At 42.2% G+C, this 144,179-nt stretch overlaps 4 protein-coding genes across 7 annotated transcripts; 1 reads left to right on the top strand and 3 right to left on the bottom strand.

Annotated features, from left to right (window-relative positions):
• Nucleotides 1–15,854: 15,854 nt before the first annotated feature.
• Nucleotides 15,855–21,539, top strand: LOC134394501 (uncharacterized). The gene is made up of 3 exons (XM_063120027.1): nucleotides 15,855–15,898; nucleotides 18,767–19,572; nucleotides 20,063–21,539. Exons 2-3 carry the CDS (start codon nucleotides 18,783–18,785, stop codon nucleotides 20,656–20,658), a joined length of 1,386 nt encoding a protein of 461 aa, XP_062976097.1. The 5' UTR covers nucleotides 15,855–15,898; nucleotides 18,767–18,782; the 3' UTR covers nucleotides 20,659–21,539.
• A 16,229-nt stretch (nucleotides 21,540–37,768) lies between these two features.
• MYBL2 (MYB proto-oncogene like 2) lies at nucleotides 37,769–61,335 on the bottom strand. Its single transcript, XM_063145421.1, has 14 exons — nucleotides 61,313–61,335; nucleotides 59,510–59,597; nucleotides 58,246–58,314; nucleotides 57,946–58,038; nucleotides 56,211–56,431; nucleotides 55,905–56,061; nucleotides 54,878–55,150; nucleotides 53,182–53,577; nucleotides 50,901–51,040; nucleotides 48,239–48,338; nucleotides 45,473–45,586; nucleotides 43,189–43,305; nucleotides 40,833–40,982; nucleotides 37,769–38,157 (listed from the first exon to the last, which is right to left on the bottom strand). The coding sequence occupies exons 1-14, from the start codon at nucleotides 61,330–61,332 to the stop codon at nucleotides 38,029–38,031; spliced, it is 2,067 nt and encodes a 688-aa protein (XP_063001491.1). The 5' UTR covers nucleotides 61,333–61,335; the 3' UTR covers nucleotides 37,769–38,028.
• Nucleotides 61,336–72,417: 11,082 nt separating this feature from the next.
• On the bottom strand, nucleotides 72,418–87,605 carry IFT52 (intraflagellar transport 52). The gene is made up of 14 exons (XM_063120014.1): nucleotides 87,532–87,605; nucleotides 85,477–85,601; nucleotides 84,209–84,296; nucleotides 83,211–83,340; nucleotides 82,027–82,102; nucleotides 81,845–81,916; nucleotides 80,827–80,953; nucleotides 79,579–79,665; nucleotides 77,323–77,391; nucleotides 76,532–76,686; nucleotides 75,938–76,025; nucleotides 74,693–74,801; nucleotides 73,590–73,735; nucleotides 72,418–72,774 (listed from the first exon to the last, which is right to left on the bottom strand). The coding sequence occupies exons 1-14, from the start codon at nucleotides 87,547–87,549 to the stop codon at nucleotides 72,727–72,729; spliced, it is 1,338 nt and encodes a 445-aa protein (XP_062976084.1). The 5' UTR covers nucleotides 87,550–87,605; the 3' UTR covers nucleotides 72,418–72,726.
• Nucleotides 87,606–87,854: 249 nt separating this feature from the next.
• Nucleotides 87,855–141,766, bottom strand: SGK2 (serum/glucocorticoid regulated kinase 2). 4 transcript variants are annotated; one of them, XM_063145446.1, is made up of 17 exons: nucleotides 141,657–141,766; nucleotides 128,902–129,099; nucleotides 113,730–113,852; nucleotides 111,179–111,293; nucleotides 110,915–110,984; nucleotides 109,679–109,736; nucleotides 109,364–109,413; nucleotides 107,147–107,204; nucleotides 105,605–105,688; nucleotides 104,090–104,221; nucleotides 102,731–102,843; nucleotides 99,403–99,439; nucleotides 98,466–98,552; nucleotides 96,407–96,502; nucleotides 94,663–94,818; nucleotides 93,639–93,728; nucleotides 87,855–92,207 (listed from the first exon to the last, which is right to left on the bottom strand). In XM_063145446.1, exons 6-17 carry the CDS (start codon nucleotides 109,712–109,714, stop codon nucleotides 92,055–92,057), a joined length of 1,092 nt encoding a protein of 363 aa, XP_063001516.1. In that variant the 5' UTR covers nucleotides 109,715–109,736; nucleotides 110,915–110,984; nucleotides 111,179–111,293; nucleotides 113,730–113,852; nucleotides 128,902–129,099; nucleotides 141,657–141,766; the 3' UTR covers nucleotides 87,855–92,054. The 4 variants fall into 4 exon arrangements, with proteins under 4 accessions (XP_063001516.1, XP_063001502.1, XP_063001523.1 ...); XM_063145432.1 differs by lacking the exon at nucleotides 111,179–111,293; XM_063145453.1 differs by lacking the exons at nucleotides 113,730–113,852; nucleotides 128,902–129,099; nucleotides 141,657–141,766 and having other exon boundaries at nucleotides 111,179–111,628.
• Nucleotides 141,767–144,179: the final 2,413 nt, after the last annotated feature.

The raw sequence follows: 144,179 nt of genomic DNA, 5'->3' as shown, positions 1-144,179 counted from the left end.
GCTATGCTAAACATGGAGAATATTGAACCAATGTGATATCAGTTTTAAGCACAGCAAAAACAAAAACACCACCATTTTAAAAGCTTCATACTTTCAAGCAGCACCTCCATTCCAAGGTGTTTAATACCACTGACAGGACATGGGAAGGTACACCATCTGAACATTAAAATCTGCTGTGGGGATTCTCCTCTGTGACCTATCATTGAGCTGTACATTATAAGGAGATGTGAGAGAGGGCCTTCTCAGCTGTAGCACCCTGATTATAGAACGCCCTCCCCTTGAGGCCTGGTTGGTGCTGATGCTCAATTCATTTTGATGCTGCATTAAGGTGCTGAACCCAAGCTATATTTGGGCATTATTGACGATAAATCAGTTTTGATGGTTTGCTTGCTTGGTTGCTGATTTTATATTGCATTGTAGGGCTTTGCACCGCTTTGGTTCCGGATCCTATGCCAAAGCATGCCGATTTGGACAGGATCAGTCAGATCTCGAAGTGGGTCAGGATCAGGCCAAAGAGGACTGAGGTTGGGCCAAAGTGCTTCAGAGTGCTTTGGTCAAACTGGACAGCCACCCACTCAGCCATGCAAGCCTCCTGCTCCTTACGTGGACCCATCAAGAGCGCCTGCAGCTGCAGCCATCGCCATTTGTTCCCCAGAAATGAAATGTTGTGCTAATGCTGGCCATAAGGGTGGCTGGGCTGGAGGGCAATTCAGACGCCTGAATCTCACTTCGGATCCAGAGTCTGAAGAGGATTGGATTGGGTCTGAATCAGGCTGAGGCATGTCGGGGCTGATGAATCAGCCTCCGAAGCAGGTCAGGGGTCCCATGCACAGCCCCTACTGCATTGCGCTGTCATGTTGAATTGTCTGCATTCTTGTAAGCCACCCTGAGAGCCATTCCTCCTCTTCCTACATCCCTCTGATGATTAGGGCTGAATCTCATGGAGGAGCTATCATCCAAATGGTGGGTTCAAGAATCAGCAGGCAGCACAGGTGAGAGCAGAACTTTTACTTGCTTGACCGAGGGGGTTTGGCCAGGGGAAGAAGCTGCTAAGTGATTCAGCTCTGCTTCCTTCTGGGTCTTCTCCTGCTTATTCCTGAGAAGTTATGCAAAGGCCTGCCCTGCTTTCTTGTTAGTAGTCATGATGCTCATGCAAACTTTGGAGAAGACATACAGAGGCTTAGTATTTGGGATGCTTTTTGAAAGCGCTGCTGAGTGATTCTTTCCTGTTTACTTGTGAGCAAAGGCCTGTCTTGCTTACTTGTGAGTAGACAAACTGCTCATACTTACTTCTGAGTATACATGTATAGGACTGATATTTGGGGTGCTATTTGAAAGTGCTGCTGAGTCTTTTCTGCTTACTTCTGAGCAGGCATGCAGAGGCTTGTCCTGCTTATGTGTGAGTAGACATGCTGCCCATGCTTACTTCTGGCTTCCTACTATAAATTGGTAACAATGGAATTGGGACTCCTTCAGCCCTGCCCACTTTTGACTTGACCATCTATGGAAGGTGACCCCTGAATGCGTCTTCAAAATGGAATTCAGCCTGTGGGCTGAAACTGAAAAAGGTTCATCATCTCTGCTTTACAACAACCCTGTGAGGTAGCTTAGGTTGATACATAGTGATTGGCTCATGGTAGGGTGACCATATGAAAAGGAGGACAGGGCTCCTGTATCTTTAACAGTTGTATTGAAAAGAGAATTTCGGCAGGTGTCATTTGTATATATGGGGAACCTAGTGAAATTTCCTCTTCATCGCAACAGTTAAAGCTACAGGTGCCCTGCCCTCTTTTAAATCTGGTCACTCTAGAATAGCTCCTGCACCTTTAACTGTTGTGATGAAGAGAGAATTTCACCAGGTTCTCCATATATACAAATGACACCTGCTGAAATTCCCTTTTCTTTGCAAATGTTAAAGATCCTGTCCTCCTTTTCATATGGTCACCCTACTCATGGTTATCCAATGGATTTCATAGATGGGTGAGAATTTGAGCAAGATCTCCCCACTCCCACACCCCTATTAAAATCCAGAATGAAGTCCCTGCATTTTGACTATCTGAAACCCCATATCACACAATCATCTATGCAACAGAACTCATTTTGCTCCAGATAACACCACCATTCATGTGAACTCAGTCTCTAGGACTGAAACACTCTATTTTTATGTCCCCAGATTGAACCCCATTCATCAAAATTCTACATTTTTAATAAGAAATTCACAGGCTACAGAGACTATAGGGCACCTTGGCCATTAAATATTCTAGAAATGAAAAATTAAAGCAGTGTGAATAAAGGTCACCATACTAGCACAGTTCGTACATCCATAACACAAATTGGAAAGTGTGAAAATTCCTGGAACAACATTCTCTCTGACCTCCTAGACATAGTTATCAAGATACCTAATTCTTCAGATCCTGAATTATAGAAAGGCAATTTTAAAAGGCTTAAAGCACTGAAGTGATTGCATAAAGTATTCACATAGCTATAACAGTGTCCCATAAGCTATATAAACAAAGCTTTTCAAGGTCGATTGCTTGCACATCTTCTAAATGCAGAGTGCTTACATTTTAATTATCCTGTTGCAGAGAGACTCCCCTGTACTATACGTAATAATGATGTGCAACTAAGGGCTCACACAGAAGACCATTTACTACCAGCAATAAGAGGAACTCGCTGGTGGATTTTCCCCCCTGAAGGTTGTGTAAACACTATCAAGGTAGTTAATTTTTTTTTACTTTCAACTTGTGGAAATTACTACAATAGAGTTATTGGGTTGAATTGTCACCACTGTGCTATTCTATTTAGTGCTAATAAAGAGGATTTGCCATGGAGGCTCTTGCAATATCAGTACTCCACTAAAAAGAAATGAAGCATCCCAGAATTCCTCCCATTTGTCAGAAGCCCTTTCCACACCTACAGGTTTAGAGGGCCGGAGAGGGGGTGATCCCAGACTTGCCTACTTCCGGGATCATCACCCTGTGTCTACACAGCCGCACGACATCCTGGATGGGAGGAAAAATAAAGTAAAAAAATAAATAAAGCCCTGACCCTGCTCCCCACCCCACCCCCGATGGCCCTGGACTACCCCTGTCCTGGATCCTTCCCTCTGATGACCCCCGCTACTCACAGGGAGGAGGAAAGAAGTCGGGATGGGCAGCCGCACATCCGAGCCGCACTCGGATGATCCCGAGACAGCGGGAGGAATTGGGTTTTCCCAGGAAATACTTATCCCTGGGAAAACCCATGCTCATTCCCCCCAGCCCCCGGGAGTCCCTGTGTGTCATTTGCATGCACAGGGACTCAGCTATGAACAGCCCGGATTTTCAGGCTGGTGTAAAAACAGCCAGAGAAGATGATGGGCTTCTTCACATGAACAAAATAAAGCAGACCCATGACTAGCCGCTCGTGGACGTTTGCGGGTCCTTTTGATGACGTCAGCAACATCCAGGACATCTCCCGTGGTTCCTCCCCACCCCCACCCCATTCCCTTTTAAAACAGATCAGAGATAATCTGGAATAAACCCTCATGGTGTAAAATTGGCAGTGTGTAAAGTTGGCATTGTGCTATGAACTTGCCGAGAAAGGACTTTCTGTGTCTGTGATCGAGGGAGAAGAGGGTAAAATGCCTCCCTGCAACAAAGGGAGACCAATTTGATTCCCCACCCCACCATGAAAAACTGATCAAATCCAATTAGTACCTAAAAGCACACAAAATGTATGCCTAGGTACACAAGAAGAAGCCATGCTTAATGGCTGAGAAGCAAACAGCCATGCAAATATTAAGTTTTTCATTGCCTAGAACAGCCTTCCCCAACCTGTTTTCCTCCAGATGTTTTGAACTACAATCCCCAGGATTCCTAACTATTGTCTATGCTAGCTGGGACTGATGTACACTGAAGTCCATAACATCTGGCGGGCGCTAGATTGATGAAGGCCTAGAACTAATGCTGAAGGGGGAAGTGGCATTTTTATGCATTGCAAGCAATAATATTTAACATTTATACAACACTTTTATTTTCAAAGCAAAACATTGAACAGGTTCACACCTGTTCACACCTGTTAAGCCACAGTGGGTTATAGCGCACACCGGGCAGCTTTTGAATATTCAAGCTGCAACTGCAACTTGTCATGTCATCCAAACCTGGAGAGAGTGTGTTGTTGGTGTGCTTAGCAAACCACCCAGAATCCACGGACTGCTTTGGGATTCTGGGTGTTTTATTAATCATGTCAACAACCCACCTTCCCTGGGTTCGGATGACACGACAAGCCATGATCGCAGCGTGGCCCCTTTATGCGCTGCAGCACACCATGATTTAAATAAGTCCCCGTCAGCTGTTTGATCATGCAAACAGGCCCATTGTCTCCAATCATTACAACAACCTGTAATTTAGATCAGTATTGTTATCTGTATCTTGCCAATGGGAAGCAGAAGATGAGAAAATAGAGGCTTGGGTAAGGCTGGAGAACAGCATACTCCCATGACACAATGAACAACTTTTTTAAAAAAAAATCCCCAAGTCTCCAAAGTGATTTGCCATACAGCATGGGCAGTGACTGTTTGTAAAAGACGAAATACCCTTTGGGTTTAGTTTCACAGCTGTATGGAACCCTCCCCCCGCCATGATTTAATTAATTTGTTTATTTATTTATTTATTTCATTTATATACCGGCCCATAGCCAAAGCTCTCTAGGCGATTTACAAAGGTTAAAAACAGTGAACATTAAAAACAAATATACAAAAATTTTAAACCAGCAAAAGCATAAAAACAACAATATCCATTTAAAATAACTTCAAAGTGGAGTTTGATGAATAACAACAAACTGTCATTCATTACAAAATAAAGTCTTCCGCTGTGAGTTAATGGGGAAAGGGGATCACTAATACAATATCCATTGTCCTAGTTTTAGGCATCTTCAAGAGTAAGCATATTTTATTTTATTTTATTAAACAGTCGATTCTGTCCCTTTACTTGTGTGGCAACACTCCCACTCAGAGGTAGGATAAGAAACGGTGATATTAATCACCAGAATACATTGTCTACTCCGAGCACTGAAACGTCAAAAGAAGGCCATGAATTCATCTAATTCCCTTTTAAAGATCTCTTAGTCACACCTTGGGGCAGTTCCTGATGCCTCCAAAAATGCAAGAATTTATTTTATTTAAGAACAGACAGGAAAATAATGTTGTAAAGTACTAAATCATCTCCATTCGGTTTCAGAAAAGTAACATACACAAACTATTTTTTGATCACTTAAAAAAGGTCTGCATGTGGAATGGGGCCCACATAGCCAGCCCTGGATCTGCATCTCTTAGGACCTCGGCTATGGAAAGCGCTTCCTCGCAGCATGAGTTCTCTGGAAGCTTCTTGCTGTGGGGATTACTAGGGAGAATTTATTTCATAGAAGAAGAAAAACTCAGCAACAACAAGAAGCATTGATTTTGCATTCGGCAGCAAGTGCGAGGGCTGAGCAATCGTAGTCCTAGACGTTAACTGTTGTTGTTTTGGCTTAGTTCAAAAACCAATTTACACAAAGACTGGGAAACAGGACAAGTGCATCTGAAGAAATGAATTTAAAATTATTATTTTTTTCAAGTTATCTAGTCCCTTTTTTTTTTAGATCTGACATGGATTTTCAGCATCCAGTACTGGCTACATGATCAAATTACAGATAAAAAGGCTTATACTTATAATCTCAGCAGTTCAATATTGGACATTTTTATCATGATAGTGTAATTTTGCAGAGGGGGAACCTGAGAGCAGCAAATAGTGCCATCAAGTGGCTGATGCTGAACACAACTGTTCAGTCAAGCTACAATAAAGCATTACTCATAAGAAACAGACAGACAGGCTATGTTTCCAAAACTACAGTGTTTTCCCCTTTAATATCCACAAGATAAGGAAACACATAAAATTAATGTGGGCTACTTTTCTGACATGTGTCCTGCAAAATAGAGCCCTGAGTTAAACCTGTCCTGTGACACAGTTTATAGATTCTGACCCTGTTCAGATGGCACACTAAGCCACCGTGGTTAAGTATTTTAAGCTAAACATTATGGCTCAGCATGTTGTGTGAACCATGACTTAGTGTGTCGTGTGAACTATTCCTAACCATGGTGGCTATAGCAGTTTAGACATGCTCGTTAACCATTTACTGCAAAAGGATTAGCAGCTTAACCATGGCATAATGTGTTGCCTGAACAGGCCCAGTGAAACCGTGCCGGTAATTAGATTTTGAATACCAGCAATTCATCTCTCTCTACATTCGAGGAGGGGAGTGCTCCACCACTAGGGTGACCTTGTTGGTCCCTGGCCAATGGCTGGTTGGCCACTGTGTGAACAGAGTACTGGACTAGACAGACCCTTGGTCTGATTCAGCATGGCACTACTTATGTTCTTATGTTCATATGAAAAGGAATACAGGGCTCCTGTACAGTTGCATAGAAAAAGGCATTTCAGCAGGTGTCATTTGTAAGCATGCAGCACCTGATGAAACTCCCTCTTCATCACAACTGTTAAAGATATAGGAGCTCCGTCATCCTTTTCATATGGTCATCCTATGCCAACAGACTTTGCTTTGAGAAAGTTCTTTCCTGAGTCCCCTAGGCAAGTAGCCCTGTCTCTTCTAGTCATGTTCATACATTACATAAAAATAAATAAACAGCAATGTAAAGGATTGTGCACAGCTACATTTGGAACTGATCAAAAGTCAGCACACTGAGTGAGTGGGGTGGGAACGTATCTCAGTGGGTAGAACACATGCTTTGCATGCAGAAGGTCCAAGGTTTAATCCCTGGCATCTCCAGGTAGGGCTGGAAATATTCCTACCTGAAATCCTGGAGAACCACTGCCAGTCAGTGTTGATAATACTGGGCCAGATCGACCTATGGACTGACTCAGTGGGCTGTTCATACAACACGCTAACCCACAGTCATGTTGAATCATGAGTTGTTTGTTAAACCATGAGTTAGCATGTTGTCTGGATCCAGGACATTTTCCGCAGGTTGGCTTTTTAATCAAGCAGTGTGGCTTATTTTTCTCAAACACAAGGGGGGATCTACACTACTGCTTTTAAAGCACTTTGGAAACCTGTATATGCAGTGTGTCCTGGGCCCCAACAGTTGTCAAAACTGTTATAAAGCGATTTAAAGCAGTAGTGTAGATCCCCCCAAGTCACCTTGAGAATCCATGGTTTGCTGTTCAGTTGTTCAGGGTGGTTAACAAGCCACTGTACACCTTCTGATTAGCTCAACAAATACTACAAGCACTTTTCCTGTTAATCATAATTCCAGAGACTTCATTTCCCACAGGTTTTGCACTAATTAAATAAAGTAACATTTTATAAATAACTGTAAAAACAAAAGACCCCCTCATAAGAATGAAGAGGTCCCAGTTTGAAGTGGAATTTGGGTGGGCATGAGAACAGGGGCAGCAATGAGGCTGTGTATACAGCAGATTGTAAAAGGCCTTAAGTCAGGCCCTAAAGAAATCGCAAGGCTGGCTAAGAAACATTGTTATTTTTAAAAGTGGAAATGCTTTATATTTGGCTTCTGGTTTCTAACAGCATGGTCACTGAATGCAGTCAGAATATAAAAAACAGAAGCTACCCCACAGAAAACCTGTTTAAAAGGCTTTCATTAATATCCATGATTTTTGCAGAATGGTCTGAAACCTATTGAAATCAAACAATGTTACTTAAGCAGAACACTTTCTCCTTTGAGTTCTTTGTTGATTGTTAGCATTAACTTTAAAATTCTGGGTGTTTTGTTGTTGTTTAATGACAGATTTAATTTGTATATTTTCAAGAATTAGAATTTTAAGGTAATATTCTGAAAGTGGTGGGGAATAATGCTCAGAGGCTGCTTTTATTTACTGTTTAACATGTGGATGGTGGTGGTGTTTTTTCTCATGAGGTTGAAATGCTTAAACTTTAATGGAGAAGGTTATTAACATGATAGTGGTAAAAGCAATCACTCGGTCAACCTTAACAGAGACAGCATTGCCTGGACTTCAGAGTGATAAGATTCCACTGAGATGAGTAGGTGAGTTACTGAAGATACTTCCAGGCATTTAGAAAATGCCAGGGTTTTCCCTTAGGCGTAAAATTCTACATATTTTATACTTGTCTATTCTATCTTCGTGCTCTCAAGAGATCTTCAACACAGTTGACATGTTTGTTTTTTTTAAAAAATCAAATTTCAATATTCTATTGTTGTTAATATGGGAATACAGAAATGAGATGTTTTAAAAGCAGAATGTGTTAGTATGGGTTGGATCAAGACTTAATCATGATTAGTGTAGTCTCATTGAAATCAATGGGATTTACATTAGTCATGGCTCACTTGTCCTATTGATTCCAGTAGATGGATCCAAGCTATATATATTCTATCCATTATGGTTTTCCCACTCAAATGGGGAACATGCAAACCCCAATTTAAACATGATTTATGAAAATGCAATAAATCCATCTCTTAGTCTTAGTCTGTATCTCCAAATCATCACATCACAAATAATGGATGTAATATTTATTTATTTATTTATTTATTTATTTATTTATTAAATTTTTATGCCGCCCAATAGCCTAGAATTCTAAACCTGCAGGTGATAATTTGTCCATGGGATTCTGGGTCAACTTTCAATGTATCACATTCACTGAGTCCCTTTCTGCAAAACTCTGCAACATTGATTCGGTATTAATGGGGAACATAATCGGTTTTAGCTATTTTGAAAAATTGGCTTTCGTTTGTTGCACGCCAGCAATGTAAGTATCTGAGGACTGGACAATCTTCAGATTCAAAGTATTCATTGGGTGACGCTCTTTGCAATGCCAATTTCCTTTTAAGGTTTCCACTCCCCACCCTTAGGCCCCCACCCACATCTTCACCCAAATATTTAAAGCCAGCCAATATCCTCCTGCCTGAATCAGGAATGGGCTGTTGGAGAAAAAAGTAAGAAGAACTTGGCATTGTATAAATTCAAGTGTCTTGGACTGGATCCTATTGCTTCTGCTAATTTTATTTATTTATTTATTGAATTTTTATACCGCCCGATATCCAAAGCTCCCTGGGCGGTTTTGTGGAGCTGAGCCTGGTGCTTTCTGCCCTTACCAGTATCTGATGCTGATTTTAGCTTTCTGGACTCCAGACTACATCACAAGATTGACAAAATACAATTATCTCCTAATTTCAATTGACAAGGTACAATCATTTTCTGATTTTACATTTTCTTTTGGGAAGCTACTTAAGAAAATGCTTTGAGAATACCTGATTCTCCTTGAAGCATATCACATTTTTAAACAGCAAAGTGTGGATGAGGAGGGGAGGGGAGAAATAGGTATCTTTCATGCATAACTTGTTAGGGATGCTTGATATACTGATTGGGTACCAATTTACAGTAACCAGTATTAAAATCGTCAGTGTCATTAAACTGGTGTAAACCCCTTCGTTTGATTTTAGGATTAAAACCTTGAAGGGAATATTTAAACTAGCTTGACTATTGTTATGTCCCTAAACATCAGATCACATTATCTCAAGAACCCATTGCTCCAAGATTTGCTCTTCCATTTAGGAGTTGGTAATCCTAGTACTATCTTGCCCAGACTTCAAAGTAATCCTGTAGTTCTTGGTTATGGTGGCTGGGGCTTGTTGGAGTTGTAGGCCAAAACATCTGGATAGCTACAAGTTGCCCACCCCCTTCAATAGAGGATGCAGGATATCTGGAGGGAGGGGAGAGAGAGAAGGAGAGAGAGAGAGATGATCTTTCAACAGGTAGGGCCCTCTTCCTATCACAACCTCAAATAAGACCTGAATGGGTTTAATTTCCTCTAACACAGGGCTCTCACTGATACACTTGGGATTTGCTGCAATGCTTGGCACTGATAACTCCCCCACTTCCCCATCATCCAAACCTGATATGGACATAAGAACTGCTGTTCTTCTAATGCTTCCCTATGTGTGGATTTACGAAGGTCAGAAATGTACTGCTGTATTCCTTTTTTACTTGCTAGTGATGGATTAGTGCCTCATATGCAGTAGCAACCTGCACCCACGTCACTCCGTGCAGAGATCTTACCTGGGGAACAGCTGTTTGGTGCAAGGCTAGGGGAGTAGGAAGAAAATAAAGTAAATTCAGAAGTTTGAGAAACACTGGAGTAATCTGAGACCATGGCACATTTCAGATACAAAGACCCAAGTTCTAAGAGGATCTGTAGAAGAACTAGAGAACCATCCAATAATACCATTGAGAGACTTGCTGCTCGAGAGAATGGCATCTTGGTTACAGGACAGACCCCTGAAGCTAGTCAGTGCCTAGAAGTCTTTCAATTAGCTCGCCATCTGGAAGCCCCCCAAATGGCTCTGCAACCAAAAATGCAAATCAAATGAAAGTGAAAGGAGAGGGATCCCCAACACACCATCCACCTTCTCCCAGAAACTAGTCTTCTTCCCACTGTGCCTTAAACACACATTGTCCTCTCCAGACCTGAAAAAGATTGTACTTCTGTTCAGCTCTTTCCCTGCGTAACGGGTTTTCTGTGTTAAAAGAAAAGTTGGGATTGGCAGGAGGAATGCCTGAGATAACTACAGGCAGGGCCGGTGCCAGACTATTTTGCACCCTAGGCAAGGTGAGCTACTTTCAAACACACCCACACCCCAAAAAATGCCAACTTTGATTTTTAAGAACATATGTTTCCTGGAAAAAATAAGAAGCACAAAACTTGAAACTGCTAAATTTATTTTAAAGTGCAAGAAATACGTCATGCCAATTAGAGCAAACAAATTGGAAAGGAACGTCTATGGGTCTAAAATGCATTATTTAATAGGAATATCACCTCCAAATCATCCCCCCCAACTCACACCCGTGTGCACACACACACTCAGCATCACTCACTCCAAACAAACACACACATGAACACATGCATTCACTCAAAGACCCCATGCACTCCATTCACCCATACATTCTCTCTCTCTCTCTTCCAGGAGCATTCCGGAAGTCCAAACGTGGAGCCGTCCCACCCCCACCCCAGTGTCCCTGGCTTCGCTTTGGCTGGGCGGGCGCGGGGCACCATCTCGCCCGCCCAGGCCCAGCTGAATCCTTGGGCCAGATCTACTAGGAAAAGCAACTTGATGAAATGGACTCACAGCCAACGCACGTGAGTGCTGTGCTCTGCCCGGCGCCCCTCTTAGCTTGGCGCTCTAGGCAGCCGCCTGAGTGGCCTCTATGGTAGCAGCAGCCCTGACTACAGGGGCATGACAATGTCATGTAGACCCCTGAAAAATTCCCTGAAGGAGACACGACATTTGCACTGTAAAACCCTCACCTGGAAGCACTGTAGGTGAGGAAGAGTTAAATCATATTGCCCTGGTGACAAAATGCATGATAGAAGCACTGTGTCATGAAAGGCATCTGATTCCCTGACAATTATCTAGCAAATGCATATTTATTGCACTCTAAACTGATTGCCTGTAAAAGACCCTAATATATACATTGGGGGAATCATAAAATCGTAAAGTTGGAAGGGGCCTACAAGGCCATCGAGTCCAACCCCCTGCTCAACGCACCTTAAAGCATCCCTGACAGATAGTTGTCCAGCTGCCTCTTGAATGCCTCTAGTGTGGGAGAGGCTAGATTTAAACTTTAATGGTGCAATCCTATGCATAGTTAGACGGAAAAAAGGCCTACAATGACCAGCATGGCCCAACCAGCCATACCATCTGGGGAATGCTGGGAGTGGCCTCCCAATTATGAAATTATCTCCCTGATGAGGTTTGCCCAACACTGCTATCTTTTCAGCACCACATCAAGACGTTTCTCTTTTCCCAAACATTTAGCAGCTTGTGATGAGATTTTATTCGTTCCCGGAGATAAGTTTTTAATCAGTCCTGGGTCTGTTTTTTAGATTTGGCTGATTGCTTAAAATTGTTATTAGATGTATGTTGTCTTTGTATATGCTGTCTGTTGTGTTTTTTATGTTTTAAATTTTGTATATCACATTTATTTATTTATTTATTTATTTATTTATTTCATTTATATACCACCCCATTGCCAAAGCTCTGTGGGCGGTTTACAAAAGTTAATGTTTTAATCTTTTGTAAACCACCCAGAAAGCGTTTGGCTATTGGGCATCGGCATCATCATCATCATCATCATCATCGGATTGCACCCTAAGAGGATGTGCATTAGCAGAATCTGTTACTTCTGCTTGCAAAAGATATTAACACATTTTTTTCTCTTCTTTTCCTTTGCCATGCAGTAGATTTGTTGCCATTTACTTCCAGATCACGAAATGACCTTAGTGCAATAAACCAAAGGCTCCTGAGGAAACCCAACATTCTCCCAGAGGCCTTCAATAACATGGGAAGAGAAGAGACTGAGCTTCAGGTGATTTTACGCCAGAAAGAAGAGAGAAGAAAGCAGCAAATACTGGAAGACATCACCTGTCATAACTTGACAGAATCTCAGGAGCAGCTAAATAAGCCTCCTAGACAAGCAGATCGATGTAATGGAGAGCTTGGTTGAACTGTACTCTCAAATCCAACCCTCACCCTCTCTTCAACCTATGGCTTATTTTCACCAGATCTACTAGAAAAAGCAACTTGATGAAATGGACTCAAAGGCCTAATCTACACCAAGTAGGATATAGCACTCTGAAAGTGGTGTGAAAGTGGTATATTAGAGGCAGGAGTCACACCAAGTAGGATATAGTGGTATGAAAGCGCTATATGGTATGCGTCAATGGGCACCAACAGTTGTCAGTGCACTTCAATACCGCTATAAAGCAGTAGTGCAGCTCCTGCCTCTTATATACCGCTTTCATAGTGCAATATCCTGCTTGGTGTAGATTAGGCCAAAAATTCCTGATTTGCCTCTCCAAGCTCAAGACACCCACCATTTTCATTATTCCTTTGCTAGTTTGTGGCTCCCTTTTTACTTGATTCAGATAATCCTCTTTGTTATTTGTTTTTCCCTTCCATTGTTGTTTTAATTTGGGGGAGAAAGGAAGATTTTATTTCTAGTGCCCCTGAAGAATATATTTTAATTCAAAATACATTGGGCCAATAAAATATTTAATTTCATCCACCCTTGGAGTATCCTCTCCTCCCCTTCTTTTTCTGATCCTCTAAACGGGAGGAAAATCTTAGGCCATAGCTAGACCTAAGGTTTATCCCTGGATCATCCAGGGGTCAAACCTGTTCATCTAGGTGACACACAGGGGATCCAGTGCTCAGGCAGGGGTGAACCCTGGATGATCCCAGGATAAACCTTAGGTCTAGCTGTGGCCTAAGTCTCATTATCAAATTAAGCACCAAGATTGAAAACAGAAGAATCAATTTAATACTAATGATGTAGCTGCATGGACTTGGGGTTGTATCCAGTGCTAGTGTAACTTAAATCCTGTTCATTTAAGCAGGACTAGCGTTATGTGTACGTTCCTCTGGATAGACATCTTGAGCTCTCCTAGTGGCCCATCTCACAGTCCCACTAATATCTGAGGCACATCTAGCAGGGACCTGGAGGGCCTTAACAGTGGCTGCACCAAAGTTTTGGAACTCCATCCTGAGGCAGGTCTGTTCTTTGATACCTTTCCAGTCATGCAGACTTCATTCAGATAGGCCTTTTGGCCTATTGAGCTGACTTATTTTATTTACAGCTCAAATGTAGTCACTGTTTCGTGTTTGTTTTATATACTGTTATTGTTGTTTTTAATGGTTTAACTGTGGGATGTTTTCTAATTTATCATTGTTGTTAGTTATTTTAGGTCTATATGTAGAAAAGCAGGGCATAAATAGAAATAATAAAACACTTTTTCCCCCTTTTCCAAGCAGTAGACTCTTTTCCAGTTCTCTCCAGACTACAAAGTGACCTTAAGTTAACAGTAGAATATGTATTCCAAGAATGAGCAACATGGTTCTGTATCACATCACTAACTCTATTCCCACACACTCTACTTGAGCCTTTTTGCAAGTACACTTTGTGTCCATGATTGAAATGATAAATATAAATATGTGGTTAACATAAACATATGCTAAACAAATTGCACACCCTACCCTGTTCTGTTCTATTTGTGCTGGTACGTCCCCTACAGAATAGTATTAGCAGCATCTAGAAATGGTGCTAGCAATAACAGAGATTGCCATCCCTATTGCAGAAAATATGTCCACAAATCCTCAATTATGCTCTCATCTTACTCACTGCATGCTTGAACAGGGATCACATGCCTACTTCATGGTCTGACTACCCCTGGACCACACTGGCAGTTGGATCTGTTCCAAGTAATTCTGGTCCTGTGCATTTTTATTGAGTTTCCTCAATGTGTTTATTTATTTATTTACAAAATGTATATACTGCTCCCCATTGAAAATTTTCGGAGCTGTGTACAAGATAAAATGAAAATAAAAACAGAATAAAACACTTAAAACAGATTCTAAAAGAAGCAAATACAGTGACTCATGGCTGGACATTAAGGAAAGGCTTCCTGGAATAATGATGTTTTCAGGAGGCACCGAAAGGAGTACAAAGTTGGCACCTGCCTGACCTCCAGAGACAGGGAATTCCATAGGAGGGGAGCCACCACACTGAAGGCTCTTCCCCTGGTGGACTCCAATCAGAAGATGGATCTATGTGGGAGCACCAGGAGCAGACCCTCGGATTACCTCAGTGACCGGGCAGGTTGGTAGGGTTGCATCCAGATTTACATTAGATCAAATGGGCAGGGAGAAGTGGTCTTCTCAACCCCCTCCTTCCCATGGCAGCCCCTCCAGCCCACTGTAAATATTAGTTGGGAGATCCTACTGAATGGGGCAAGCTATGGTGTGGGGGATTTCCAAAACTTGGGCAGAGAAACCTGTGATTGGAGCCCTTGCTCTAATAATATGCAGATCCTGGATTCAGTCCATCCCATGTTAATCCTACTTAGAGTAGACCCATTAACATTATTACATTAAGTAGGACTAACGTTGCATGCTATCCATAGTGTCCCAATTGCAGACACATATCACACTGTGAGTCTCACATATTTATTTGCAGCATTTTTACCCCATTCTTCAGCCAATAAAGGACAGAACAGAAAAAAGGAAATACTTCTTCACACCACGCTGCGATAAACTGTGGAATTCACTACCACAAGATGTGGTGATGGCCACCAATTCGGATAGCTTTAAAAAGGGATTGAATAAATTCCTGGAGGAGAATGCTACCAATGGCTACTAGTCCCAAAGGCTATGTTCTACCTCCAGTATCAAGGGCAGTCAGCCTATATGCACCAGTTGCTGCGGAACATGGGTAGGAGGATGTTGTGGATTTGTGATCTACAGCTGGTTACTGAGTGTTGGACTAGATGGACCCTTGGTCTGATCCAGCATGGTACTTCTTATGTTCTTAAAGAGTCCCAAAGCGGCTTACAAAGATTAATACAATCTAAAAGACAAGGCACAAAAAGGAAGGGGGGGCAAAGCGCTGTGGAGGGAAATTTGAATGAAGATGGGGGGAAACTGTGGGGGGGGGGGAGGAAGTCTGCAAAGGCTGGCGAAGGTTCCTCGCAGGAGCTGAGCCCTAGCCCGCCCGCCCGCCAGCCCGCCCAGCCCAGCCCTTCTGCAGGACGAGAACCGCGAACAAAGCCCGACAAGGGGATTAGCTTCTGGGTGACCCTCGTGGCGTGGCGGAGCGGGCTGGCGCAGCCCCACCCCTCGAGTGGCCAGAGAGGCCTGGCCGGCGACGGTCACATGGGTCCCGCTCCCCCGGCATGGTGGGAAGGAGAAGTGATTTGAACCGCCAGCGCTGCCCGCCCGCCCGCCTGGACACGGCGCGTCCCAGCCAGCTCGGTCGCGGTCCCCGCTTGAAGTTTGCTGCCTCGCCCGCCTCAGCATCAGCGCAGCTCAAAAATGCCTCCGTGAGTTTGCAAGGTAAAAAAATGAGAGAGAGAGAGAGAGAGAAATTCTTTTATGCCTCTTTTAACCGTTGCTTCTCTTGCATTCCTTTTGAAATTGCATTTGCAATTCAACTTCCCAACCCCCCTGCTGAAGCCACTTGATGCAGCTCTGCGCGTTTTCTTATTTGCAGCTTCTTTTCTTTTGGAAAGTCCTTTCCCCCATCCCTATTAGTTCTTAACTCCCTTCCCCGCTATCCGCCCTCTGATTCGATGCCCCGCCTGTCCGTCACGAACCTGGCTCTTGCCCCTCCCCGCCTTCCTGATTGAGTGCTTGTTCCCCGCCTTCTTCCTCTGCTCTGTCCGGCCTCTCCGAAGCTGCGTCTGATTGGGCCGAGGACGCGCCCGTCAGGCCGCCGGCCCAATCGAAGCCGCTCTACATGCCCACGAGCGAGCCGGGAACTTGCAAGTAAGTGCGCGACTGTGGGTTAGGGGAGCAGCAGAAGCTTTTTAAGGAAGGCAGTGGGGAGGGTCGTGAGAACGCGTCGTGGCCGTCATAGCATTGGCGAGCACCCAGAGGTTGCTCTGAAAGTGGGTGAGGGGGGGATGCATTGCCGGGAGGGGGGACTTTCTGGGGTTAGGGAGAGGGACCAGGAAGAGTGAGGATGCAGCCCAGAGTTGTTATTGTAAAATACTACTTTTCTAAAAAGGGAAATAAAGAAACATCCCAGATTTAAAGTGCCTCGTGGGAACGACAAGGATGCTGTCATCCCAGACCTTCTTGGAGGCTGCCAGAAGTCTGGTGTTTTAATGCACTGGGGAGTGTCTGCCATCTTTTGCATCTATTTTCTCCTGCCTTCTTTTTTTAAAGCTAAAAAAACGGATTGTGGAGGGCTTGTTAATTAGCCCCTCAGCTTTCCTTGCTTCTTTGAGAATTGGAGATCCTGGATTGTAGACCCACATTGTTGCGGGTTAGAAAATGCCAGGGCTGGATCCGTGGGAACACAGGAATACTGCAAGTGGGAAAGTGGGGGGGGGGGTGCTAAACACTAAGCAGGAAACTGGAGTGAGCGTCGACCAGCCATCCCCAGCCATTCTGGATGAGGTTGATGGGAACTGTACTCCAGCACATCTGGAGGACACCAGGTTGGAGGAAGATAATGTAGAGGCACCTTCACAAAAGGTTCTCTGCTGATTGAACAGAAGGCTGTATGCACACTAGGTGCAGAATCTTCTACAAACATACCAGAAGAGCTGTAGATTTTCACAGCATGTATTACAGAAAGGAACTTTGTAATAGTAGTTCTTCCTACATTCACCGAATCCTCTTTGCTATAAAAAAACAAATGTCTATATTTAGCCCTCCTGTTCACTCCAAGATCCTACAAGGCCTGAATGGTACTAGAGCTATGGGTTAATTCGCTCCTTCTCCTTTTTATGGATGGGCATTCAATCACGTCAGGCCCCGTCTGCAGCTTAAGGTGGTACTGTCCAGACATAGGATTACCTGTGTTTGGACTGTACCACTTCAAGCTCAACATGGGGGTTCCCATGATTGAATGCCCAGCCATAAAGGAAATGTCCCTCTACAGAGAATACTGGATGATGATAGGGAGGCAAAATTCTAGTTTAGCCTTCTTGCATCTATTTTTCTATGTCAGAGGTTTTATTTTTAATGGAGGAGCATTCCACCATGTCATTTCCAGCTTGACAAAGGTTTACCACTCCACAAGGACTAGACCTTGGACATGTCATATTTGTGATTACTGCCAGTCCAAATGAAACATGGTTTTTCATTTATTCTGTTGTCCCTGGGGAGACTTTTAGTTAAGTAGATGATAAAGATGACTTTGCTATTCAGTTAAATGTCTACATTAACTAACGTTCTGCTTTTATAATCTGAACTACTACAGATATGGCTGGGTGAACCCTTGACTGAACAGTGCAACATAAGTGTGCTGCCTTTTTACACTGAATTCTGACACTCTGACCCTAAATTGGAAACTTGGAAGTAAATCCCGATGGTTTCAGTGCTACTTACTTCCAAATAAGTGTGCTTCGGATCACACCTAAAACCTTAGAAAGAGTTCTGTGCAACTCAAAAGCTAGCTCCCAAATAAGATGAGATGACCCTGCTATATTTCTTATTCAGTGGATGCAACAAGGACTGCAGTCCTATGCATGCTTACTCTAAGTGCTATTGAATTTGATGGGATGTACTTCTAAGTAAACCTGCATAGAATGGGGCTGTAGATTCTTAAGGTACACCAGTCTCTGTGGCTTCAGTTCCCCGTGTAGGTGAAGGGGGCAGCCCCATGTCTAGTCACAAAGAGGAAAAGATCCTGCTTATGACAGAGTGATCATGGAAATAATTATGTGTGCGAGGCAAATGTTTGCAATCCTTTACATCAGGGTTGGGCAAGTTGTGACTGTTCAGATGTTTTGGCCTACAACTCCTGTCAGCCCTAGCCAGCATAACCAATGGCAAGGATCGTGGGAGTTGTAGGCCAAAAATCTGGAGGGCTACAGGTTGCCCACCCTTGCTCTACCTGTATGGAAATAAGTCTTGATTTCCAAGTAACTGCAAATCATTTCATCTCTTTGCAAGGCAGAGTATGAGGTGGGGAATGCCTTGGAAAGTGAGGAGGTTCCTCTGATAAGTTTAATAACAAGAGTATATATGTTCTGTTAAAATGGATCTGTACTTTTGCACCTTCTTTGAGAAAACTGCATGCTAATTAGTAAAACTAGCTAAACTAAAGTTGCTGTTTATGTGATCAGAACCGCCGGTTAGCAAAGCACACTCTAAAGTCCAGAATAACTGCTTAAAAGTGGGTGGGGTGAAGAATAACCTTCCTTGCTGTGCTTACGGATTTTTATATTGTGGCTTCTCTTTTTGCTGCAGGGGCAGCAGGAAAATAATGGCTTGTAATGATGACCTCTTAAAGAATCTTCAGAATAACTTGCAAGAACTGAACAACCTCCGATCTAAATACCTTGCATCAACAAAACGTCCCTTGTCTGCAGGGACCAAATCATTGCTCCGTGATCAACAGCAATTGCCAAGAGAAAATATGAACATCCAACCATTTGCTCCTAGAAAGAGCATTCGCCACCGTAACCCTTATTGGCCTGATGAAGAAATCCGGACCTTCATTGAGATCTGGGGTGATGACCAGGTCCAAGCCTCGTTGGCCACCAATTTTCGCAACGAGGCCCAGTATGAGTGGATCTCTGATCGGATGCGGGAATATGGCTATGACCGGGATATGAAACAATGCCGCTTACGTGCCAAGGAGCTTCGGCGAGGATACAAGGCAATTGTTTGTGGAAACAACTCTTCTGTGAGTGGTCAACGTGCCCTGCCATTCTATGACTCCTTGAACAGTTTCCTGTGCATGCACAAGGGCCTTGTCGTGTCCAAAGTCTCCCTCTCTATAGATCGGAGGAATCGAGAGGCACAAAAGCTGGGGCTGGAGCAGGAAAAGAATGAAAAGCTCAGTGTTGTCCTTGTTTCTGATGATGATGAAGCATCCATCCCGGAGCCTGCAGATGACTCCAATGGCTACTTTCAAGATGCACGGATAGATTCCGACCCAGTGAATGCACAGTCTCCAGGCGATGAGTGGGAACAGCATGGAGAAGATGGCATTTTGGCAGGCGATGTCGCTTCGCCCAGTTTTCCCAACGCTCGAGGAGAGAGCCATTCTGGTGAATGTTAAGAATTCAAATCCAGCTTTTAAAAGCATAACTTTGGGCCCATGTGGTTTGGGATGGGTTAAATTCAGGTGGTGGTTTGGACTGTGCTTAATTTCTAGAAAGGGAGTTGCTGGGACTCCACCTTGTGTGAAAGTTCTACCCTAGAACAGGGTTGGGCAGAAGGTAAATTTCCAGATGTTTAAGTCTTCCAACTCCCAGAAGCCCCTGCCAGCATGGCCAGTAATCAGGAAGACTGGGAGTGTAAGACCAAAGCATCTGGAGATCTACGTCCTGCTCCATCCTTGCCCTTCAGTTACTCATTGTTGAAGAAAATGAGCTTTGACCTCATTGTCTCATAATCATTGCTTGACATGCTCCTAGTGAGCTCTGGCTGGCTGAAATTAAGCCTTATGTGTGGATTGCTGTTGGTTTTTAGCTTGTTTGTTTGGTGTCTGTAGAATGCTGCCATTTTATTAATGTCTTCTGCTTCCTTCCGTTACAGGCCCATCTAGTTCCTTTCCCAGGGCGCCCCTAGCCGACCCAGACAGAATGAGCAACCACTGGCACCGGAAGCAGAGGAAACAAATGGAAGCCACCTCGGACCTTGTGGATGCCATCTCTCAAGTGGGCGATAGACTCGTAAATGCTCTGTCTGATTTGCACTCAACACACAGGGAAACATCTGAGTTTGCACAGAGCCGGGAAAGTAATGCCCGCAAGGAGGAGTTTGCCACCCTCGCCAGCCACGTGCAGCAGGCCACAAAAAACATGGACAAGCTCATCGCTCTTATGGAGACGTCTACCAAACGGATTGCAGATGCCATGGATAGACAAACGGCCGCCTTGGAGAACCTGGCACGGTTGTTTGCCACAAGAGCGCCAGCTCCTTCGGTGCCCTCTGTACCCCAAGGGCAGCCGATGCTTTCCTCTCCGAGCGTCTCTGGACCACTCCCGTCACTACCCGCAGGGCTACACAATGCCCTGAACACTCTGGGGGCACATCGCACTGCTGAACCCAAAGCACCAGCAACACCAGCTCCCTGTGAGGCTGAGGAATGTCAACCAGAGGCAAAGAAAATAAAAACAGAAGAAGACTAGTATAATCCGATTGTACAGCCATCCCCTCAAACCTCCTTGTTTGTTCTCATGGGGTGAATCTTCATCCTGGGTTATTGTTTTTTAAATCCTTCGAGGAATAAGCAAGGAAGGTTGAAGATGTAACAAATCTCATTTGTGTGGGGTTTTTTTTTTAAAAAAAGATTATCTAGGTTTTACGTTTGTGGGTGGGTTTATATAAGGGAGGGAAGTGGGAGCTTTGCCCACAATGATAATTTGTACAGTTCACTGGCATTCCATTATTCTATTGTTTGTTCTATATCCTGCTGCTTAAATATGCAATTTGGGCTGCAATCCAGTGCACACTTACTTGGGAGTTAGTCCCATTGAACTCTGTTGGCCTTACTTCTGAGTAGACATGAGTAAGACCAGACTGTCCATGTGGTCTGGATGTTGGCTTTGGACGCGGAGAACATGGATTCAAAATCTCTGCTCAGCCACAAACTCACTGGGTGGCCTTCTGTAGGTCCCTCTAAACCACAATGTCTCTGTCTCCAAATGAGTAATATTATTGACCTACATCATTTGTTGGTTTTGAAGATGAACAATTTAAAAGCTTGTGAATCATTGTGCACCCTCAAACTGCTATAGAAGATACGAGTAGAGAACTCCATATTTCTTTTCGTTGATATATACAAACTCCTGTTATTAAATTAATGAGATGCACTGATAGGAATGAGCTGTTTTCCTCCCTTGTCCCCCTGAAAACATGTGCCAGATGAACCCCCATATCTGATTGGAAACACAAAATAATCTCCCAATAAAAAAGAACGGGCGGTTTTAAGGTGGTTGCAGCAGCTGGTGTTGCAAGACTAAAGTCCAAGCTTGTTTTTTGGTTTGTTTGTGTGTGTGTGCAAGATACAGGTTGGGCTGGCGGGTTACAGGTTTGGGTGTCCCAAAGTCATTTCATGTAACTGAAATGGGACCAATTGGGTTAGTAAGAGAAGCATAGTAAACCTTTTGAGCTTCGAAGATCTCTTCCTTGCACATAAAAAGTCTATGCAACCCAGATAATAACTTTTTAAAGGAGATCAAGGACTCTTTTGGGGATTTGGAACCTCAGGCCCGCCAGATGTTGTAGAACTCCCAGCTCCCCTCAGTCCCAGCCGGTATGGCCAATGGGAGTTGTGGTTTATCCTTGGACAACTTAGTTCAGCATTTTGTTTCCAATAGCAGACAGCTCACAAATCGGGCATGAGAGGGACAGTCCTCTGCTGTTGCTTAACTCCTGTATCCGGTACTCAAAGCTATTCTCTGTCTGACCATTACTGTGCTATCTGGGCTCCTAGCCACTGAGTAATCAAGCCCCCATGAATTTGTCTTTTGAAACCAGCCAGGCCAGTGGCCAGCACCCATATCTTGCTGTGTTGGGTTCCATAAATTAATTTTCTATGTGAAGAACTACTTCCTTTTACCTGTCCTGAACACACTGACAATCAACCCCAGTTAATGCTGCCAGGTCTTGTATAAGAGGGAGGGGGGGCGAATCTTCCATTATTGTTTTTGTAGTTCTTTTCTTTCATTTTCTTTTCTTTCTTTTTTGTTTTGGCTAAACTAAAAAGCCAAAGATTTTGTTTGTTTGATCACAGAGAAGGTGCTTCTTGATTATTCTAGTTAGCCTTCTCTGTACTCATTTTCAGGTGGGGTAAGCATAACTCTGCATAGGAAAGCTTATTAGCCTCAGGATTCATAAAGATATTGTATGAACCATTTTGGAGCTTCTCAGTTGAACAAATCCCTAACATTTGGCTCTGACTGCCAGTGTGATTGAGAGGCCCTGAGTTCGAAAAGGATGTGGCAAGAAAGACCCTGTTCTCTTGCAAACAAAAGCAGTTCCAACAGACAACTGGCTTCACCAGTTCTAGATTTTGCTGAGAAGCTTTTTGCTTAGATTTATAAGCACTAACAGTCAGTGCTGTCCATTGTTTTCCCAAAGTGATGTGGACATCAAAGCCTAAAAAGAATATGTGATTCTTTTGGACAAGCAATCCAGATCTAAAGTTTTTCTCTCCTTTTATTTTAAAGGCATTTTATAGAGGTCTAGAGGTCTGCTTTGAAAGGTTTGGCTGGTTATTCCCAGTGTAATGTGTGAACTTCAGCTTTCCTTCCCTCTGCAGCTTTTAAACCCTGTGTTTTTCTGTTTCCGAGCAATTTGGCCACTGGCAGTCAAAGAACCTTCTGCTTCCCTTGTGCCTGACTCTAGTGCAGCTCAACCAATTAGGTCAACAACGTCATCACAAATCCCCTTAGATCATTATGGTGTATATTCCAGCAGAGCAGCCATGTTAGAAAACACAGCAGTCCTGTGTTGCCATAAAGATTCACATTTACTGCAACATGATTTTTTGTAGATCCTGCTTCTTTTCCGGATTCCAGCCAGCCATGCCCTCTTCCAGGAAGCTCCATTTCAATTCCTTTTTCCCCCACCCCTGCCCAACAAACACTTAGCATTTTGTGACCACTGGGAATATTAGTTCTGATTTGGGCTGTTTTGTAGGGAGTTGCCTCCTAAAGATTAGTTGTCTTGTATCTCTGCAAACTCAGGGTTCCCCAAACATGCCACCATCTCCCTGTTGCTTTTCAGTGGCTATAATTCTGTTGGCACACAGTTCCCGTGTTTGCTATTAGAAGGAATGATGATGATGTTTCCCTGGCAGATGAAAGAGAGAGAGAGAGAGAAGAGAGAGTATCCAAATGCCATCAGTGTGGCCTGAGAGGACTAGTCAAGAAAGGCAAGAGAGCTGGAAACACCAATGTGCTCTGAGTGCATGCAGTATTTATGGAGTACACTCACTTTTAACTGAAAAGAGCAGTGTGTTCGTATTTCTCAAATGGCTAGTTGTAGCTGGGATTTGTGTATTATGCTGTAGACAATCAGGGTTGTGCTTCACCTAAGTAATACCACATTTGTTCTTTTTAAAGCTCACCATTTTTACATGCCTACACTAGCAATAAAGTTGGATAGTAAAAGTTGAAATAAGGTGGTGAGTGACAGTTTATTGAGATTGGCATGTATGACCAAGCTTTCTGAAAGCCATTGTTTAGATAATTTTAAGTCCTACTGAACCCAAGTAGATTTGCTATTGAGTAAACAGGCTTGGGATTGTGGTGCACAAATGCTTTCTGGTCTGGGATGAGTCACTGGAAGAAATGCAGGGACCTGCTCAAGTATCATTTCTGAAAATGGTCTGAGGATCTTCATTAAACCTCACAAAACTATAGTTTCTTAAGAACATAAGAAGTGCCCTGATGCTGGATCAGCCCAAGGGTCCATCAAATCCAGCACTCTGTTCGCACAGTGGCCAACCAGCTGTCAGCCAGGGATCAACAAAGCAGGACACTGCAACACAGCACCCTCCTGCCCATGTTCCCTAGCAACTGGTGCATATTGGCTTACTACCTTGAACACTTGAGGGAGCACATAGCCATTAGAGGTAGTACCCAGTCGTAGGGGGAGTAAAAGTATTTAAACTGGTTTGTGATTTAGATATAATTTCCAGTGACTATAGTACACCTATTTGCACACAATAATGTACATTAAAGGGACATGAATTAACATATTCCTAAAAGGAGTTAAAATGCCATTTCTTACCTGTTCATTGGGATATCAATTCCATTTAATTTCTGTTAATGGGTATAACGATATATGGTTCAAATGCGTAGGCATTTATACCAGGTTTAAAGAAATACAGCCTTTTAGACATAATTCAGAAAGTGCCATTTTAATCCATGTCCAAGGCCAATTTCAATTCATGTTTAGTTGCCTATTTTGACTCTCTTCATCCCATACAAGTGGTCTGGGTCTTGTGCCAGGTTTCAGTTTGAAATAGTGCAGCTGTATATTTAACAGGTTGCACGAAAGGAAGAATTGTGGTAAGTGCATTATTTCCTATCATTACACTACTGTGATGGGAGAAGTTCTTCATTTTACTGTGATGGGAGAAGTTCTTCATCCTCAACTCACTATGGCCCAAATCACTGTGTGCATACTATTCCGGTCATTTGTGTAGGGCACCCATGTTTCCTTGTTCAGGCATACACAAGTTTTTTTACATGCCATTGTTGACAATCCATGGACCAATGTGATGGTTAGAAGCTTACTTAGGGTGGTGCTGGTGGTATTATTATTATTATTATTATTATTATTATTATTATTATTATTATTATTATTATTGCTCACTTAGGCCACTGGTTAATATTGATGTAGAAGATGTCTAGGGCAGTTCTACCCATGGGACACTTTGCTAGTCAGTACAGTGAATAGTAGTCTTCAGTGAACTTTTATTTAATTATGGCCTTAAGGTACTAATAAACATGCATGGGGTTTATTGCATGCAGAAGACAAGGTTTTGTATCACTAATTGGTTTTCTGGGACATGAATGATCACAGAGTGTAAGTTCTATGAGCTGAGGATCTGTCTTTTGCTTTTGTTATTTTGTATAAAGCACTGTATTGTGCTGGTGCTGTATAAATTAACACAGCAACATTCCTGGCCTTCATTGATTCAGACATAAATAGATATAGGAAAAACCATACATATGACCTTGCATCAATGGGATGTTGAATGGCCTGCCCTTCCTTAAGCTCTAGTTGTAACCAATACCTCAGTCCCAATCATTGTTGATTCACTAGCCTAGGAAAGATATAGTTCGACATTGGCAAAATTGTAACAGATGCATTTGAATGCGTTTTCCTCTTCCTACAATAGCTGACAAGCACATCCAAAATTTGCCATAATTGAAGCATGGGAACAGTCCAATTTGCATTTCAAAGTGGTGGACATGTACTAATTTGCAATTATGTGTAATTTCCCATTAAGCCTCTGTTTACAATTTTGCCCAGGTTCAATGCCTTTTTTCCATATATTTCCTGGACTACACTTCCTTCAAATACAAGGCTTACACCCTATCCTATGCATTCAGCAAGTGCTAGTATTCTTTAAAAACAAACTACAATCCTATGTATACCTACTGGGAGGTAAGTCCCACAGAATATGGTAAGACCTGCAATCTTATATATACTCACTAAGAAGTAAACCGCATTGCACTCAATGATACTTGCTTAGGATTTAGGATGCTTATGATCCAGAAGCTGCCATTCTATGCACATTCACCTAGGAGTAAACTTTATTAAAGTTATTGGGGCTAACTTTCACATAAACAGGTTGCACGTCTCTCAGGTATAGGTTTGTTGAAACTTCATCAAATATCTCAGGAAAAAGTTCAGTAAAAATAATAATCATTATATAAGAAAGCCTGTGTGTATATTATAAGGGAAACAGTTTTGATCATTATTTTTAAAAAAATCCCTAGGTATGGCTAAGAAATTGATATTGCTAAAAAGAATTGAGTTTAAAATACTGACAGAGGTAGCTTTGAAGCTCTGAAAGAATAAAATGCAAAACTATCTCTCTAATTCAGGATTGCATTAATCTTTACTTAAAATCTTCAAGTATCATATGTCAATTAATTTCACTTTAATGGATCTTGTCATTTTGCAGTCAAGAAACGTTGATTGCAAATTACATTTAAAAAAACAACCAAATACCCTTATGCCTGAAACATGAACTGTATGCTGAAAAAGGCTTTTAGTATTCACTGTGTCTGGAATGGGCAGAGGGATCTCCCAACCCACTAGAATAATGGGAGGAAGGGGTCATAGATGTTATCTTGTTACCTTCCCCAACACATTAGCATAGGGTGGACTACAAAAAAGGTTGCTACTATAAACAAACTATCGTGGATTATAGGCATATCTTCTGAATATGGTATTCAACCAGTCTAAAGCCAGTTTTACGGATATAGTGTAGACATTATTATTATTATTATTATTATTATTATTATTATTATTATTATTTTATATAGCACCATCAATGTACATGGTGCTGTACAGAGTAAAACAGTAAATAGCAAGGCCCTGCCGCATAGGCTTACAATCTAATGATCTCCCTCCTACCCATGAGACTCAAATCCATGCATTTAAGGACCAATTATGGCCTTCACTTCAACCAATCTTATTGGGCAGGTGTCAGGTGGTCAACATTTGGCCTCTTGTGTCTTAATTATTGTGTAGAGGAGCCAGGTTGAGAGCTTTTCAGACAAATTACAAGCTATGCTTGCTGAAATTACTTGTTCCATTAATGGTACAGAAACCCTAATATTGAAAGGCAGGCTATCTGTGACACTGGTAATCTATGGCCTAGTTCACATGAAACAATCATGAGTATGGGCTCTTGTTGAATCATTACATGTGAACGCTACACTGGTTTATCTATGGATTGTTAACCACGAACAACCTAGGAAGAGAACCCATGGTTTGTTGTTGGAATATGAACTCTGGGTTATTTGTGGTTAAAAACCCATAGTTAAACTACCATGCAAGGTTTGCATGTAATGACAACCCATGATTCAAAAACAACCCACACTCAGGGTTGTCATTATGTGCAGTGGAGGCTGGTAGCTCAAATTTCAGTGACACTGTGAATCCATTCTGGGTTTCAATCAGAACCAGCCTGAACTCTAAAGGAGCTATCAAAGGTGCTGAACCTATTTTGGGCTATGGTTCAGCACCTTGGATAGCTCCTTTAGAGTTCCAGCTGGTCTTGACTGAAACCCAGAGTGGATTTCAAGTTCCACCAAAATTGGAGCCACCAACCTCCAGTGGTTAGGTGCAAAGTTGCAAACCAGGTCTATAAATCACACCACCAGGGTGAGCAGTTCAATAAAAGAAACATTGTTAATAAATGCTTGCACAATAGGTGTGTTTGTCTTCATGAAATGGCTGCCTAACAGTCCATTCAGAATCTCCACACACAAAAAACAGTTAAAGTGAACAGCTGGTATGTAGTGATGCATGTTAGGTATTCCCTATCAGTAGGTCACCTTCCATTTCACATTGCTCAAGTCTATACAACAACCTTCCACAACCTGGTGCCCTCCAGATATGTAGACTACAACCCCCAGGGAAGATGAGAATTGTAGACCAACACAACTGGAGAGCACCAGGTTAGGGAAGAGTGTTCTACATGTTGGACAGACTTGGCCTCAAATGCATCAAATTCTGAAACTAGAATTTGGTCTCAACAAATTTTGACAATAACAATGCAAACCTATTCCATCATATTTCTTGGCACCGCTGCAATAGTGTATACGTAATGCTCAGGGGACAGGACAGGACTCAGGAACAGAAGAAACTGCCTTTTGTACCTGGTCAGACTACTACCTACTCTGACTTCCAGTGGCTGTCCAAGGTCTAAAGCAGAGGCCTTTCCCACCTGCTACTTGATCCTTTGCACGTGGGACCTTCTGCATGCAAAGGATGTGTTCCACCACTAAATGACAGTCCCTCACTGATGTTATGATTCAATCCACTTTAAGTGCAACACTCTATATACTATTATACCACACCGATTCTTAATGGCAGAAGCAGTGCAGCACCCATGCTGCTTCCGGCTTTGGGGTGGTGATGGTATCCTTGTTAAAATTCACTACCAGTTGGAAATGCACAGTATCCTGTTACTGTATGTCAAAATGTAGCTCGAGAATAGCCTTCCTCAACCTGATGCCTTTCTATATCTAAATTTAATGCGGTCCATGACCCACACATCACCTACATTTGTTAAACCAAAGTAGGAAACCTGAGGATATATCCAATAGTAGTCCTACTGAGAGTAGACCCGTTAAAATGAACAGGATTTAAGTTAGTCATGACTAATGGGTTTACTCTAGGTAGGACTAACATCAGATACAACCTCTGTCATCCTGCAGATGTTTTGGACTCCAACTCCCATAAGCCCTGGATAACATAGCCAATTATCAGGGATTATGGGAGTCATAGACCAGGTTGCCTATCGCTGTGTTTAAACCTATACTAACAGACCAGATTTCAAGTCATATTACTGCCAAATTATCCTTTTTTTACATGTCAGGGAAATGCCATCTGAAACTTGACAAGAAAAACAATGAGGTTACACAAAACGGATTTTTAATTGGGGCATGCAAGTGGAGTATTCTGCCCTGTTGGTTCCATAGAAAGGACAGACAGCACAGAGGATGAAAGATTTATGACTTTACAGCTGCTTTACCTGAGCAGCTGTCCTGGGTGGAAAGTGAAAATTGGCAAATGGTACCAATTTTCTGAACAAGACTAATGAGAAGAACCCCGCAAACAACAGACTGAAACATCAAAGGAACGACTCAAGTGTGTCTTTCCAAACAGACAATGGCAGGTCTGCTTGAACGACATCCCAGTTCAGCAATGAAGATGGAGCCGTGAGACCAGCAGCAAATAATGTTATACTGTGCAAGACAGAACTATATCCTGCAAGAATAAAACACATTTCTGGGTTTTTCCCCCCTTCAATATGTCACAGAGAACACTCCTCCAGAGTGGAGGAAGACTGGGCCAGTGAAGGGGAGTGATGAGAACCATGACCTGCTGTCTGTAACCAGTTTTCTGCATCTATCGCAAGGCTGCAGGGATGGCCGGTGAGTGGGGGGCCATACGCGTTTTCCTCTGACTCCATGGCACCTGCCACCACACTTCAAGCTTGGCCCTTTTTCTGGTTCTAGAGAAGAAGGAGACGCCAGCAGCACAATTGACTGGGTGAGGGAAGACATCTTCACCGTTGATACCTAATTTCAAGAGCTCATGCCCCCAAAGCCAGCAAATCAAATGGCAAAAGCAGTGTCACCGAGGGATGCACAAAAACATAAGAGAAGCCAGAGTGGAAATGGCTAGAGTGGCCTTAACTGACCTTCCAGTGCCCTCCAGATGGTTGGACTGCAACTCCCATCATTCCCAGCCAGCATGGCCATGATGGCTGGAAATGATGGCAGCTACAGTCTGACATATTATTTTTTATTAATGTGCATATACACTGTCTTATCTGCTCAAAAGCCATCAGGGCAATGTGCAAGAATTTTAAACACTAAAACCTTAAAAGCAATAAGAACAAGAACACATGAAGCCCATCTGGAGAGCACCAGGAAGGCTGTGCTAGAGTACTGGGCTTGAGATATGGGTGGCCAAGTTCAGCATTCCCACTCAGCTATGATGCGCAAGAGTGCAAGGTGTTCATCCTCAGCCCACCCTCTCTCACATGGTTGTCGAGTGGATAAAATGATTATTACACTTCACTGGAGGAACGAGATACCATGGGTAAGGATGGGGTGGGGGGAGGTTACGAGCCACTCTGGATCAGACCAAGGGTCCATCTAGTCCAGCATTCTGTTCACCCAGTGGCCAACTGGCTGTTGACAGGAAACCCACAAGCAAGACATGGTGCAACAGCACCCTCCCACCCATGCTCCCCAGCAACTGGTATACATAGGCATACTGTCTCTGATACTGGAGGTAACATAGAGACATCAGGACTAGGAACCATTGATACTCTCCTCATCATTTCTCAAATCCCCTTTTAAAGCCATCCAAAGTCGTAGCCATCATGACATGGTTTAACTCTGCGCTGTGTGAAGAAGTGTTTCATTTTATCTGTTCTGAATCTCCCTCCAATCAGCTTCATGGGATGACCGCCCTGGGTTCTAGTATTAGGAGAGAGGTTGAGTGGGACAACCACAGAGGATATCTAGGCAGAACCCATGGCATCAAAATACATTCCTTTAAATAAGCAGCCGGGGTGGCGGTGGGGGTTAGAGTGGGCCAATAGAAGCCCTGCACTAGATTCTCAAAGATTTGCCATGTAAGCACACACAGAGCAGGACTTAGGATGGCCATGTGCCTTTTTTTTGCAGAGGACCATCCTCTATTTGAAGGCGTCCTCTATATGATGGGCTGCCTGGTCCAATTCAAGATAAAGAACCATCAGAATTGTTGTCCATCAACAGTTAGCAGCTGGGCAGCAGAATGAACAGGCAGGCACACAGGTCACTTGGTCACAGCATTACACATGATGGTGAGATGTACTATATTAAATATAAATAATAATTTCTAAATGTGCATCTAAACATATACATTAGAATATGCAGGTTTTATGCAAATCAGCATCCTGTTTTGTCCCCCCTTTGATGATGCATTTCTTCTTTTGGGTGCTTTATAACTGGCCACACAAGCAGGGGTGCACAGCTAGCAGCTCCCTCCCCAAGGATGCCCTGACCATCACCACCCCACTACTGCAATCCTTACCACCTGTTCTCTAGGAACATAGGAAACTGCCTTACACTGAGACAGACTGTTGGTCCATCTAGCCCAGTATTGTTGACACTGACTGGCAGAAGCTTCCTCAGGATGCAGGCAGGATTTTTTCCTGCCCTATTTGGAGATGCCGGGGATCGAACCTGGGACTTTCTGCATGCAAACCAGATGCTCTACCACTGAGCCATGGCCCCTCACTCTCTACTCCCCTCACCCCCTGGGACTCTTGTAAGGCATCACTCTTTTCCCACTGATGCTGGCAGCAAGAAAGAGCCATCTCTATCAGAATGGCTGGGAGAGTGGGTGGCGAGAAGGCTCCACTCCATCCCCCAGAGATCCTGATACAGATGTGTAGGATGTGTGTGTGCCCCCTTCCCCATGGCACAACCCATCATTACAGGCAGTCCATGGGGACAAAAAAGGCTGTGCATCCCTGACATAGAAAAAAAGTCACCAGTAGCTAGGAGAAGTGAACAATTAAGGCCTAGAACCACCATCTCTTCCCTTCTCTGGCTTTATGTGTGGCTGCAAGGAGAGAGCAATGTTGGCCCTAAGGATATGGTTATAGTGTAAGTGCCAAACACTACGATATTAAGTAGCTAGCAAGTGGCTCCTCTTTGTTCTCTTTGAATCTACTCTTTGCTAAGCGCCGGCCCTATCATTAAGCAGAGGAAAGCTGTTGCCACAGGCAGCAAATGCTGGAAGGCAGCAGCAAGGTGTTGGAGAAGCAAACTGTTGATTAAATGGATACTGTTGTTTTATATTGTTATTTTAATATTTTTGATGGTTTTAAATTTTGTATACTTTTTAATGTTCACTGTTTTTAACTTTTGTAAACCGCCCAGAGAGCTTTGGCTATGGGGCAGTATATAAATTTAATAAATAAATAAATAAACAAGCAAACAAACTAGGAACCAACACCTCCTAAGCTAGCCTGCTAATTTCAGGTATGGTGGTGGACACAATTCCTTCGCTGGCTTTTCCACATGGAATGGGAGGGGAGTCATCTTTTTCTTTCCCTCAGCTAGCAAAAAAAAATTAAAATCATAGGATAGCCCTGCATCTGCTTATGATCATTAGCAGAGCCAGGCCAGACAAGATTATATTATTATTATTATTATTATTATTATTATTATTATTATTATTATTATTATTATTTGCCACAGGACTCACATTTGCCTGCTGCACTGATTGTGTTTTTATTTTATTTTATTTTTATTTGTTACATTGAATATGTTTTAAGCCCTAGTTTGTGGGGGGGGGGGGCGGAGATCTGGTTTGAAAATTAAAAATGCTTCTTCCCCTTCCCCCTGTGCAATTTGAGGTTCCCATAAAAACATCACCGTGTGATGTATGAATCCACCCAAGGAGTGGGCAATTTAATGAGAATTAGCTGTAATGCAGCCAAAGTTAAGCATTTTAAGTCCCCAAATAAATGGAATTGTAAATGGCAAATCAGGACTGGGGTCACCGTGGCCTTTCAGAGCAGCTCTTACGATAAAATACCTCGTTAATACTGTTCTATTCAAAGAAATCCACAAATATATACATACATACATACATACATACATACATACATACATACATAAAGGGAGGGAGAATATATCTATATATATCTATATATCTCCCTTTGTACCTTTTAGAGATGTTCACTGTCATTTTTGGTATTGAAGGCATTTTAAATTTGTAACAAGATGTCCAGCATGAAGTTGAAGGGGGTGGAGAAGAGGTTGCACTGCAACTGATGGAGTTAAGCCACAATTAGTTTTCCAGTTTTAGGTTGTGGTGGCAATAGAATTCTTTCCTTTTCAGTACAAAAAACTAGCAGCGTTTGACTTCTGAACTGGTAAAAGCAAATGCCAGCAGTCCAATCTCTGAAATATAGCATGAGCAAAGCCATAAAACAGAAATGCTTACAAACAATTACTAGAATAGAACTAACAACCTTTGTGGAGTTACTGCCAATAAGCTTACACCAATAATACTAAAGGAGGGTTTGATTGTGGGTACATCCAGACATGGTACCCTGGCATGGAACTCTACACACTGTTACGAAGTATGGTTTAATTTACATGGACAAGTGTCTCATATACATGTAAACCAAATACATAAATTAGGAATCTTTTGACCTTAAATTTATTTATTTATTGCATTTCTATACCGCCCAATATCTGAAGCTCTCTGGGTGTTTTACAAAATATCCTGAGGTATGAGCTGAACGCTTAGGAAAACCTGATACCCCACCCACCACCCAAAGTTAAGAGAGACTACAACAAGGTCTTTGAAAGCAATTCTTTGATTAATTACAGAAGAATTTGAAATTAATTAAAAACACACATTGGGGAATTAGAATCACATATACATTTGGGAAATTAGAACTGTGCATTAATACTGAGAACATTTCAGATAAACAAGTATTTAAAGTCAATGGTGAAGTTAGGTACACTGGGATGCATAGAAAATTGTATATTTGTGTATTCAAAAGAGGTTGATAGAAGTGCAGCACCTCAAAGAGCAGTTTAACTCTTAGCAAGGTGTTTGTGTAGTTGATCATGGGGGAATCGGGAGACAGCGGACAGCAGACTGAAAGACGTTTTGACTTGGGATAATTTGAATGGGGGAGAAACAGATTGATTTGAAGGATTGTGAGAGAGTTTTGGAGGAGGGAGTAGAGCAAATTTATTATTTTATTTATTTATTTATTTAAAACATTTGTATTCCACCCTATATCACTGGGATCTCAGGGTGGCTTACAGATAAAATTATACAATATAAAACAATATACACAGCTAAAAACAAATTAAACCATTAATCAAGTTAAAACCAATATATAATTTGAAAGCAGTAAAAACAATTAAAACAGTTAAAACAATGTGCAAGTTTGGTAAATGTAACCATTAAAGGCTTTGTTAAAAAGCCATGTTTCCACTTGGTGCCAGAATAAAGTCAGCGTTGGCGCCAGTCAGGCCTCCAAGGGGAGGGCATTCCACAGTCGGGGTGCCACAACAGAGAAAGCCCTCTCCCATGTCCCACCATAGCTTATGTGTTGCGTTGGTGGGATGTGGAGGAGGGCTTCTCCAACAGATCTCAAATGTAGGGGTGTTTGAAGGAAATGGATGGAGGGGGAGCTAAAGCCAAGAGTTTTGGAGTTTAGAATGGGGGTGAAACATTGAGAAAGGGAGGAAAAGAAAATAGGAAAATAAGATATTGTAAAGATCTACATCTCCTTATCTGCTGGCTTGTGAAGTGAAGTGAAGCTCTGTTGAGCTCCTTCCCTGGAAAAAAGGGGGAGAAAGAGGGGAGGAAAAGGGGGTTATTCTACTGAGTCCTCTTTCCTTTTCTCCCTTGCCGGACCCATTCCATGAATTTGGTTTGCTGTTTTAGCCCTCTTCTCTCTGGAATTAGTAATCAAAATAAAACAAAAAAAATACTTTCTTCTGATTGCACATGGGTGTTGAAAATGTATTTTTAGGTGTCGAACATTAAGGGAAGAAAGAAGACAATCGGTTCCTCTTTCTTTCCTGATATGAAAAAAAGATGGGATTTAACGGGTTCTTATCTCTGGCTCTGGCTATCACAGATCCAGGTGGGCAAGATAGCTAGAGGGACTTTGGTGATTGCTTTAAACAAAGGTGACAAAAGAGCGCCCATGTAGGCATACCTGCTTACACAATATTGTTCTTACAGCTTTGGAGGGCCTTGGGATTCTTTACTTTTCCTTCTTTGTCTTAAACAGGAAGGTTTTGAGATCAGCACAAAATATCTTATGGTGGGGGCTCCTACGGTTGTTGTCCTGAGGTATGAGCTGAAAATTTCAAGGGTTAACATGGAGGAATTAAGAGCACGATGGCTGGCCAGAAAATTGTATGCTAGAGACATCTGCAGCTGCCCTTGGCTTGCGCAAGGCCTCAATATCCTATGGAACCTGTTGCTCTGCTCTTCTCCAAGATCCCCCAAAACTTTAGTCCCCTTCCAGATACAGGCTGTGTCATCCCAGAACAGCAGAATTTAGGGGTGCTTCATAACAACACACAGAGAGGCCCTTCTCACATGTGGAAGCAAGGAGAAGGTGTAGCCCATGAAATCCCATGACCCCCTCACGGATTCTTTGAATGCACAAGAGAGGCTTATCTGAACTTCTTCCCTCCCCCAATGACGTACGCTCCCACTTCACGATTGCTTGCATTTTCCCCTTAAACTTTTCAATTGTGATCCACCAAATTCATATTTCTACTCCCAGCAACTCTCACACCTCTTCTTCTGCAGCAATAGAAGTACCCAGGCTCACAATGACAGAACCTATTCTACTGGTGGTAACTCACAGATAACAGAACCAGGCATGTGTTTCAGACAGGAAATGTCTTAGCTTTCCACTTAGAAGTTAATTGTCTTTGTCATTAGCCAGGTTCTCTCTGCTCATTTCCCCTGAAATTTGCTCAACACTAGATCTTCCTTAATAAGCAATAAACACATAGCAGGAAACGCTGGTAGAATCAGATTTACGGGATTAGAAATAGCTTTTAATACTTCCATCATAATCTTTTAATTTAGAGCAGACTCCAAATCAAATTGGCCCCAACTTCTAAAATGAATGATAATTTATTTAGAGTTATAGCTAGAAAGAGATATCCTCTGGTATTAAGAATAGGCAGCAGCAGTGGCAAAATTATCCAATACTTTACCATAGGCATGCACAACACATTTCATTGGGGTGTGCAACCAGGGAATTCTATTTTTTTGAAGTTATTTACTCGATCGTAAAGGACATTTTTTATTCATTTATTAAATAAATGAATTGGCAGGGCTTGTGGTGACACTGGCCAGAGGACGGGCTTATGAGGGGATATTATGAGGTCCCTCCTGCTGGTCTCTGAAACGTGGCTCCCAGCACAGTGATTCCTTTTCGATCCTGCTGCTGCGGCGCACTGTTGGGGGCAATGGCAGTGGAGCAGCTGGAGGCCTATTCCTGCTACATCTGGATCCCCCCTATTCAATGGCTCCCTCAATTTGGTGCTTATTGCTTAAGACATTGTGCCTGGGCACACCCCTTGGGCACACCTATGTACTTTACCAAGAAGCTATTTTCCTTTAACTGACACTTACTTCTTTGCAAAGTAGTCCAACATTTGTTACATCAATCTTCCTCTTTCCTTCCAAGCCACACTTTTTACCTCAAGCTTCTGAGGTAGGATAGGGCCATTAGACTAAGAGATGGTGACTTACAAGGCTTTACAGCAGGGATGGATAACATTTTAGCCTAAAACTCTCATGGTCCCCTCACCAATGGCTATGCTGGGGGCTAGGGCCAATGGGAGCTGCAGTCTCAACAACATGCAGAGGATCACAGGGGGGATGGCTCAAGTGAAGGACAAGATGGCACCCACTCCCTTTTCATGTACAAAAGCTGACTGGACTGGCAGATGAATCTGTCTTCGATGATGGGACACCCACTACTGAACCTAAAGGCAGCAAGCTAGCTTAGGTGGGGCAGAGGAAGCTACAGGGCAGTTCTCTCCTTGAACACTTTACTGCTGCCTCCCAACATGTGCCACACCCTGCCTAATGGTAGGGCTGCCCCTGTTGCCAACACTATTTAAGGCCAGGGGTGGGGGGGATGGACGTATAAGATAAGCATGCAGTTTCCCAAATGGGAGTAATGGTGCAAGAGTTTTTGGCCAAATCAGAAATTTCCTATTTCAAGACATGAACTCTAAAGTACCAAATATCATGTTTATAGTGTGCAGGATACAGATACAACACTTAAAAGGTTAAAGCATTCTTGAATGTAAACCACTATATTAAGCAGTAAAGAAGTATTACAAATAAATAAATAAACTCTGAGTGGGGCTTTGATCTCTGCTTTCCTGCATCTGCTCAGTCCTCTAACCCTGGGATGGGAAAACTGTGTCCCTCAGCCTAATTTTTATTATTATTTATCATTTCACATTGTCTCCAAAGGTCATTTCAGAGATTATGCAGGGAAACCCAGGTTACCCACTGAGCCTAAATTTAGCCAAGTGTGCAGTCAATCACCACTCTCTGGCCAGTGTGCCTGTGCGATGTGATTTTGTAGACATTTTCATCATTTGCGTGCCATACAGCGAGAGGTTTTACAGCATGGCAATTGGCTGTACTGATCACAGATTTGCAGTGCAGTTCAGGCATCTGGCAGTGTTCACAATGTTCATGGCGACTTATTCCGCAAGACCAATTTGACCACACAACCCATGATAACACCACCCTCAGAGAAACATCAAGCCACAGACAATAAACAGCAGGGTAGCATAAAACTGAGAACAGTGTTGCTCTCTGGTCTGTCTGCCTGCCTACCTCAGGCCAGACACAGTCAAGCAAGGGGTGTGAAACTGAAGAAATAAAGGCTGATAACACTCCCAGCAATGCACAGACCACCTCTCTTATCGTAGCTTTCCTGCTCCTTAAGATAGAATCATGCTGTTGGTTTGGAGCTAAAGGTTGGCATCAGCACCATCTGCTGGACCTAGAAACACAAAACACTCAAAGCAAACCACAACATAGAAAGGTAGCAATCGATACCAGAGCTAAATAAAGGCAGTGATTTTATTATTTTTTAGACTGCAATGCTTTGGACAAGAGATTTTAATGCAACAGACCACAGTTCAATCTAATGAGCAGTTTGCAGACGCGTCCAACCGGAAACAGGTCTTCTTCCTTCTGTTCCAATCCGCTGTTCCAATCAGTCAAAAGCTCCAAAAGAGCCAGGTGAAACGGGCAGGGGCTTTACATAATTAGACTTAAGGTTCCCAAAGTAAAACCACATCCAGAAATCCAGGGCTCTCTCTTCACCATAAATGGATTCACTTCTTTTTTCCCTCTTGCAGGTCAGCCAGAGGCAAGGACGAAACAGCTTGTCAGTTTCTGAGTATGGAAACGACAAGCGTGGTAGGGAAGGATTGTTGAAAACCGGTGCATCTCCACTCTAACAAAGCCGAAGGCTTTTGCCCAGCTCCTGACATTTATTCTATTATAATAAAACGTTTTCTACACCCCGTTTAGAACACAGAATTTAGAGCAATTTATGAAGTACATCTATTGCAGAGGTCAAGGGGCACAAAGAGGGAACAGTATTGTCTCACTGAAGAGAATAGTCTTATGTCTTGTCTTCTTCTGCTCCTTACTTCCATATAAAAATCAGAAGCTACAAAAGTTTACAACATTTTTCAAGATAAGATTAATGTTCGTGATGTGTGATTCTGTTTCAACACTCCCAAGACCTGTCGAGCTTTGTCTTGCATGATCAGTTGGTCTTTGGAACCACCGCAAGCCACTGTTTTCCAAGCACTGGACATCTAAGGAAGAGAGAAAAAGCAAACAAACACTGTAGTAACACACTGGACAAGTGGGAACATTAGGGAAAGCTTCGTGATGCAGGTTTATAAATAGTAGGGGGCTGTGCACTACCTCAGTCCTGGAAACAGAAAAAGTAAGTACCAAGCAGTATTAAGAACAGAAAATCTAAAGTTGCTACAGTTAAGAAGCATCCTATCACTGTAGGCAAGATAATTTACAAGTAAGGATCCTAACCCAGCTAAAGGCAATGATGGGGGTGGGGAAAAAATTCAAAACTGAAAATTTTCTGGAAAACGTCCGGGTAATTTTCCAAGGATGTTTTTTCATTTCTAAGCGAGAATGTTTTTGGGTGATTATCCCTAACAGAATACATACATATCATTGAAATGTCTCAGTGAGAAATAATAAGTAGTGAAAACAAAACTGAAGGTGCCCCCAACTGTTGAAATAAATGAGTAGTTGTCAGCATATCATGCAGTTTGGGGGTTGTTAAAATGTATTAATTATTGGGTTCGGACAACACAATAACCAATGGTGGGTTAACGGTGGATTAAATAGCCAAAAATTGGTTATTGTGTTAACTGTTGACACTTTTTCAAACCAGTTGGCTATTCAGCTGAAATGACCAACGCAAATAACTAACGCTGTGCAGTGTTAACTATTTGAACAATCATTGGTTATCGTGTTGTGTGTCAGGCACCATTGAATATTTTGTTGCACACAGTTGGTTATTTTCAGCGACTATAGAGTCCCCTGGCAAGAGCGACCAAAGCGGAGGCTGCTGCTCTAGTTCAGCTGGCAGAACTCATAATGGTTGATGGGATACTAATAGTCAACTCGGCTCTGGCCCTAATCCACATCACGGTCAATTATAATCACGTTGTGTGGGGAGTAGCCCCTAGATAATCAACCGTGGAGTTGCCTGTTAACCCACCATTGACTATTGCATTGCCCAAACGTGCTCAGTGTGTCAATGTTTTCAGTGCCTATGATTTTCTCTTAAATTTTAACAATACAAGGGAAGTACATGCTATTGTCTTTACATTTTACAAGTATTCCAATAAAAATGTCTACATAATATAACTTTAAATCACATTAAGTGCACTTTAATTCCCCCCTCAAATATTTCTGGTCAAATACTTGTGTAAATGGGACAAAAAAAAAAACATAGGGTACAATTTTTTTTTAGTTTTGTTGTTTCCTAAATACAAATAAAATAAACATGCTAAATTTGATCATTCTCTAGGGCATCAGAACATTTCCCAAAGAAAACTGAGAATTTTCCAGTACAAATTACTTTATGCAAATAACTTCCATAGGAACAGTGTTCATTTCAAAATTTTCTGAAAATCCCACATCACTAGTAACAGATATAAAACAAGTCAAAATTTGGGGATCTGGTCAGGGTGCTTTGAAATACTGTCATCTTCTGACAAAGTCAGATATGTGCCTCGTAAATAGTTTCTCTCTGAACAGGGCAGCACAAAAGATAAACATTAAATGTTCTGCATAAAACATGGTCAGGATTTTGAGGATCATCTTCTCTAATGGTATACAGTCAGCCTACCTGATGGTTTTAGTGTTTGCTTTGCTTTGTAAACTTTAGAAGAGATTTTGTTTCAGTTTTGTACATTGTATGTTGTTTGCCGTATTACAAGTTAAAACTTTTAGTTGACTTGTTTTTGCAATGGCCAATGACACTAGCAAATAAATGATAATGACAGACTGAGAACAACCATACTATTTAAACATGTGTTTCCATAGCAACTGCCCATATCCAATTATGTAACATTTCCAGGTTTTAGAAGATGGGTGTTGCCACTAAGCAGAGTGACAATGTACTGGAGCGGCTCGGAAACCAAATTTGTGAGATGCACAAGGGGAAAAACAAACAAATAGCACATCAAAGTATTTGTAGGATATCGACATGAATTGTTAGAATGGAAGACGGGGTTTTTTATGCAGTTGATTTATAGGACACTGGCAAAGATTATATTGGTCATATATTGGTCATTGAACTATCTGGGAAACTCTTACCAACTAGTAGGATGGAAAAGTTAACTGTCACAACCCGTTCACAAATTTAAATATAGATCTTAAGAACATAAGAAGTGCCCTGATGCTGGATCAGACCGAGTGTCCATCTAGTCCAGCACTCTGTTCACACAGTGGCCAACCAGCTGTCAACAAGGAACCAACAAAGCAGGACATGGTCCTCCCACCCATGTTCCCCAGCAACTGGTGCACATAGGCTTATTGCCTTGGATACTGGAGGTAGCACATAACCATCAGGGCTAGTAGCCATTGATAGCCTTCGCCTCCAGGAATTTATCCCACCTCTTTTTAAAGCCATCCAAATAGGTGGCCATCACTACATCTTGTGGTTGAGAATTCCATAGTTTAACTATGCGCTGTGTGAAGAAGTACTTCCTTTTATTTGTCTTGAATCTCCCACCAATCAGCTTCATGGGATGACACCAGGTTCTAGTATTTTGAAAGAGGGAGAAAAATGTCTCTCAATCTTCTAACAATGAACAACCTGTAACAACGGTGCCTAGCTCTTGAGTAGGGCACGACATCTGCAAATGTAGAGCTAGCAGCTTTTAGTATTATAAGCCTATCAAACCCCCACAACCATGGCATCTAGGAAGTTTTCACAACAGATTATGCTTACCAGAGCAGGCGGCCTGTATTTGCTTTGGATTCTCCTGGAAGATGAGACCTTCTCTGCCTTCACGTGCACAAACCCTCTGTTGAGCAAGCTGTTGTCATGCTTGCTGCTGGACAAAGAAACGTTTAGGGACTGCGAAAGGAAGTTCACAGACTGCAATCAACAAAAAAGAAAAGCAATAGTTACAACAGAAGGTATCACTCAGAGTACGACCATGGAACCAATTCCCTAGGGAGGGTGTGGGCTCTCCCACACTATAGGCCTTCAAGAGGCAGCTGGATAACCATCTATCAGGGATGCTTTAAAGTGGATTCCCGCATTGAGAAGGGGGTTGGACTTGATGGCCTTACAGACACCTTCCAACACTACTATTCTATGATTCCATTATTTCCTCCCAAATCCTCTTTTTTTAAGGAAGAGAGTACTAAAAAGCAAGTAGCTAACGTAATCATCACAGGTCTCTTATCTTTCAATCATTTTTTAAGGAAGAGAGTGCTAAAAAGCAAGCAGCTAATGTAATCATCACAGGTCTCTTATCTTTCAATCATGGGGTAAGCTTTCCAGACAAAAAGAATAAGCCTTGATACCCTTATCCATCAGTCTCCATGAATAAGTTACTCTGTAACTATTACTGTGCAGTAATGAAAAGGACCACACTTGTGGCATTCCTCCTCAGTCATAGTCATGGAGTGCCAGTGGCAAGGAAGTTAGGCAACATGGCTGATGGATAAGGGTATCAGGGTTATTGTTCTGAGCACTGCAAAAAGGAATAATTAGAAACAAGGATCTCTTTCTCTAGAGAGTTTACCTCAGAGGTGGGCAACTTGTGGCACTCCAGATGTTTTGGCTACAGTTCCCATGATTCCTCACCGTTTGCTATGCTGGCTAGGGCTGATGGGAGTTGTAGGCCAAAACATCTGGGGAGCCACAAGTTGCCCACCCCTGGCTTTAGCATTTCATTCTCATGATATCTGCCGGCATCCCTATTAAGTCTTAAGCACCCAGAAGAGGGCGAGAAATCCTTCAAGCAAGGGACATGTGTTGCAACAACATTTTAGGGAAAACGGCAAGTCTTTTGCCAGTCCTGAAAAGAACCCAAGTTCAAAGATGTTAAGCACTCATGGAGTTAAGGATATCTATTTTATGGAACAGGAATGTTTTGAGAGAGTGTGTGAGTGCACCCATTCATTTATGAATTACATTTATATCCCACCTTCCCTCCAAGGAACCCAAGGAACCCAGGATTCTCCACCTCCTCATTTTATCCTCACAACAACCCCGTGAGGTAGGTTAGGCTGAGAATCGGTGAATGGCCAAAGTCACGCAGTGAGCCTCAACCTGCATCTCCCAAGTCCCAATTCAACACTCTAGAACCACTGCAGCACAACAGCGTTTCAGGGGTATGGTGGTACAAGAACATACGAAGCTGCCTTTCAGCCGAGAACGTCCAGGACTATCTACACCAACTCAAAGCAGCTCTGTAAAGTCTCTGCTCGAGTATTTCCTCAGCCTTGCTGCATGATTTTCAACTTCGGGTCTTCTGCATTCAAAGCATGGTTCTGCCTCTCAACTATGAGGCTTAGATCCACAGCTGGGGTGACACCACGAGGACATCCTTGGGCCAAACTAAACAAGACACAGGAGTAGCTAGCCAACTCCCCCCACCTTACTGAACTGCAGCTGCAGGGTGGGCTGCAATTTAAATTAAGAGCAATGGCAATAGGGAAGGGGTTGCTTCCAGAATAATGGGCTCAAGTTACAGGAAGCCAGATTCCCGTTGGACATCAGGGAAAACTTCCTGACTGTTAGAGCAGTACGACAATGGAACCAGTTACCTAAGGAGGTTGTGGGCTCTCCAACACTAGAGGCCTTCAAGAGGCAGCTGGACAACCATCTGTCAGGGATGCTTTAAGGTGGATTCCTGCATTGAGCAGGGGGTGGACTCGATGGCCTTATAGGCCCCTCTACTATTCTATGCTTCTATGCTTCAACCCTTACCCTGTGGGCCATTCTGCTGACCAAGCCCTCCCAACAGCGGCTTTCCCATTTGCACAGGGGAGCAGGGAGATATTCATCCCAAAAACGTCTCACTGGGCAAGAGTTAACCATGAGGACCAGAAACTTATTTTTAAAAAGGGGAAAAAACACCTTCAGATTCTCAGGTGCCGAATCCTATGCCTTCACAGAAAAAACAAAAGAAAAAGGAAGTCCTGTAGAATGTAAATAGCTCACAAACCCGCTTCAAAAGAAAATAGAATAAGAACATCCAGCACATATGTCTATGAACTTAATATGCCTGGCAGGCTCTGATCCACCTGCTTAAGTCTATCCCCCAACTCTCCACCTGATCATGGCTCACCTGAGTTCTTTTGAAGCAAACAGGTTTGGCCATGGTGGAAACTGTCAGCTTCAAGTCTTCATCCATAATATCTAAGGCAAGGGATTTCCTGACCTTCTTCATGGGACTCCTGTGCATCTGGAAAGGTAAGAGAATATTTAGGTCTTAACAAGCAGTACAAGCTGAAGGCAAGGATTTGAGGATCAAGGTGCATCTCATACAAATTTTAAAAGGCAAGTCTCATACTGGCTGCATTCACACATAACTCTAAGTCATGCTTTGCATGAACTATGGTTTGTTGCTGGCAGATGGGGGAAGAAACCCTGGCTTGTTTTCCCTATTTCTCGTTCCTCTCCCACTCATTTTGCCCACCTTCAGACCAGTTTCATTTTTGTTGCGCTCCTCTGTTTTAGGTCAGACAGCAATGCAAACAAGCCAATGGTTCTGGGTTCAGACATCACAACAAGGTATGATTTAAACAAGCCACCACCAAACCATGGCTTCTATTGGTGGCTTGTAGCTGGTTAACAATCAATGGTTTGTTTACAGGGATAGGTTCAGACACAGCAACAACCCGGATTTCACCAAACTACACTCAAGGCTTAGTGTTATGATCAAATCAGACCACTGTGAAGGCTAAGCCACTTGGACACATTATGGAGAATGAGTTTATTTGAGCACAATTACTACAGATGTCTTCTACACTAACGTTGAGCACGGGAAGCTATTACAGTTATGGTATTAACAAAGACTACCTCAGCGGTTAAGGTGAACAGGCTGGCAGAGATACAATACTGGCTCAGCAGTGAGGACTTTGAGTTAAGATCAAATCAAACCAAACCAAACCAACCCTATCAGTACAAAGATGGCTAAAGCAGAGATTGCCAGCTCCAACATTTAATTCCTATGGACAAAATATGTCTTGGGCACCTGCACTAGTGCCCTAAACTCAGCAGGGATTGTTACAAACAGATGCTTTAAGTAACCTCGGGCTATTACTAAAGTCTCAATCCCAAGATGTTGCATCTTTAGCAAATTCTGACTTGAGAGCCATGTCAGCCTGTTACATCCAACACTAAAAAGTGCCTCATGGCACTGTAAGGACTGACAGATTTATTGTGGCATAAGTTTTTGTAGTCTAGACTAGAAAGCTGATGAATTGGGCTCTAGTCCACAAAAGCTTGTGCCACAATAAATCTGCTTGTTTTTAACAGATGCTACAAAATGCTTTTTGTCAACACTTTTAGCAAGCACTGTAGGGCATGGTTCCCAAACTATTTTCTGAGATTCCTCTGCCGATCTTCCCGCAAAAGATACAGCTGCACTCCCGACAACCCTGCCCACTGCCCCACAGGAACGGAATATGTGCCCTACAATTTGTGGGCAGGTTCCCAGCTTGTGGGACCTACTTTGTTGGGTTTTTTTACTGGAACCCTGAAACTCATCAACCAGAGACAGGAGAACCTAAAAGTGGTAGGGGTGGAGACAGCTGCAAAACAGTGTCTCAGCGGGCAAAGCAAATTACTGACAGCACCCTAGGGGCCTACAGTGAAATGACTTGCATATGCAAACACAAATCCACAGCCAACTGACTACAAACCAGGGATTCTAGCCGTCTAATTTTGGGGTGTTGGAAAACTTTTGTTGCTGCTTTTCTTATACAATTAGGAGTCAGAAAGCTTTGCTAATCTACTGCAAAATCATCCAATGATCTACCAGCAGTTCCTAATCTATCTTCTGCCTGCCCCTGCCCTAGATCACACTGCAGGATCCTCTACAACAGGAGTGGGCAACCTGCCGCCCTTGGCCTAATTTCAAAAGCCCCTTGCAAGAGCAATTTGATCCCTCCGAGAAAAGAGGCAAACCAAAAAAAGAGAGAAAAAGGATGGCCCGACCCACCAACATCATAAGGCTCCTGACAGATTAACCTGAAGGGAATGTGGCCTGGGACAGGAAAAAAAAAGGTCCCCTACACCTGCAACATACGGGCTTTCACAGACATGACAATATGGGAAGGACTCAATTAAGGTAGAGAGTTTGAAAACCACATTACTAGTTTTGAGTTCCGGCTCCAGAATTAATATTATACCCAAAACCATTCGTTTCAAGAGGAAAATGTAATGTGGACATTTTAAAGCTGGCATTACTCAAGAAAGAACACCACTCAGAATGGGTCAAACCCCTGCACCCTGTAATCATCTGCCACCCACTAATGTCCTGGGCAGATTCTGCATATTTCAAGCATTATGATGCTTTTGAAAAGGCCGAATATATACGTAATAGGAATGCTAAATGAGACACTTACGCCCTGCTTTCTCTTCTGTTTCTCTGGCTTCACGTCATCTTCTATGATGAGCTCAATACCCGTCTCGCTCCGCAGAACTTCTTTTAAATCCTCTTCCAGGTTAGGTGTTTGTGGCTGCCGTTAGTGATACAGGGGAGGAGAAAAACAAAGCAGGACATGGTGACGAGCAGAGCAGCTTCGATGGTATGGATTGGCAGCTCGGTGGCATCAGATACATATTCACTTCACCCTGAAGGAGCACTTCCGTCCATTTCCACAATGGCATCCTCACCCACCCATGAACAAAAGATTTGGAGGGAGTGGGTAGGGGGTGGCAGGAGGGCTCCCCAGAAACGTTGGGGGTCCTGATGAAGCTAGAAACTAACAGGTGACTTAGACATGGCCTCTACCATGGGCAGCGACCGCTTTGACACTTTAGAACAGGGTGGGCAACCAGCAGCCCTCCACCTAATTTCAAAAGCCTTCTGCAAGCAAGCCCTTCAAACCTCGGGCAAGTGCAATCAGTCCTTTTCCCAGTGGCAGAAACAGTATGGAAAAGAGGTGGCCCTGCCCACTTCTGGCTCCAGCCCCGCCCACTGCCAGCATGCAGTCCCTGACAAATTACCCCTTTGGGAATGTGGCCCTTGAAAGAAAAACGGTTCCCCACTATGTGCCGAAACATACAGCAGGGGTGCAGAACCTTTGGCCCAGTGTCCAAATCCAGTCTTCCGGGGGTCCCCAGAAAGCCCTTCCCTTGGCTACTGAACATTTGGTAGTTTCTGGCTTTTATTCAGTCCCCACCCCCATTCTAAAAATAGCTATCCTAAAGCTTAGTTACTGGCAGTATGTGCTTTTAGCTAAAATATGCTGGCATCTATGGTCTTGTCTTTTGGAGGAGGGAGGGACATTGGCCCCATCCACCTCTGGAATGCAGCCCGCAAGGGCATCTCAGAAATGGAATTCAGCTCTTGGGCTGGTTCTGCACCCCTGGCATAAAGCGAGGCAGTCTTCCCCCAATGTGGTGCCCTACATTATATATATTTGGACTACAACTCCCATCACCCTCAGCCAGAATCAGGGGCAATGGGTGTTGTAGCCCAAAACATCTGGAGGGTATGATGTTAGGGAAGGCTACACTGAGGCATGGATCAAGCACCAACTCTGATAGCATGCACGCACACTAATACACAGGACAAGAGCCTTTACAACATCAGAGCAACTGCATGGATTACTATCATAGTGATCCATGCAGTGGTTAACTGTCTGTTTTTGTTTGTATTTTATGCTTTTTATGGTTTTAAATTTTGTATATTTGTTTTTAATGTTCACTGTTTTTAACTTTTGTAAACTGCCCAGAGAGCTTTGGCTATGGGGTGGTATATAAATGATGATGATGATGATGATGATGATGATGATAATAATAATAATAATACAGAACGACAAACAAGGCTTTGGGGCTGTTCACACAACATGCTAACCCACACTCAGTGGGTGAGTGTGGGTTGTTTTGAACTGCGGGTTATGTTGTTCGAACGTAGTCAGGGTGGTTTGTTAACCACCCTGACCAAGCCAACAGCAAACCAAGGTGGCTTGTTTGAGAAAAATAAGCCATGCTGCATGGTTAACAAGCCATTCTGGCTGCATTAGACAACACGCTGACCCACAGTTCAAAACAATCCATACTCATGGGTTAGCATCTTGCCTGAATAGCCCCACTCTGTTGAAACTGGCCCTTAGTTGGCAGGATTTGGGGTTGTAGAGACTCTCAAGGCACTCTCTTCTCAGCACTAATGCTTTCCCAAGAATACCTACAAGCTCAAGCTCAAGGGGAAAGCCAACATGTAGTTTTGAGGAAAGAATTATGGCTGAAAATTGCAATAGCCTGAGAACTATAGGAAAATCAGCAACCTCAGACTATTTATCTTCCACATTAAGGACAAAAAGGTAGAAAGCTAAAGGCTTCATAACTTCATTTCATTGTTTGATAAAGCATTCAAGAAAAGATATCTAAAAATAGGGAAACCACATGAATCCATAGCAGAGAAAAAGAAAATAAAACAGCATTATTCTTTTGGTTTGTTGGAAGGTCACAATGAAACTAAGTTACATAGCATTTGGGATGTATTTTGTTAATATATATTAAAGAAAACATTATTCAGCGAAGCATAAAGCCATCAGATAGGCCAATACAAATGACATGTTTATTCCAATGGAGAATACCTAGTATTAACATAACCCCAGGCCCTTCTTTCAGTTTGTATATGAAGGATCAGTTCATTTGAGCAACATGTTTAGCCTGGAAAAGAAAAGATTGACATGATAGCACTCTTCAAATATTTGAAAGGCTGTCAAAGGAGGGCCAAGATCCCTTCTCGATCATCCCTGAGTGCAGGACACAAACTAATGAGCTCAAGTTACAGGAAGCCAGATTCCAGCTGGACATCAGGAAAAACTTCCTGACTGTTAGAGCAGTACGACAATGGAACCAGTTACCTAGGGAGGTTGTGGGCTCTCCCACACTAGCGCCTTCAAGAGGCAGCTGGATAACCATCTATCAGGTATGCTTTAAGGTAGATTCCTGCGATAAGCAGGGGGTTGGACTCGATGACCTTATAGGCCCCTTCCAACTCAACTATTCTATGGTTCTATAAGGAAATCTCTGATGAATACTGGGATATTGCTTAAATCTTTCTAGTGTCCATCCTTGAGGTGTTCTAGGAGATCACAACACTGGAAGCATAATAAAACACAGCATAAGAAGGATTCCTGAAATAACTGAAAACATACCAAAGGCCTCATGGGTCCATACTTCTCTAGCGCATTCTTGAAAGGTGTGGGCGTATGAGGTGTGTTGTCTGCTGTGTATTTCTGATCAGGTGTCACAAACCTGGAATGGCAAAAGAGGGGAAAGAGTTCTGGATTTGCAGCACATGGTTGGATTCAGATGAACGGCTGAAGTAATGAAGCCACCATAGGGCAGTTTTGCTTGGGGCAGAGAGAAAGAGAGCATTGGGAATACTCTTAGTTGTCACAGAACCCCTATTCGCTCATTTCCCTCCACATATTTACTTTATACCTGGAGGGGGCAAGGTTACACCTGCTAGCCCTGCCCCCAACACCCTGCTGGCCTCATCCCCCAATGTCCGCATGTTAAGAACATCTGTAAAGGGGAGCTTCTATATGTACATACTCATGTCAATGGGAACCCCTGGATCACACAGGGATCCTGATGCTCTGAGCATTTCTATGTGGTGAAAGCTATCAATGGCTACTAGCCCTGATGGTTGTGTGCTATCTCCAGTATTCGAGGCAGTAAGCCTGTGTGCGCCAGTTGCTGGGGAACATGGGTGGGAGGGTGCTGTTGCACCATGTCTTGCTTTGTTGGTCCTTGTTCGATGGCTGGTTGGCCACTGTGTGAACAGAGTGCTGGACTAGATGGACCCTTGGTCTGATCCAGCATGGCACTTCTCATGTTCTTATGCGTACAGCTGCAGGCACATACGTTCTGCTTTACCCTCACACTGCCAAAAGGAATTATGTTAGGCCCTCTATGTCAGGAATTATGTGAAATTGGAGGTATAGCCAGCAGACATCATCCCACTACTCTTATGGGCATAGAGTAAATGCATGGAGGTCAACAAATGGCTAGAAAATTGAAAAAAGCAGAAGGAGATGAGCATCCAAAGCCGGTCACAAAGGAGAAAAATATGTTCTCAGGATGCAAAATAGTCACCGGTAGATGCATACAGGAGACAATCTTTTGGCTGGAAGAAACCCTACAGACATTTCTTTTCTAAGAGAAGGCCTCAAAATAAGGAACAGGTCGAAACACATTGGGGCTTTTTGTGAATAAACTATTTTGCATCCTGAGAATGTGTTTCTCTCCTTTGTGACCTAGAAAAGTGATAGAACTGCAGTTCACACATCCCACCCCCTTTCCTGGAATCCCTTTGTAATGTGGGACAACTCAAGAGTCAACAGATTGCGGCTGCAATGCGGGATGTGACAGAGCATTCACATGAACCATCACCACACCAAGCAAAAATCATCCAGTGGCCAGTGAAGTGGATTTTCTGGAAAATTTCGCAATGGCGTAAACAGAGTATAAATCAATTTAATAGGTTTATTTCACCACTACTTAGTAAACAAAACTAAAAAAGTATCTCATGCTACGTCCCAAGGGCCATAGATATTTGAACTGAAATACTTTGATTGATTAGGGCAAAAATTAAATAAAGCACACCGTGCAATCCTATACTGTGCACTCCTATACCTATCTACCCAGAAGTCCCAATGACTTCAAAAGGGCCTACTCCCAAGTAAACAGGTGTAGCATTGCAGCCATCATGTAGTTTAAATGTTATATCCAAACAAATTAAAAGATTTATGTGGAAGTTACTTTAATAGGAATTCTTGTAAAAATGTAAAGATAATAGCAGATACTTCCATTACAATGTTTACAGTTAAGGAAATAAACCAAAGGCACTGAAAACTGTCGGCATACTAATTTTAGCACATGCAAAGAACTGTACATACCATGGCTGTTTACTCAATTTTAAGGAACAATCATGTTTACAAATGGGCAATTTTCTGTGGAATAATTAAGCACCGGAAAATTTTCCAAGAAGTTTTCCAATTCATGTCACTGCCAGTGGCCACATCAGCTCTTGCTGGAATCCATCGTACATAGTAGTAATTCACTAACATTCCCTTACACACTTCCCAGTTTCTTAACAAGTGAAATTTCAATTGTTTTTGCTTCAAGCCTCCATTCAAATGCAACACCCATCATTCCCAAACAAGTAACCCAATAAAATTACCAGCGTACATAAAAATGCAAAAGCGTTTAACAATGCCTGAACACCAACTAGAGGAGGGATCTTAAAATCTCTCCTTGTTCTCCTATAGCTAAATCCCAATTTGCCCTTAGGCCACACATCACCCCTGGAATCAATTCTTTCATACCACTACAAACCTTTGGCTACCAGAAATACTGGATGCAGAGAGAAAAGAAGGTTTCTCTCCCCAATGACCTCAAGTCCCAAAAGGACTTGCAGAAGCAACAGCCTACAAGTACATTTTCATTCAAAGAGTAGTAACAACATCCTCAGTGATGGGCTAGGTACCTGAATAGTTCAATCCAGTGCAAAGAAGGGCCTTACATTTGCCACTACTACCCTGGAATAACTCTAAAGGTATGGAAGGGAAGAGCTGTTGATGATACATTACTCTATCCCATTCTTTCTTGTAGAAGTGTCAGTCCGGCTTAGAATGGGATCACAGTGATTTCTCATCTACATTCATGCCACCTTAGCTTGACTACTACTACTATAGGATTAGGTGTGCTCACACCCACCACTAGGCCCAGACGTATCACACTGAAATCCAGACCTTCCTGACTGCAGGATACAAGGTAAAGTGAGAACAATGGGAAGAAAAGAAGACTTACGCAGAGTTTTTCTGGAGCAACGGTGTCTTGTCTCTGTGTAGTGGGGTTGTCACTATCACTTTTTGGCTGCACACAGGCGTGGAAGTTAAGGAGGGGTTCTCAAGATCAAGAGTGTCTTGTTTGGTCCAAAAATTCAGGAACTGCCAAATCAAGTGAAGAAATAATAAAAACGCGGCACCACACATAAGGCAGAAGAAAGCTCTCAAAGGAGTTTGGTTAATTTTGTTGGATTAAGAAATGGATTTGGTTTTTAAGAACTTTTGATACAAGATGACAACACAGAAAGACCACAATCATTTTCCAAGAGAAAAAGGCCATTTTAGGGAACAATCCTATGCATGTTTAGACAGAAGTCCTACAACTCCCAGCATTCCCCAGCCAGCAATGAATATGCCTAAATATGCATTGGATTGGGCAGTGTCAGTCATTTCTAGAGCTTCAGGGTTGAGTAGTCTTCATAGATCATGTGTGCACTGTGGAGGATGCCTTACAGAGCTTCCTGTCCCCTCTCGTAAATGCTGGAGTCTTCCTTCCTCAAGAGGCAGAACTAGGGATGGGTCGAAAATCCGCAGGGACCTGAGAGCTTGCCAGACGCCCTGCGCTCGGCCCTCTCGGGCCCTGCAGAACACGCCCAGTGGATTTTCAGACATGGCTTTTTAACAAAGCCTTTGATGGCTACATTCATCAAGCCTGCAAATAATTTTAATTGGTTTTACTGTTTTTAAATTCTATACTGGTTTTAGCTTATTAATGGTTAAATGTGTTTTCAGCTGCGTATGTTTATTGTTTATATTGTTTGTATGATTTTATCTATGTGCCAACCTGAGATCCTTGCAATACAGGGCGGAATACAAATGTTCTAATAATAAAGAAAGAAATGGTCCCTTGCAGCAGTGGTCCTGTTGGGCGTGGCGAAATTCCATTAGTCCTCCTCCCCGCCCCACAATGGAGGTCTTAAAGGCTTTCCCCACACACACACACACCCATTATGCTTGAACACCTAAAACCTCTCCACTCTAATGGCAGCTGCCATGGGAGTGAAAGGGAAAACCCTTCTCCTCCCCCACCCCCAGGCGCCCATTGGTGCCTGAAAAGGTCTCTTAAGAGCCCCTTTCAGGCACCAATGGGTGCAGCCGGGGGGGCGGGGAGCAGGAAAGCACACTAGTTATCTCAGCCGAATAACCAACAGACAGACAACACATTAACCAACCATTGACTATTTAACCCACCATTGACTATTGGTTATCATGTCGTCCAAACCCAGTCAGGCTTTAAGAAAGCACATTCTTAAATATCCTTTGTCTATGTTAAGTTATCAGTACCAGCATGAAATACCTGGGCCCCTTTATATCTTTGAATTATGGTTTCTGTCAGGGCCAAGGAAGGCTAGATCACTGAACAGCACTTTCTTTTTCTAGGCAGGCATTCCAAGAGACCAATAAGAAACTCATACTGAAAGACACCTCCTCAAGAGTAAGCGGAATGCCCAGAGGGGCAGCCCACAGAGCTCTTTTCACACTGGCTGAGTGTGTGCAGATTCCCAGATCTGAGGTCAGAGCCCTGCCTCTGACTTTGGATCCAGGAATCCTATGCCCACCCACCCCAGATGCTTTCTAGCGGCCATTGGATTGTTCCTCCCAATGTAGTAGTAATAGAGGAGCAACTTCCATGACTTTAAAAAAAAACATAATTGAAAAACAGGCTCTAATGCAATTTTGTAAATATACCAAGGAATGTACAAGAACTGTGCTTGTGCTCACAAAATAGATGAACAAGCCCCGTTCACAGATGCAAGGAGGAAAATGTGTTCTCCAAAAATGTTTGCAAATTGTCAAGCATGTGGTCAGATTCCAAAAATATGCAATTTTTTATCGAACGAACAGTTCACAATTGTTCCCTTTAGTCTACAGGTGAAGTTGTGCAACTTTGGAAAATACACAACTGTTTGTGCTATTTTCCCGTTCAATGCCCACAATTTTTGTCATTCATACGAATTGAACGGAGATTGAAATGATTGCGGCAAACGAGATGAGAAGATCGTGGAACTGATGTTCAGAGAATCTGGACGAATGCAAACATCACTTGTTCACCCATCTCTTATTCATATTGACTTCCACAACCCAAGTAAGCAGTTCCCTCATGTAAAAACAGGGTGGGCTGCAGCTAGCCACAAAAATGGATGACATCACAAGAATATAAGAAGGCGATTTGCCACAAGATAAAATATGGTACATGGAAGTAGTCACAGTGCCCACACGTGAGTCACCTGGCACCTACTCACCTGGGAAGGGGAGAACGGCAGTGTCTTAACAGGGGTGCTCTTGACAGGGGTGCTCTTGACAGGGGTCATGCTGTTACAGTAGTCCAGGAAGGAGAGACTAGTGCTGGTGCCACCCTCTGAAACCGGTGAGAGACTGATCTTCCTCTTTTTCTGACGCTTCAGTACGGAAGGTGGGGTGCCGAAGCTCATGTCCGTGCGCGGGGAGATGGGGATGAGCTCGCCCTTGCTGCCTTTGCTCAGATCCGAAATGGTGTGGCCATCCAAACGGTACTCTGTCACGTTCTGCGAGGAGGAGTAGGGCTTGATGGATGTTTGCCTATCCGGGCTGTTGCTATTACTTGCAGACAGGTCATCGGGCAGGTCAAACTGAGACAGATCACACCAACCATCCGGGTCCTGCCAGAACAAGAAAATTGAGAAATAGTCTGAGACAACGGTAAAACTGTAGTGACACAGTACGGGGAAGAGGTGGAAGAATAACTCAGGACCAATACTTAAACTGAATTATGATATATTAAATGCACAGCTCAGTTGTAGAATCACTTTTCTTCCTATATAACGAGAGGTGGGCAACTTCTTTTGACCTATAACTCTCATCACCTCTAGCCAGCATAGCCAAAGATGGGAGATGATGGGATTTGTGACCCTCCAGATGTTTTGGCCTAAAATTTGCAGACCCCAGCTGGATATTATCTTGCTTATATTATTGGGCTTCACCCTCAAGCAACTCCTCTTCAAAGGGAATGACTACAACAGTGGGGTTGGTATAGGTCTAAATTTTCCTATACACAAACACCATAATTGCCTAAGCACCATGAATCACACATCCTAGAATGGAGATCTGCGACTAATATTTGACTAAAATTTGGATACAGTAAACATACTCTGGATGAAGCTTGCCAGCTACCACATTCACATTAAGACAAAGTTTTCACAGATATGTCGCACTTTACTGTGAGATTGTATTCATTCACAACATACTGAACTGGAAGCTATCGGGGTCCCCAAACTGTTTGGGTCAGTGGGCACATTTGGAATTTTGAGAGTGTTTGAGGGCGCTTTCACAAAACATCTGCCTAGGAGGCAGGAGCACTCTAACATTCATAAAATGGCTGCCATGGTGGCCACGGCTGGTCGCAAAACATCCATTTCACGGAAGAAAAATTGGTCAGATTAAGAAAAAGAAAAGTAACTTGCCCCGGAACCTAATTACATAGAAAATGTAGGGGCTGAGCTCCAAAACACAAATAAAGATGACACCAGAGGGCAACACCTTGCCTGAAGCATACCAACCTCCCAGTTTAAAGAAGAAGAACATTTGAAAATAAAATAAGAATCAGGAGAGGCAGACAGCCTGGCAAACACCAAAAGAGGTATCCCTGGGCACCACTCTGGAGACACAAGAGTTAGCCCCTTAAATCACACAGTGTTCAAAATACTGGGGAGGGGAGAGGTACAGTGCATATGGTTTGTTTTTCTTCCAGTTTTCAACATATACTGATGTCTAGACTCTCAGCCAAGAAAACAAAACCCCATAGTAAGCTATTGGGCAGGGGGAGGGGGGTCCGGGGAGATGGAATTCCAAGGATTTTGACAATTCCCTGCAGACGAAGAATCCCTGAGGATAAGCACAGCCCAGATGCAAACTCCCCACCCTTGACTTTGGTCTGGCAATGTACACCAATCTGCCTCTTACAGATTCGATCATGTCCAGAGCTTCTGTAATGGCTGGGACTGCGGTGGTGCACAAGTAGCTGCCTGCTTCAACCACCCATGTGTATGCGGAGGAGCCTTCCTCCAGAGCACTGTCGGGTGCCGTGCTTCCTGGTGCTCCCTGGATATGCTCTTCTGCCAGGCTTTCGGCGAGTTGCTCCGAAGGTAGCATTTGCAAGCCAACCGGCTCTTCGTCTGTGGCTTCCTCCTCTTTGATGTCCAAGGCCTGAACAGGCCAGTTGGTTAAAAAGGTTTGCTGTGAAAGGTGAAGGAGAATTCGCATCATTACCAAGCAACGACAAAAGCCATGTCTCAGCTGCAGCCAAAGAGCATCAAGGTTGCAAAAACTAGGTACCAGAATCAGGAGGGAAAGGCCCAAACTACTTGACAGGACTAAATCAAGGCTTGTGTAAACTTCATTCAAATCCTGCACAAAGAAATGCACAAAGGAACAACCTGTTTCGAAACCAGAAAATAAATTGGTTCCTTCCTCTAAGCCTGCTGCTAAATGAAATCTTGCTTGCTCAGAACTCACACCCCTTGCCTTTTTCACTTCCCTGTTAAGCTAACAAGTCCCATCATGCCCAGATTGCATGGCCCTTGTCCAGTCTGGCTGGGGATGACTGGAGATGTAGTACAACACATCTGGAGGGTGCCACATTGAGGAAGGCTGAGTTGGATTACACAAAGCAAACTGTGTCTCACGATGCGGAAGAGTTGAGCAGTTACGGAGAACACCGTCCAGCATGCCTTTCCTTATCAGCCTTCCTTCAGCCACTGTTTGACCCACTGAATTAAAGTGGTTTCACAAAAATAAATTACACAAATGCAAAAATGAAATTTGCAACCTCATGCATATACAGGCAGATTAATTTAAGATTACATTGAGTATTGTGACATTTACTCACCTGGAAGTCTGGGGCTGGGGTGGGGGGAACCTTACTATTTTACAGTGTTACAAGAACTAAGTTTCCTTGGTTGTGGGCAGACAGAGAATTGTTTGGCAGTACCTGGTTTTCACCTTCCAGGGCAGTTTGGCTTTCTTTGCCTTCCACTTCCACCAGCAAATAGAGGGGCTTTGGTTCTTTGGTTTCACTAAGAAAGCCTCCTATGTCCACCTTCCTTTTAATCGTGGAATTCCAGTGGTTCTTCACAGCATTGTCAGTCCTGTAAAAATAGACAGCGGAATGTGTGCATGCATGCACGAACGGCCAATCACCACAGGAGAAGCAGCCTGGCATTCCCCTGTTCAACTGAGCCAGCCCATTTTCATTCAGAACAAATCAAGAGGCCTTCATACCGAGGAAGGAGCTTACCTCCCCGGCAGCAACTTTGCAATCTCAGCCCATCGGTTCCCCAGAACCTTGTGTGCCTCGCAGATGATACGGTCTTCCACCTCTGTCCATGATGACTTCTTCACCTCGGGGTTCAAGTGGTTGTGCCAGCGTTCCCGACACTGCTTTCCCAGCCGGCCTTTCAGGTGCTTGGCTATGAGCGTCCATTGCTTTGTGCCATATTTTTTCACCAGTTCAATGACCTTGCATCAGAAATAAGACGGACGGTTACAAAATATTCTCTTGCCTGTAGTTTGTTTGTCCTTTGCATTCACTGATGTTAAGGATGCACCGATAAAAGTTATTGAGAACTCCCAATTTCCTTAAATGCAAGCAATCAGGATTAGATGTCTGGATCCTCCATTGTCCCACCCTTCATATGAGCATCCATGCCAGTGTGATGCAGATGACAGTCACACATTGTAGAACAAAGTCAAACAAAAATGCAATTAGGACGACTTCTCAAGCTAGTCCACCCAGCCTATGGAGAAGGCATGAAGATCAGACCAGGGCTATAGCGACTTTGGCAATGTATATCTGCTCAAATCTATGAATGCTGCGAGAATCCGACTAGGTCCAGGAGTCAGGCGGAAACCCACCCACCCCGCATCTGCCCCTTCCCTGAACTAGTCAGGCGCTCCCAACATGAGCGTGGACCCCATGTGCCGAAATCACACGCTTCCCCTTCCAGCGTCAATGGTGGCCACCGTTGATGCAACAGGGGAATTGCGCAATTTTGGGAAACTCTGTAAATTGCACCCTTCCATTTGCACCTTTGCCCTTGCATCAGTGGGGCCTTTAAGGCCGCCATTGGCATGGGGAGAGGGAAGTGTGCAATTTAGAGGCTCCCAAAATCGCACAATTCCCCGTGTTGTGTCAATGGTGGCCGCCATTGAGGCAAGAAGGGGGAGTGCCTGATTTCAGAGCATGGGCTCACACCGCCTGGTGCACAGGGGCAGGCAGCAGGGGGGCACTGGCGAGTTCGCTCACGTCTACTCAAGTCTGTCCTATTTCTGATCTAGAAACGGCCTGTTATCAAAAGCTTTTCCAACAACTTTTCTCTCTAGCTCTATCAATATAACATAACTATGACACATGTTAGAAGAGAGAGATCATGGTAGTAGGCTCTATTCCCAATGTACACATGATCAATTCAATGTCTGCCTGGAGTCTGTGCATGGACAACTGCACGCGAAGGGCTCTCTCCGTAAAATCGAGCTCCTTGGAAAAGCAGCGTTTCCAATTAGGTGGAGTGCATAGTTGCATGTGTGTAGACTCTGCATAGCAGTCTAAATATAGTGGTTACAGTTGTAGAGATAACCCAGCATAAGGCTCTGTGCATTTTTTCACAGGGATACTTAAGAAACAAGTCAGCAGTAACTTGGGAACCTTTTCCTTAGACAAAATTGACCCTGCATTTCATAAGCAAAGAAAAGCAGCAAACATTGATAGATCTTTAGAACAACACGAACAAAGCCAGTGATAGTTTGGGACCTACAACCAGTCTTCCTGATGGTTTTAAACTAGGAAATCATTGTTCTCACTGTAATTTTTCTTTTAACTTGAGCCTTGTCATGGTGGAATAACATACAGACATTCCACCATCACTCAGACCTAAAGAAGGATTCTACCTGCAAGACAGAGTCCATTAATAACACACAGAGGATGGAATTCCTGTTCCTACAACAATAAAAGTCAACACTGGGAAATAACTTACCTTTTGATCTTCCTGTTTAGTCCAAGGACCTTTAACAAGGACAGGATTTAACACCCTTAGCCAGCGGTATTGGCATTGCTGTTCAGTGCGGTTCTATAAGCAAATTTAAATAGATACACATTAGAGGAAAGATTGCTAGGGCAAGCATAAAAAGAAACACACAGAAAGAGAATGCAACCTTATTTAGCTAGCAGCTTGATTTTGTTAACTTTGCCTTCTATTTGTCTCTACTAAAAATAATAAAAAACAACAACCAAGACTGGAGGAAAACCTTCCACTCTGCTGAAAAGTTCCACTTACAGGAAAATGGCTCGCTAGGAACTTCCAGTCATGTCCAAACTGTGTCACCAGTGAATTCAGCAGCTCATCCTGCAAAGAGCAACGCGGTCAGCCGTTCACACATAAAGAACACAGGTCACAACATGCTGTTTGGAAAGTGCTTCCCTCATACTCCAATGACATATTTCAGAAACAAGAGGGTAAGTCAGTAGTTTGTGGCACTGTGACAGCAGAGACTATATATAGCATGCCAAAAGGCTTGAACCACTGGCTTCTTTCATCACCTAACATGACATTTCAGCTATCCCTATGTGTCACCCAACAAACTGAGTTGCTAGCTTAAAACCACCCAGAGAACTTTGGATATGGATGGTATGGAAATAATAATAATAATAATAATAACAATAAGTATTTTATTGACCCTGTTTAGCTGACACACTAAGCCATGATGTTTAAGCATTTTGAACTAAATCTAATGGCTTAGCATGTTGGGTGAACCATTCCTAACCATGGCGGCTGCATAACCACAGTTTAAACACACTCACTAACCATTTAGTGCAAAAGGGTTAGCAACCTAACCATGGCTTTGTATTTATTTATTTTATTTATTTATTTATTACATTTTTATACCGCCCAATAGCCGAAGCTCTCTGGGCGGTTCACAAAAATTAAAACCACAGTAAAACACCCAACAGGTTAAAACACAATTACGAAATACAGTATAAAAAGCGCAACCAGGATAAAACCACGCAGCAAAATTGATATAAGGTTAAAATACAGAGTTAAAACAGTATAATTTAAATTTAAGTTAAAATTAAGTGTTAAAATACTGAGTGAATAAAAAGGTCTTCAGCTGGCGACGAAAGCAGTACAGTGTAGGCGCCAGGCGGACCTGTATGTCGCTGAACAGGCCCAATATACTATGCAGCAGCAACAGGGGCTGGTGCATCAAGATACTTTTCCTTTAATCATTTGGCCAAGTCTGGTTTGCGTATATTCAGCAATCTGAAATGCAATACTTAAGCACAGAACTTCACATCCTGAGATTAACTGGGCTTGTTTGCTTTTAAAAGCAAGTTCCTAGTCCTCATTGCTGTACAAATTCGGAAAGCCTGTCCCATTCCCATTTTATTGATTTCTTGCAGTTCTGTCATGCAGTTCCTGTAGGGATTTCTCAGAGCAGCTCATCCTGTATATCCCGAGAGAGTTTTCCATCCAGCTCCAGCCTGGCATCCCATAGCCACTATAACTCCATTTTGCTCTTCCTGATCTATACATGGCATACCTCTTCCCGGGACCACTTGACTTTGCATCGGTTATCCCGTCGTTCAGGTATATCTGAATCCAAATAATGCAGATCATCTTGCTCTTCACTATTGCAAACAAGGTTTAAAGCAGGAGAGAGAAAATTTGTTACTCTGGTACTGCCAAGCAGTACTTTATCCATTGGTCCAGTATTCCAGTTTAGCAGAAACAGTTTGGTCAAATTTTCAGCTACCACCACCCCATCCTGTAATAACTCACAGATGAGAAACTAGTCTATACATCAGAATTCATTTAAAGTGTGGGGTGGGGTTATAACCGTACGAGAAACACTTTAACCTCCTTGTTTATAAATTTAGAAGGATAGCTGAAGTGTACTGGGGGTCAACTAAGCCAGGCTAAGAGCTCCATCCTATGCATTTTTAGACAGGAAAAAATGTCCTACAACTCCCAGCATTCCCAGAGAACATGGCTGGCCCATGCTGAGAGTTGTAAAACTTTTTCTCTGTTTAAATATTCATAGGATTGCACCCTAAGCAATCTTGAATATATACCTGTGCTACTCTGTGATTCTAAGCATGTGCACTCCTAAGTAAAATATCCAGTAGCAAGTATGCTCAGGATTGATTGCAGCCTTAGATGGGAAAATGATGTAAGAAACAAGGAGGAACCATTTGCAAGAACAGTGGCTGCCCTCAGCTTGGGAATTCTCTCCCTTTGGAGACTCGCCAAAGCCCATGCCTGCACATCTTCCCGTACAAGCCATTTTTTATTCCAACTGGCTTTTGGTAGCCAGCAATAGGGTAAAATGATTAACTTAGGCTTTGTCCAAAGTGCTTGGGACAGGGTGGGATATAAAACCCATTAAAACAAATAACATTCACATACAAGCCTCACCAGCTAGGAATGGTGGGGGCGGGGAGTCACCTTATCCCTCACCCAATTAGAATATGAATAGACTCCAGGAATATTTCATTCACTGTGGGTTTCAAACAGAACCCTGTTCAGCATTTCGGTAGGAAGGAGGTTTAGCTCATAGGCAGGCCTTCGGAAGTCTATGCAGTCTTTAACACATCATTACAGTTTGGATGGAGGACACAGCCTTCTTAGCAGTGCCTTAACAAAAAATACCTCATGCTTTTAAAAGGTTTCTCACCCACCCACCCCCGGTCATACACACCACCCTGTAATCAGAATCTGCCTGCCCCAATTCAGCAATATAATCTCCACCATTCCATTTTAATGTTTGTCAATGGTACCAAAAGGCATTCTGCAAGACTGGGGGAGGGGGGAGGGGGAGAGAAATCTGTAATATAAAAATGATCCCATTCCTAACCGTGGCCCACAAATGCAGATGCTTAATCGACCCCCCACCCCACCCCTTTGCAGAAACACCCGATTCATGCAAAATAAATCCACCACTAAGGGGAAAGGGAGGCAAAGCGCTTCCTTTCAGCCTCCCTCCCCCCACCCACCGCTTGGCGCAAAAAGCAGTAGGTTCCTCTCCCCGCCCTGACATTTCACGCGGGCCATTTTAAGCACCTTAAAGAGATCCCCCTTTCAGCTAACAGCAGTTTGCCCGAACAAAATGAATCATCTATGGAATTATTGCAGATGCCCCTTCCCCGGTATGATCCACTAATGTGGGGGACGGGGCAACAAATCGGAGGCAGCGCTGGTCCCTTGGGGAGTGGGGTGGGGGGAGACTGGCTTCCGAAAAAAAAAATGGAATATACTCCCAATATTCCAAGCAAAACTAAAATGCATTTGGGTCAAGGGCAACACTTGACACACACACACACACCAATGCTTGCAATCAACTCACCAGCGAACCTTGCGGGACATCCTGTCCTTCCCTGTATTAAAAGAAAAGAATCAGAAGAATGAAATAAACCTCCAAGAGAACGTAGAGGCTGCTAGATCTTGCTGTGGCTGCAAGAGCAGCAGCGCCGGCAATGCTGGGGACGATGCTGCCTAAAAGACCCCCATGAAGAGCGCGCGGAGCCGCGGTGGTGCAGCTGCAAGCCCGCTCGCGCCCGCCCGGGACACCAAAAGGCACTTTCCTATCTCGCGCCAACTCCACCCCAGCCAGCCACCTTTTCCGGCGTCATGACGTTGCCGACGCGAGAGTGACGATAAACACAGCATGATTGGGAGGGAGGAGGAGGAGGAAGACGGGAAAAGCGAGGAAAGTGGCGCGCGCGGGCAAGTCGTAATTTTGTATCTAGAATTAGTACCGAAATAAAATGAGAGAAAGTGAACAAAACACCCCGGATCTATGTAAAAGAAACAAGGCTTCCCAAAGGACCAGCAAGCAGCACGGCCATGCATTCAACAAAAAATTGACTTCTCCCCCCAAATTTGCCCTATTAGCCATTTTTGAAGGAAAAATAAAAAAGTGGCCCATAAAGAACTCCTTACTTTCATGTGTGTTGCTGCTAGAAGGATAATAGCATCTTCATGGAACAAAGAACAATCAGCATCCCATACTATATGGAGAAATAAACTCTGGTCTCTGGCTATGATGGAAAAGCCAACAAAACAGGTTAAGTAGTATAGAGCTGAGACATATATTGATAATTTCTATGGTATCTGGGAGTCATTTATTAATTATGCTAATATTAATAAGGACATTATTATATCTCCATCAACCCACGGAACATGCTGGAAAGATCTACTAGGATAAGAGTTTGGGGGGGGGGATTGTTTTGATATATTTTCCTCTAGCTCTGAATATAAACATTTACAATCAGTCCACTGTGTCACCTGATTAATTTGATTTGATGCTGATTGTGTGATTAAGGATATCCCATGTTTGATTATCGTGTTAAGTTTGATGTGATTGGATGTTACATCTTTTTGTTATAAGTGTAAAATCCAATTTTAAAAATTTGTGTAAAATTAAGGACTTCAAACGGGAAGAATTAGTTTCCCTTTATTTTAATAGGGGGAATTGTACCTTAAAATAATAATTGCCTTCCTCCCAAAGAACGCATTTATGAAACTACAGTTATTTATAAAACTCTGCCTCTTTTTTGTTTGTTTTTCCAAAGACTATGCAGTCATAGTTTTCTTTCATAAGCTCACTTATCACATTGCTGAAAAATGCAACTTTGTTACCAAGAAGTAAAGACTCTGGGAGATAACATTTCGCAGGTTATTACATTTTTATCTGGCTTTGCCTCCAATGGGTGCCTGGTGTCCTGTTCCCTCCTACTGCCCATCCTGACAACAATCCTGTGAAGTAGGTGAGCCTGAGATAAATTGGCTGTCCAGGGTTAGGGTTAGTTGATTGGTCATTTGGATCTGCACAACTCCCAACTTTGAAATCCAACACTCCAACCATTACACCACATTGCCTGTCTCATACTGTCACAATATTTTTTCTAGATACTAGGGTTTCAATCTTTTGTTCTAGCAAGACTCCTGCCTCTTTCCCTATTATATAAGAAGCAGAAAAACTCCCCACAACCCATCATTGTACAGCTCCGTGCTAGGAATTATTGCCTGTCACTGAGATGTTAAAAAACTGAGGAGCCCTGCTGGGGGGAAAAGGTGGCAACCCTAAGTGATAACACACTTATCGGGCAGCCACTTATTCAGAGTGAATTATCTGTGCTAAAATGTGGTACTGGATATTTATTTATTACATTTCCATATCACCCAATTGCTGAAACTCTTTGAGCAGTTCAGTTCTTTCATCTTTTCCTTGCTGTACTCTTAGACAACGTGAACACCGTGATCATGCTATTGCACTGTTCAGCTTGCCCTTTGTTTTGTTAAAATATGACAGGCAAATTAGAGTTGCTCCATTTAATGTAGATACATATACCTTTTCTCTCTTCCTTGTTCCTCAGTACTCTAAAAAGGATTACATCCAATGTTAGTCCTATTTAGGGTAGCCTCATTGAAATGAATGGGACTTCAGTTAAAGTAAAATTGGATACAGCCCAACAACAACAATCTCCATACTTGTGTAATGAATGCAATTAGCTATTAGTAAGGGAGATGGTGGTATTGTGATTGTGTACAAAAATTCACGGACATGATTTCTTCACTGTAGTAAAATACATGTGGATTACTTGCTCCATCAATGATTAATAACAATACCAATGAGTTTATTCACATTAGATTATTTCTTAAAATATTGCAAACTGTGGTCCTGACATTTTGTTCTGGTCTTGGACCACAGAGTTTTGCTTAGCATGGCTCATCTTGTGGGTCATGTTACTTGAGATGGCTTCTTCCAATGTCAGAGTCACATGGAAGGAGCCATGGCTTTTGCCTGATGCCCAGGGTTCCTCCTAACAGATATTACCAGCAGTACCAGAATAAATCTGTTACTCTTGCTGCAATAGACTAATATGGCTACCTGTGTTACTCTGTTGGACTAACTATTGGCATGTAAGCCAAACATATGAAAGCAACCCGTATGGCAGGGCAGAATTTCAGGACTGGAGTCCCAATCCAGACCTCTGGGGTGGGGAGTCTCCAGATGGACAGACTGGGATCCCAATCCAGACCTCGGGGGACGTTTTCTTCTGAACACTGATTTGCTGCTTTTTCAGCTTTTTTTTCCAGTTTCTGCCCATTTTAAAAGACTGAAATGGTTCTCCTACACTTAATTACTGGCAGTAAGAGCTTTAAGTTAAAACATGCTGCCCTGATCCTTTTGTTTTCGGCCTTCAGACTCATCCACTAGTGGAATTCAGCCCCTGAAAGCCTCCCTAAAATGGGATTTGGCCACGGGACTGAAAGAAGTTCTGCAGCCCTGTCGCACACATGAACATGAGAGAATAGTTTACCATAGTATGTTAATAAGGAAACTTTTATCTGGAAAGAAAGGCTGATTTAACTAGCCATCAGTTGGGCATTGGTTATACCTAATCTGATTGAATCTTGTACTCAGTTGCACTCTGCATAGTAATGTGACACACCCAATGATGTCTTTTGTATTTCCTTTGACTTTTGATCCCATTTTGTTTTTAAAATCCACTCTGCCTTTGGAAAGATCACTTCTTGTGTCTGCTGACGTGGACTCTAGCCCATGAAAGCTTACACCAAAACATATTTCTAAAAGGGTACCTGTGTTAGACTGTTGCAGTAAAAACAAAGTATTGTGGTGCAATTTTTTTCTGGCATAAACCATTGTGGACAGTGTCCTCTTCATTGAATGTATGAAGTGTTATATATGATATGGGCGTGGGAAGAAATAAACTGTGTTGTCAGAGGGAATTGAAATGCAAAAAAGTACAGGCTATGATGATTGCCTTAACAGTTGTCACTCACAAAAGTCACGAGGAGTCAGAAGCGACTGAATGAATAAACAACAACTGCAGTGGTGAGTTATTTAACATATGTAAAGATGCCACAAGGCACAATCTATTTGTTACTCCTTAAAGTGCTTATATTAAAAATGTTAAAAAGTCTTCAGAGTGAGCATTTCCTTACAGCCAAGACAACACTTTAAAAATAAATAAATACTGATTGTTTTAATAGTCAGATTGTTTTGTTAGTTTGCATCCAGACTAACAAAACCAGCGTGGTGTAGTGGCTAAAGTGTTGGACTGTGAGTCGAGAGATCCGGGTTCTAGTCCCCACTCAGCCATGGAAACCCACTGGGTGTCTTTGAGCCAGTCACAGACTCTCAGCCCACCCTACCTCGCAGGGTTATGTACACTGCCTTGGGTTCCATGGAGGAAAAAAGGCGGGATATAAATGCAAAAATAAATAAATAAACCTCAAAGTACTCAATTACATGTCAATGAAGAACCTGCTTTAAAAAACCTCTATAGACTTTAAATAGTATACTTTTTCAGTCTGCCATACAAATCTCATCCCTAACTACTATAATTCTTAGAACGTCAACCCTCAGAAACTTGTAAAGCTGTTAAATCAGGAAGTTTTCTATTTCACTGGCTCCATTCAGAGAAAAAGTTCTGACATTGGGGACGTATTTGATACATTCCTTCCTGCACCTAGTACACCCAGTTAAAAGTTTCTGTATAAAACAGGCCTCATAGGAAAGTCAGCACAACATTGGCATGAAAGATTTAACCATTTAATCAAGATTTGGCATTCATTGCCATTAGATGGCAGTGGTGGGCCATTTAAACTCATGTTTTTATAAGAGCAGTTACCTAGTTAAATGCTGCTGAGTTTAATTTAAATTAGGCTGCAAACTAGAGGATTTAGGTAGTAAACATGCTTATGATTGCGCTGCACCTCCATGGACTTATGATTATGGCCTCAGGTACTGAACTCAGTGGGATGTGCCCCTGAATAAATATTCATAGGATTAGTCTGCATAACAATGAACTGGGAACAGAAATCCAGCATGCAGTTTCCCAGGGGTACTGGGATGGGGGAACTCAGCGAACACGTCAAACACAATGATCCATGGACTTCAACAGGGTAACCCTATAAGAGGTGCCATAGTTTGATAGCTCACTACTTCCCTACCAAACAGTTTCCTGAGTCGTCTGAATCCAAGTCACAAAGATTGCAGCTTTAAATTCTTTATTTTAGGCAACTTAGTTAAGGCAGGCATGCCTTTATTCTTCTACAAATAAGTGGTCTTTAGGATAATAATGGCTGCTTGGCATAGAATAGGTACAGCATTCATTTCATCATTACAGCTATGATAAACTGCAGCTGCTGTATTATTGCCTGCCATGCATCTGGTAAAGACACAGACTCAAAGCTTTTATAAGGGGCTAAATCACCCAGGATCCACTGATTTAGCTGGAAAAAACACTTAAGGGTGTATGTGGAATAGCAGCAAAAACCATCAGGAGTATTTCTTTATTGATGCTACTTTGATCTTGGTTTTAAAGGCTACTAGCATTGATGCTCTGTTTGTATTAATTATTACTAAAAAATACAGAGTTTAGCAAACAAAAATAAAACAAAAAGATTGCCTATTTTAAGCTCTTGAGATTAATAACGGCAGCATCAGAGACTTCATGTACAGAATTATTGATTTTAGCCCTGCTGGTTCAAAGATACAAGGTTACATAATTAAAGACAAATAAGTGCAAATGGGTCATTTCCCCCCATAAACAGCTTCAGGTGCTGTCTTTAGAACATCCTTGCTGTTCCTGTAATCAAGCTTAATTGGAAAATTAAGGAAGTGAGCCGCAACAATCTATGAAAAGGGTTTATAGGAGTCCTCATCCAGCAGGAGGAAAGGTGTTTAAGAAATTTCATCTTATAGAGGGAAAGAAAAAGTGAGTTATACCTATAATGGGTTTTTGAAAATTGGATTATTAAATATATATGGTCTTCTCTATTGGCTTAAAGGTTTGTAAAAAATATCAGTATAATATTGTTGATGTTGTATCAGGAAAATACACTTTGGGCCAAAGCAGCAGGATTTCTGTATCCTAGTTACTGGCTGGATTTTTTTCCTTGACTCAAGAGTATAGTTGGTAAAACTACACTAGGTCAATCTGGATTTGGAATCAACTGCCAAAAAAGGTGGTGGGCTCTCTGTCACTGGAGGTATTGAACCAGAGACTGGACAGCCAGCAGTCAGGGATGCTTTAAACTGGATTTCTACCCTGAGCAGGGTGTTGGACACAAGGGGTAGTATCCATTATTAGAGCAGATCCATTGAAATGAATGAGACTGAAGTTAATCAAGGCTTACTTGTCCCATTCATTTCAATAGATCTACTCTACATAGGACTAACATTGGATACTACCCATTGACCTAAATAGCTTCTTTCAACTTCAATGATTTTATGATTCCGTTGTTTGGGTATGATCTTGGTTCAAGGGAAAACTGTTTCTCTTTGCCAGAAGAGAGAAAACCATATGCACTTTTGTTAAGAGCTCTGGCTCATTATTATTATTATTATTATTATTATTATTATTAACTTCATCACATTGTCACATTTGTGAACCACCCAGGGAACTTAGGCTATTGGACGGTATAAAAATGCAACAAATAAATAAATTTTCTGGATTTTGTAAGGGAAGCTTGTAGTAGTTCTTATAGTTCTTCTAGACAGCAATAATGCTTCTTTTTTTATGAACTCTTGAGACGCATGGTGTCCACTGAGACTTTGGATTCTTTCCATTTTCACAACTTAACTGAAAGCACAGAACATGTATATATCAGATCAGTGACAGGGGAATGTGTACACTAGCTTCATAATGATGGGCCATCTTGGGGTGGTATCTCTACCATATCCTGGAACCATGTTGGAGCCAGAGCCATGTTGCAGCCTGGAGCAATCATTTTCCAAGTCTGAATGCATGTAGAGGCAGTGCCACTGCTGGATTATTCTATCTCTCCCCCCTCCCCCCAAAAAGGGGGATTTCAGAGGGGTATTGGAACAAACTTGATTTTTTTAAAACAAAATGGAAAGAATCCAAAGCCTTGGTAAGGCACCATACCCAACTGTAAGTTAACCTAGGTATATGTAATTGAAACAAATGCATATTCCCCTGTCTGTCCTATATCTTGAATTTTAGATTATAAGCCCTCCAGGCTGTTGCCTTGTAGTTTATAAAAAAAGTTATAAATAAATAAACAATGCCATGGCTGCTGTCCTAGGTATGCACATTTCTGGGCATAGAATCAGGATACATGGCTTGTAAAGTATGCTAGATTGTTGTAACCAGATTTGTGTGGGGCAGAACTCAGCAAACTGGAGAAGGCACTCTCATGAGTAGAAGAAGGGAGGCAATTTTTGCCATGTTCCCTCTTTTCCTGCAGTCCCTCTGTCATCAGAAATCTGTTCTGGAGGGTTGGAGTTCCTTTGGAACAGTGTGGAAAGTGACACTGACAGCAGTAGGAAAGGGAAGTTGACAAAAATTGCCCCTCCTTCCACTCACAGGTGAATCCAGTCAGAAGAGTGGGAATGTCTGCTAGATCCAACTCTCTCCTGCAAATGGAAAGAGCCCCTTCATTCATGGAACAGCAGGTCTGGATCCAACTCAGTGTCTAGATCTAACAGATACCTTAAGGTAACTAGCAAATAAGGGCACAATTCTATGGATGTTTAGACAGAAAAACATCCTACAGACAGAAAAAACATCCTACAACTCCAAGCATGCAGGACTTCTTTCTGTCTAAACATCTATAGGATTGTGCCTTAAGAAGATGATTTTTAATATATACCATCAAGTTTATTTCTATCACCAGGTTCTACTAGCACTGTAAAGACTGATCCCTTTGCTTGGAAACCAGAAGATGTCTTCTCAAAGCTCTGATAGTATTCCGTCATTGGAAGACATAATGGAAAAGGGATTTCTTATGTGTGCTTCCAACTATAGCATCTCCTCAGGTAGCAGTTCTTTCCTGGGCATGAACAGCCTTCCCAAATCTGATGCATGGGACAGTGCAAGCAACATGCCAAATGTGACAAAAGACAACTCTCTAAAGGTAACTGAATCACCTTTGAATAGTGTGAAGGGTGACCTGCAAGTTTCGTGTGATGGTGCTACATCGTTCTGCAAAACTCCAATTCAGCCATGTGCCTTTGACTTGTCAAATTTGAGTTCTACAAATAATAGCAAAGGCAATTCCACAGTGGATGTGTTCTGTGATACCAAATCTTCTACTCCATGCAAGGAAGATAATCCCTCTAAACTAACGGAGAACATGCTGTTAAAGAGCTCTGAAATGAATGATACTGCTGTCTTCAAGAAGCCACCACCACCACCAATGTGGGAGATCTCTGGAATACAAGCCACTCTAGACAACACCCTTTCTCTAGAAGCAAGTTTAGAAGAAATTGGATTGCTGGGCTCTATGAAAATTGATACCCCATCTCTGGAGATGTCACACTTTTCTATTCCTCTGGCTGGTAGTGGTATGTCTGTTAGAAGGCAGCAGGCTACGACTCTTTGATCCAAAATTCTTTTGATGCAACCCAACTTAAAGCTCTGGTCCATCAATTAAGTCACTTTCTTGCAGTCCCTTCATGTGCTGATGAGTGAATCAAAATACAAATGAACAAGCCACACAAGGCATTGTGCTACATGGATCAAGACATTAAATCATCTGAGAAGACAGGCACCTGGACAATTCTATCTGTTGAAGGAAACTCTGGAGGCCTCTTCAAGGCTTATGGATAATCTAATTGGTAATGATCAGCCCTACTTCAGGGTTAAGAGCAATTTAGCTGAATATTTTAAAAGGACTCTGTTGCTTAGATTCAACATGTTCCAGATTCAAAATGTGGTTACTATACATTATTGTCTAGAACTTGCAATACAGTTAGTGTGAAGGACTGAAATGGAGGTTGCAATCTATGGACAGCAATCTGTGAAATAGGTTGGTGCAATTGAACAGCAAAACAAGGCTGCATTATTTACTTGCACAGAATGATTTGTATCCTTCAATGTCAGACTTATGTGTCTTATAGAAATAAAAATAGAGACTAACTCTGTCTTGGGTTTAACTGTCAATGACCTGCTGTTCCACCAACTGGCCAGAGTGTTGGATGCCAATGAGTTCTCTATGCTGTTGCCATTAGAAATCACTGAGGCTAGAAACAGGAATCTCTGCTGTGTGAGCCCTCAGTGCTATGGTTTTGAGTGTCTTCTAGGGCAGTAAAAAATTCACAGGCTCTGGACTAGCTTCACTTATGCAGACTAGCCATTGGAGGGTCCTCTAGCCAGAAAGGCTGCAAAAGGCTTCCTGATTAGGTGGCAATTCTGCCCAAGCAACAACGCTCTTCTTCAGTCTGGGATTTGTTTGGCTCTGAGTCTCTAGCCCTACTCCTAGCTTCTCAGAGTCAGAGCTGAACCATACGCAGCTATGACAACTGCCGGTTTCAGAGTCGAAAGAACAGCACCAGTTCACTTGCTAGAGGAATAGAGTATCAAAATAATAAGCCTCTAGCTCTAGATTCTAAGATCATAGCAGGCTATAAGCACCTTAATCTATTCTGGTGTTCAGGGTCTAAAGACAAAATGTAAAAGCATGAAGCGGAACACAATGCAAGAGGGTTTATTTTTCAAGTCACCATCTAAACTAAGGTACAAACGCCCATCTTAAAATTGTCCACAAAGCCCAATTTTACATTGGAACAGCCTCGCAACAAGTTCTACTGCTTTTTCAACCATATTTTGACAAAAGCAATGATAGATAACATTTGAAAGTACCACAAAGGAGGATTTGCTTACAATGTGAATAGAAAGGAAGAGCAGAAGTTGGTTTATTAATGATGACTTGCTCGAAATGTAAGTCAAAGACTTTGCTCTGTATGAAATTCAGCACTCCACCTTTGCTAGCTTTTGCCTGCCTGTGCATCTGCCAACAGCCAAACTACTTCCACTTCCTTTATGGATGTTTCCATGGGAGAAAGGAAGAGAGGATGACACCGGTAAAAGGGCTAAATAGACAATAATGATTAGAAAGAACATGACATAAAGTGTGAGCTAAGACCATTGCAGGGTGTGTGTGTGTGTGGGGGGGTGAGGGTAGATTGTTCTAACCCTTCTACAAGATGCTCAGAAAAACTAGTCTGGAGAACAAGCTGTGAAGTCACCTGGAACTACCAAGGTCAAGCCTGAACTATACCTAATGGGGGGTAACCCACGGACAACAAATTGTGTTAACTTAGAACTAGATCATAGCATCTCATACCTAGCATGTTAGAGGCTACATTTACACAGATCTAATTCTTTCTAGCTTATTTCAGCACTTAATTCACCCTCACGAACCATATACCAGATTTCAGGGGGCCGCAATAATGAGAAGTACATCGTGGCCTCTAGGCCTGGTTCATTGTTCAGTTAGACATCCTACTTTTTCATTTGTTTGGTCATGGAGCACTAGGAAGGAAGCAGGAGAGAAAGAGTCCACGTTCCACTCCCCATATGCACTTCTTCTCTCAACAGAGCTTGCAGAACTTTAAGAAACTAACCTCCTACAAAAATTGAAGTCCCCTATGTGTGTTGACTTGGTACCATATGTTTAAATTATGGGAGCTGTGTCCAAAACTAGAACCGATTTTCTTCATTTCTTGAAAAATTGGTGGTGGCTGAAAGGAAGGATTTAGGCAAAATGGCTCACACTATGAAAATAATGAAAACCATTTCATGTAAATGACTTGTGTCAGGAAGTGATGACGGGCAGGCAGTGTAAATCCATACAGTTTCACAAGCTAATATTGGGATACAGAAAATAATCTTGTGCCAAAGGCTGATCCTGCAAGTATGGACACAATTTGGCCGGGTGTAAAGTTAAGAGAAGGGGAGGCGAGAGAAAAGTTTGCTATTGCTAGTACATCTCCTGTTTTGAAGACAGGACTCAAGTTTATATGCTTTGAAAAAATATATTAAAAAAGCATATTTATGTTGTCTGACCTCTCGTAGGGAGAGCACACACCCCTTTCGGCCCATTAGAGCAAACGGTCAGGGAATGCAGCAGATCTCTATTTTTATAAACTGAAGATGCACAACTGTGCATCAGCAAAGTGAAGGATAAGAGGTCCTGCACAGTTTTGGATGTGTGTGTATTGGGGGTGGGGGGAGAGAAAGTTTCATCTCTATCTTTAAAAATGAGGGAGATGTATCCTTTTTTTAATTCTCATTGACAAAAATAGCAGAGTTCTCCAAAAACAGAGTGGTTTTCCAACAAGTAATCCAGCAATGCGGAGAGACTGACCGCCTCAAAAGAGCTTTGCCCTGAATTTCGGGGAGGAGCAGACCCACTCTGCACGCCCCTACTAGATACAATCCACAGGGTTTGGTGGCAGTAGAGTAGCACCAGTAAAGACTAAAGGCAGCAATTTTAGTCATAACATGCAATGCCTTATGTAAAAAGAGGGTGCTCAAATTCCATTGAGTAAGCAGGCTTGTAACCATCCCGTAGTACTTATAGATATGCTATTTGTTACAAACTAAGTAAAAGCATAATTATCTGTCTCTTTTCTGTTTTATATGTTTATTATATACAATAAGCTTTAGGAAAAAACAAACACCCAGCCAGAAGCAAGTACTTCCAAGAAGTACAAAATGTTATCTTTATTTTTTTAAAAAAACATTAAACATGGAATGCTTCATACATAGAAATGTATCAAAATTATTGCTGCCTTTAAGGCAATCCCTCATTTGGCATTGACGTTTCGGACTATCTGCATATTTACAAGATCTCATAGGGCACAGAAAAATGGCAGGAAGAAGTCACCAATTTATTGGGAGAAACAAAAGAGAAATAGTGCTATTATCCCTTCCTCCTCCTTGAAAGAAGAGACAGATTGAGGGAAAACTGGAGTGCTCAGAAGCCAGCCTGGAATCCAGCTTCACTTGTATCAATATCGTGTTCCTTTAAGAGAAAAAAATATTTATCAAGATACACATCATGCTAGAAGCCACTTTTCCTTTCTGCATTTTCAGATTATAAATGCTCACTGTTTTTTAAATGGTTTTTTTTGTATTTTTCATTTCAGCAATTGATGTTGCACTAATTATAGAACCTGAACTTCAATGTGCTTTATGAACAAGACCTTTTAGTGCTGCTATACCTATAGCTCAGCTCACTCCATTCACCACCTAACCATGGCTTGATCTCTACCATTGCTTCTCTGTTGCATTCATTTTTCTTAATTTTCTATTTCTTGTCTCTCTAAAATTCTGGGCATTTCCTTCCCTAACCACAAAGGACATACATTACTTAAAGCTACCAAAGGGAAAAGGGGCACTGCTCTAAATTTCTGGGGGTGAGGAGAGGAGTATCATATAAAAGAATAGGAAGAAGGCAGCATACAGACTCATATGTACTGGGGCTATGTGCAAGAATTTACAAGGTATTTAATACTGCTTTGCATAAGGAGCATTGCAAAATCGCAAAAAAAGCTCGAAGGTGTTTGTTTTTTAAAAACAACAAAACACACTAAAACAGACAGCCCGGAGGTCAATTAATTCTGAAAGCAAATTACTTAAGCCCATTTATGATTAAATGTAATGTGGTGCCTCCACATTAGCTGGCAGAGATCAGAAAGCAGTATACTTTCCTAGAAACCTAGCTTATATATCTTCCCGTGAATCATCAAACATAGCTGTAAGAGAATTTATTTATTTGTAACGTTTATATACCGCTGAATATAATAGAATCTCTCAGGGAAATGTCCAATAGTTCACCTGATTTAGCTTCTTGAACTCCACTACTTGAAAGAAAATGTGCTCGAGGATATGTTTGGCATCTTGCTGCTCCTTTGGCAGTTTATTAGTTACCCCTAGGATATCGCCACATTTCCTGACATAGAATTCCAGATCATCTTCAGTACCTAGCAAAAATACAAAAGTAGCATGACTACATACAGATGCAAATATTGTTTTAAGTTTCCAGAAGTAAAGCATCTAGATCTTCTAAAGAATTAGACTAAAACAGCTTTCTTCTTGCTAAAGATAGGATCTTATTAATTAATTAAACCCAAAACATTTTGCCAAATATTATATTGTGACCAAGAATTGGCAAATCTAATTTTAAAAGAAACAAGGCTATTTAATTTATTTGTTAAAGCCATGCTTTATACATAATTAGTCACGTGTAGAAATAAAAAGATTTCAAAAGATTCACCTACTGAGAAATAAGTAGTAACATCACTAAGGTTTAACATTTTTGGCAGATGGTGAAGAAATTAAATGAATTAATAGCAGAATCCTTTGCTAGAGATTTTTTAAGGGTGGATTGATGTTGCAAAGACGTGAGTTCTTCGGTCAATAGGACGGTACATTTGGGAGAAATGACGGAACTGACGAATGTCACTGTTAACATCTACTAAGGCTTTACATGTCTATATGTCATCTAGATATCATGCTTCTGATGAAGCTTTCAACTCTCAATTGGAACACTTCCAAATAAATGGGATTTTCTTTAGTATCAGATTCTGCACATCTGATGTTGTTGTTATTATTATTATTTATTTATTTATTTATTTATATAGCAATTTATTTATTTATCTATTTATTCCTAAGACAGGTGGGGCACATTCCACTATCCATACTGATAGAGAGCTACTGTAGTGCTTATCACCAGGACAGCAGAATAGCAAGCTATGGGTCTGATTTTCACCAACCTTAGTTTGAAATCATATCTCAATGTGAGGAACTCTAGGTGCACAATATCCTAAGTTGTTCAAAAAAACTATTTTTTTCTTGCCCTATTATATCACCTTGAAAGTTCCCAGCCACAAATCAGTCTTAGCTAAGCAATCCCAAGTTGAAATGTTTGCACTACTCACATTTGTTTGTTATTTGGGCAAGACGAGCTTTCTCAGAAGAGAAAGTTTCATCTAAATCAAACAGGTCCAGGCTGGGAGGAGGCAGTTCTCTGAAGGCTGGTGGAAAAACCTAGTAAGGGAAAAAGTGGAACTATCATGCCCATTCCTGCCCTTACTTGTTCAAAGAAAAGAGTATTGGTAATTAAACAACTTGCATAACAGTATTGAATTTATACCACGTGAACCTCAGAAAACAAATAGCTATTCTATTTATAACTTATTCTTAAACAAGTAGACATTTGACCTTTCCAGTTTCAATTTTAGGGAAAACCAAGCATAAGATGAGAGAAAAATAAGGAACAGATATGAAGCACAAGGATTTCAGGCCACAGCAGGCTGAGTAGGTTCAGGGGATAATTTGAATATAGATAAATAAGATTAGCTGTGAGGACTTCACATCATAGGGGCACAATCCTATTGATTGTGCCACCAGTAATTGAAAACCCCTGAAATTGGAGGTATCCAATCATCCTATGTAGGGTGGCAGGAGTGGCAGAGGTGATCTTTGCCTCCCTGTCCTCCCTGCCTGCAGATTTTGCTTTTCAGCGGGGAAGGGAAGAAGGCTAGAAGAGACTCAGGATGACTTGTATGGTGGCCTCTCTAGTTGCCTCCCCTCCCTGTCCACCAGAATGCCCCCCTTTCCCACTCCTTGAGGTCTAGTTTCCAACCTCAAGAGGCAACCGAGGGAGCTCTCTCCATACCAGCTGCAAGGGGGAGGATCTCCAACTGCCCATTCCAATCCTGAAGATGTTTTACAAGCTATCCTATGGTCCCTGGGACGCTCTCCTAGGGACCATAGAATTGCTCTCTAAATAAGTTAGGTTGGCCCTGTGACGTCTTTCTAGCCTTTCCTCACTTTCACTTACTTTCCCTGAAAAACAAGCTTATTGTCATCTACTATGTACTTTGTAGGTCTGCTTCATCCACATCCCTGCTCTCATTTTCTGCTACCCTTTGCCTAAAGTCTTAAGTTGTAGCCCTCCTACCCAGACATCCTGCTTGATCCTCCCTGGCTACCCCATAAACTTTGTGCTCCCTCTCCTGTCTTTGAAATCATTCAAAAACCACGTGTTCACTTTGCTAGAATATCTCCCTGCCATTTTATCTCTTTCCTCCCCTATGTCTGAAACTTAAATACCTCAAAGAAGAAAATTGTTCTCCTTACACACTCAATGAATTGTAACAGCAAATGTCACTATTACTCACTGCTGGCTGGAGTGCAGGGAGTGGAGTTTCAAACTGAGGCTGAATAAGCTGAAGTGGTTCATATTTCACATTCAGCTGCTCATAAGACCTGTAATGTAAAGTTTTTTTGGGGGGGGGAGTTATTAGACAGCCTGTTCGTACCCTACAGACACTTCACATAACAGCATCTTATTTATGTAACAACATTTATGAATCACTTACATTAGAAATGCATTTCCAAACATACAAACAATACAGTACAAAATCGTAATAAAAACTGTATAAAACTTAGAAGAGACAATAACAAGATTGCTGAAAAAACCAGATGATTTTTGCTTTAGAGTTTTGCCATGCACTATTAACGTTACCAGCAATCCAAGATAAGACACTGGCTATGCCAAATTGTAGATAGGATTAGAAATGTGCACATGTGAAGAGGCAACATTTATCCAGCTTTCTGTTGGCATTGTATAACATACTGAAATTCAAGCATCTTATGAAACATGTTCATTGCCAAAAGTCTATTGAATTAAGGACAATTGTGTTATTTTATTACATTTTTAAAAAAGAAGAGATACTCTTTTGAGAATACTAAATGAAGTCCCAGATACTGACTTGATGATTTGGGGAAGTGCTGTAGTATCTAGCTGGTAAATGGACATGTCAAAAAGTGTTGTGAAGTCTCGTGGATTCTCATCTCCTTCCTGCAGGCAAACTCGCAGTCGCTCTGAGAGGGTGGCTATATCCGGAAGCATTGTATAATCAGATATCTGAAAATCATGGAAGTCACTATGAGCAAAGAGACAATTGGCCCTAAAAATAGACCCTTCCGAGTGTGAGAAACAATTGCAAAATAAAAAAATTAAATGTATCTTAAATCACAATCAAAACTTTGCAATTTAACAACGTGGATTTTAATCTAGTTTATCCAAGCAGCATGGTTCTAAAAACTTATGTATCTCTCAGATTTTCAAAGATTTTTTGAACAGTAAAATACGTTTGGCCAAAATAAACATATCTTCACTATGCTTCCAAATTCACAAATACCGTGATACTGTTTTTAGTTTTCATTATAAATTTTATCCATTGGTGGAATCCGCAAGCAACATCTATAGTTTTAATTTCTAGTCCCACTGCATATTCGTCACAATGTGACATTATTACAAATTTCAAAGTAATTTAAAATTTCAGGTAATGAGAAAGTTGGATAGACGTCATCTGAGCAAGTATCAAAATTACAGCTCAACTATTTTCTTTAAGCTTAACAAGGCTTCCCCCTCGCTAGGGACAAAGAAGCATAAGAAACAAAATACCAAAATCTATAAGTTTGGGAACAGTAAACTTGGCAAGTATATTTTATGACAGACAAGACCAAAGTTAATAACTACTAGAACAGTTTTTCTTACCTCTGGATCTTCTGCATCAATTTGGTTTAAATGGATGTCACTTGTTGTAAGCCACTGGAAAAGTACATCCTAAGAAACCACAGAGCCCTGTTATGTTTGTGGAATTGTTTAAATAATTAATATTAACACTGCATGAGAATACTGCATGTCCCTCAGCATATACAATTGATTAAACAGAGGGGGGGAGTTATATATCAATAGGCTGGAAAAAGCAAACATTTACAGTAAACGATTACTAGAGAGAGCATGACCACAATCCAATGTCATTTTTAGAATGACATGAACAAGTTTATGCAAGCCTCAAACTCATGTGCTCCCTCCTCCTATGTGGCTGTGAGAAGTAGTTTGGAACGTTGACTTCCAATTTTCTGTAACATCCAGACCAACAAACTGCGGTGTATCATAGGGCCAGTTCGCACATCTTGATATGCCACTCTGAAAATAACCCTTGGTGGGTGAGTTGTTCACTCGTTAACCCACATTACTCCTCACAAAATGATTGGGTAGTCTGTGGTTCTACAGAGGGAAACATTTCCATTTTCCCACCACGCTCAGATCACTGAGTACAATTTTTCCATTTGCAAGCTTTTTTTAAAAAAAAAAAAAAGTTTTTTTTTGTGCTTTGAAAGTACACAGTTGAGTATGAGCTTTCCCCCTGCCGTTAGCAAGTGCACAAATGCACACATTCGCCTGTCCACTATCTACTTTTTGCAGCAGTAGAGATCAATATCCCCTCTGTACATGTTGAAATCCCACGTGTCAATTTCATCCTCTCACTATATTAGGTCTTGAATTGATACTTGTCAGGTTCCTACCATCGCTTTAGCACTTCCCTAGATCCTCAATACCAAAAGTGGCAGCTGAAAGGAACGAGCTATTGAGACGGGTGGGTGTAATTACTGTCGGGGTATGGGTGTACCTACTGCAAAAATGCGTTCATTTTTTAAAAAATCATTTTTCGGTCATTTGTAAATATGAAAAAAACAAAATATGAACCCATTTTCACAGTAAAATGATCCATCCACCAGCAGTTATTTACACCCACCTGCCCCAATAGCTGTCTTGTTCAGCTTTAGCTTCTGGAGTTCAGAGTCAAGAGAAGCAGCCAAGAGGAGAAGGAAACTGAAAAGTGTGAGTTCATTAGCTCCCCCTCCCACAACCCCTTTTCATTCACAACCTTTTATTTTTTTAATTTTCTCAAGAGCGCTAATAGGGTCTTCTTTTTTTATCCCTTGGGTACTTCACAAGTGTGCAGATTCACCAGTCTACCTGCAGTATGCAAAAGTACAGTTGTATTTACCAGTTTGGAGCTTCCCTTAACAGTGAATGGCTGGAATTTTTAAAATAATAATAATAATTCTGAACCCATTGGTATATTTGGGGGGGGGGAAATAAGAAAACTTACAAACCGATCTGCATATTTCTGAAGCACATTTTTTTAAAAGTTGTGAACATGTTATGAACACCCCCAAGTGACATTTTTTTATATCAGTGGTGGGGTGGACGTTACTGACAATGGACGAACGCAGACTGGTGGTGGCACTACAAAGATCACAAAGAGCAGCCAGGCTTTTTGCCGCTCTTGCAGGTGGCTTTGTAGCCCTTACCAAGAATCAGCTAACAAGCAGACTTCAGGCTTCACAATTCATCAATTCTAAAAGCATATTGATTATACTGAATATAAGCACAGGAGTTTCAGTATAAAATAAATATAACCTGGAACGGAGGTACATATTGCACTACAACTTTTTGACTGTATTTGATGAATACCGTAGTACTGATTTGTTGTCTTCAAATTAACTATTGTTGATTGTTTTTGTTTCTTGATTTTTATTTTTTTTTATTTTTTTAAAACTTTTTGTGGAAAGGTGGTGTATTAATGTTTTAAGTTTATAAAATATTGGTTATAAAATCTGGGGTCAAAAGGCTGTGTTTTTCAGGTAATGTTATCCCTTTGTTTTTGCATATATAAACAATTCTCACACACTGCCAACATTATTTTTGAACCTAACGCTGAACGTCTGAACATCAAAGTTAATATTCACACCTACGGTTATTGAAGGACCTAACTATTTGTTACAGATATTCTATATGCCTTCTCTCATATGGTCTGAAGGAAGGAATAGAACAGCAAAACTTGTTCTACATTAAGAGTAAACTCACTCTGTTAAGCTTCAAGGAAAATTGATTAACTGACCATTTAGAGCATACAATATTAAAAGATTAACAAAAAATTATATAACAACTAAGGCTCACCATGATCTTGCTGTTTTCTTCTTTTTCCAGATATTGATCACTGAACATATGACAAGATCCTAGCACAGCTAGCTTGCCACCTTGATTCTATCAAACAAGAAACATATAGAGCATATTTTATAGATTATAAATATCTGTGGGAGCATCCAAAATATATGATCAAGCATGAATTAATATGAATTCATATCTGGTATACTTTTTATACTACACTACCTTAAAATAATTGTTGGGCTAGCTAGAGATCTGAACACTTGCACTCAGTGGCTCCTCACAAAAATATTATTTTTCGTCTTAACAAGAGGGGTTATTCAAGGTTTACACTACTATTTTTCTGTTCAGTTTTTCTAGCACCAGTAAATGATTCAAACAATATGGACAGCATACTCAGAGGGTAGCACAGCTCTATAATAAACAGAAAAAAGGCTGTTCCATTTTGCTTCAGTCTTGACCCAGCATTGCTTGCACAAAAACAAAGTAGCAAACTATTAAACTTTGCTTTGATAGGTTAAAGCAAACCTTAATAGTTACTGGGCTGAAAAAACCCAATGAATTTTTTTAATCCAATTTTTGGGAATTTTTAAAGTATCCGCACCACCACAAAAAACAATAGAACAATTCTAACTAGCCTGTATGTTTGCACATTTGACTTTAGTCAGAGAAACTGAAAGCTCAGAATTTTCAAGAAGCAAGAGTTGTAGCTAGGCTAGACAGAGCCATGTTCATGAAATGAAAACCTGAAATGAATGTCTATGGGCCTGTTCAGACAGCACACTAAGCCATGGTTAGGCCACTAACCCTTTTGCAGCAAATGGTAAGTGTGTTCAAACTGTGGTTATGTAGCCACTATGATTAGGAATGGTTCACACGACACTGTAAGTCATGGTTCACATGACACGCTAAGCCATAATGTTTAGCTCAAAATGCTTAATCACCGTGGCTTAGCGTGTCACCTGAACAGAGTCCACGTTTCAATGGAAGGTAACTTTATTTTTTATAAAATTGTAAGTATAGGTTTAGCATGTTTAATATGAGATTCAATTGTACCCATGTTACATTTAAAAGTTAGACTGTAAGCCTACAGCAGGACCTGCCTTCAGTTTTATTGACTGTACACCATTTTGTCTTAAAAGTGTTGGACCTTTTATTTTAGCAAAAACTAACTAATCTGGATGCTTTCCTACCAAAGTTGCACTGAAGTTATATAATGCAACATTTAAAAAGTATTTCATGGTTCATGCTATAATGTACCTTATAATGATAAAAAGCCAAGATAGGTCTATTAAGAGGAAAACAGACAGATCCCGTAGATAGAACAGCAACTGCTGGTTTCATCACATTTAGTGTAGCACCAAACGGATACACAAAAGTGAGAGCCCTATGAAAAGACAGAGAATATCAGAAGCATGTTCTATATTTCACAGAATTAAACATACTTTCAAATACAATCTTCCCACAGCAATAGTACACCTGCTCTTCTCTCAGTCCATACCTTTTTACACAACTCTGCTCCTCTGGTATGCTGTTTATGTGCGTGCGTGCATGCGTGCGTGCTTAGTGTAAAGCATCATGTCTTTGCAGTACTCTAGAAATAATAATAATGGCTTGGTTCCAAAGAATGATGAGTGGAAAGAGAACAATGTGTTAAAATTGTTCCATAAACTCTCCTTACAGTACAGTTCCTCAATGTAGTGAGAGTAGGAGCATGAGAAACATGGTGAGTAAGGAAGATTCAGCCCGAAGCATATAAGTTCTGCGACGTAAAAAGGTATTGAGAGAGAATGTCTGCAAAGTCTTCAGCAACTTCTTCCATTTTCACAAGCTCTTATCTGGATTTGGGGGGTCACTTTTTGTTACACAGTGCTCTTCCACTAGGCTGGGAGCAGCCATTCTGATAAATACAAGAGGCTGTCCACTAGTGGAAGGGCATCTTTGGATCAAATCCATTAAGTCACACTGGATTCTACTTTAGGATGTATTGAACTTCCTATCTTTCTTCTTTGCTGCGGTCCTATTTTTCTGTGTTGCATACACCAAAGAAGTCTCTAAATAAACATTACACTAAAAAAAAATTAAACAACATTATACAAAATAGTTCAATTTTATAGATTTCACATTATGGTTAACACTTTAAACAGCAATTTAGACATTCCACAGAATACTACAGAAATTTTAACAACACTTCCTCCCAACAGAAAAAGTTATTTGCAGGAAATGTCAGAATAAAAAGTCAAGACATCTGTAACATGGTTGGTAAAAAGGTACTTACTGTGAATCATTTCCACTGTTGTCTTCATCTATTATGCCAGTCACTGTTTTTCCTGCAGCTCGGCTAATTTCCCTTATTGGTGAAAACACAAAAAACAACGAAGATTTGCATTCACAAACTATAAGAAAGTTATTTCAGATAAAATTTGCCTGCACCCATATACCCTCTGCTACCAGACTTACCGATTTAAAACTCCATTGGAGACCAAAGCTTCTTTAGGATGGAAGTATTTATAATACACATTTCTCACCACAGAATCTTAGACAAATGGAAAAGACTGTTATTGGGTTTTTCCAGTAAAGCACAATGCTGGAAATTATGTGTTATGGCATCTAGTTCGTGATTCTGATTAGATGTATTAGGGGAAGTTATTTTCCCTGTGGAAGACCCATAATAAGACATATGTCTAAAACGATAGCAAAAGTACAAATAGAATTGTCACAATGAAATATATAGATGCAAAAGCTTTCTTACATTCCTCTCCTGATGCCTTCATTCTCAGTTCACTGTTGCTGTACCAATTGTGCTGCAACTTGGCAGGCTATTAACTTTAAATCAAGGTGCTTTGGTACCTCACATTAATGCATCTTGCAAAAGCTCTTGTGTATTGTTCTGTTCTAGCTTCTACTCAGAGCAGCCCATGCACTGAGGACATAGGGAGGAGTGGGCTATTGCATGTTCTAAGGCACAGTACATGTTAGTTGAAAGCAGGAGTGGGCAATGCATGGCCAGCGCAATCTTCCCTAATTTGTTGAGTCTTTTGTTTTAAAAAATGGCATCCATCGCTGCTACACAGCACCAATAGGGACAAAATTAGTATGAAAAAATTCTAACTTTGACAATTTTGGCCCTTTGTAGCAGCCCGAGATGTCATTTAAAAAATAATAATACTTTTTTTATATATCCATGGTGAAGGGAGTTGAAAATAGCTTCCAGATCTCCCCAAGTTTCCAATGTCTCGCTTAAAGTAAAAGGCCTGGATAGTTACCACACAAGTGACATAACAGTAGCATATGGTAGGGGATGTTTAGCTGAAGCCTGAAAGAGAGTCACTCTAAACTTTGCTCTCTGCTCAGAGTTAAAGGATTGCAGCCATAGCAAATATCACATACCACAGATATTATTTATTGTAGGATTCACTTTACCTAATATTTTCAAACTCTGCAAGTATGTAAAAGTGGAGAAGATGACAAAACTACAATCAAACTCTGTCTCTAGTCTTCTTTGGCCTTAACATTATCAGTCTTGGATACCAAACAACAAAATATGCTCAAACTGATATAAAGTAGTCATTTCAAATTACACAATCTGAACACATCTTCAAGAGTGACAAAAGAAGAAAAACTGTCATTAGGTAAATTATTACCATTGTTGACCATGATCCCATACTCTTCTAATAAGAAGTTGATGTTGGTATCATATCGAGATTCACCACCTTCTCCCAGCATCACCAAAATATCCCCACCACTTTCTAGGTACTTCTTCAAAACTTCAAACTGAGAAGAAAAAAGCACAAAAAGTTAGTCCTGTGCACCAAAGGGTTTCAGCGCAAAAGATTTTACTGTTCTTAGCCAATTTAAGTCTTGGAAATTAAAGTGGTCACATTGTATGATTTGTGCATACTTGTAAAATACAACACCTCGTCATTTAAGAAACCCCTTATTATTTTTATTACAAAACAAGTGGCAGATTAATCCTAAAAATGGCTATAGGTTAAGCAGTGCAATCAGGAATTTACAATCTAACACATGATCTACTGCTTGGTGTTCATCAGAGATGTGTTGACTTCAGTCTTGCAGAGTCTACTTTTTCTTTCTCTTTCTTAATTCCTGTGAATCCACTGTGTTTTAAATCTATAAAGTATGAGTGCATACTCAGGATTTTTTAACCGTTAAGGCACAGCTAATATGTATTAAGTAATTCGGAGGTGGCACTCTTGCTTAACTACATAAGAGGGTTGTTCGCATGTAACCATAGCAAATTGAGGGTTATTTAACCCAAGTTATGTTCTGGTGCAAGATGGGCTTGTTCCACAGCCTTTTTGAATAGTCAACCCCCAATATGGGTGTTGCTATGTGATGTCCAAACCTGGACACTATAGATTAATATTGGGTTAAAAAATCCACAGTTACCCTATCTACTAATTGTAGGTTAACTGCAGGTTGTTTAACACATGAGTAACCTATAGTATCTGGGTTGATATGTCACATAGCAACTCCCGATTGAGAACTGAATATTCAAAATGGCCATGGAATGTGCCCAGCATGCACCACAGCAAATCTTGGATTAATTAACCCACAATTTGCTGCTGTTACGAGCAAACTGGGTCAAGAAGTTACTCATGTGTTTTTGAAAACTACGTACTTCAGCAGCTGTGAACTTTTCTCTGGGTCCTGCTGTAATCCACAGTTTTACTCCAGCCAGCTTCTCTGAAGTGATTTCATCTTTTAAGCTAAGGACAAATTAACAAGAATATATGTTACCCTGCAATCACAACAGCAAGTCACCAAAAGTAGTTAAACTGAAACTTTATTTCACACATAACGAGCAAAGGAACCATGGCTTATTAAACCACAACTTGTTCAAACTATGTTTGTGCATGCAACCCATTCACTCCCACTTTGCTCTTCCTGCTAGCATGAGTAAATAAATAATGTTACATTCAAATTTGGGATTATTTATTTATTTATTACATTTTTATACCACCCAATAGCCGAAGCTCTCTGGGCTGTTCACACACAAAAAAAGCTTGTCCAAACAAGCAAGGATTCATAAGAAAATGACAAATCCTGGTTTACAGCTGGTTTATGATCCTGGTTTGTTTGAGTATAATAAACCACAATCTTACATTGGGATGTAATGCTAAGACACCTATGCTGGTTTCGTTTACCTTCTCACATGTGCAGGAAGAGCGAATGCCCTATGTCCACACTGTGGTTTAATCAATCCTGGTTTATTAAAAGTCACACTACAATCAATTTTCCTTCCCCAACTTGGCGCCCTCCAAATGTTTTGGAATACAGCTCACAACATTCCTTATCATAGGCCATACTGGCTGGAGCTGATAAGAGTTGGTCTAAAACATCTGGCGGGCACCAGTTTAGGAAAGGCTGTTTAGGACAGAATTGTGTCCTCAACATGCACATCAACTTCCATTCCAATATCTCAAACTTCATGAGCAAATATATCAATTATAATATATTTTGCATTATCTTCTCCACTTTGAAAATATGCATATGAGTGTAGCTGATATCCAAATTTCAAATGTGAACCAAAAACAATACCTATTAGCCTCAGCTGATTGTGAGGCTGAGGCTGAGGCAAGACTTGAATGCAGTATTAGGCAACCCACATTCTGCCAATACACTCAGCTAAGACAGTATAAGAAGCTTGTTTAAAATCTGTAACTAGTATAATAATATGCAAACTCTGTGTATAATATTGGTGAGCAGCAATGTAACTACTGAGGGGAGGCCTTGCCTGGGTACTCTCAAGCATTTTTATTCTTTCCTCAAACTTTAACACTAGCCCAGAAACAATGTTTATGTCTTACTTTCCTTCTCATATAAGTGATAAATCCTGATAGCTGACATATATCAGAAAACACATAAAACATTGTGAACTCCACTCACCTTTGTATTTTCCAATTACTACGAAGTTTTTTCTGTAAAATCCTATAGCCATTGCTCATAGAAAAAATCTCCTTTTTGGAGGCATTGAAGACAATTATATTCCGAAGCTCTCCCTCCATATTCACCTCAAAGATAGAAGAGCACAAACACATAAACAAAGGAAAAGCAAACAAGTGCTATAGTGTTCATAAATTTCTAAGAACTTATTTTGCCCAGAGATTACCGTGGAATGTTTTATTGATCATTCCAGCAAATAGATTGTGACAATAAAATAGAAAGAGTAGATCCAAGGTCTCTCAATTGTGTTCAGTTTTACTGCAATTTTGAAACAAATATCTGGGGGTGGGGGTGGGTTAGGATTAAGAACTACAGTTTAGGCAATAATAAATCATAGCTGCCCACAGCTATGGTTTATTATTGATTTAATAAATCAAAGATGCCCACAGATGCATACTTGCTCTTCCAAGTATACAGTTGGAAGGGAGTTTCTGGAATCCAGTTTCCGGTGCATGATCTAGAAGTCCCACTGTAACTGATGACATTTAAGCCCTTGCATGTCTATTCAAAAATAAATCTAACTTCCATTGGAATTTACTCCCAAATGTGCATAGGATTTCAGTTTGAGATAAGATTACCTGGGGCTTGTTGGGAATTCAGATAACCAAGATCCTAATATTAAGGGTTCCGCACAAGACACACTTCTACAGCAAAAGGATCTTTCCCAATGGGGCTGGAGGGGGCAGGCAGAAAGGAGAGGAAAACTCTACTGTCATACAGGAAACAGAAAGGTCATATCACCAATTGAGTGGAAAGTAAATGAATACCCTCATTCTAAGTCAACACCCCTTATTGCACTATTTAATGGAAATCCTTTATTTCAAATACTCCAGTTTCAGAGAACAGATTCACAGCACATTTGTTAGAAACAAAAGTAAAGTTACAATGAGCAGCACAAGGCAGAAATTAAACAGGAACTCACTGACATACGCAGCTTTACCTGCCGAATTTCTGTCTTTCGCACAACTCCGCTGTAGCACCCCGGTTGTGGAACGAGCTCCCCAGAGAGGTCCGCCTGGCGCCTACACTGTACTGCTTTCATCGCCAGCTGAAGACCTTTTTATTCACTCAGTATTTTAACACTTAATTTTAACTTAAATTTAAATTTTACTGTTTTAATTCTGTATTTTAATCTTATAATCAACTTTGCTGTGTGGTTTTATCCTGGTTGCGCTTTTTATACTGTATTTCGTAATTGTGTTTTTAACCTGTTGGATGTTTTTTGTGGTTTTAATTTTTGTGAACCGCCCAGAGAGCTTCGGCTATTGGGCGGTATAAAAATGTAATAAATAAATAAATAAATAAACTGTTAAAAGCACGGAAGCCTTAACTAGGGCACTATTATTGGTTCTACTACGGCATGAACTAACCACATTCGTCGGGGGTTCCCTCGCTTGCTGCAACCGCTGGGAACCCCTTTCAGCAGCGAGCTTTGAAGGAGGTGGGGAAACATTTTAAAGGGACCAGACAGACCACTGGACCTCTAAAGAATATTTTCCGTTGCTAACTCGCTACTGAGAGAATGGCCCGCGTGGCTGCAGGGCAAAGGAAATGTCCTAGAGGTGGACAACTTGTGGCCCTCCATATATGTTGGCCTACATCTCTCATCAGATCTAGCCAGCATCGCCAACGCTGAGGGAAGATGGGGATTGTACGCCCAAACATCTGGGAAGGGCCACCAGCTGCCCCCCCCTCCTCCTCAATGCTTCGGGGAGGGGCATCGACGGCGTCTCCCTCACTGCAACTGCATGTTCTGCCGTCGCCCGCTAAGGACAACGGCATTTGAAGGGTCCCGCTGAGGGCACTTTGCCGGGGAGGGGGCTCACGCAGAGCAGGGCCGCCCCTGCCCTGTCGCCACCTAGAACGGCAGGGCTATGGAAATGGGAAGCGAGGGGGAGTCGAGCCGAGTCCGCATCGTACCTGCTCACTCGGACTTCTCCTCCATACATGTCTCGACAGGAGGGAGGAGGAGAAGCTCACAAGGGTAAGTTAATTTACCTGCGGGGTCGCCACCATGTTTCCGCGGACCCTCCAACTGCAGAGCAGCGGCAGCAACGCGCGGTAACTAAGGGCCGCTCCCACCCTAGCAACATGAGTCCCCGCTTACTGCGCATGCGCTTAGCGCGACTGAGCTGGCAAAAACGAGGAGCGGGGAGGAGGAGCGGGGCCCACGTTACGACTGAAGTGGTGGCAGTACAGACCCGTCGGTAGCCTCTTTGAACTTAAAAGGGGGAAGGAATTCGCCGGCGGAATCTTCCATTCTCCGAGGAAGAGGGGGCGCGCGCGCTGGATTCCACCAATGCTAGCCGAGGAGGCGACAATGTATTTTGCAAATGGTTTTATTCTGGAAAGGCACCAGATACAGAATAAAGCGGTGAATACATAAAGTGTAGATATATCGTAGTATACAGAGTAGAGGTTTCGGAGCTGTCTACCTTTATTCCCTACCTACGTCATTGCAGCATCCTCTTAACATAAGGATCTCCAGATTTTTAGCCTACAAGCCCCCCCCCCCCCGCTGCCTCCTGGCTAGGGCTGATGGGAGATGTAGGACAAACATCTGGAGGCCTACAATTTGTCCACCTCTGGCTTAAAAAGTAAAATCAAAAAGCTCCCTCACACACACACTTTTCCACTATATTTTGTGGCATTTTGGTTGTTCCTAATAAAGGTATCACTCAAATATGGATTTCGGATTTAAAAAATGAAGTTTGTACACATCTGATATATCAGAAAATGTCCCAAGGGAGGTGAGGTGTTCAGTTCAGTTCAGATTTACACACACCCCTTCCAGTGCATTTCAATAACAACCATTTGGTAAGGGATGTTTTATTTATTTATTTATATGGCCTTATTGAGAAAAACAAACAAACCAGAGTATAGCATTACAACCCATTCTGGTGGCCGTCCTCAAAAAGATATAGTTAACATGACTTCATTCTGAGGTTTTCAGATTAGGGTACAGATGATACTGTTTTGTTCAGCTACTAAGGATGGTCCCTAAAACTACCATCATAACCAATAATTTAGCTGTGGTACATTCCAATAGTGGTTTTTTTCAAGTGATGAAGGCCACAATCCTATAACCACTTATCTGGGAGTAAGCCCATTGAACGCAATGACACTTCTGAGTAGATACGTATCAGATTGCAATGTGTGTTTTTACATACGACAATTACAATTCTTGCACATTATGATTCTAATAGTAATAGAAATGTCAAATATTAGTCTAAAAGAATCAAACTACAGATATTACCAAAAAAAGTACACTTAATATAGAAGAAGTGGAAATATTAAGGACACAAGTGCCAGCTGCCTGCGTGAAGCCCACAAGTAGGACATGAATGCAATAGCACTCAATATTAGCTTTATTCAGGCATTCCTGGAGTGTGTGGGTTCAACAAGCGAGATGGGCTCTAGCCCCGCTCTCTCCATAGCTGTTCTTGTTGTGTGGCGCATGACTGAGAAGAGGGCAGCCCTGTCTATCCTTGGGGACTCTCCATGCAATCCAAAATCCTGGATAATCAAGAAAAGTGCGAACTTGGAGGGGGGGGGCAAGAAAAGTGAGAATCTGGGGGGAGCACTCCAAATATTCCCCCCCCTCGACACACACACAGTCAAATCCTTTCAAGTAAGCAGGGTTCCAGCACCTGAATGCTAGCCTAGTCACAGATTTAAATATAGTGTGGAAAACCACGGCCTTACAAAGCATTTTATAGATGTAAGGGCAGAACTCTTTCTATTGGATGCACCATATTACAGCACATTAAAGAATGTTGCTACCAGGCACATTTAAAAATGGGTTCTGGCAAGGACTGCCCAGGAATATTTAATGATATATGTATGAAAGCAGGCAAGATGCTGATGCTTTAGGAGGATCAGCCAGATATGTTCTCAATCAACTCAGGAACCAACATAGGCACCCACATACAATCTAAAAATCATGGCACTGTAGTGTCACGTTGAAAGTCAGACAGATCCAAGGTTATCTATCTAGTATGTCAGCAGTAACCTTTAAAGATTTTCTTGCTTGTGGAAGTTCATCAGACCAAAATCAGTAGTTATTCATCCATGCCAATAATACTGTACAGATGCTCAGATAAGTAAGATCTTGGATGTGTATTACAAGGAAGACGGAACAAGACAGTTGGTTATTTTTCACACGGTCACCTAAACCTTGATTATTCAAGAAACTGTCCTCTTTAAAATAGATTATACTTTGTTTTAATTAAGTTTTAAATATTTACCAGAATAAAAATGGGAGGGGGGGGTTCACAAGATAAAATGCATGCATCTTACAATGCTGTTATGCAGTATTCTCAGCATAGCAATGAGCAATTCCCAGAGACTGGCAGTCAGGAAAAACTGTCATATGAACCAATCCCTTTTTTCAACCATTGCCCTGATAACAAAGGAAAGCAAAAAAGTATTCTCAGAGTAAGCTTAGATACTAGAGGCATATCTTAATACATAGTTAAATATAGTAGCTTAAAATAAATAAATGCACAGACATCTCACACAAGAGAATGGATGCTTTTGAGGCAAAACCTGGACGTAGGTTTTTAAAAGACAGGTGTTTTAAAGGTAGAAAGGCACCAAACCCCAGCAGTTGTTTCTATAGTGCTTGTGGTGGGAGATCCAGGACAAATAAAAGGAAGAACTTCTTCACACAGCACATAGTTAAATTATGGAACTCACTTCCACAAGATGTAGTGATGGCCACCAATTTGGATGGCTGTAAAAGGGGGTTGGATAAATCCCTGCAGGCGAAGGCTATCAATGGCTAGTAGCCCTGATGGTTGTGTGCTATCTCCAGTATTCGACACAGTAAGCCTGTGTGCACCAGTTGCTGGGGAACATGGGTGAGAGGGTGCTGTTGCACCATGTCCTGCTTGTTCATCCCAGGCTGACGGCTGGTTGGCCACTGCGTGAACAGAGTGCTGGACTAGATGGACTCTTGGTCTGATCCAGCATGGCACTTATGTACTTATGTTCCTTATCACAGTTGAGTTCTCCACAACCCTGGGGTATACCTTGCTCTTTGTATTACTTTAAAGGCATGGGAGGGGGAGCCCTGGCTTTATTTCAGTTCACAGCAATCACATTTGTGTTCTTATGCATACTAAGAGCCCATTATAATCCATTCTGGTTCGACCTATATAGTTCATTAGCAGGATGGATGCTTTTTGCCTTTAGCTGGTAGCAGGGGAAATTCATTTCTAGACTGAGCCTGCTTTGTTATTCAATTCAAGATCTTACTTATTCATGTTTTGTAGGAAGACCCCTTTTCCAGTCTAAGAGATTTAAGATGAATGAATAATTTCAAATGATTCAGACTGGAACATTAGTGATTTATAAAAAAATACCCTGGGAAAGATAATAATGTTTTGGTGTAAAACCAAGGTAATGAGGCTGCACACCAAGGCAGTTTTAGTTGCACCAGCTGGAGGCTGGAACACCCCATTTTGTAAATAAAAGATTACACATGGGTACAAGTCATTTGTGCTCAGCAGCCCTTAATAGGCAGGTCTTTTAATCAGATCTGTCTTAGCTTTATGTTCTTAAAACCAAAATCCATTGCCTGTTCTCTATCTATGCTGTAAAGAGGTAGTTATGAACAGACCCTTATCACTATGCAGCTTTCAGATAAAGGGGAAGAAATGAACAAGGTTACTAAAATGTGAGCAGACAGAATTGGCAACAGTTCCAAGGTAAGATGACAAGTCACTGAATCTAGAACTGGTATAAAGGGGAGGGGTATCTGCTGTGCCACTCCCATCAATGCCAGTTAGCTATGGAAAGTGCTTTCCATTCTGAAAAGAAACACTCATTCAAACTTAAGATAGCATCACTTCTAGTTCTTAATTTGGGTGGGTGGTGGTGGTGGTCCGGAAGCAACCAATTTGGGAAGAGAGGATGCAAATGTAGGACTAGACTAGCTACAAGGAATTGTGTTTGTGTATGTGGGTGGGTGAAGGGATGTTTTAGAATTCACTGGCTAGCCCCAAAGGATTTCCCCGGGAATCCCCTATGGGAATCTTGAGGGTCTTCAAAAAGAAGGATGAACTAGAATTGTGTCATGGGCTAGAAGGCCAAAGAGAAGGTAGCCAGGATGTGAACTGTACTAGGGTGAATCACAAGTCGCAGACAATCTGAACAGGCACTGCACCCAACCTAAAACAACTGAAGACAGAATAACTGGTCATCTAGAATACCTTGGGTCACACTGAAACAACCTGTACCAATCCGAACAGAAGTTAACCTGCATTCTCATAAGACAACATCAGTTTTGGCACAAGATTGTATCAATTAATGCATTCAAGTCTGTAGAAATGGAATAATTTTAACTAGAATAATGAGCATTTCCTTAGTAAGAGAAACATTCACATTATGAGGTCCAATATCTCAAAGCTGGAGATCTTGATTCTGTTCCAGTTAGAAGATTAGTCAGAGAACAGCGGCTTCCTCTGATTTAAATAAAGAGTGAATACTGGGTTTCTCAAGACTTCATGCAGGTTTCTTTAGTCTTCATCATTCGGTGCATAAGAAAAACCCAGAAAAGCATCACTTGCACTGGAACTGCTGGCAGCTAAGTCAGGGGTACGGGCAATGGAGCTGGAGACTGCTTCCCGAGTGAATTCTGGGTCAAAATGCCGTAGATCAGCAGGCCCAGCCTTGAAAAGTAAAAACAGATTATTTCCAATGAGCAAGCTTCAGCTTGTAACAACTGTTACCATTTTTTTATTATTAATATAGAATGTCAGAGTACATGCAGGAAAGAGGCCCAAGCAGAGGGTTTGCTTCTTAAGCTCCAATCTGCTAAAAAGCATTGAAGTTTAAGATAAACATACCCTTCTCCAATATGGTGACTTGTACTTCACCTTTACATTGTTTCTACATCTGCACCCCTATGAGCTGAGGCAGTAGAGGGCCTTATTTTTCAGAAAAGACAGACTAATCTGAATGCTCAATTCGGACAACAAAGCCAAACCACAGGCTTACATATCTGCCACACACACACACCCAACACACACACAGCCACACACACAAACACACCTTAGTTAGCAATAACCTAGTTTGTTGTGATGGGTAAAATTAGGATTCCTCCAAACCATTGTAGAACTCTCAACCAGAACTGGAAACTATTTCCAACTATTGGGTTTGCATACCATCCTTTGCCTCTAAACCAGAATTGGAAACTTTTGGTTTAGAGGCAAATCATGCTACGCAAGCCCAACGTGCAATCTCAATAGCCAAACCATGGTCCAGCTATGATCTCTGGACTGTACTAGCATGTCAAAAGTCAGGAAAGTCCTTGACCCACAATAAAATGCAGATCCTGTGGGTTTCTGTCCCACAAACCCTGAAAGAACCAGAGCAGATGACCTCTTCCAAGGATCTCACAGAGCAATCCCATGGTCCTTGGGACCATAGGATACAGTGGATCTCCCCTCCCAAGTCTGTAGATACTGCTATGACCTCAGGAGGGGGAAATCAGAGATTGGATCATTCCCCCACCCCTTCACAGCCGCTGTGCAAAACACCACTGTGGCTGCTCTTCTGAGGCTGCTACAGTATGGAAGAGCTTGGGGAGAGAGAAAGGGTGAGGGAGACGGTGGGCAAGAAGGAGAAGGAGCGGCAAGGATATCCAGGATCCCTCCATCGCCCATCCTGCCCACGACAAGGTAAGTCAGCTAGACAAGTCTTGGCTCGTTTAGCTATAAATGTGAAGAAAAGGAGGAACAGGAGGTGTTTCCTCCTTCCTCCTCCTCCCGTCCTGCTGGACTCTTGCTGGCAGGGCATAGATAGAGGGCTCTGATCTTGGAACCCTCTGTCTATTTAGTGGCAATACTTTATAACTTGTGCTTTCAGTCCCTACTCCCCGGTAAAGTGGAAAACTGGTAAAAACTTTTTAAAAAAATGCATTTTCAATATGGTGTATTATTATTATTATTATTATTATTATTATTATTATTATTATTATTATTCCTATCTGCTCTTCATCGCTCTGAAATCTTGGATGTGGAGCAGTATACAAATATTCAAAATAAATAAATATATAAATAAATAAATTAAAACTCCATATGACAGAACAAGCTACTTACCACATTAGGATCAAATGGAGGAGTAATCCTCTTATTATACAAGTCATCCCAGTTTATTGGACTAAAGAACATATGGTTCTTTATCTCGAGCTATGAAGAGAAAATGCATAAATATCAGTCAGCTGGTCACTCAAAAGGGTTTCTTAAATCTGATTGTGCATATATTTGCCTACACCTCATGGCAATTATCTGTACACCTAAATCTCCATGCATATGTCACCCCAGACTCCCCAATAAAAAAACTTGTGCATACCATCTCTCTCTCTCTCAATCCTTCAGAACTCTCTTAAGCTCTTTCACAGCCCAAAATTAAGAGTGTACAAAGGTGCACAAAGTTTTAGGTATACACATATAGTCACAGAATACAACACTAATTGAAAGAAGCAGCCCATATGTCTAGTATTATGCTGCATCGGGAGGAAAGCTACTATGTCAAGAATAGCAAATGGTTTAATCAAGAACAACATGTCAAGAACAGCAATGACACTTTAATCATTGTATACCATGATTAAAGTATGGTATACAATGAAAGTATACCATGAAAGTGGCCAGTAGCTGACGTTGTTCAGCATCCATCATGCCCATGAACAGGCCTTATATGCCAATTATAGCTCTTTAAATACAAACATTGGCAGCTGCCCTCTGTGCTGAATGAATTTGACTACTCAGAACTACTCCCCATACTGCTTAAGCCCCAAGTCTTTGAGTTATTACTACTGCCTACTAGTATTAAGTATTTATTAAGCAGGAACAATGTACTCCAAAACAGACATGCTCCCTTCCCAGAGGTGTTAAAATCCATGCAAGACAGCAGGACAATAGTGAAGGAAGCAGAGACAACTCGATAAGGAAATAGTAAAGCTGGGACAAGGTAGATTTAGCCAGTAATAGACATAAAAATGGGAGGCTGTAGTGAAATAGTGCAGATGTTGAAATATTGCTCTCTCAGGAGGTATAGAGCTTTTCAATGAGACAAGGAATGTATCATTGTGACTGGCACTCCAGAACAAGTAGTTTCACATACAAAGTCTGTCTTGGCTCCCAGTCTCTTCTTCTGATCTTTATGGAGAAGTCCTTGCAGGATATCACAAGCTGCTATGGTCTTGGTTCCTTGAATCTGAAGTGGCTTGTGAAGAATATTATCATACATCTGAGACACATCCCGGCTATAAAATGGAGGCTGATAGCAGAGAATAGGGAGAGAGGGAGAAAGGTCAGTTGCATAAGCAAACTATTTATTCACATATCAGTTTCACACAGACTGTAATTTATGCTAGTTTTGTTTCTGTAATTTCAGAGCATCATAAGATGGGGGGGGGGGAATCGCATTGCCTTACTGTCACTTCCTCCCGCTTCTGTACCACATTACTTCCTCTTTCTTTACACAGAGAAGAAAGAGGAAGTAAACAATGATCACGTGGCCCATTCAGTGGGCGTTTTTATCCCGCTGCTTCTCCAGCACATGGCAGGAAATGGAAGGACATTTTACTGCAGCCAAAAAAGTAGGATTTTCCGGGTCTTTTTTTGCGATGGGAAAATGAGCAGAAGGGGTGGGAGATGCACAAGAGGCATACGGCGGCATCAAAAGTACCTGCAAAAAGCCATGAGTGCCCAGTAACAAGCATGCAATAAAACGCTCCTCTGATGATGTGCTAAGAGGAAGGGCCAGGGAGGAGAGGGAGAATTGTATGCTAAACAAGTTCATATGCTACCATGCAGTGCTGGCTCCAGGTCCCATTGCCTAGGAAGTCCTCTGAGTAAGGCTCCCTCAATGACCCCCTCCCTCATCAAGTCTTATCTTTTCACTGCCATCGTCACCAGCTGCTATTGCTCCTCATCCTCTTTCTCTTCATTGTTCCCACTTGCTTGCTTGACAGCAAGAACTTGTGAGCAGGTAGACAGTAGCATCCATTGCTACTCCTTCTCATCAACACCACTGTCCAGGTCAGAGTAAGAAGCAAGTGATCAAGCAATTTGCAGGGGTGAAAAGGAGGGGCAATTTCAGGGGACTTATCTCAGTGGGTTGCTGAGGATCAGGCCCTTGCCAGGTGCCCAACCAGGCCTGCCCTTGATTCCAGTCCTACTACCACTGGTTGTTTCAATCAAATCATGACATGAACAATTCTATCAGTTACTTAACTGTGACCAAGGGTGCAGTGCACAACCTGCTCTGCCTTATTGATATAACCACATCCCATCCTGCACAGAAGCATAGATGCCCAACATAGCTGGGATCCAGATATTACATGGCCCACAGTCTGTGAAACAGTTCTCAACACTGCTGCAAGTGGTTGGCACAGCAGTTATTAGAACTATTGCCTGCTTTCAGTCCTGGGGCCCTTCCACACGCCGTACTGAAGGCGCATGCATGCGCCCCAAGTACGACCCCAAAAGGATATTGTGCACTACATCCAGAAGAGACGGAGGAGGAGGAGGCTGGGGAATCCGGGCGAGTCCTTGCTGCCGCCGCCTCCCTGCCAGCCTCCTGCTGCCTGGGTAAGAGCGACCCGGGTTGGAGAGCTCGGCGGAGGCGGAAGCTGAGCTCTCCGACCCAGGTCTCTCTTACCCAGGCTGCAGGAGGCCGGCGGGGAGGCGGCGGCAAGGACTCGCCCGGATTCCCCAGCCGCCTCCTCCTCTGTCTATTCTGGCTGTAGTGCACAATATCCTTTTGGGGTCGTACTTGGGGCGCATGCATGCGCCTTCAGTACGGCGTGTGGAAGGGCCCCTGGTACCTAAACCGGAAGCAATATTAGGTTTTAAAAGCTTACCAAGCCAAACAGCATTTCATAGAGGACTGCTCCAAGGCACCACCAGTCTACGGTTCTGTCATAAGGCTGTTTCTTCAGCACCTCTGGAGCTAAGTACTGATAAAGGATAAAGCATTTTAAAACAACAACCTCACCATACACACAAAACACCACTGACAAAGTATTCCAGTCACTTTCCAGGAGCCAAATATGACTTCTTGGTTAAAAGTAGTATGAAAACATGGGCAACACTTTGCCACATAAAGTATAGTGTTTCTAGATTTTCATAAGGTGGTGAAATAAGATGGCCACCCATGTTTTATAGAGTGGTACACCCAAGCTGTGTCTAAACCGCTCAAATTCAGTTCTGGGTACAGTTTCATTGCTTGTGACTCCTCCTCAGAACAGAAATGTAAGCTGCTTCAGCTCATCACACTCAGGGCCTTGCTAGACGAGGCCTCATTGTTTCACAATGAAGAGCTCCATGTTGTTTTGGGCAGAGTGCTTCCCCTAACTCCTTCTTTGAGGCCCGGTTTCCCTGCTGTGCGTCCAGACGCACAGGGGAATCCGGGGTCAATCCGTGCTCAGACCTCCCTTAACGCGCCATAAGCAAAGTCGCTTATGGCGCGCCTTTTCCGCAGCCCTGGCCTGAGGCCGGGACTGCAGAACTTCTAGCAAGGTCCGTGGCTGTGCCCATCAGGCCGGGGGGGTTCCCGGGGGGGGACATAGAGGGGGAAGGCCGGACCGGCAGGAGAGGGGGACCGGCAGGAGAGGGGGATGGCGGAGGGCGACACGGGATGACACGGGAGGGCGACACGGGATGACAAGGGATGGCGGAGGGCAACACGGGATGACACGGGATGGCGGAGGGCGACACAGGATTGCGGAGGGTGACACGGGATGGGGACGGGGAGGGAGGGCGGGGAAAGAGTGGGCAGGAGGCATGGGAGGGGATCAGGAGCGGATGGGGGGGGCTTAATTAAAAAAAAAAACACCTACCTTTTCCGGAGTCTTCGGGGCGCACATGGCCCCTTTAACAACAAAAAAAAAATGGCCGACGCTACGGGGCTTCCGCAGTCCCTGCGTGTCGGCCGTCTAGGAGGCGGGGCGGCGCGCACTAAAGTTAGCGCGCCGTCGCCCCGCCTCCCTGCCAGCTTATCCAGCAGGGTCTAGCAAGGCCCTTAGTCTCCCTTCACAACTGACAAAGAAGGTCAGAAGCCCTGCACTGGTCTCGGAGCTTATATAGGAGTAGTTACCCACCCCATCCCCTCTTGATGCTGTCTGAATTATACTGAGGAACAGACAGGTTTCTAGGGACATTAGTAACCCAAAGTAGATTACCAAACAATATATATCAAATATATATCAAATGATATCAAATATATCAAACGATATATCAAACGAGCAATTCAAAATGAAGCACTAATCTATATTGCCCAGATGTATAAAATAAAGTTCCGCTAGTTTTCATGTCTGTAGTTTCTAGATCACCACTAGAGCCTTTTGAGCAAACCTAGCTGAAAAACACCAGTTGTTTCTTCCTTCTGTATAACTGGAACTATAGGTCAGCTTTCATGTTCAAATGCATTTCAGGAGAGTAAGATCTAAATCTTGGGAACTGGTTAATATTCAGTTTTGTCTAAAACGACTTTAGATTTTAGTTAGTTCTATTTGTAAGTTTGGATTTGGTACTTTAAGGAGAGTTTGCTCTAGGGCTTGTGACTCTGGCTTGTTTGGAGAACCCAGTTTTGATGTCACACTAAACACATCTCAAATGGAGAATCCCGGGCTTATTTAACTGCTCCCACTAGCAGAAGGAGCCAAGCAGGAGTAATAGAGCAACATGCATTCTTGCTAGTTCAAAATTATCGTGATGCTGAAACACAGCCAGTGGAATATCAGCAAGGCCTATACCATGTAAGCCTACAGGACTGAAAATCACACTGAGAGACAGTCCACTGTTATACCTCTTACTCAATAGTAGTGCACAGTTCCCTGGAAAAGCCAAAGGCGACAGGTGTGGGTAGGTGAGTGAGATCATCCATTAAAAATGCATACAAATTCTACCCTTCCATCATACCTCTGGGGTACCACAAAAAGTAGATGTTGTTTCTTCTGGCTCCATTCCTTCTTTGCAAAGACCAAAATCTGTCAATACAACATGACCCTGATAGAAAAGGGGGAGATGTCAGTGTCCTTGGGAAATTGTTTTCTAAATTTAATCTAGTTATCTAAATCTAATTATAAAATGTTTCTTAATAATTGGCAATACCACAGCCGAATACAATTATTAGAATTCTGGAAGTCTATTAAAAATACCAAGTTTTTGAACCAATTTTGTAACTAGAATACAAATATACAGTCTGTAGTTGCATACGCCTCACAATGTATATAATTTCACTTAGGAAAGGTCAAAATTCACTCACACACACTCCTTATTTCTACCTTTCTTTAGTGCAGAGCAGTTCCCCACACTCACCGCTTTTTTTTTTTTTTTTTTTGCTAAACAAAATCAAACATTTCTATTGTATTGTGTATTTCATAAGAATTTTTCCTTGTTCCTTTTGTAACAAATCTTCCCAAGTCTGTAGCTTCTGCACTGATAAATACTATGCAGAGAATGAATAACACAAAGCATACCAACACAAATCTGTATAATATGGAGGCAGATTCTCAGATCATGTTTTGTATTGGTATATGCATACATAAGAAAACAACAAATCAAACAATTGTGCATCCTGTGCAAAGAGTGCACATATATAATATTAGACTCATGTTTTTGAGCAACTCCAAAGTAATGACGGGAGAGGGACTAGGCTGAGAGACACACATGCTCCAAATTATACATGGATTTACCCTTCACACTTGACATGGTGGGTGTATATTTTGTGCTTTGGTATTCATACTTGAGTACAACAGCAAAAGCTGGTTGTTAACATAAACTATAAAACATCAACTTTCATTATGTTGGTACTTGTAGTTTTCACACACACACACACACCACAGTAACAACATACCTGACAATCCAAGAGGATATTTTCAGGTTTTAAGTCCCTAAAAAAGGTTTGGGAAAGAAAAACAAAAGGCAATTTAAATTCTGTTCATATCTTAGGGGAATCCTCCTATCTTGAATGCATCTGCTAAAAGAATTACATTGTGTAGACTCCAAAAAAAGTGATAGTAAGTTCACAGTTATCTTTCCCAAACCAATGAAATCAGTTCATTCAGATGATCATTTTATTTCCAGAATGACAGTCTTGGTGGGAGCCATAACTTTTATGATAGTGGCCTTTTGTTTATTCAGACTCTGCTGCATTACATTAAGTCCCTCTGTCTATACAAAATGATCCTGGAAAAAGTCATTGCTTTGGATGCATCCCTACACCCACACTGTGCAATTAAACTCACCATATTTTCTTCATACATAGGACTGAGCTTGGGGGAAATTGGTTCCTGTCTGTTTTAAGTAGAAGTGGATGATTCACCACTGCACTGATTGGAACGGGACTGTGATGGCATAAACCTACACCACCACCCCGCAAATTTGAGTGTTTTCCGTGTTGTTGCTTGTATGGCAACCAATGTTAAGCCAGGTAAAGCTTACAAGCAGTGCTTTTGAAAAAAGTATTTTTAAAGGCAGACAGTCTGCCTGAAGCCAGGAAGAAGGTGATAGATAGATGACTCAACCAGTGTTTGGTTTCCTGATAAGTACATCTATTGAAAGCATTGACATGACATGGGGAAGGCAGTGTTAGATCTTTTCTCCCCGCCCCCAAACATACCTGGAGGCAGAGATTGCAAATAAATGGCCTGGATCAGAATCAAAATTATTGTAAACTACAAATAATTTCAACAGGATCAAATAACTAGAAGATTCAATTCTTCTGGGAAGGGTGTTTGACATTCTGCATGAGAGATCTTGAATCTAAGAGCACCCTCAAAAATTATTTGCAAATTAATTCGCAATTACCTATCACAGCAATTTTCAAACATTCTTCCTCCCTTTCCACTGCATTCAGATGTCACACTAAAGTATCATTTAGCAAGATGTGAAAGAGCTTAGCCTTCCTCTGGGTTTGCACACTTCCCCTACACAGCCAGGAGTAATTTGCAAACATTCACTAGACTGAGCGAAACTTGCCATGTCATACAAACCTGGTACTGTGGTGACTCTTAATTATAGTTAGCTTAAACAAGCCAGGTTTGTAAACCCCAATTTGAAGTTGGCATGTTTGTATGGCAGCCAGGTTGGTCACTGGTACACCTAGGGGTGACCATATTACACCAACTTTAAAATCACTTCACTGGCTGCCAATTAGTTTCTGGGCGAAGTATAAAGTGTTGGTTATCACCTTTAAAGCCCTACATGGTTTGGGTCCAGGCTACCTGTGGGATCGCCTTATTATTATTATTATTATTATTTATTTATATAGCACCATCAATGTACATGGTGCTGTACAGATAACACAGTAAATAGCAAGACCCTGCCGCATAATCCGCCCCGCACACTCAGGTCCTGTGGGAAGAATTTACTTCAGTCAGCAAAGACTAGGCTGACAACCATTACCCAGAGGACCTTCTCTTTTGCTGCTCCCAGACTGTGGAATAGCCTGCCGGAGGAGACTCGTTAGCTTGACAATCTTTTAGCATTCAAGAAAGCTATCAAGACTGATCTCTTTTGGCAGGCCTGTCCAATGGAATTTTAGTATACTTTTAGTAAGCTTTTAGGATGTTTTTTAACAGTGTATACTGTGTTTTTAATCAGTATTTTATGCTTGCTGTTGTTCCCCACCTCAATCCAATCAGAGAGGCAGGTAAGAAATAAATTGTTGTTGTTGTTGTTGTTGTTGAGATTAATAGTTGCCAGTGGGTAAGCAAAAGCAGAAGCTTCTATATATCTTTTTCTCCTCTAGCATGGCTGTGAGAGGGAAAGGGAGAATGTCGGAGACTAAAGAGAGGCTAAACCCATTCACATTTTGCTAAGCCAGGGATGGGCCACCTCTGTCCCTAGGGCTGCAGGTGGCCCTTGGACAAATTTCATGCAGCTCTCAGCCTAATTTCAAAGAAAACCCTACCCGTGATCAGTTCAGATCTCTAGCAAAAACAACCTGTCCCTTCCCTGGCAGCCCGCTGAGTGGGAAGGAAGAGGGCAAAATAGAATAGAGAGTGGTACAAAGAAAGAAAAGTGAGTCACAGAAAGAGGAAATGGGTGACCCATCCACTTTTGGCTCTGGTCTTGTCCACTGCTGGATTCAGCCCTGTTCATTGCTGATATTGATCCCCTGACAGGTTACACACAAAGGAATGTGGACACTGGCAGAAAAAAGGTTGCCTACCTGTGCTAAGCCATAGTTTCATGCAACGTCTGAACACAGGCACTGCCTTGCTTTGACTGTCTTAAGCATCTTGTGTAGAACCTCTGGGTATGGCAGGGAATTTATTATTATTATTATTATTATTATTATTATTATTATTATTATTATTGGGGGGCTTTTTCTTCCAGACCACTTGACAGACAAGGGCTTTGGCCTGTCAGCCGTGTCCCTGTCCAAACAGGGCGGCACTCCTCAGCAGCTTCAATCTGGCTGACCCTTCTGCAAACCCCAACCTTTCTATATCAATTTCTTACAGACAGCTTCTCTACCAAGGCCGAGGCAAGCAGGTGGCTTGCAGGGAGTAACTTTGCTCTGAGAATGCCAGAGATCAATTCACACAGATTGTAATATTCTGGAGGTGGAACAGGCCCAAAGTCTTCCAGACTACTTCTAATTAAATCTTATCTAAAAAGTACAAGACCCCATGGCCATGCCTTAACTATTCCTGACACCTGGTGAAACAACTAATGGACAATCCACAGTTCTGGTTTCACATATAACAACAACCCATGGTTTCAACAATCTAGAATTCACAACCCAACAATCTCTTTTGGGATTGTTAGCAGTTAACAAACCCAGGTTTGTTGTTTTTGTTTTGTTTTTTAGCAAGACTGGATTAAATAAACCACAGGTTAGCTTTATGTGTGAACCAGGTGAGTATGTCATGGCACTGGGACAGGGAAGAAAGGCATGAGAATGCACAGGGAGTGGTTAGTGATATACCACTTTGACTCCTAATCACTCCTACTGCTGTGTAGATCTCATTCTAACTATATCCACCCCTTTGCCAGAAAAAAGTTTAAATTCCAGACTCCCTTATAAAAAAGAAGAATGGAAACAAGAGTTTGATTGCATTTTTTTTTGTACAGATAATCATATTCTGAAACTAAAACACTCTACTTTGGGAGTAATGTATCTCACAGCAATAGATATCACCAGACCTATCTGTTGTTATTACAATTTACTTTACCTGTAGATGATGTTCAATGAATGGAGGTAGCCCACTGCACTGGCCATTTCAGCTGCATAGAAGCGTGCTCGAGGTTCACGGAAGCAACGTTCTCTTTGCAAGTGGAAGAACAACTACGTACAGATATGGGAGGGGTTGAGACTGGAGCATAGTGCTTTGTTAAATACATTTGCTCTCATGATAGAACCCTTATCTGGCTGAATCAAGAGATCCAATTAGAACAGCAGCACCTGGATTTAAAATGCTTTTGTAGGGAACACCTTCAGTGTTCTACGATTTCAACCGCATGCCCTATTCCAAGCTAACTCAGGACCCAAATACCCATTACTTTAAAGACGTAGCTGCTAGCTAAGTCTATTTTAATTTTTACTGCAGTATATGCAAAAGACCCCTGATCCATATGCAGGCCTTTCACCCTTTACACCCCATCATGGGCCCAATCCGGACTGTGGGGGCATGCCTGCTGTTCCTATTACAGAATAGTGATCCATTTTGTTTTATGGTGCAGGTCCCCTTGATTTGGATCTGGATCAGACCCTGGGGAGGAAAAGGGTCAAAGACAATCCAGATTGCTGCCTTGCCATCCACACTGCTCCAACTCTAGAATAAAAATTAAAGTCAGACTTAGCTAGCAGCTATTTCTTTAAATTAACACCTGTTGTGTCCCCTAGGAATTTAATCTTGGATTGAGAACTCTTTAGGTTCAGAAATAGCTATGATTCAGAGCTGTAAATTGTTCCAAGTTAACGAGATGGAAGATACTTAACGATAAAACTACTAGATCTAGACATGTATTGAACCATCCATGAGTCTGAGGGGATGTCTAAATGCTTGGAAAGATCTGGGGTGGGTGCGCGGTGGCATGAGGTCAATTATACAACGCCGCTGCAATCACGCACCCACCCTGAGGCTTTACCCTGAAGCTGCGGAGAAAAAAGGTTGGGGACTTACCCTGACTTTTTTTCTCTGGAGTGAGGTGAGGACATGCAAGACAGTGTCAAGATAGCCCCTCGGCTCTCTCCAGAGTCACAGTAGAGGCATGGCCGAGTGGGTGCCTGGTGGAAGGCAACCTGCGATTGGTCACCTTCCACCAGGAAGAGGGCAAGGGCGGTTCCGGTCCCTGAATGGCCACCCAGAAATCACATGCTCCCTCCTTGGTGTCGGGTAATCCCAATGCCACCCCCAGGGGAAAGAAAGTGCGGGGTTTTCAAGAAGCACGGCACCAACGTGGCGCCGTGAAAACACCCCCTGAGGAAAAAAAAATCAATATTCCACCTAATTTAGGTTGGAAATAAACTCCAAAACTATTTTACTGATTGATCACATGTCCTGGGTGATGGAAGACTGATGTGCACTTACCTCTCCTCCATTTATAAAATCCAGTACAAAATAGAGTTTCTCTTTGGTCTGGAAGGAATAGTGGAGTCCCACAAGAAAGGGATGTTTCACATTCTTCAGTAGCACATTACGTTCTGCCATTATGTGATTTTGCTATGAAAAACCGAGAAAGAGAGTTTTCAACAAATACACAGATGAAGATTTTTAAAAAACAAAAAACAGCTACAACAAAATACACACGTCTTTGGCAAAGGCTATCGGCTTCTCTCCTATGTCAAATAGCAACTTTAACAGAAGGAGGAATTCAGTGACCTGGTTTGCATGTAAGGACAACTCAGAGTATGAGAAGAGCATGGGCTGTTGCTGAATTTCAGGTTATTACATGCGAACCCGACACTATCGCCCTATTCCTATGACAATGGAGGGGGTGAGTGGAAAGAGGAACTACGTTGCAGTAAGGGTAAGAAAGCCACAATGCACACTCCCCTCACACCACTGCAAACCATGCAGAGCAGTGTGGTTTTCTCTTACCCGTCTCCACAGTGTGGTTCCCTCCTTGTCCTCCCACAGTGGTAGCCATGTATCTGAGTGACCACTGTGGTGGGAATCAGGTCTCACCGGCTGTTCCAGCCATCACTATGCGACGGTGACCATAAATTTTGGTCATGCATGCTAGATGTTGCTGAAAGTTCCGGATGCTCCATAGTCACTACTTTTTTTCAACGGAATGCCAGGATTTATCCACGGAGCGGCTCACAGATGACATGGTAAGCCACCCTGGGGATCCTTACCCCACACTGCAGAAGGAGGGTGGGTACCCAGATACTTTACCAATCATGGGGAGGAAAAGCACTCGTCACACAACATGTTAACCCCACTTGCATTGCTCCTAAAAGCAATCCATGGTCGGTTAGCATTACATGTGAACCCAGCCTATGATTTAACTATGGATTGTTAACCATGAACAATCCAGGCCTCACAATGCAAAAGCAAACCGTGGGTTCTCTTCCTGGGTTGTTTGTGGTTAACAACCCATAGTTAAACCATAGTACAGGGTTTGCATGTAATGACAACCCACAATTCAACAGTGCACAATTCAACAACTCATACTCAGCCCATATTGTTGTTACATGTGAACCCTTCAAATGCCATAGATGCCTATACGACTGCAATTTGCAATTAATAAGAGATGCACTCAATTGCAAGAGCATATATAATTTGCCACTCATTGAGGACAGACGAATTTCCTACTTAGGTCAAGAATGTGGTTGGTGTAAAATAGATTTCAAAGTCCAGAAAGTATTCATCAATGACTCCCATATAGCACTCATAAGAGTCTTGCCTACTGTAGATAGAGAGGAACACACACATTATATTTCTCCCAATGTAACTGTGGCACATGCTGAAATACAATGAACATCCACTGCTTGTTTAAAATATCACGCTACAAAGCATGGAGAAAGAGTAGCAAAAACTCATTGTGGTGAAGAAAACTCTTTTGATTGTGCAAGTAAAGATTTTCTTTTTCAAAAATACCTCTTTTTTCTTGAGGATAGACTTCTTCTGCAAAACTTTTACAGCATAGAACCTTCCATCAGACTTGCGTTTCGCCAAAAGGACCTGTAGCCAGAGTGAGAGACAAAGGAGGTTAAAGAAGGACTCCCATGCCCTTTTTATTTATTTATTTTATTTATTTATTACATTTTTATACCGCCCAATAGCCAAAGCTCTCTGGGCGGTTCACAAAAGTTAAAACCATAATAAAACAACCAACATGTTAAAAGCACAATTACAAAATACAGTATAAAAAGCACAACCAGGATAAAACCACACAACAAAATTGATATAAGATTAAAATACAGAGTTAGAACAGTAAAATTTAAATTTAAGTTAAAATTAAGTGTTATTTGACTATTCCTTGACTATTCAAAGTAATCCATGCTTTACATGTACGTTGCAGTGGCATGCAAAGTTGGCAGATACCATGCAGAGAAACAGTTTGCTTCATCTAATCTCAGTGTACCAAGCAACAGGCCTTTTTCCTAGGGATTATTTGGAGGGAAATCAATGCATAACTGAAAATATTTTGGATTTCCAGCCATCTAGAGCAACACCAGTGATTTATGACTGGTTAATCCATTGCATTTTGTAAGTGCTTATTGCTTCCAACTTCAGGCACACAAATATAACAGAGATGCTCTTCTTCTTTTCTATTTTTTTTAATGAATATGTCAATTTGAACCTATGGATATGACTTTCATTTAGAAAATGGGCCTTTTAAAGTTGAACCCTGACTACTGAGATTACTAACCCTGACTAGGACTAGGGAGATATGGTTCAAATCCCCACTCAGCGATGAAATTCATTGAGTGGCCTTGGGCCAATCATATTTGAAGGTGCCAGGAAAGTAAGGCTCTCCTGCTCCTTGGAGTACACACACATACACACACACACACACACACACACACACACACACACACACACACTTGCAGTTGATGCTAAAGGTGTACACTAGTACTTCAAAAAGGGGGAGCTCCCAGATCTTGCTCCTTACACATAAGAGAACCAGTGTGGTGTAGTGGTTAGAGTGTTGGACTGGGAGTTGGGAGATCCGGGTTCTAGTCCCCACTCAGCCATGGAAGCTCACTGGGCGACTTTGGTCCAGTTGTGGTCTTTCAGCCTAATCTATCTCATAGGGTTGTTGTGAGTTTAAAATAGAGAGGAGGAGGAGGATTATATACACCACCTTGAGTTCCTTGGAGGAAAAAAGGCAGGATATAAACGTAATAATTTTTTTTTTTTTTAAAAAAGCAAAATACTAAAGGGCTGATGCTGAAAAAGTCTCCAGGTAACAATTTAGCTCCATTCTTTAAGATGGTGGCAGGGAGCAGCAGAATAAAGAGCAGGAGAAATAGTAACAGAGGTTGGGGGAAAATCACTTTTTGAGTGCAAAGGCTAGAGTCAGGATGCCAACTCAAGAAGGAGAGACACCACGGATAAGAAGCCAGAGCAGAGGAAGAGTCAGGACAACGGTTGCCAAGAAGAGCCAACAAGGAAGTCTTCTGAAAGACTACTTACTTTTCCAAAACTACCTTTGCCTATTATCTTTAGGAAGTCAAAATCCGTTGGCTTGGCGCTGTTAGAAAAAGGAGACAAAGTAAAACACACAAAGCTATTTTCTTGGACCAGTCAGATCTTCCCCACCTCCCCCACCCCAACCAGGGCCAGCTCAAGACATTTTGCAACCTGAGACAAAGGACACGATGGAGTGCCTCCCCCTTCACATTACACCAACAGGCACTGATGAGGTGTGAGGTGCTTCCAGACAAGGCTTTTAACAAACTATCAGTGGCTCCATTCACAGAATTTTACAGGTGGGATGGTGGGGAGACATGGGCAGACATCATCATCTATGTGTGTCATCAGACGTGTGTGTGTGTGTGAAATCACGGTTCCCTGCTGTTGCTTCTCCGCCCCCGCTCCTGTGCCATGATACTTCCTCTTTCTACCAGGAGAAGAAAGAGGAAGTAAACAAAGACCACATGGCCCATTCAAGGGATGTTTCATTGCACCACTTTTTGCGCACACAGGAAAAAAAGAGTGAGATTCAAAGAGGTCCATTTTATGACGGAAAACAAGCTAGAAGGAGCAGGAGGCACACAGGAGGCAGACATCATCATCTAAAGGGTGCACGTACATCCATAAGTGGGCAGTGGCGAGCATGCAATTGAAACGCTCGTCTGATGACACTCTTAGCGTGGCCCTCGTGTGTTTCCCCATCGCTTCTTCCATCTGTTTTTGTAACACAGAAAGTCAGTTAAGGAGAAGGGGGGGGGAAATGAATTGCTGCATAATTGCTTCTAAATTGGTAGGGCCAGGACCTCACCCTCTGGAAGTACTCCGGCAGTTGAATCTTAGGCCATTTCTACACCAGCCCGAAAATGCGGGCTGGTCACAGCTGAGTCCCTGTGCATCCAAATGATGCACAGGGACTCCTGGGAAGAAGGAGGGACAAGAAAGAGTTTTCCCAGGGATAAGTACTCCCTGGGAAAATCCGATTCTTCCCATGGTCTCAGAATTGTCCCAAGACCGCAGGAGGTGTGGCCGCCTGTCCCGGCTTCTTCCCTTCTCCCTGTGAGTAGTGGTGGTTAGCAGAGGGAAGGAACCAGGCCGGGAGGAATCATTTAGACTAAGGGGAGGATCTCACGATCAGGATATCGTGAGATCCTCCTCCCTCTGGTGTAGAAATGGCCATACTTCAACACTAGCAATGCAACAGCATCCTCCACAGCTCTACTGCACCTGAGGGCTGCAAGTTAGTTAGGGCAAGCCTTGGCACTAGATCAATCTCCTGATGTTTGAGATTTCAACTCCCAGAAACCCCTGTGAAATGGGCAGGAATCTGGAAGCTAAAGTCCAAAACAGCTGAAGATCTATTTTCTCCTCACCCCTGAGTTAGGGGATGTGAGGCAGGCCGTGTTCTGTCTTCCAACACCTCACTCTTGCCCCCTCACCCTAGCATCGGCTGCCTGAGGCAGCTGCTTCACTCTAACTAAGGGTAAGGGCAGCCTTGCAAAACCACCCCCACCATCCCTCCACAACGCCAACTAAAACTCCAGGACACCCAGCCTTATTCTGTACTCTTCTTCTTTCTTGAACTCTGTTCTTTCTAATAGATGGACTATCTTGACGCTAAGGGTTTCTATTTCACTGTTTGAGAGCTGTATGTGCTGGCATTGCACAAGTCTCAAGGGAGAAAACAAATAAATAAAAACCACGCACCCCCTCACAGCCTTTCCGGATAACCCATTTTTAGGGCAATAAACAGAAGGTTACATAGTTATTGGAATCAAGTCAGGAAGTGTTCCCTTGTGGCTGCACTTTCATTGCAGGAATATCATTTTCCCAGCACTGGACGTGCTATATTTTCGTCATTAGAAACAGATTTCCCCCCTCTACAGTTAGCACATCCATTGTTGTTCGACTGGCATGTAGTATGTCACATTCACGTAACAAATAAGTTAAGCAACTAAACTTTGTCCCATTCCGTGGCATTACGCAACTTTTAAACCCCCGACTCTCATGCAGCACTGCCACTTCATGGGTTAAGCATGTACCTGTGATATAACCAATATCTTATCTAAGTTCCCCCTATCCATCACTCAGCTTGGAAAGAGAAGACTTGCACAGAAGATAAAACGGACTAGCCCCAGCAGGGCAAGCTGAGGTAATTAAAGCAGGGTTTCATTGTACTGTGTAATACATAGAAAGGGATAGGTGTTCGCATGTGCTTACTTGGGATTAGCAGAAGGTCCGAGGTTGATGTTGACAGTTGGAGATAAAGGCTGAGGATGACAAAAAGCAAACAGGTGAAATTAGCTAAGAATTCGCTACACCAGGCTAGAGCAACAGCCGTACATGCAGGAGAACACAAGAGCTACACCAGTGCCTGTGAAAGGAGTGTGTGTTTGTGCAGAGTAAACATAGCCTACCACAATGGACGAGGCTACCCAACCTCAGGACTCCTCCTCCCACTGCCACCCCTGGTAACGAAGCTCCCTACATTCTCCTTCTGCAACTTCAAAACAAATGCATTTAACCTCGTCCTACCTGGCTGTTATCATCTGGGCTTTTGGAGTGGTCCATTAAGGCGGCAACTCTTTCAGCACTGTGAAAGACAAGACAACAGTTAATTGAGAACAGTGGAAAGACTGAGACATGGTGCCTTCAGCTCAACCGGGAGAAACCTCAAGTCAACAGGCGTCTAACAAATTTGGGATGTTAATCTGGCTGCTATAGACAGACAAATAAGACAAATTGAAGCTGCTTGTTAAACCTGCATTCTATCCAAATCAGAATTGAGATATTATTGGAAACAGTTAGAATGGTGCCCACCTTTCACCTGTCCCTGTAAAAGTTGGTAAGAATTAAAAGAATTAAAATCCTCATTAGCGAAATGATCTATCCTCTTTCTTGCACCTAACACACAGTGGCTAGAACTGTAGAAACAATCTGCATGTGGTGCTATTTTTGAGACCAAAATCCCGTTCTAGAGCTTTCACTGAAAGGCCAAAATACAAGTGAAGTGAACGAACTGCAATCAGGCCTCCCAATGTCTTTTTCAAAGTTTTAAAAACAGCGTTTTCTTGGCTAATTCTTCTCCACCTGCACCATTTCCTCAACTGAAATCCACCCCGCATCCTGAGAATAGCCTCCTGAGGAAAAGCAAAAAACAAAACAAGTATTCATCATGTACTGCCCACCCCCACTCCCATTGAGACTACTAGCAGACTAAAAGCAAACTATGACCCTTTGTAACAAGGAAAATGAATGAAATGAGTATCTGCTCCCACTGACTACTGATATTTGGGTGGGTGGTGGAGCATCCTAGCCCTTCGCCCACTTATGGCAGGTACATTGCATGCCAAACGTGAGAAGTTTTAAATTTAAATATTCACCACCCCTCTTAACAAGAAGCTAAGAAGATTCTGTGATAGCTCAAGCTAGCCTCTTCCTTTATTTCTACAGATCTACAGCCCCATAGAAACCCCTAATTTCAAAGCAACCCCACAGAATAGACAGCGGAGCTCCAAAGGATTGTTTTCAGACATCTTATTTAGAAACTTTACTTACATCTGCATGAGAAAAGACGCTCATCAGAAGCAGGGTTGTGCAACAAAGCCATATTGAGCAATAAATCCCAGTTTGTGCAAGAGAGGCATGCTTCCCTCTGCACCCTGCCGGTGCCAGCCAGCTCAAATCACTGATCTGCTTGTAGGAGGGTACCATCAGGCTGAGCGTTAAAGGGACAGCAATCCACTGACAGAAAGAGACTTATATACTCACTAGGAGCACAGCTTGGAACCGGAGGCCTTGATAGTCTGTTCTAACTTCTCTCGACCTTGTTTTATGAGATCTACAAGAAGGGGGGGGAGTTAGCAAACTGAGTATGTTGTTCATCTGGCAGAGTGATCACAAGAAGCAGTTACAGAGACACATTTGTTCTGAAGTGACCTTGCCCTTCTCATACATCCACCCACCCACGTCAAAATAACCAGACTTTATTGGAGCTAGGGATAGGCTCTGTAGTTCCAGGAAGGGATGTCTAACCTTAATCGGGTAACAATGCAGAAGCGGTGTTCTGGACCCAGCAAGAGCGGTGTCTTGTAAACAACAGCCTCCAGTCTCCTTTTCCAAGGATATTACACAGAACTCTCCTGCTTTTCTGTGAGACACACAGATCACAAGACAGAAGAACGACCCTTTCATACATCATACTTGGCAGGCGCTCAGTTCCTCTCATTCAAAGCTTTCCAAGCATTTTATGAACACAAATTGTGCATCACAGTGCAAGCGCTATCCTTCTTCCTCAAAGTCCAACACATCACTTAGTTACTCAAGTGCCGATGGTACAGTCGGGGCTGAGCCGGACAGATTCAGCACCTCTACAAAAAAGCAGTATCTTCCTAAGCCAAGGGTATAGAACCTCTTTCAGATAGATAGGCCCTGTTCAGACAACACACTAAGCCATGGTGTTTAAGCATTTTGAGATAAACATTATGGCTTAAGCATGTCGAGTGAACCATTCCTAACCATAGTGAATACATAACCAAGGTTTAAACACACTCACTAACCATTTGCTGCAAAAGGGCTAGCAGCTTAACCATGGCTTAGTGTGTTGTCTGAATAGGCCCATAGACAGACATACAGAACAGGACAATTCCTCCCTTTCAACAATGCCCTGCCACTTAAGAATACTTAAGGGTGCAACCTTATTTATTTGTTAATTTTATATCCCCGCTTTTCCTCCAAGGAGCCCAAGGCGATGTGTAATGCCTGTGTCCAAGGGCCTTGGAATATTGTCTGAACTAAGTGGGAGGGGCAAAGAATGGAGTGAAGGAAGAGCAAAAACGTCTGTTGACAAAGGGCGGCTGAGTCGGGAAAGAGGAAGAGGGAGAGCTGGAAGTAAAGACAGAGAAATTAACAACATTGGGAGAAGAAGGTGACAGGCTGCAGTTTACTGAAGCGTGCACCTATGCAAGAGAGACAAGAGAATAGGGGATGCACCTCTGTTGCTGGTCCAGTAAACCTGACACTGGCACCTGAAAGAGAACTGTGGGTTGAAGAAGAGTGGAATATAGTTGAGTCATAGTGATGTTAATTGTTTTGTTCACATTAGTATTCCTTAAATCTTCTTAAAGTAAATTCTGTTAAATACATATTCCATTGGTCTCTGGAGTGATTGTAATCTGCCTCTCCTCATCCTGGTTATAGAAACCTGGGACATTTCATTTTGACCAGATACACATAGAGCTGAATAGAGAGCGTAGTAATGCACAGAAGATTGAACATGCTTGCCACCAACTTGAATATCAGTACAAGGTACTTAAGGCCAAAATGCAGGAAATGGAGACCTTGCAAAGTTCTTTTAGTCAAGCATTCCATTTTCATCAGTTACCAGAAATATGCCATTAGTAGCTCATATATAAATACTACCACTGTTTTCCCCTGGTGTCAGTACACTACTCCTACTCATGGAGGCTCCATTGGGCTTGTCATGAACAACACCCACTGACAGACCTAACATGAACTAACAGGAGGTGCCATAAACGTCTTCCAAATTAAAATAAATGGAGTTGCGTAAAAAGAACCTAGGCACCATGTAAAGTTCCTGGCAAGTTTACTGTCATATTGAGATTCTTTAAACGAGCGATTTATAGCACACTTTTGACGACGCAGCCTGCCCTCATGCACATCTCCAACTCCTTTCCTCAGTTTTAGCATCACAAAATAAACTTCAGAAAAAACGACTCTTCTGAGGTTGAGCTTTAACCCACTAGAGGGTGCTGTCCCATTGAAATGTACAGGCTACATGGTCACTGCTCTCTTCTCCATGTAATTGGGAACTAGGAAGAGAGCAATGGTAAGGAAATGCAATTTTCTCCCATCTGAAGAGACCCATTGGGTCAGATCCAGACTTACCTCAGACTTAGAATACCTCAGACAACTTGAGTCCCATTCAAGTTGATGGGACTCAAGTAGGACTTAAGTCTGGATCTGCTGCGTACACTGCTAAGTATAGTTATTTGAACTGAGAGATTCAGAGTCAAGGTTTATTTAAAGAGTTTCAAGCACATCTGATATAGCATTCATTTTTAACGGGAGTACTTTTAAAAATTAATCATGGATAAGGACAGAAGAAAATGCCCCATCATAAAATGTTCCCCTGTCAACCTTGCTTCTATCATCTGAAGGCCATGCCTGCTGCAACCCTCCAGCATGGGAAGAAGCAGCACCATGTGTACTTTATCAGGAATGTAGTGTGGTGGAGGTGGTCCCATCCGAACTCTTGCAAACCCTAGCATGGTGGTGATACCAATGCAATTCCCACAGTTCAGTTGAGCATCAATGTGCATTAGGGGTATGCAAGCAAAAACAACCATTTAAATACTCCATTTGTTTTTGTTATTACAATTTCATTCATTTTGTTATTTTGGTTTTTCATTCATTTGGAATTAGTTTATTTGCATAATGCAATACCTTTATTAAACCAACTCAAAGATCACATAAATGTGCAAGCGTTCAGGATCTCCAGATCTCTTTATCAGGCAACATGTTACAAAAAACAGGCAGGGAGGAAGAAGAAGGGGGGAAAGCTTACTTGATGTTGAAATCATGATGTCTGCATGGTCAAAGTCTTAAGATGATATAGAAGAGGAAGGTTTGCAGACATTCAAATTGGGGTGTACCACGTGATGTGATGAATTCAGTACCCCTACAACCACTGGGAACAAGAAAGTAACATACAATTGTTGATCCTCCATATGTAAAAACATAAAGTCCATCTGTTAACTCAGAACTGTCTCCATCGTGATGAACAATACAGGTTCCCTCATTGGTGGAAAACAGTATCAACTAGTCAGTCTTTATATTAATAAAGCAAGAGATAATTTTAGATACTGTACTAGATAAAATAAATTCAATAGAAGCCAAATCGGTTAGCTTTATCTAGGAGTTAGAGGGGATGAACCCTCAGAAGATAAAGGTGGTATAAAATATGTAATATGTCCCTAAGTTCAGCTTCTGCACCAGAGGACTGAAGAAAGGTCAACATAACACCATTTTTTCTTTCTTTTTTTTAAAAAAGGGGATCTTGGGGAGGAGGATCTGGGAAATTACAGGCGAGTTAGCTTAACTGGTAAATTGGTTGAAAGCATTATTAAAGATAAAATTCGTAAGCATACAGAAGGACAAACTCTGCTGAAAAAGAATCAACATGGATTTCGCAAAGGTAAGTAATGTCTCGCTAAAGTTTTAAGTTCTTTGAGTGTGTCAATAAATATGTAAACATTGTTTACTTGGACTTCCCAAAAGCTTTTGACAAAGTCCCTCATCAAAATCTCCAGAGAAAATTTACCAGTCTTCGAATAAGAGGAGAGTTCCTTTTATGGATCAGTGTTTGGCATGAACCTGGGATTGCCCCAGTTGTGAAAGACCTACCATCCAGGATATGCAGTAAATAAGTGGCTGCCCACTCTGAAAAGAAGTGCTGGGTCAAGCTCAGACAGATTGTTTAGATCATCAGAGTAAAGTGAGGCGAACAGCCTGACCCATAGTTGCCTGCCCTGTGCTTCTCTCCAGCTGTGGTTTTATGTTGAATAATTTCACATGAGCGTCTCTGGAACACAGTCAAACCTCACTTTCCCAGACTACTCTAGTCCACATCTGTCTTTCATCCTAACTAAAATAAACTCTCCTCCCATCATCAATTGCTCTCCTGTAATGCAGCTGCAATCCATCCCATCCATCTTCCTCTAAGATGACCAAGAGCATTTCTACATTACACCTTTATTGTGTGCTCATGATTGGCTGCTCATGGCTTTTTGCAGGTCCTTTACATGATGTCCTCAAACTCCAGGGTCCCTCCCATCCTTTCGGGTCATTATAGGGGCTTAGAGAATTAAGCCACTATAATGGCCAGCAAGGATGGGAGGTGCCCTGGAGTTGATGAAAATGTGGTAAGAGACTTCATCAAAGCAGGATAAATTTCTAGTGAATTTCTGAAGTCTCGCTTTATCACAGCACCATCTAGTGGTTATATAATGAAACATAGAATTGGCCCAGAAAGGAGAAAAAAACCATGTGAAAAGGAGCCAATCTTAATCCCACAAGGAATCCGGAAGCAGAAGCCCTAGTAAGGACACGGGATTTTAGTCTCACGGAGAAATGCTCCAAGACCTAAGTAACTCCATTTCTAGTTCTGGATAAAGGCAAAAAAAAAAAATATTAGCATATAATCATAATTTTAGAAGTCTTTTTGAAAAAGACATGCTTCTTTGGATAGAATGCATGATCCAGTGTCTTTTCTCCTTTTGTGGGTTCCTGAGCTGGGTGGATGGTGGTGGGCTAAGGTGCTTTCAGATGAGGGGTTGGATCCAGATTTAAGTACGTGCAACTAGGCTGGCTCAAGCAGACTTCCCTGCCCACAGCAGCCTCCCACAGCCACCAGAAAAGACTACTCAGACGGTCACGGGACCCTACTGAATGGGGTGAGTTGTGGTGGGGATGGGGTGGGAAGAAAGGGGGATCTCCCAAAATCAGTCAGAGCCACATTCCATAAGTGGAAGGCAGATTTTGGATCCAACTCAAGGCTTTTATTCTGCAATTGCCCTGCCTCAGGCATGGAATTTTACAGGAGACCCAGACTTCAATTTGTAAGTGTCCTATGTTTTCCCATTGCTTCTTCTGACTTTTCTCTTACCAGAAAAATCTATTAAGGGGAAAATGTGGTATAGTTGCACAGTGCCTTTTGATATGTAGTGTTAAGACCCCATGGTCCAAAAGTACTTCCAGTTTCACAGCCTTCCCTTCTGCACTGCCAGAAATCCCACTGCCACAGCCACTAGCCATTTCCCAAGGAGGTCTGTATTACTGCCTTTTAAGCATGCCTTGCACAGCTTGACCCTAAAAATCTCTATGTTGTCCAGGAAGACTGACCAAACAAGGACTTCGGTCTTCGGATCAACCAGAACAAAGAAGCTGCAATTAGTACTTGCTAATCTCAAACATGGTCTTGTTGTTGAACATAACTGTGGCATTACCCCACAATTGATTATATTGTATAAGTCTGGATGTCTGGATTAGTATGTCCGGTAAGTAGGGAATGTTAGAACAGAGTGGGTGTGGTTTATGATGTAATAGGTAGGGGAGGAGAAGAGGCGTATATAAGGAGTGTGTTGGGAGTTTGTGGGGAGAGGGTTTTTTTTAAGTTCTTGTTTTCTTGTGTTTATCTTTTTTGAAAAGTAAGAAGAGTTTAGATTCTAGGGATTTAGGATTCGTATAAAGAGAGAGAGGTGGTTAGTGCGTGGAGAGTGTAGATTAGGCAGAATTGAAAGTATTATGTTTTTATTTAAAGTTTTTAAATAACAAACGTATTATTTTGTTAGCTACCAAATACCATGTGTCAGCTTGGCATTATTTACCTGCCTTACAATTATTAAACTCCCACACCAGATTATACCCACAGTATATTTAGAGCACATCCTATATTAAACCTGTTTCCCTCATAGCTAGGGAATTTTAATTAACCCCCCCCTCAGGTTTTCAAGTGGTGGTGCGACGGGCCTAGTGTAAGAGTTTGTTACATCACAATAACCCATTCTTGATCCCTGTCCTGAACATTTAATAAGTTATACGAGAGAGAGAGAGAGAGAGAGAGAGAGAGAGAGAGAGAGAGAGAGAGAGAGAGAGAGAGAGAGAGAGGGAGGGAGGATATTCTATTCACTGCATTATTTACAGTTTCACAGAAGCCAAATGCAGGGGAGGAAATGCCAGTGGATGGTGAAGGGATGAGTCAAATTATTCAGAATCAGCGTGGACAAAATAAGGCTAGCATTACACCAAACACAGTTTAAAAGCTGCATATACTCATTTTTCACTATCCAAGATACAGACTGTAAGCTGGGACAAGAAGGAGGAGAAGAAAAAGGGTGGTGGGGAAGCTGCCACTTCCATTAATTATCTGGAAATATTTTTACATTTGCAATCACAGCAGGTGGTTGATCATACAATTAAAATGGTCTAGTTTTTAAATCAGACCTATGGTCCATTGAGCCTAGCAACCTGTTTCTAACCGTGGCCAGCCAAATGCTTCCAGGAACCCCCAAAACAGGGCATGGAACCCACAATTCTCCCCCTGTATATCACTCAACAATTGCCTACACTCACTGAGTTTCCATTTAGCTATAATAGCTGATTGCTGTTGACAGACTTATCCTTTGTGAATTTGTCTAGCCCGCTTGTAAAAACAGCTAAGCCAGCGGCCATTTCTTCTGGAAGCAAATTTCATAAATGTATTATATCTCGTTTGCAGAAGTACTTTATTTGGCAGTAAATTCAGGATGGACAAAACTAGTTCATGGAATGATCTTGAGTTCTAGTATCATGAAAGAGGAAAGACTTCCACACCATAATTGCATAAGCTTCTATCCCTTGGTCATTCCCCCCACCCCCATTCCTAAAGTGCCCTGAACATGTTAGCCCAGCCTTCCCCAACCTGATACCCTCCAAATGGGTTGGATGGCAACTCCCACCACCCCCAGCTAGCAACAGCTATGTGAGCTGCTGAGGATGGCAATTGTAGTTCAACCCATTTGAAGGGCACCAGGTTGGGGAAGGCTGCTTTAGGCTTTCCTCATAGAGAAAATGCCCCAAACTTTTCATCATTTTGGCAGTGCTTTTCTGCATCTTTTCAGCTCTACAATAATCTTTTTCTTTTCTTTTCTTTTTTTTTTTTTTTTTGAGACAGGGCAATTAGAACTGTACATAGTATTACAAATGTAGTCATAGATTTATTTATTTTTTAATAAAGGCATTACAATGCTGACCATTTTATTTTCATTCCCTTGCTTGTTCATCCCTAGCGTGGAATGTGCCCCTTTCACTTCACGCCCAGGTGATATTTCCCTTCAGCTATATCCACCATGAGCCCCAGAGCTCTTTGCCAAGTAGCCACCGTTTGGATCCCGTCAATGTACATCTGAAGTTGGGATCGTTTGCTGCAAGTGCATCACTTTGCACTTACTTATACTGAAACTCAATTGCCGTTTTTGTTGCGCTTTTCATCTACTGAAAAGAGGTCAAGACAGCCATTCTAGATACAGTTCTTGTTGTTGTTCTAATGTATCTGCACAGCTCCCACTTTAGCCAATATTTTCCTAAAATCTATCAGCAGCCCATTAAAGCCAGATGTATAATAAATTGTCTTTTTAAAAAATAAAAACGAAAGCTTACAATATAATTCCTACCTTGCAAGAAAAAGGCAGCATCAGAGCCTCATTTTTCAAGCTTCCCTGTGCACTCACCCCTCCCTTGCTCAATATCATCTGCCTCACTGCATCATCTAACCTACATTGTAAACTTCAAACAGACGTTGAATTTGCAAGTCTACCCAAGAAACGCTAACTTTGACTTCAAGATGACATGCAGCGAGATACCATTTTTCCACCGTAATTCCAGAGGAAGAGCTGTGCTGGCAAATACAAATGGGGTTTCTGAGTGTGTGCATTAATATATTTAAGGATCAGACTTAAAAGGTGTGTCAAAAGCTCATATTCCTGGAAATGCATTTAAAATTACGAAGGGATTGCCCTCTAGCACCTAGAAACACAGAACAAATAGTACAACTGCTATGCTCTTTACTCCAGTTCTCAGTCAGAGGAAACACTGCAGATTTTCACACCAAGGTCATCTTCAGGACTTGAGGGCACACATGCAGCCTGATGCTGTCTTAGACTTCAGCTCAAGTGGGATCTTAACACTTGTAATCCTGTAAATGTTTACTCAGAAGTAAGCCCCAGCAAATTTAATAGAGCTTACTATCAGGTGGGTTGCAGCCTTTGACAGAGCAGCCTGGTCAATTAGTGCCACCACCCTGTCCTGCCTTTTTCTAAAATTATTTTCAACACCCTGTGTGGTCTACTCTTCCTGGCTAATGCAAAGATAAGCCAGCCAGCAATTAGTATTATCTATCTTTGAAGATTCACCCACCATCCTGAGATTTAAGATCAGCCAGGGAGGCTTTGCTAGTGTTCCCTTGAGGAATGTAGCCTGTCGGGCAACTACACTTAGCAAGGCCTTTTTCATGGTGGCTGTGAATATCTGGTTTTAATGTTTTTATAAATGTGTTAACTAAATATTTTTGGATTTATTATGATGCGTTTTAATGTATTTTAATCTCTCTGTAAAGCACGAAGACATTTTTAAAAATATGGTAAGTGGTATATAAATCTATTTAACAACAACAACAACAACAACCACTGCTTAGCCAACAATTGGTTCCCAAAGCACTTACGAAAACACAATGCAACAACAAAATACAATAAAACCAAATGATACTAAAAAACCAATACAAAACTAAAAAGAAATGACTCCCTCAACCAATGTCAGCAAAACATCCCCAGCTATGCCAGCCTAGATGGTGTAAGTGTTTCTAGAATTGAAGTCTTTAATGCTTCTCCAAAAACCCTGAAGCAAGTGGGCCAAACTGTTCGCTGTCTGGCATGTGTAGCGTGCACTATGAATTCTATTGACATTACACCGACACCTTGACTCAAGAATCCATTTTGTTCCAGAAGGCAAAGCTGTCAAGAACACTGTTAAGGCTCCTGAAACACCATAGAGGCAAAGGAGCCATAGAATGTCCTTGCTTTATTGTAAATAGGTTGTTGACCTACACCTGGGGAAACATGTAAATGCCTGCCTGATTACCATGCCCCTAACCAGCTAACTAACCCATGAAGGTACCTTTGGGTTGGCCAATCAAAATCCCTGCATTTAATCGTTTCTTTATTTATTTATTGCATTTCTATACCACCCAATAGCCGAAGTTCTCTGAGCGGTTCACAAAAGTTAAAACCATCAGACACGAATCAAAGTATAAAACAAACAACAGTATAAAAACGCAATATAAAAATACTATATAAAAGCACAACCAGGGTAAAAGTGAACAACAATAGTTGCATTATAGGCAGCTATTCAATAGACACAGCTTACCTTGTAAGAGACCAAATGATGGGGAAAACATTTGTTGGATGACACAAGCTGTGAAAGGCAGAGAAGCTGCCTTGCTGCCTTCCCCAAGCCTGCAGATGTTTTGGATTTCAACTCTCAACAGCCTTGGGCAGCATAGCCAATGGTCAGGAATGCTGGGAGTTGTAGTCCAAAATATCTGGAGGGCACCAGATTGCCTAGATTGCTACCTTGATGCAGGAGCTAGCTGACACCTGTTTTCAAAATAAAAGATAAAATGTGTCCGTTGAGCCAGTGGTAACAGCACTGAGCTGTCCCACAGCAGAACCTACAGTCCGACTCTACATTTCAAGCATTTCATTTTCTCACAAATAATTGCCCACATATTTGAGCACAACTGCTTTAATGCAGGACCACACTTCTGTGCCTTTAAGAGCTGCGAAGAAGGAACTTCTCCTCTCCTAGAATTGCAGCGGTAAGATTAGATACACATCCCAGCACTCTCACTTCCTGAAGAATTTGTCACCTCATTGTTCAGACCAGCAGCAGTTAATTCACCTAGGCTCATTAGAGGGAAGTATGCAGCTTCCTAAAGAAAACACCTTGGTATTTAGCAATCAATCAAAGAGTAACAATTTGACAGGTGACGAAGCCCTTAGAAGACATTGTAACTAGCCCTTAGAAGACACTAGTGACTAATTAAATTCAGCTACTTTTGTAAACTGCCCAGTGAGCTTCAGCTATGGGGCGGTATATAAATTTAATAAATAAATAAATAAGCTACAGATAGTTATTCTGTCAGCTAATGGGCCTGTTTGCATATAATGGCAGTAAATAATTAACTCAAGATTTGCCACAGTACATGACGCCGCCATTTTGCATATGCAACCTCCTATGGGGCTGATTGGAAGCTGCTCCATGACATCCAAACCCAGACACTATAGGTTAACCGTGGATTAAACAACCCACAGTTAACAACTAATTGTAGGTTAACTGCAAGTAATTTAACCAACAATTAACCTATACTGTCCAGGTTTGGACATCATGTAGCATGTTCACATCAGCCCAATCGAAGGTTGCATATGCAAAATAGTGAAATGCACCTGGCAAATCATGGGTTAATCAACCCATGATTTGCCACTATTACATGCGAAACAGTTCATAGTGCCCTCACCTTCTGTCCCAAATATAGGGTAAACATATGAAAAGCAGGACAGGGCTCCTGTATATTTAACAGTTGTATAGAAAAGGGAATTTCAGCAGGTGTCATTTGCATGCATGCAGCACCTGGTGAAATTCCCTCTTTATCACAACAGTTAAAGCTGCAGGAGCTATACTAGAGTGACCAGATACAAAAGAGAGTAGGGTTCCTGCAGCTTTAACTGTTGCGATGAAAAGGGAATTTCACCAGGCCCTGCATGTATACAAATGACTCCTGCTGAAATTCCCTTTTCTACACAACTATCAAAGATACAGGAGCCCTGTCCTGCTTTTCATATGGTCAGCCTACATAACGACAGTACTATGAGCAACATGTAGCAGCTACTTGGCTTGACAGTTTCCAGATACAAAGGAGGGCAGGGGTCCTGCAGCTTTAACTGTTGTGATGAAGAGGGAATTTTACCAGGCGGCTGCATGCATACAAATGACACCTGCTGAAATTCTCATTTATTTATTTATTTATTTATTTTTGCATTTTTATACTGCCCAATAGCTGAAGCTCTCTTTTGTATACAACTATTAAAGATACAGGAACCCTGTCCTGCTTTTCATATGGCCAGCGTACCCAAATAACTGCACTATGATCAACATGTACTTGCTACTTGGCTGGATAGTTTCTTTAGAAAGAATACAAGACGGGTGTTAACAGGAGTTGATCAAATGTTTATTTTAACAATCAGAGGAAAGGTATTTACCCTGTCATAAAATAAGAGATAGAGAGACTCAGAAGGCCAAACTTCAACTCAACTTTTGAGGAAGGTGAAAGTTGAACTGAGGGCTGGCCTTCTTCTTCTTATTATTATTATTATTATTTATATAGCACCATCAATGTACATGGTGCTGTACAGAGTAAAACAGTAAATAGCAAGACCCTGCTGCATAGGCTTACATTCTAATAAAATCATAATAAAACAATAAGGAGGGGAAGAGGGGAAGAGAATGCACCAAACAGGCACAGGGTAGGGTAAAACTAGCAGTATAGATTCTCACCGGAAACTATTGTTAATTTGTTATATTTATATCCCATTTTTTGACTGGAGCCTCCAAAGCAGCTGACAACTAGAGATGGGCGATCTATCTGAAGCTTGCCTCAGATTAACTCAGAAATAATCCAAGGTCCAATCTGAGGGTTTTTTTTTGGGGGGGGGAATACACCCCATTAGGAGATTCACATCTCTCAGTGTATCAGAGCACAGAAAGGAGGGAGGGAAGCAAAAATCCTTCCTCTTTCCCCCTCATAGTTCACCTCTGGCACTGATTAATGTTAAGAAGATCACAGAGGGAGTGGTTTTGAGGAGCAAGATATTGGTAGGAAAGGCAGCCAAATTGGGTGTTGGGAGCTGGAGATTCTTCACTGGCTTGGATTGCATTCCAAACCAGAAAAAAAACCCAATCAGGAATGTAAGAGCCCCCCTCCACAAAAAACTTAGAGATGACCTGAAAACAAAAATGGATACATATAGGAAATGGAAGGAAGGCCATGCTACAAAAAAAGAGTACAGACAGGTAGCACAGAAGTGCCAAAATGGCGTCAGGAAGGCTAAAGCTCAGAATGAGCTGAGACTAGTGAGGGATAAAGCAATAAAAAGTCTTTCTTCAGATATGTGAACAGTAAAAGACTTCAAATCTTCAGAGGCTGATGAACTGCATCCTAGAGTAATGAAGGAGCTAGCAGAAGAACTCTCAGAACCACTGTCTATTATCTTTGCAAAATTATGGAAGACGGGTGAGGTGCTGGACGACTGGAGGGGGGCTAACGTTGTCCCTATCTTCAAAAAGGGGAAAAAGGAGGAACCTAGGAACTACAGACCAGTCAGTCTGACATCCATCCCTGAGAAATTTTTGGAGCAGATTATAAAGAAGTCAATCTGTAAGCACCTTGAAAACAATGCAGTGATTACTAGAAGCTAGCATGGAATTGTCAAGAACAAATCCTGTCAGACTAATCTGACCTCATTTTTTGATCAGGTCACCTCCCTTGTGGACTGTGCTGTGGACATAATAGATCTTGACTTCAGCAAAGCTTTTGACAAAGTGCCCCATGTTATTCTGATTAATAAACTAGCTAAAAATGGGCTAGATGGAACAACTATTAGGTGGATCCACAGTTGGATACAGAATCAGATTCAAAGAGTGCTTATCAATGGTACCTTCTCAAATTGGGGGGGAGGTAACGAGTGGGGTACCACAGGGCTCAGTCCTGAGCCCAATACATTCCTGCATTGAGCAGGGGGTTGGACTTGATGGCCTTATAGGCCCCTTCCAACTCTACTATTCTATAATTCTACCTCCCAATAAAGATGGGCTTTTAAGAATTCCTGAAGTTAGTTTCTGAGTGTTTCTTCAGACATCTGAGTCAGCATTACTATGCACAACAGTTACAGAGCACAACAGGAGAAGGCATATGATAGTGTCTTCACATGCCTCTTCCTCTCCTGGTTCTCTCCACCATGGAACTTGGGTCTTTCATGGCCAGCGTGTGTGGCAATGGTGTTGGGTCAAGGTAAGCCAGTCTACCTGAAATAGGGCAGACTTGTAATTCTGCCCATATCAGTCTTCTATGTCAAGAAATCCATAGCATATGGTTAAGATGTGCAATTCAGGTTAGTTCACCTGCCAATCTTAATCATTTCCCCCTCTATGTCCGAACAGTCATTCCAGTTATCTCTGGGAGTTGAGCTACTTAACCCTCTCATATTATTTCCTTTTCCATAGTTTTAAAACACATAATTACCCCTTAAAATGAATCCCACTTCCCAGCTATTGTCTTATCTCCTGTGCATGAACACCTTTTTATCTCCTTCATTTTAGCACCCCTCTTTACTCCACTAAAAATTACCAGGGAAGAATCTTATAACCAAATCCATTCTGTTTTCATTCTACTATACAGTGTACAATACTTTATATTTCAAGGACTCAAGACATTCCCCTACCCTTACTTCACCAATCTACACACAGCATCATATTGTGCCTATGATGAGTCATTAGATACCATATGCAACTAGAATGCTTCCATGCAAGCGAGTGAGTGGGCTGGTGAAGGGACCCTTCTTCGCAGGTCCATTTGGTTTCTGCGGTAGCTCTGGAAAAAAGGAAGCCCCTTCTTCTGTGATCAACACAGAAAACAAGCACACTGGTAGAGGATTGCTCTGCCCTTCTTCCATCAGTCTACTCGATAGAAGGCATTTTTTAAAACTAGCCTGCTAAGAGGCATTTCCACACAGGCTCTAGATCAGGGGGCTTCCCCTCCTCTAAAGTCAGCACAGAAGCACAGACTTCTAGCTTCTTAGCAGGCTAATAATTTTTTTTGGGGGGGGAGATACTGATGACTTTTGTGGGCTTATTTAGAGGGCTCTTTTAATATTCAACTTTGTACTCCCTTTCTCCAGTTTCTGTCATTCTTCTCTGAACAGTTTAGAGCTGTCACTGAGAGAGCTACTTGAAATTATAATAGCATACATGCTATAGCTCAAGAAGGCACTTCAATAAACTTTGGTGCTAACTGCCAGAGAGCAATCCCACAGGCACATGATGATTCCTGTTGGCATATGGATGGTTAAGTGCTATTTTTATTTATTTATTTATTTATTTATTTATTTATTTATTTATTTCATTCCTATACCGCCCAATAGCCGGAGCTCTCTGGGCAGTTCACAAAAAATAAAACCATTCAAAGTATAAAACAACAGTATAAAACCATAATATAAAATACAGTATAAAAGCTCAACCAGATAAAAACAGCAGCAATGCAAAATTACAAATTTAAAACACCATGTTAAAATGTATTTATAGATTGTTAAAATGTTGGGAGAATAAAAAGTGCTAGATATTCCATTATACAAATACCATCAATTCTCAAACATGGCAAAATCCTTAAGGTAAAAATCTTTGCATGATCTGAATTAATTTGTGGTTGCCGTCCAATTTACCCAGAACAACGGTAAATGAAATACATTTGGCTGCAAATGCAATCTCAATACTGAAAAAAAACTTTGGTAGTAAAAATAAAGTTAAATGTTTAGCTCCCATCATATTATTATGCCTGGCTTGCTATTTAAACTTCTGAGTTTCTCTTGAATTTGTTAACCAGAACTCTAGAATCACCAGACATTTAGCCTAGAAAAATTCATCAAGGGTTGCTTCTGACAGGGTTAGATTACATTTAAGATTCCAAATTTCCTGATTACAACAACCAGAGGTTAAAATGGCTGAGTGTTTTGAACACTTCAACTGAGCTGGCCCAAAACATCTTTCTGCTCGAGTCGCTGGATGCTCCTACACAAGCTGATGAGACTGGCAGCTGAATCTTGCTATAACACTGCTGAAGGGTCTACTGCAAGTGTAGCAGACTAGCTTAGGGGGTCCGTGGAAGACCATGTGACACACATCTTCAACATCTTGCTGCTCAACTCTGCCAGTAATAACTTCCCATTGCTCCCTTCTCCCAGCAGCTGCCTCACTCTGTATAAGGACAGGGCCGGCCCTGCACTTCAGAATTACAATAGAAATGCTGATTACTACTATCACCTTCATGCTGTGGATTAACCCACCACCACTTCCAACAGTGTCTAGGAAGACATTTTTCTTCTTCACTTATAATACTGGAACCCAGGGTGATCCCACAAAGGCAAATGGTGGGAGATTCAGGACAGACTAAAGAAGAACTTCACGTAGTGCATATTTAGTGAACTAGGATACAGAAAGAAATCCAACAGATGAAATATCACCATTTCAATGCCACGTACCCTTTCACCTGTTGAATTTCTACTTTATAAAGTAGTAACAAGCACACAAGAAATGTAGCAATCCTATTTAAAACTGATGTGCGTCACAGAAGTTACACACTTGTTTCACATTCAACTTCCTTCAACCCATCTCCAGGGCCAGCCCTACCATTAAGCAGAGGCTAGAAAAGCCACCACCACATGTGGCAGATGCTGGGGAGTAGCAGTGGCTGTCCTGTGGCAGTGGGAGGGAATTTCAGGAACAAAATGTGTGTGTGGGAAGGCTTAACCCTCCCTTCCTGGAGCTCCATGGTCCCAATCTGAGTTGGAGCCACACATGCTTACACGAGAGAAAAGAAACCTATCACACATAGCTACATGGTTAGCATGATGAGTAACTTGGCCCTAGTAACAAAAGGGGCAAAGAGACTCTGGAGGTAATCCTGTAAGGTTCATTGAAATGAACCCACAAATAAAGTAAAGGAATATAGCATCAGAATCAAGTAGTCAAACTTTCCCCGACTGTGGCCATAGTATAATATCCTCTAGAGCAGGTGATCAGAGAAATAAGTACACACCTGTCACAGCTTCTATCAGGTGAGTGAGCATTCTGGCTGAGAGCTTTCCTACACAAGGCTGTTAATGCACCATATCTAGTTTTGGTTTCATTGCAGAACTGAGACCAAGGCTCTACACAAAGAGCTTTTCCTTTCCTGCTTTCCTGCTATTATTATTATTATTATTATTATTATTATTATTATTATTATTATTATTTGTATCCCGCCTTTTGCCCAATGCTGGGCCAGTGGTGCTGTGCTGTGGCAGAATAACACAATTACACAAGTAGGAAAAATCATTTTCTTTCACTTTCAGAAGTAATATTCCATTTTCCTCGCTCTAACCCCGCCCCCGGGAAAGTTCCCTTAAAAAAAGAAGTGAAAAGGGAGGGTCATGATAGCATCTAAAAAACCTGTAAGCAAATATGAGTAAGGAATTCCAAATGCATAATAAATGCCTTGTGTAGAAAAACTCTGAATAAGGAAAACAGGCAGTACCAGGCTGGTTGAAAGGCATTTCTTAAGGAACTTTTGTTTGAAATCGGACATTGCTGGATATTCAGTGAAAGGGGATGAAAAGGGCTCTAGGATAACAGCCTAGGATAGCAAGAGGGGGAAAGAAGCAAACTCTCCACAGGCTAGAAATTATTCTGGCACTTTTATTCAACATTTGATAAGCAATGCCAAAAATATTTATACAATGCCCAGCAACGGGGGAGACTAGAGAAGCAAGTCTAACTGGCTTTCTCCATTATATATAAGGGGAAGAATTGCATTAGTTAATGGGAAAGAATTCAGACATCCTAGTGACAAAAGCGGATGATGATGATGACAGTAATAGATATGTATTAACTTGCTGTGCAGTTATCCTGTTAATATTTGGATGTGATGCTATATTTGTACATGTAACACATATTTCATGTTGGTTGGTAATATTTATAACAAGAAAACAAATCATCATCAAAGTATCCACTTCTTTCAGAATTTCAGTTTTCAGACAAGGCCTGGATTACTTTTAACACAGCACTGTACTCAAAAACAAATACCAGTTTTTCAAAATTCACAATCACATCAGAATTTAAATAAATAATGAAAATGGGTATCCTTTCACTTCACTTTGATGTGTTTTATCCTTTAGAAATTTTGGTTTCAGGCTTTTCTCTTTATCCAGAAGGATCTGAGATATATTGACTATTCACTTTGATGAAGTAAAATCAATGCAAATATTAATTTCCATTCTGCCACACTGGAATACAGCCTGGGCCATAACCTCAGCATGCTCAGTGAAACCCACAGCCTGCACTGCTCAGTATAATTCAAGGTCATGGGGTTGGGAACAGTAGAACCAGGGGCTTGTCTTGACGAAGGGTTTGCCCCTGAGTGGATTCGCAGTAGCAGCAGGTCATCTACATGATGCAAACCGCCCAGAGAGCTTCGGCTATGGGGCGGTATATAAATGTAATAAATCAAATCAAATCAAACCCCAGAAACTCTGCTGAAAAAAAGTCGGGCACTTACCCTGACTTTTTTTCAGTGGAGGTGTGTCAGAGCCAATGGCGCCCCCTGATTGGTCACCATCGGCTGTGACAGGGAAGGGGCCAGACCTCCAGGACTTCAGGAGAGCCCCGTGCCCTGTGGTACATAAATAAAAATAAAAAACGGGTGGGGGAAGATAATAATAGTAATAACAATATTTATTATAATTATAATAATTTTTATTATAATAAAAATATTTGGAGGGAGGAACGGGCCCCATTCCTCTCCTCCTCCATTATTTATTTATTTATTTTTATCTCTGTCCATGATGCTGTGCAGATACAGGTAATAAAAATGAGAGTGGGGTTGGAGCAGCAAAAGTCCGTTGAACTGAGTCAACGCAAGCCTGTTCGTTTGACATGGAATGCTGGAGGAGAACCTCCCCACCCTCCTCTTTGTCAGCAAGACCTCCCTTCAAAGCACCCGCCCCCAACAAAGGACATAGTGCGAGGACGGCAATGCACAGGGGTGGAAGGGCACTTTAATCCTACATGGGGGAAATAAACCGGACTTTCCCCGCTCTAGGAAAACACAGAAAATGGAGGGGAAGAGGCGGGTTGACTGCAGGACAGGCACGATGTCATGTGAGTACCATGCTGCAAAATGGCAAACCAGGCATGACAAGAGTGCAATAAAACAATGGTGTGATGGGGCCCTATAATTATTCTGTGATAATCTTATCAAATCCTGACCTCTTTGAATAATTCCCATAGGATTTTCTTATTTGGGGTAGTGATGGTGGTGGGGAGAACCAGCTGAACATTACCTTTTGTCTTTCCTAGTGTTGTACCAGATGGGTGCATCAAGTCAGCTGTATACACAGCTCAGGAAATTCTGTACCAGCTTCCTTGTCTAATTGACACTATCCGGTCTGGGCATCTGTTGATGGCAGTAAGGAATACAGAGAGGTAGTCTGGAACTCTCTGATCTTGTGTCCTGCTCTTGCGAAAGTCCACTGTCCTACCTGTAGAAAGTAAAAGCAAGATGTTGTGATTATGCATTGGCTGGATGCAGCAGAACTTGTATACAAATGGAAACTCACTGCCATGCTAACAATATTGTAGGTTAAGTGTGGGTTGTTTAACCCATGATTAACTTACAGTTAATACAGGTAGCATCATGTGGCAACCCCTGATTAGCCCAGTCGCAACCAGCATGTGTCTTAAGCACAAACTGGTGTTCTTTCTTCCGCCATTGCTCAAAATGCACCTATTCACCTAACAATTTACTAATTTCTTCTCTTAATTTCTTGGATGATACAGATTTTCTAGACCCATTTCAAACCGGCTTTAGGGTGGGGTATGGAGTTGAGACAACTATGGTCACCTTAGCGGACGATCTCTGCATGAGTATTGACAGGGGGAGTGTGTCCCTGCTGGTACTTTTGGACCTTTCAGCGGCTTTTGATACTATCAACCATGGTATCCTTCTGGAACGCCTGAGGGGTTTGGGAATCGGGGGCGCTGTGCTGCAGTGGTTCCGGTCCTGCAGTGGTTCCGGTCCTACCTCTCAGGTAGGTTCCAGATGGTGATGCTTGGGGATAGTTGCTCCTCAAAAAAGGAGCTGTTGTATGGCGTACCACAAGGTACCATGCTATCCTCAATGCTGTTTAACATCTACATGAAACCGCTGGGAGAGATCATCCGGAGGCATGGGGCAGGGTGCTATCAGTATGCTGATGACACCCAAATATATTTCTCTATGCCTTCAATAACAGCATCAGCTAAGGATAGTGTGTCTCCTCTGAATTAATGCTTGGAGGCGGTAATGGGCTGGATGAGGAAAAACAAACCGAAGCTGAATCCAGACAAAACAGAGGTGCTTGCTGTCAAGGGCTCTGACCTAGGTTTGGAGGTGTGTCAACCAGTTCTGGATGGGGCTACACTCCCCCTGAAAGACTGTGTTCGCAGTTTGGGGGTGCTCCTGGATCCGTTGCTCCAAATGACAGCCCAGATAAACGCGACGGCCAGGAGTGCCTACTATCAGCTTCGGCTGATACGCCAGCTGCGCCCCTTCTTAGAGTCAGAAGACCTAAAGACAGTTGTGCACGTGCTGGTAACCTCAAGGCTCGACTTCTGCAATGCGCTCTACATAGGGCTACCATTGTACCTAGTTTGGAAACTTCAACTAGTTCAAAATATGGCAGCCAGGTTGGTCACCGGTACATCTAGGGGTGAGCATATTACCCCAACATTAAAATCACTCCACTGGCTGCCAATTAGTTTCCGGGCAAAGTACAAAGTGTTGGTCATTACCTTTAAAGCCCTAAATGGTTTGGGTCCAGGTTACCTGTGGGATCACCTTCTTCCATACAGTCCGCCCCGCACACTCAGGTCCTCTGGGGAGAACTTACTTCAGTCAGCCAAGACTAGGCTGACATCAGTTTCCCAGAGGACCTTTTCTTCTGTCGCCCCTGGATTATGGAACGGCCTGCCGGAGGAGATTCATAATATTAACTCCCTCTGTGATTTTAAGGCAGCTTTGAAGACTAGCCTTTTCCGGCAAGCCTACCCAGATTAATGTAAAATCAAGAATTTTAAAAATGTGTTGAGTCCTGCACTAATGTTATTCCCCGCCTCGATCCAAAGGGAGAGGCGGGTAATAAATAAATAAATAAATTATTATTATTATTATTATTATTATTATTATTAAATGACGCTAAAGTAGGTATTTCATAAGCTTGGAATCCAGCAACATGATGGTCTCTCTAGGTACCTCTTCCCCCATTTGGGGGCACACTTTTTGGCACTCTACACACCTAAATTATTGGTGACTGTATAGATGCAGCCATTCAAATTCACCATTATTTGTGTGTGTGTGTGTGTGAAATCAAATCTAAGACATTGAAAATGTCCAAGATGGCAAGGAACAAAGGTAAAATGAAATAAAATGTGGCAAAAGTGCTGGTACACTATGGGCATGAATTATTTACAAGACACTGTGTTGCAGGGCAATTTCCTGCTTTAAGATGCCACAGGACTCTTTGTTATTTTCTAAATGTAAAAAGCAAGAACTGGTAGTGCTAGAGACAGCACACAAGAGGCCCAATCCAATCCAAACAAGCATTATTTGAAATACCATTTGGCCCTCCCTGGAATGACACTCTCTTTTTTTAAATACAAAGAGAAGGTGGTGAGTAGGAACTGGTGTAGAACAGGTTACTCAGGTACAAGTAAGTTTAGACAAAATCCTGGAAAAATCGTAGTGATACTAATTTTTTCAAATTTAGAGGCAAGCTTTTTGGGGTCAGAAAATGTCCCACAATCTCCTTAGTATGTGTAACTTACAAAGGAGGCCTTCACAAGTAACTCATTTAGGGCACAATCCTATGGAAGGCACTCTTACTGCTTGGAAGCCTTTGAACCCGGAGGCTTATGAGATTCCTATGCCCTGCTGTACTGAAGCCGGCAGGACAGGACGAGTGACGGAGATCATCTTTGCTTCCCCAACTCCGCTCTTTGCTTTTTTGCTGGACGGGATTTTCAGCCTGTCTTGTGAGGGCACTTCGAAGGCGGAGGGAAGAAGGCTTAGGATAAATTGTACCCTGTCCTCTCCTGTCTCGTCCCCACCCTGCCCACTGGACGCCCCCTTTTCCACCTCTCCAAGGTCAAGTTTCCGACCTCAGAGAGGCAGCTGGCGTGGTACTCTCCACGCTGGCTGCAAAGGGAAGGGGGATTGGATCTCTAACTCCCCCTTCTGAGTTCAGTGCGTTGTTTCTGACCACAGATGGGAAAATCCAAACTATCCTATGCACCCTGGAACACTTGCCCAGGGATCATAGAATTGCTCTCTCAATTAAATTTCTCTGCAAGCTACCAGCATCCCTGTCCCAGCTCCCACCAGCCTAGGTCCCAAGCAATAGTGCAAGGGTAAACTTTGAATTGCAGGCACTCATTTCGACAGTCCCCATAGCCACGCCCCCAAGGACAGTCCAAAAATGGGGGCAACTGTGCTGATCCGTATCAGCAAAACAATTCTAACAGTTTTCATCTCCAGCAGGAGCAGGTCTTTTGTAAAAAATAATCTGACTTAATTGCCCATTCAAGACCAAGTCACCCCAAAATGCTTTGCACTGCAACAGGGAACAATATATTGTTGCTCAGAAAATGCATCACTCCCTCCTCCCCCCCCCCAGCTACTGTGGGGATTGAAGCTAAACTAGGGTGACCATATAGGAATGAGGACAGGGGCTCCTGTGTCTTTAACAGTTGTATTGAAAAGGGAATTTCAGCAGGTGTCATCAAACACCTGGTGAAATTCCTTCATCACAGCAGTTAAAGCTGCAGAAGGAGACCTGCCCTCTAACAGATAAAAAAGAAGGCAGGGCTCCTGCAGCTTTCACTGTTGTGATGAAGAGGGGATTTCACCAGGTGCTGCATGCATACAAATGGCACCTGCTGAAATTCCCTTCTCTATACAACTGTTAAAGACACAGGAGCCCCTTTCCTCCTTTCCATATGGTCACCCTGGCTAAACTCAGAGTGAACAGGGAGGTTAGGGTGGATGGTGGTGTTGGGGAGATGGCAGATAACATCAGCGTCCCTGCTATTAAGTGCTAGCACTGCCTCCCTGTGAGCCCCGTCTTTACTACACCACTAGTCTAAAGGGACTACATTGGTCTACAAAATAGTAACTGTTTAACACTGCTAGTGCTAGAACCACTACCACATGGTGTATCACATAAACCTTTCCACAATAGAAAATGCTCACATATTACCAGGGAACAAAGTCCTTGTAAACAGTGTTGTTATTGCAGTCTTACTGTTTTTATCTTTCATAATATTGTATCAGTTTTATGTGTTTTATTGCTGTAGGCTGTCTTGGTCCAAGAAATATTTTAAATAAAAAAAACTTCAGGTAAAAGAGAAGTGGCAGAATGATGGATCAGACAGATTAAGAGGCCAGACGTGTTGTAAACCAGGGAGAGCTAGTGTGGTGTGATGGATAATATTAGATTTTGCCTCGGAAGAAGTGGGTTCAAATTCTGACATAACCGTGAAACTCATTTGGAGCTAGCTATTAATTCTCAGCTTAGCCTATACCACAGGATTGTTGTGAAGGGGAAATAATAGTGTAATCTCTAAATTCATAATCCTGAGCAGATGGGGAAAAGGCTGAGATACAAATGTGAATGTATTTCTAAAATTGTTAATAAACAGTTAAGGGAGTGTGGAGAGACTCACTTTGTCACATTCTCTGCCCAGGCAGCTCCCATTTTTCATTCCAGCATCAAGATATTTCCCAGGGTAGTAAAATGTTTAACCAAGAGGACTGAGCTGTAAATTATCCTCCCCGCACATTGTGTCTCCCGTGTTGATAGAACCACACCACATGAGACGTGGTGGTGAACTGTGGGAATCTTTTTTCCTCATGATACCAGGTTCAAATCAAAAGAAGAACCAGGCTGTTTAATCATTAAACACTGCAATTAAATATTAAGCAGTCAAGATCCTTTCAATGCTGAGGTATCTGCCATAATTACAGCTTCATATCCTGAATACCAATTGGTCCAGCTGTTTTGAGAGCTCTTTTACACATTACATAGGGTGACCATGTGACCGGATTTGCCCGGGTTTTTGATGGCAAATCCGGGAGGGGGAGGGGAAATCCGGATTTTCCCCCAAAGAGCAGCTCTAATGGGAATTAACAAAAATGCTTATAACTCCGTCATTTTTTAAGATAAAGACATGACACTTGGCACAATGGTAGCTCTTAGGAAGGGCTTTAGTCATACCAAATTTGAAACAGATCCGTTCATCCATTGATTTTTTAGGATTTTTTTAAAAATTGAGGTTTTAAAATTATTATTTTTTAAATTGTCATTTTTAAAGATAAAGAGATGAAACTTTGCACCATGAAAGGATTTAGGTAGAGCTTTAGCTACACTAAATTTGAAACAGATCCGTACATCCATTGATTTTTTAGGAATTTTTTAAAAAATGAGGTTTTAAAATTATTATTTTTTAAACTGTCATTTTTAAAGATAAAGAGCTGAAAGTTGGCACCATGATAGCTTTTAGGTAGAGCTTTAGCCATACCAAATTTGAAACAGATCTGGGGCCAGTAGCAAACCCTGTTAACAACAACAGCAGCTTGCAATGAGTGAAGATACAGTCAGAAAAGATATTTGAGGGAAGGGGAGAATGTAACACACAGAGTATAGCAAAAGCTTCAAAGTACAGCAAAACCTACAAAAGTAGGAGTGAGTGAAGTTAATTTCAGATACATTGAATCTCTCACTTGTTCTTTATTTCAGTGATTTTAACATTAAGATGTTATGTAGAAGAGATTTGTCTTAAATGTGTGCTGTAAAATCAGACATGTGACCATGGCTATGTTCGGGTGGGCATGCCCCCTTGGTGCTGGACACGCACCCTTGGGGGCGACCATGTTGTCCTCCTTTTTGGTTTCCAAAATATGGTCACCTTACATTACATGACAGCAAATCCAACTAAACTTCTAAATGCTACAGTCCTCGGAAAGCTGCCTGCAACCAATCCTATCAGGATCTCTCCCTACCCCCAATGGGAGGAATGAAACAGACATGATACAGAAGATCCATTATTGGGTCTCCTGTCCTTTTTTCCCCTTTTACTCTGAAACAACTGTGAGGGATCTGGGGGTCAAGCTACGTCATATTCATTACGTAGTGTGTAGATGACCCCTCTCTTTGTGTTGACTCTAGAGTAAATGTGTGTGGCCCTGATTTGGATCAGGACAACCATGCACTGAAAGGGAAGAATTAAACCTCCCCCTCCAACTGTTTCCTTCCTGAAATGCCTCACACACACAAAGCGTGAGGGAGTTAAAAAAATGAAGAAAAGTCTCCTGGTGCTTCCTTTTCCTGAGAACTGTTCTTGGATCCCTTTCTTCAGCCCTTTAAGCAGACCCTAGATACTTTGAATACCACCAGCCTTTTTATTTATATGAAAAGGAGGACAGGGCTCCTGTATCTTTAACAGCTGTATAGAAAAGGGAATTTCAGCAGGTGTCATTCATATGCATGCAGCACCTGATGAAATTCCCTCTTCATCGCAACTGTTAAAGCTGCAGGAGCCCTGCCTTCCTGACCTGTATTTTAAATATCTGGATTATATTGTGGTTTAAGTTTTATACTTTAAATTATACTTTCTAGTTTTAATTTTTGTGAACCTCCCAGAGAGCTTTGACTATTGGGCAGCATAGAAATGCATTATTTATTTATTACATTTCTATACCGCCCAATAGCCGTAGCTCTCTGGGCGGTTCACAAAAATTAAAACCATTCATAATATAAAACAACAGTATAAAACCATAATATAAAATACAATAAAAAAGCTCAACCAGATAAAAACAGCAGGAATGCAAAATTACAAATTTAAAACACCATGTTAAAATGTATTTATAGATTGTTAAAATGTTGGGAGAATAAAAAGGTCTTCACCTGGCGTCTAAAAGCATATAATGTAGGTGCCAAGCGAACCTCCTTAGGGAGCTCATTCCACAGCCGGGGTGCCACAGCAGAGAAGGCCCTCCTCCTGGTAGCCACCTGCCTCACTTCCTTTGGCAGGGGCTCACGGAGAAGGACCCCTGAAGATGACCTTAGGGTCCGGGCAGGTACATATGGGAGGAGGCGTTCCTTCAGATAACCTGGCCCCAAGCTATTTAGGGCTTTAAATGTTAATACCAGCACTTTGAATCGGGCCCGGACCTGGACTGGCAGCCAATGAAGCTGGAAAAGGACTGGCGTAATGTGGTCTCGCAATAAATACATAAATAAATATTTGATATATGAAATGGAGCCAGATTTCAGCCTGAAGGCAACCAACACCATAGGATTAATAAGGCCCTCCTAGTCCTGCAGAACATGAGCTTTTGGCAAAAGAGTGTCCTTCTCTTCTGCGTTAAATGGAGGAGCTGCCTGCATTTCGTCCCAACTTTGCAAAACAGGGGATGTCCTTACGTTGAAAATGTGTTAGGAATGTTTGCAATGCAAAAGGTCAATTGCATCCCTGTTCTCAAAGTCCTTTTTTATTGGAAACTACAGCATACTTGCTTCCCCAGCATAAAACATGTTTTGACTCGACAGCTGTTACCACTTGAACTGTGTTGCTCCGTGTGGTCAAATATATTTGGGTTTGGTTCAGCGTTCTGGAGAACATGGTTGCTCCCTGCTCTCCGTGCTGCCTCTATGCAATGTCCTCTAGGCCCTCATCATTGTTATCTCCTACCCTTATGTTTACTTTTTGGCACACGAAACGAAAAGAAGAAGATGGCGGCAAGCGATGAGCAACAAGGATCAGCAGCAGGGAAGAAAGTATGGGGGCAAGACCAGGCATCTTTCAGAGATCTCTACATCATCAACTTATTTTATAATCAGGGTCACAAGTTCAGCTCAGAGGCTCAAATAAGCCACATCCAAACCCTGCTCATGGCCACGTTCACCCAGCTTAAACCATGCTCATGTATACAAGCCATTGGTATACAGTTCTACATGAAAGTGCACTTTCACGCGTCCCAGAACAGGAATGCATATTTCTTTTCCAGTCACTGCCCCAGACATTAATAAATTATACATAACAGCCTACTTCAAAACCAGCCATTGAGGATTTGCAACAAAGGAACTGAGCTTGAAAAACAACTAGGAATCCCATGTAGAAAAGCGTTAGGTTGCAATCCTAGACACACTTACCTGGCGGTAAAAGTGCAATCCTTTACTTCAGTTACACCAACTGAGGGGTTATAGGATTTGACAGAAGGTGAGATAGGCTGCTGACAAGAAATATATGTGGACAAAACTCTACCAGCATAGCAGCCAAAACAGGGTGGAGATGGAGATGTGAGCAGGAAACCCTTCATACCCTGAACAAAAACACTCCCAAATGACAGGACTTGATACCAACGACAGAGCTGGCATGAGAAAAATTCCTCCCAGTCAAGTTAATGGTAAGGAAAACAAAACAAGAACCAGTGCTCCCCATTGTCTTCTGCTCTTCCCCCATCACCATGACAGGTTGGGACCATATATCAGCACCCAATCACAGTACACCCCCACCACTATATAACCCCCACAGCAAGAGAACATGGGTGTTTCCAGACACAGAGTTCCTAATGCTAGCAATTAAAAGGCATTGTACAGCTGTTCCATCATTTTCTCATTAACAGATTTTGTGCATTAAGGAAAAAAGATGGAATCAGAACCGAGAAAACATAGGAGGGTCATGAGTGGGAGACATCAAAGACTGAACCCTCCATAAATGTCTGTGAATGGGGTAGGGTCATGGTGCCTCATCTGGAAACATCATGTCATTAAAGCAATAGGGTGCATGGCATGGGGTTGTATGTCTCTGGCCCACTTAGAACACTCTGGTGAGGGGAAATGGGGAGTACTGGCATTTTGTATCTTGTCGCCTGTCCACAAAAACATAGGAAGGAACATTAGCACATCTGCCTAGAACCCTAAGAGGTACCTTCCCTTGGGACTCCAGGAAGCCTCCCCTCTCATCTACTTCCACAACTGGAGATGGAAGATTAGAACACCCACACATCACATCCCCCCATTACATGTGAATGCTGTTTCCTTCCAAAGTGTATTGCTAATTACACTCTCAACAGCTGGGATCTGTGTCTCCCACACATCATAAGCTCACCCATACACACAGGTAAACTCTCTGTTGGAGAATGCAAGCCACTCTACTCCAACCGTTGCCACCGGTGTCCAGAACACTCATAAGTACTTCTGCCTTGCAGGATCATTGCTCAGTCACATGGAGCATTACAGACTGTTCCTACGTATATGGCATTCCAGTGAAACCCCCAAGTGGAGGAGGGAATATGGACCCAGTCTCCTTATGTAGGGAGAGAAGCTGAGGCATGAGCACTGGCTCAGAACATGGGTGACACCACTCACTCTCCTCCTCACAAATACCTACTGTGCATCTAGGTTCAGAGTGTTCCAGGTGCTGGTTAACTCTCGCTGTGTCTCCCTTTGCTTTCCACAGGCTACTTTCCCACAAGTACAGGATGTTTCCCCACACCATATTCAGTGAAAGCGACCAGGATGCCCCCAGCTGTTCCTCTATGAGGTTGTCAACTTACTTGCTCTGGTAGGCTCCTGCACCCTAGCCACTCTATGACAGACAGTTAGGCAACAGGTGATGGCATTCCTAACATGGAGGAAGCTATGAGAGATACTGACTGCACTTGCTATCCTGCAGTCTGTCAAGCCTGATCTAGATGGGAAGGCCTACACCTGCAATTTTCACTGGAGAAAAAAAAAACTCCCACTGAAGCAATGGGAGTCCCCCCATCCCATTGGAGATTAAAAGTGTACCCTCCCCATCTGGAGAGAGACTACAGTGGAGGCAAAGATTTAAAGCCCCTTATCCCCACCAGATCCCATTCCAGAGCAGGCCCTCCGTGCCTGTAATTTAGGCTCTAAAAAAATACTGCACACTACAGCTAATCTCATGACTGGCACCTCATCTAGTTAGGGCCTGAGTGTTTAGAGAACTGCTCTCTGGTGTTTGAAGTGCAGGTTTGAGTGCTTGGCGCTCCCACTCCGTTGCCTCTGACAAGACTGTTGCTGGCCAGGCATGAAAAAGGTAAGTGGAGTCAGATTCCCCTCGGTCATTTGGGGCTCAAACTCACTTCTCCAGTTTTTCAACCCTGTGCCCTGCCCTATGCAGTGTGAGCCAGTGAAGGTTGTGTGTGGCTTACTGCTATCTGTGTGTGGCTGTCAGTTCTCTTATTGCCTATCCTGGCTCTTTCCTTTCCCTGCTTGGCAAAATGCTCACACAGGCTAGATCTACACTACTGCTCTATAGCAGCACTGAAGCGCACTGATAACTGTTGGGGCACATTACACATTCCATATACTGCTTTCATAGTGTTATTTCCTGCTTTTAATTCCACATTCAAAATGATTTGATACAAGGTGTAGGTCTGGCCTACCTCTGTAAATTTGTAAATTGGATACGCTACTGGTGTTCATTTGTTTTGGAGTAGTGTGTCATGCGCATCACATCACCTGCATATCGGTTAACTCTCTACCTCCCTCAGTGGCACTGTGTGTGAGGCCGAAGGTTGAAATGGGTGTGTGTCCTTGTCATTGTGAATGGATTTGCATCCTGTTCCCACCCTACATTGGGGGCATCTCTGCAACTTTACCACGTTATCTCCGCAGCCGCATCATGTTATCTCTGCAGAATCGCCACACTGTCCCTGACTGGAGGGCACTGATGGTATTTCCAAGGACGCTGTGAGTTGGGCTGTTTTCTGTGCTTTTCGGACCAGTGTACTTCCCTCTTCCTGTCATGGGCGGAGTATGTGAAATACATAATGTTCCTTCCTATATGTTTGTATGACAGTGTAGTGGTGTCATATCTCTCTCCCTGCCATGTTGGGTATTATTGTTTAGATCTGTAAGGCAGAGATAAAACTGCCCTCCAAGTACTACTACTGATATTCAAGTCTCATTTGTTTTAATGGAGTTTGTGTGGTAAATATGCATAAGCCTAACTGAAATGAATGAAGCAACAGAATGCAAGAAGAGCCAAAGGAAATTCTATAAAGACTAAAGACTGACACATTTTATTTTCTAAGGAATTAAAAATATATAATTAATACTATAGTTACTACAGTATAGTGAAGGGATAGCCAACCATTTTTGGGCCTTTGGGCATATTTGGCAATTTGACAAACTGTCCTGGGCACCACCACAAAATGGCTGCCATGGGTCAAAATGACTGCGAAGGAAGGTATGTTAAAGGACCGGTAGCCTGCCAAAAGGCTGAGTATGAGGCAGAGGTAGGGGCTGGGCTTCCTACATTCTTTTCAGCACCAACAGAAAACTATTTCACAGCAATCCAAGCTGCTGTTAAGAAAATTTACATTTTGATGGTTTTAAATTTTGTATACTTTTTAAATGTTTACTGTTTTTAACTTTTGTAAACCACCCAGAGAGCTTCAGCTATGGGGCGGTATATAAATGTAATAAATAAATAAATAAGTAAATACATAAAATAAACAGTGGAAGGATAGGACACACTGAAGGGTCTAAGTGAGGTATCTAGGGCCACAATGGTGCTCATAGGGTCAATGTTGCCTACCCCTAGTATTGAGGGTTATTATGAAATCAGTAGCTACTTCCTATTTCTTTTCTTTCTTTCTTTTCTTGGCAGTCATAGAACCATAAAATTATAGAATAGTAGAGTTGGAAGTGGCCTATAAGGCCATCGAGTCCAACCCCCTCCCATGGGGGGGGGGGAGCTCAATGCAGGAATCCACCCTAAAGCTCTCAATCCAAACTGCAGTCTCTTTCTTTTCACAGTCTAGTTTCCAAATAAATATTATTCATTCAAGCAGAGAGAAATTTCCTGTAGCCCTATGGAGCGGTGGTTCTGACATATTAATAAAGGGTCCTTTCTGATAATTACATTTTGTTTTTATTTGGGATCTGTCATCCCTCTGTTCTATTTCTTGATATGGAACTTGAAAGCCATTTTAGGAATTACTTACTTGATTGGAATATCCCTTATTCCATAATGCTAATTCTATATCATTACCAGTTTTCCGTATTTATTTCCAGAGAGCCCACATCTTTAGCTGTTGTCTTTAAATATAAACAAACGAACAAAACCCTAAAGTTCAAGAGCTATCATATGTCTAAAAGTTTGATCAGGAAACTCTACTTTGCTTCTTCTGCATTGTACCCAATGCTGTTTATCCCAAAAAACAGGGGCTTGTGGGTGCTAGGATTTCTGCCACGGGCTTGTCCATAGGCCTGCCCATCAAACCAAACGCTAGGTTTGGTCTCTCTCATACTGCTGGAAATTGTAGAAGGTTTGCATGATTAATCTATGCAGCAACTAAACTATCAATACCATTTTGCACAAGACTGTTGCCCACAAAAGCTCGAGCCAAAGCAAACTTACACTTTGGAAGAAAGCTATCCTCTGGCTGAGGATTGTCCACATCGTCCTGGAGCCGGTTGGGTTTGAGTGAGCTCCGTGATTTTGCTTACTAAAATTCTTTTTGTGCACGTATTTTCTTTTTCTTCCCACCTTATGTACTCTCAACTACTTTATCTCAGGGACTTGTTACCCTGAGCAACTCCCACTGAAAACTGAGATAAACCGTTGTTGTTTTTAACGTGTATAAATAATTTTTATCTTGGTGCCTCTGGTTGAAAGGAATTTGAAGGGCTAGCTGCTGCTGATCCTGGAAGTTTTTGCCTTTTGCTTTTAATACTTTGCCTTTTAATTCTTGATATCCTCTGGCATTAACTGCCGATTAGGACATATCACTCTTTGTGACACTACGCCAACTGACTTGGGCTATGAATCAAAATGATTACTGAGTTGGGGAGATACATAAACAGTGTGCATGCATGCATTCAAGTAGATCAGTTATAAGGTACTGCTTTGCTGCATGGTTTTAGGACCAACCATCCAATCCCCAAACAAAAAAGAACATTGCAATTTCACAGTGCTATTTCAAAAATATCTGAATATGAAATAAGTATGCAAATCTACACTTTACCTGCCAAAGGAAGGAATTCTCGAAAGCAAGCTTCTCAGGGCCTCTCAAGAAGTAGGAGAATGTGATCTTCTAACTACAATTGTCCTGCTTCTCCCTTCCCTGCCTCCCGATTGCTGTTTTTGTTTTTATGAATTAGCCTGAAGGTCACAAGAATATTTTCAAGGAGTGGCTTATGCAAGGAAGTAAATTATTACCCAGCTATTGGCTCTGAGGGGGTGGAAATACTGAAGGTGGTGGTGGTGGAGGAGGACAGCTTTCCTCACACGAAGATTAGAGAGCAGCTCAGCCCCGCAGATGGCCAGGAAAATGATTTAAACAAAGTGCCCTCTTTTCTGGAAGCAAGTCACATGCTGGGGCTGAGTGGAGGTAATTAAGGCATGTGTTGTTGCCTTTTAAATGCCAGCAGCAATGACAATCTGGGTACTGCGAGTGCTAATACACACCAAGTGCCTTTGACCATGGCAGCCATCATTACAAAAAGGACTGGTCAGACCTAGTCCATATCCAAGGGATTCCCACCATCAGTCATTATGCATTTCTTGGTCATCTGCTCCTATTTCTGGTTCCTTATTAGATGTCCCTCCTGTGTGAGTTCCATGTAAGTGGGACATTCTGAAGAAACTGAGCTACCAAGAGGGAGGCATAGTTTTCTTTTTTGTCCGTCCCCCACCCCATCCAATTTGTACGTGTGTGTGTGTGAGAGAGTATGAAATGAGCTGTGAAATTTGGTTCCAAATACACAGGATAAAAAAATAAAAAAATAACAACACACGTACTTTATCAATGTGTTAAATCAAGACTAATGTGAGGGAAACTACTAGCACAAACAAACCCTGAGGGCTTCTTCTGGGTCATGGTGTTCTGTGCAAATGCTTAACGTGATTGAGTGCTGGTGAACCATCAGTAAAACTTTCCAAGCTTCTGTCATGGTCTAAGGACAGGTCTACACATGCAGCGTAATGAGGTGGACAACTCCTGAGGTGGTAAAACGGGCTGTATCACTTCAGACTGCAGATGTGAAGACACATTTATGGGCCTTTCTACATAAGGCATTTATTGTGCACTCATCATTCCTTACTCTTGGTTGTTTACAGGTTCTTTAGTCAATGTCATAACCGTCCAGTTTCGCTTCTGTGTCTGACCTACAATTCCTGTGAGGTTTTTTAAAGCAGGGAAAATGCATCTAATTGTAAAAGTGAAAGAAAGCATAATTTCCTCTTGTCTCTTTGTGCTATTCTGCTACGCCACACTGCCACCTAGCAGTTATGTAGTGGAAAAGAAGGAAAGGAATAACCCTTGTGTATTGCTCAAATCTCAATTCTGTGATGACACCAAAAGTAGATACAACGGATTAAGAGCCTCGTGTAGAAAAGCTCAATAAATGTACCTGCACATTAAAAAATAAAAATAAAACTCAACTTGCAAGTAGTTAGAAAATAGTACAACAGGGAGCACACTGTGCCCCAGGCCTGAGGCAATGGACAAGATGGCAACCACACCTCATGCCCAGTTCACTTACAAAAGCCAAATAAATTGCCAGTTGAATCTCATTTCAATAGTGGCAATGGCACAGCACACCTATGGGCAGCAGGCTGGTTAAAGGGGAGCAGGGCTGACTGCTTGAAACACATAATTCTGTCCTTCAAAACCTCACCACCACTCCCCAACCCAGCCCCTAAGGCAGCTGCCTAATGGTTGGATCGACTCTGCTGGGCCCAAAATCTTTCCCCCTGTGGTGCTACTTTGTGTGGGGGGGTATTTAGAGGTAGGTTTTTTTTTTTGATGAAAGGGAACATTCGGGAAACGGTATCTGCCACATATAGTCTGAAATGGCACATGGTCCCTCTCCTACCTCAGGATTCTAAAGGCTTCTCTGCATTATGGAAAAATCCCACAGCCTTGCTGGGGCTTTGTCTGCTGGAGTCTTTGTGGATTTATGATGGGCACATTACCCGTGCTCCTTCACACCAACTACGTTTTTCCCACTACCATTGTGGAGACATTCCATGTTTCATTTATACAGCCAGTAGATGGCACTGCAAGATTTCTAAAATATCTCGCAATTCTTGAATTACACCACCTCTTTGATGATGTTTTTTGTTGGGGTGGTTTTGTTACTGCATTTTTGGCAATTTATACAATGGTGGAATAAACCTACAAAACAACAAGAAAGGCACTAGAGGCTGACGACGTGAAATTTTCCCACAAATTTCCAGGAGTGAACCATCATGAGTGTACGATAAATGCCTGGTGTTAAAATGCCCTGACACCTCATTTTGAGGGCCAAACTTAACATTCTTCTAATCACCCATAGCAGAGCTATGCATATTTGGTTTGTTTACTGTAGAGTAAGCACGCACACCGCCAATTTGGATCAGAACCATAGCACTCCAGGCACAACTTCCTGCATGCCCTAGTCAGTCATGTTTGTAGGATGTTTTTCTGTCCAAGCATGCATAGGATTGCACCCTTATTCTACTTTCTGGTGTTGATGTTTTCTGTCTGGTGTCTCTCTTGTTTTTC

This window comes from Elgaria multicarinata, chromosome 1, assembly GCF_023053635.1.
Source record: "Elgaria multicarinata webbii isolate HBS135686 ecotype San Diego chromosome 1, rElgMul1.1.pri, whole genome shotgun sequence".
NCBI lineage: Eukaryota > Metazoa > Chordata > Lepidosauria > Squamata > Anguidae > Elgaria > Elgaria multicarinata.
Note: the sequence above shows the minus strand (reverse complement) of the source record. Positions and strands in the feature narration are given on the sequence as shown.

Excerpts from the sequence above, each read along its gene's own strand:
- LOC134394501 (XM_063120027.1), top strand. The coding sequence starts at position 18,783 with ATGGCTTGTAATGATGACCTCTTAAAGAATCTTCAGAATAACTTGCAA. Across the intron at positions 19,573-20,062 it reads TCGAGGAGAGAGCCATTCTG|GCCCATCTAGTTCCTTTCCC; the intron begins GTGAATGTTAAG and ends CTTCCGTTACAG.
- MYBL2 (XM_063145421.1), bottom strand. The coding sequence starts at position 61,332 with ATGTCCCGCAAGGTTCGCTG. Across the intron at positions 58,039-58,245 it reads TCCTAGCGAGCCATTTTCCT|AACCGCACTGAACAGCAATG; the intron begins GTAAGTGGAACT and ends ATTTGCTTATAG. Across the intron at positions 43,306-45,472 it reads AACAGAAGAGAAAGCAGGGC|ATGCACAGGAGTCCCATGAA; the intron begins GTAAGTGTCTCA and ends TTACCTTTCCAG.
- IFT52 (XM_063120014.1), bottom strand. Across the intron at positions 81,917-82,026 it reads TCCAATGGAGTTTTAAATCG|GGAAATTAGCCGAGCTGCAG; the intron begins GTAAGTCTGGTA and ends TTCACCAATAAG. Across the intron at positions 76,026-76,531 it reads GCACTTCCCCAAATCATCAA|GTCTTATGAGCAGCTGAATG; the intron begins GTCAGTATCTGG and ends TTTACATTACAG.
- SGK2 (XM_063145432.1), bottom strand. Across the intron at positions 99,440-102,730 it reads TCATTGAACATCATCTACAG|GGACTTAAAACCTGAAAATA; the intron begins GTAAAGTAAATT and ends AACCTTTTTTAG. Across the intron at positions 98,553-99,402 it reads ATATCCTCTTGGATTGTCAG|GGTCATGTTGTATTGACAGA; the intron begins GTATGTTGTTAC and ends CTTTTCTATCAG.